We start from the raw sequence: 117636 nt of genomic DNA, 5'->3' as shown, positions 1-117636 counted from the left end.
ACTCCCCCCACCAGGTATCTATACACATTGATAAGATCCCCCTGAGCCTTCTCCAGGCTGAACAGTTCCACCCCTCTCAGCCTTTGCTCATCTGACAGATACACCAGTCCCCTCATCATCTTCCTGGCCCTTTGCTAGACTTACTCCACTACGTCCATGTCTCTCGTACTGGGGAGCCCAGACCTGAACGCAGCACTCCAGGTGTGTCTCACCAGTGCTGAGGGGAAGGATCACCTCCCTCCACCTCCTGGCAAGACTCTTCCTAATGCAGCCGAGGAGGCCGTTGGCTGCCTTTGGCACACGGGCATGTTGTTGGCATGTTGTTGGCATGTTGTTCAACTTGCCACCAGGACCCCCAGGCCCTTTTCTTCCAAGCTGCCTTCCAGCATGTGCTGGTGCATGGGGTTGTTCCTCCCAGGGGCAAGACTTTATGTTTCCCTTTATTGAACTTCATGACGTTCCCGTCAGCCCATTCCTTTAGCCTGTGGAGGTCCCTCTGGATGGCAGCACAGCTCTGGTGTATCAGCCACTCCTCCCAGTTTTGTACCATCTGTGAACTTCCTGAGGATGTACTCTGCCCCATCATTCAGGTCACTAATGAAGATGATGTGAAACAGTATTGTCCCCAGTACCAATTCCTGGGGTATGTCACTAGTGTCTTGCCTCCACTGGACTTTGTGCCAGTGATCCCAACCTTTCAACCCACCTTGCTGTCTATCTAGCCCATACTTCCTCCGTTTGTGAGGAAGTGCTCAGAGGCGGTGTCAAAAGCCTTAAGTAAATTCAAGATAAACAATGTTCACTGCTCTCCTCTCATTCGCCAAGCCAGTCATCTCATCACATAAGGCTGTCAGGTTGCTTAAGCATGATTTCCCCTTCATAAATCCATGGTGACTACTCCCGTTCACCTTCTTGTCCTTAGTGTGTTTGGAAATGGTTTCTGGGAATATTTGCTCTGTCGCCTTCCCAAGGATTAAGGTGAGGATAACTGGCCTGTAGTTCCCCAGGTTCTCCTCTTTTGAGACAGGAGTCCTATTCTTCCACTCCTCAGGAACTTCCCCCAATCACCATGACCTTTCAAAGATAATAGAGAGTGGCCTTGCAACGACATCAGCCAGCTCCCTCAGCACTTGGGTGTGCAACTGTCAAGTTCCATGGACTTGAGCATGCCTAGTTTGTTTAAATGTTCTCTAATCTGATTCTACTTCACTGAGAGTGTCTCCCTTGCTCCAGACATTCCCACTGGACTCAGGGAGCTGGGACTGCAGAAAACAGGGAACTTCAGAGAGGCACACAGATGTGCTGACTTCCCAGAAAAGTTACGAGAGCTTTCCCCAGGATGCTGTCCTCCCAGCACGTCCTTGTTTTCATGCATACACATGGGCTGGGCCCCCGTCTGCCAGGTTTCAACATCTTTCCTGTCTGCATCACACTGTAACCTTTGCTTGCCAAGCTAGTCCATCACTTCCTCACTTGATTGTCAGTTCTCCTGTCCCTCACCTGTTGTCCCTAGTTTAAAGCTCTTCTCCACAGGTTGGGCAGCCTTTGTCTGCTTAGCAAAGATGGTTTTGCCTCCTTAGTCAGGTGGATCCCATCTCTTCATAGCAGTCCTTGATCCTTGAAGAGAGTCCCATGGTCATAAAAGCTGGATCCCTGTTGACACCAGCTGCACAACCAGTTGTTGCCCTCCAGGCTGCGTCTGTTCCCCCTCAAGTACTTTCCCCTCACCAGCAGAAGACCGCTCAGCCCCCATACTCATGGCCATTGCATCCAGAGCCATGACGCCACACTTGATACACTCTGGGTCTCCCCTGGCAGTATCGTCGATGCCCACACGGAAGAGCAGCGGGGCGGGGGGAACTGTGAGGGCTGGACAAGCCTTGGCAGCCTCTCCGTATCATCCCAGACCTGAGAGCCCGACCCGCAGCACATCTCCGTAGGCAGGTTGGTCGACGGTGACCTCCGTCCCCTGCAGCAGACAGTCTCTCACTACCAGCACCCACCACTTCCACGAGGTGCGGCTGCACGGCTCAGGCCCAGGCTCAGGCAGTTCAGACGTTTCACTGGACACAGCTCCCAGCCTCACATCTGCTGTGAGGGCACTGAACCGATTCTGTTGTTGTCCCGAACACGTGCAGGTGGAGCAGGAGACATCCTCCTGGTGCCACAAGTCACAAGCTTCCAGCCTTCATCATCATGGGAGTCACCGATTCCCAGCCCGATGAGCACGGACTCTGCCTTCAGTACAGATGGGGGGTTCGGGCTTTTGAAACTGCAGCGTCTCCGAGAAGATCCTGTTCTGCCCCAGCCTCAGCCAAAGCGAGAAGCCTCAAACACTCCCTGCACCACAAGACTTGCAAAGCCATATCCTCCCACAGAAGAGCTCAGCCTGGGTGTAGGCTCTGACGTTACAGGGAGAGCTGTTCCAGCGTCTGTGGGAGGACACGCCACGTGGCACACCACCACCATTGCTGAGCGCGGGGACCCTGACCCCCTCTGTGCACCCCACTGTGCAAACCCCCACGTCTGTTAGCTGCTCTGTGGGGGCTGTGCTCTAGGCCCAGCAGTTACGTAGGCTTCTCCCTAATACCTGCTATCTATTAGTTACAACAATAGATACGCAGTAAGTGTCACACCAGGTAATTGTACAAAAACTGAAATAATGTTGGTAACAGTCAGCTGGTCATTAGACAATTGCTGTAACAGCGAAACAAGCTACAACGCAGCTCCTGGCAGGCCAAGAAAAGTCCAGACAAAGCCTGACAGGGCCCAAGTTACTCACCTAACGCAGAGCCTGTGGCCTCTTAGAAGCGGTGGCAGCACCACGACAAGGCTGAGGTACACGATGTGACAGTGACAGCCATTCCAGCTTCTACTTCCTTTTCCAGCGCTTCTTCCAGTGTTCGATACACACTTCGTTCCTCTGCAAGAAACTCCACCTCCTGTTTCCAAGATGGTCTTTTCATGCACACCATGTCCTTGATTGTGCTGCTGCCAGTTCCAGACGAACTCAAGGACTCTGGCCCAGCCTCTCTGGAGAGTCTGGAGCGGGTCCTGTATTGAAAGACAGCAGTGGTCAGAAGCATCTGCTTCTAATGACTGGTTCTGCCTAAGTGTGTGAAGAAGCCTCCTACACTTGAAATGAGCTTTTCTTTGAAGAACAGCCATACGTTGCCCTGGCTGGGGAATGTTTGTTTTTACAAACCCTCTTAGCAGCTGCCTTCATACAACACAGCCCTTGGGTGACTGTCAGTTTGCACAAGGAGCCATTTCCTCCCTCGGCTTGTCAAAACAGAGCATGTGCTATAGATCCCGGCCCGAGACAGCCTAGCCCAGCCCTGAAAGTGTGAGAGCACATCGGGCTCCATCTGCAGTGGTTTCAGCAGCATCTGTGCCTGCATCGCAGTCAAAAAGCCACTAAGCTGCTCCGTCAGCCTTGCAGGCATGTTGTATGCATTGGCATTTGCATACCCAGCTTTGATCTGGCACTTTGTTTAGAAAAACGGGGGGTTGCTGATTTGCTTGAGTTGCCTTAGTTGCAATCCCTTAGAACAGGGACTTGGTCGTAACTCCCCAGCAGGGATCCTGCGCACGGTGGATCTTTGAAAGGGAAACCTGTTCTGTAACCGGTGCTGTGGGTAGCCGATGGGCAATCAGCCATGGCTCCAGTCCACGCTCCCTATTGTAGGGAGTGTGGTGGATTTAGGGAGGGTGGAGGAATTACTATTGGCACCATCTCCCATAGCCATCTTTGAAGCTCTTCATAACTCCTGGTGAAGTTGGCACGGCTCAGACTGTTGTTTTCCCCAGGTGTGCTGGGTGGCGGCAGGCTCTGGCGTATCTTGGGAGCACAGAGCCATGGGGTGCAACCACGAGCTCTGTCAGCGTGTGTTTTGCTTCTCGCCATGCCCCTGCAGTCCCCAGGGCAATAGCAGGAACTGGAAGGCAGTGACATTGGCATTACAAGAAGAAAGCTCTTTGCCAGCCCCGTTCCTCTGGCTGAAAGGGCATAGCTTCTGCTGCCCAGCAAAGCGAGGAGTCCTTCACTTAGGTTTGTTTCCCTCCTCACTTCTGCTTTTCATTGTCTTTGTTGCCACACACCACTGCCGAGGCCTTTCTAAAATGGGAAAAAAAATGCAAGTAGGGCTGCATACCCGGTGGAGGAGGAGTCACAGCAGCATGGGACTCTGGGGCTGGTGAAGCAAGGGCTCAGATGTAGGGGCATCCCTGGGCTGACATAGAAAGGATCTCCAAGGGCTGGAAGGCAGGACCTGGGTGTTAAATTTTCGCTGAGAAATAAGGCCTGGTAAGCCAGGGCCCAGCCCTCTGCACTACTGCCAGGGCTACTGGCCACAGGGGTAGGGGCTGACCCCAGGCAGGAGTGGGGTCTGCAAACACAGCACTGGAAGCCAGGGCCCCATTTTCTGCTCGTAGCAATCGCAACTCCCTAAGCTGAAGGTCCTTCAGGCATTCCCTTTTCCTATGCTTTCTTGAGATCGCAGCAAGAGCAACAGCAGCAGTCTGGGAATCCTGTGTTCCTCCTGTGCAAAGGTGTTCTGCTGTTCTGGCAGCAGGTCAGTAACTTCAAGTTTCTCTGAAGAAAACCCTTGGGGCAGGTATTTTGGACATATTTTTTTTTCAGTCCACCTACTGTAACCCATGCTGTTCCTCTCCTGGACTGTGGACCATGTGCTGTGTCTTGCCTGAAAGGGGCACATGGGGGAATGTGGGGGAGGAAGAGGATGCCCATCCCTACACAACTCATGCACCCTGCTTGGTTCATGGAGCAGCATGTTTTCTTTTCTGTTGTAAGAAGATCTAAAAGGTTCCTCTGGGGAAAGGAGAGCTGACAACAGGGCATAGCAGAGGCACTAGCTACTCACTGTGGTGCTAGATCAGTACTGTGCTGAAGCAAAGAATTTCATTTGCTTTGATCACAGCTGGGGCAGAGATTAGATCTCTGGCTGGCCAAAGATTGGGACTTGCTTTTTAAGTTGGTATCCCAAACAGCTTCCAGTCTGTGGTCTACACTGAGTCATGCAAACCTACGGCCAAGACAAGTCTCTGTCCTTGCTTAGCATTGCCACTGAAAGCCACAGCACACACTGCCCAGCCTAGCTGGTGTTCTGCAACCTGCAAGACGAGTTGAGCTAACTCACTTGTGCTCATCTGGGGTCACTAGGAGCCACCCTGCAGCTTCAACTGCCTGGTACAAGGTGGAAGACAGCGATTAAAGCAGCAGATGAGACTGGTAGGAATGTCCTGCAGGATCAGCAGTGGTCTGCAGATGGTGACGTTGGTGTAGGAGAGAGGAGCCCCAACGTAGCGCACCCAGAGATGCCACTTCTCAAAATGACTGGGGTGGGGGTGGAATGGATGCTGGGTGCGGGGAGGGGAAGTGAAGCTGAATATAAATAGCCCCCCAGTGACTCAAAACGGGTACCTATGGCACCCTTGTTCTCTTGTGCCTGTTTTGAATGGGAATTCAGGAATCTGGTCTCTACATCCATCCTGTGATGATCAGCTGTGCAATAGAACAAGTGCCTTGTTTTAAAGCTGGATTCTTCCTTGGATCATGCATTGCTCTGCCATGACAGAGGCTTCTAGGCTGCTCTCTGGTACTTGTGATGCTTCTTGTCAGGCACCTATGTAGCCTTACGGGTGTTTTTAATGTGTTTGTACTGCTGGGATGTGGTAGGTGGGGTGGCAGGAAAGTGAGACTAATGCATTTTCCTTCCCTGTTAGACTCCGCCAGTTTCAGTTACAGAAGCTCATAGCTGTTTCTCCCGCAATTCATTTGGCTCCAAGGAATCAAGGGGAGAAAAAGATTTATTTATTATTCCAGAGCAAATCTCTGTCCAGCACTGGGAGAGGGTGGGGAGTTAAAATCAGAAGGCTTATTTCCAGGATGATTTTGTGGGTATTTCCCTCCTCCTTTTTCCATCAATAAGGTGTGAAGATTGGAGTGTGGCACTGAAATGAGCTCTCAGTACAGTGTCTCCCTGGTGCGCACAGGTTTGGGAGCCTGTCATGGTTTAACCTCAGCCAGCAACTAGGCACCACGCAGCTGCTCACTCACTCCTCTCCTCCCAGTGGGATGGGGAGGAGAATCAAAAAAAAAAAAAGTAAAACTTGTGGGTTGAGATAAGAATGATTTAATAACTGAAGTAAAATAAAATGCAATACTAACAATAATAATAATAAAATATAATAATAATTGTAATGAAAAGGAATATATAAAATAAAATAAAAATTAAAAAAAAAAAAACAAGAAAAAGACAAGCGATGCACAACGTAATTGCTCACCACCCACTGACCGATGCCCAAGCAGCGATTCGCCCCTCCCAGCCAACTCCCCCCAATTTACATACTGAGCATGACGTTCTACGGTATGGAATATCCCTTTGGCCAGTTTGGGTCAGCTGTCCTGGCCATGCTCCCTCCCAGCTTCTTGAGCATCTGCTTGCTGGTAGAGCACAGGAAACTGAAAAGTCCTTAACTTGGGGTTAGCACGAATGAGCAACAACTAAAACATCAGTGTGCTATCAACATTATTCTCACGCTAAATCCAAAACGCACAGCTACTAAGAAGAAAATTAACTCTATCCCAGCTGAAACCAGGACAGAGCCGTACAACAGATATCTCACCAGGCCTGTCGGCTGAAAGCCGGGGCAGCCCAAGGCCTGAGGTGTGACCTGGGTCCAACAGCACCCGTGCTGCCAGGGCTTGTAACCGCATTCACTGGCTGGGTTAGAGCTGCCACGGGTTAGAGCTGCCACAAGTTAGAGCCCCAAAATCATGAGTTTGAAAATAAAGACCTCAGGTGCTCTTCTGTTTGCTCGCCGTTTTCTCAGTCTAAGCTCGTACTGAAGGATTTCAGGTCTTTTTTCTGCCGCCTGGACCCAGTTCCCCGGTGTCACCACAAACGGTGGGAGAGGGCCCTTAACGGTGGCTTGGGAAAGCGTATGTAAAGGGGTTTCCACCTTGGTGAACTGCATATTATGTGCCGGGCCGTGTGGATGTTGTAACGTCTCATCTTCTGCTATTAGCTGGACTTACTGGTCCTCCAGGCTGCCCCTTCTGCCGGGGAAGGTGACCTGGCAGGACATGGTGGTACCCCACTTCTTCCCAGGCTGGTGGAGGAATCAAACAGGCAGCACAGCTCAGCACTCAAAAGGCAGATTTCCTGGGGGACTGGGATGGGGTTAAGTACTCAAAACTGAGTTTTATCTCCCAGACGGTTAACTCTTCTCTCCCCTTTTCAGGACAGCCTTGGAACTGTGCATAGTGTGAAATCTGGACACGATTTTTGTTTTACTTTTTTATTAGTATTTGTACGTAGAGCTGCGTTGACATATACTGGCAGACCTAGCGTGGTAGTAAAATAGCAAGGAAGGACAGGCTAACTCAGCGTCTGTGCCCTTAACTGGGATGCTGGTTGGGTCTGGGATTGGGCAATTTGTTCACCACATGAACTGTTTAGTGGCTACGTCTATTGCACAGTGTGATTTAATTACAAGTTGCTGTAAATACCTAAGAACATCAGTGTAACACTAAGGATGGTCTGACAAGTGTTTTCTGGAAGCGGCACGACAGAGAACTGGAAAGCACCAACGGCCTGGTCTCCCACCTCCCAGCACACCCTTACCCGTCCTCACACAGCCCAGGACCTGCCCTGGCCTGAGGAAACACGACCCGCACGCTGGCTGCCTTGCACTTGCGAGGTAATGTTCTGCCCGAGGATCCCGGGAGAGATATTTTTAAAAGGAAAAAAAAAAAACAACCCCAAAAAAGAGATGGCTGGCGTACGCTGAGGGACACTCCCGCCTGAGGCGGTGCCGGCCGTTGGGCGGCGCCGCGCGCGCTCCTTGGCCGTTGGCGCCTGAGGGGGCGGTGCCTCTCCCGCTCGCGCCGCCACCCTTCCCGCCCCCCCCGCCGCCGCCGCCCCTGAAGGATTTTGCTCGATTTTTGTGGATGAGGGTTGTGGAGCCGGTGCTTCCTTAGGGAAATACAGCAGCGTAAGGTCGGCCTGAGCCCCGAGGTACTTGGGCTGGGGTCAGGAGGCTCCGTCCTGTCAGGGGGCAGGCAGAAGCAATGGCATGGAGAAGTCACTCAGGATCTCCGAAACCAACTTGTTCATAAATTGTGAGTAGCTAATATCAAAACAATCTGAAACCGCCTTGTTCACAGACTGTGAGTAGCTAATATCAAAACAATCTGCTGTTGGGTGAGCTGCTGCTTCTGAGGTGGGGGGAGCAGGAGGAAGCCTGGCTTCCAAAACCAGGGGGCCACGGAGTGAGTTTTGTCAGGGCCCGTGAGAAAGGAAAGCAGAAGCCTGAAAGATGGATGGAGCTGCATCTGCTGGTTTGGGGCTGTTGTAGTGGAAGTGTCCGCTCTGTACTCAAGCCATGGACGTGGGGGCAGCGTCCCCCAGGAGCAGTAGCTGTGCCACAGTCTGTCAGAAGACTTGCTTGGTGCTTTGTGTTCGGATCAGATCACTGGGGTTAGTGCTGATGTCCCTGCCTGGGGACATCCTAATCACTGGCGTGCTTTTCTTTTTCTTGTTTTCCCTCCCCCAGAGTCCAAGCCATATTTCCTACTCCTGACCCTGCAGCACTGAAGGATCGGCGTATGGAGAATCTGGTGGCATATGCTCGGAAGGTGGAAGGGGATATGTATGAATCGGCAAACAGCAGGGTGAGATGTCATCCTCTGTCATCTAGTCGTGTGTTTCTCCCCCGACCGCATAGTGATTGGGGAGGAAGGGGAGTGAAAGCACAGTTGAGAGTCCCAGGCTGAGGAAGCGTGTGTTCAGGGGCTGCTGGATGGGGTCTAGGAACCAGCCAGCTGCAGGCTTCTGCCTGGGTGTGCCGGGAGTCAGGGGGGTTCCCCGTTGGGCTGTGCTGTGCCTGAGACTTCTCGGGGTTCCGTGAAGGCAGCGTGAAGCTCTTCACTGTGATTCTCCCAAAGAAGCGTCGGAGACGACAAGAGAAACGTCTGGTGTTGGTCTAATGGTTGCCAGGAATGCCCTGAGCAGTGCTCTGGTTTTGCCCTCCTATCTGTGCAGGAGCCCCTGTAAAGGGAGAGCTACCCCCACCCAAGCTGAAATGCGTGTGTGGAAGGCTGTTTTCCGAGCTTGGATCACTGTGACCTGTTGCCTTTGCTTAATGTGTGTCCCCTGTCCTTTCCTGACTTGTATTGCTCCCCAACAGGCAGAGTACTATCACTTGCTAGCGGAGAAGATCTATAAGATTCAGAAGGAGCTGGAGGAGAAACGAAGAACCAGGCTGCAGAAGCAAAACATGATCCCAAATGCTCCGGGCATGCCACAGGCTCCCATGAATCAAGGGCCCAATATGGGACAGCCGCAGCCAGGGATGTCTGCAAGTAAGAGCAGTTGGGTTACTGAATACCTGGTGCAGGGGAATCCTCTACTGTCATGGTCACCATGGTCAGGCTGGTCACCATTTCCCTCTTTTCATTTCACAGTTACCTTTGTAAAGTGTTTACTAATTTGTAAAATTAGTCTGCTAAAAGTTAAGCAGAATACTTCTTTTTTTTATTTATTTCTTCTGTTTGCTTGTTGTTTTTCCGAGCTTTTCTACCTTACTTTCCTTTTTCAAAGACAGTATCCTGAACGTATGACCAAGGGCTACAAGTCATAAGCATTTTTTCTTCAAAATGGCTGCCAGTGCTGATGACAGAAATTAAACCCTTGCAATGTTTTTTGTTTTCTTACGGTGTCGGCATAGGAAGTGAGAGCAAAAGCATTACTAAAGCTCTGTGTGACTTCCCACCATGCTGAAGAATTTGGAAGCTGGCCCTGTAAGGAGAATGGCTGCCACTTGGTGCTGAAGTGAAACTAGGCCCACGGACTGCCAGGATTCTCATGAGCTCTTTGAAATGACAGAGTAGAAGACTAAAAAAGGAGGCTCTGGAGCAGCAGTGGATGAATTTATGAAGCCTGGGGACCTGGAGCATGAGCTCCCCACCCCAGAGCATGGGTGAGGGGACAGTCCCAGTAGATGAGCACAAAGAGCCAGTGTGCCAAGGCTCCTAAAGGAAACTGTGGTGATAAGGGATAGAGCTGCTGCTGAAGTACAAAAAGCTTCTCCAGCTGCACAGCTTGGAGCTGAGCACCTGTGTCCAGCTCTGAGAAAGCAGCCTGGCCTCTGTCCTGCAGGAATAATCCCCCCATTGCATTGTGGACTCCAGTGCTTTCACCTGACAGCAGGCTTTTTATAATGATCTTTCTAAAATTTTTACTTCAGATGGCATCAAAACAGAGACCAGGCCCAGAGCAGCAGTAGGGAAGGAGATAGGAAAAGTGAAATCTAATCTTAGGTTTGGGGTTTTGGTTTCGTGAGATTGTCAGTGCTGTTATATCCCTGAAGAAAGGAGCTGGCTTTACAAAGACGTTACAATTAATGTTACATAGCGAAGTTTTTATTATTAAAGAGAATATAAGTATTCCTTAACCAATTTGAATTTGATTCAAATTAAAATGAAATTATTTAAATACTGTTATTTATTGAAAAGGTTTATTTAGAACTGCAATGACAAATGAACAGCCACAGGATGGGGACTGCCTTTAAACCTGTTCTGTGTCAAGGCAGAACTCATTTTTGCTTAAGCTTTCACGAAGCCTTGAGCCAGCTGGTCTGTGACGTAAGGAAGCAGTGCTGCTTGTTGTGCTCTGGGAAGGAAGCGGGGGATGTGCACCGGCAATAGCTCATAATGCGTTACGTGAATGATTACTGCAGCAGAAAGATTTAATGAACCTTTAATTTTGTATCTGTGTCTTTCTGAAAACAGCTTTGTTGTCTGTCATGCAGTGCACTGTCTGGCAGTATTTATACAAGGGAGTAACAGCCTTCATAATTTATACAAGGGAGTAACAGCCTTTATAATTTATTATCAACTACATTATTTAAATACTTTAAAAGCAATTTTCTGTTTCTTAACAGCGCTGTGGGATTGTTTTTGGAACCTGAACCTGGAGGACCCCTGACGCTACAGAAATTTGCTGATGGAGTTGCACGCAGCAGGCTTTGCAAGCTCACCGCAACTGTCCCGCTATAATTAGGCTGTGACCCCAGTCGCTGCCCAGGGTTCTAAGCGTGGTTCACACTGATAGTGACACTCCTTTTCGTTTAGATCGACAGGCTGTAGCCTCGTGTTAGTGCCTTTGGATTGTCTGGAAGAGCAATCCATGCATATCTGTAACATAGGTAAGCCTCTGGAGTGAACCTTCTCCATGCTGCCTTACTTTCGCCTGCAACTAAGGCCGTACTGTCTGCACATGAGAGGAACTGTGCGTGTGCCTTACGCATTACTTGTTTAGCTCCTCGCTACAAGGTCTGTACAGAGTAAGAGCATTCAGTACAGGTAGGGGTTTTTTTTTCTTTGTCAACAGAATGAAGGTGATAACAAAATAAAAGGGGTAGAATGGGAAATAGAACTAACTGCAAGGGACGTGCCTTTTGAGTAAGAGAGAATCAGTGCCAGAGACATACAGTGAGACACTTGCTTCTTGGCTGTTCTTGACAGCGAGCTGGGGTGAGGGATATTGCTACCAGTACCGCTAAGACCACACTACTTTTCCATGGGGGAAAAAAAAGCCAAAAGGGAGAGGAGCACTTGTACTACGACAAAGCTATGCTATAACTGCATAAAAATTTTAAAACCAATTGCATAGCACAGTAAGCACTTTAAGGCCTCTTTTGTATAGGTAATACTTTCTTTGCCAAATAAAATATCTATTTTTGCCTGAGATCTCTGAGACTGAGGATTTGAGAAGGTAGGGAGCAGCAGCGTTAACTCGCGTGGGTTATTTCTCGGATGATTCTCGGACTCAGCAGGGCAGGGTGGGCATGGAGTGAGTTCTCCGTCCTCTGCACCCTGCTTGCCTGGCAGCCTTTACCAGTACCCGCTGAGGGTTGCCCGGCCTGGGTGACACGCTCGTTACGTCAGCGGTGTGGGACAGGGACAAAGGCGTCGCTAGTGTGACATTAGGCACTGCCATGCTGAAGGCATTCCTCCCGTCTAAAACCACATCCTTACCAGGGCTTCGAGGCATCCTCCGTTAACGTTTAGGACGCACAACCCCAGCTGTGCATCTCCGTGGGGCTCACGTTGTTTTAGGGATGCTATGTTCACACCCGCACGCTGATGGTTACTCGGCGTCAAAGCCGTCCGTGGGGCCGAAGTTCGTTTTCTTGTTTACAGAAACTTCTGGGAATGAGAGAGCTAATCCAGAACTGTGAGAACCGACGGGCTGGGCCTGCCGGCACCCCCCAGCGCCGTGCCCGGGGAGCTGGCAGCGGGGCCCGAGCTCTCCTCCGCCCCGGGCCGGGACCGCCGTGAGGCGCCATCGCGTCTCCTCACCGCCATCGCCTCTCGCCTCTCCTCAGCGCCATCGCCTCCCCTCACCGCCGCCGTGGCGGGCAGAGAACTACAGCTCCCGTCGTGCCCCGCGGGGAAAGAGACAGAGGCGAGAACAAACTCTTCGCTGATTGGTTTTCTCTGCCCGCCTCCCGCCAATCAGATACGCCGCTGGGGGGACGGGGGACGTGCTCCACGCGGGTGAGGCGGGCTAGCGGCGTCCTGGGAGCCATGGAGCAGGACGGGGGCGAGGTGAGCGGCGACGGGCCGGGCCGGGGGCTCCTCCGGGGCCGGGGGTGCGGAGCCGTCCGCTCCTACAGCCGCGGAGCTGCCCGCAGGGTGCTGGGGGAAGCCTTGGGGTAGCGGGCTGGGCCGCCCGGTGCCCTGAGGGAGGACGCGAGGCCCGGGCTGTGTTAGCGGGATAACGGCTGCCGGCGGCCGAGGGGGGACGAGGAGCGCCGGGTCGCCTCCTCCTGGCCGTCGTGGTGTTGTGCCCGCCGCGGCCGTCCACGCTGCCGGGGGCCGGGCTGGTGCCGGAGGGGATGACGGGTCAGACCCGGGCGGGACGGGCCTCTGCGTCCCCCTCGCCGCTCTGAGGGGGCTGCGGGCGGTGCTGTCCTTGCTTGTCAGCCCTGGGAACTTGTAACGTGTCCGCGAGTTTCGTTCGCGTTTGGTGGAAGAGGAACGACCCAAAGATCCTCCCTTCCTACGAGCTGAAGGAAGGTGCACCCCCAGATAGGGGCGAGAGAGAGATGAATGTGCTTTTTTTGGAGGAGTTCAGGCCTTTCAGATGTCAGGAATGCTGTCTGAGCATGTGGATCTGCAGGAGATCAACTCCGTCCTCAGGGAACCACCTGGGTACCTTGGGTCTGTTTTGTGTGAAAGCCAGGGAGGATGTGGGGAGGCAGCACTGAGCAAAGTCTCACCTTCCGTTCCTGCGTCTATAATAATACCCAGGAGCCAGGGATCGGAGGGAGTTTAGCACTGGAAGGTGATGGACTTGCCGCTGATCTTTTGTTGTTGCCCGCTTGGATGAACAACTGTATCCTGATGCCTCGTGTGGCTGTTCCAATCTACCTTTCTGTTCCATCACTCCCTGTGCCGATGCTGCCTTCTTGCTGCTCTTTCACGAGTTGCTAACACCTTCTCCCAGCTTCTTTTGCGCTTATTTGGAGCCCGGTTCAAGATTCTTCTGGTCTGAGAAACAGTCACTGGATTTCTGTGCTCTTTCTTCAGTTGCTGCCTCTCTGCTCTCTTGCTGTTACAGCAAGTACAAAGAGCTAGTGAAGATGTTTAGTTGTGGAGACATCTGGCTGTAGGCAAAAACGTTTAACGAACGTTCTGTTGTCCTGCTGATGCAGCTTCTGAACTGAGGTTAGCTATGGACTATGCAGTTTCCAAAGAACGTGAGCTTTTTCCAGCATCAAGTTTGTCCTGCTGACATCTAGGCTGTACTGGTCTTGTGAGCTGTGGTGGCCAGAGTGTTCAGCTTTGTGCTCTGCGCTGGAAGTTTGCAGTGACTTTAACGTTGATGGTGTATGTGCTGCTGTGCTGTGCAACTGTGCTGGGAGAGACAGCGCCTGGAAGGACGCAGTCTCCTGTCTTCGTCAGCATGGCAGTGTAGTTCCCTGTATTCCTTCCATGTTCTAACTTTTTTCTATGTAGCTGCAGCTCTGTGGCTGTTTGTTTCCTTTTGGGGAGCAGAATGCAGCCTGTGAAAGAGCTGTAAAGGGACCTGTTGCGGGGGTAGTAGCTTCCCTGCTAGCGATTCAGACTCTTGCCTTTGGGGTTGTTACGTGGACTCATTGCTCACCGCGAGGCCTCTCCCCGGTCTAAGAGGGCACCCCCCGGCAATGAAGGCAGATTTATTGTGGGGTGTGGTGTAAAACCTCTATTTTAAAGCAGACTGGCTCTTTTTTCAGTTGGTGTCTACCTTCTGCCACAAAACTTCATCTTTGGAGCGGATGGAGGAGGAAGGCAATGATGATGAGGAGGATGATGAATTGGACATCTTTGGGGGTTATGACAGCTTCCGGGGCTACAACAGCAGCATGGGCAGTGACAGCAGCTCCTGTCTGGATGAGTCTAGTGACGATGAGGTGGCAGACTGGGAAGCTGGAGAGCTTCCAACCTCTCCTGTGCACCAGCCGTCCATAGGCCGGCTCACAGAGGACAGCGGCTCCGAGCCAGGTACTGCCCTGCCTGCCTGTTCTACCTAAAGGACGTGCGTGATGGAAAGAACGAGGGCTGGGGGAGCGGAAGAGTGTATGACTGCACCTTGAATATGCTTTGGGAGCAGCACTGGATTGAGACTGCATTTTCTGGGCTACGTGGGGGAGCTGCTATGTGCCATGAGGGTTAGCTGGATTCAGCTCTGTCCTTGTAATGCATCGACCCTACTAACTGCTCACGTTTTTGTGCCTTCCTTCTCTCAGCTGTGTGCGAGATGTGTGGGATTGTGGGCACCAGGGAAGCTTTCTTCTCCAAGACCAAACGTTTCTGCAGCGTCTCCTGCTCCAGAAGCTACTCCTCAAACTCCAAGAAGGCCAGCATCCTGGCCAGACTGCAGGTGAGTCAAACCCCTGCCTTATTCCCCGGGGATGGAGCAGGACGTGCCTGTACGCAGGGGTGGGTGGTTTCTCTCTAAAGATCAAACTGCCATTACCATGGCTTGTTCTTTCTGCCTGAAGTCCCCACAGAGCACATGCCAGATGAAGGGTGATGCTTCCTAGAAGCTGGGGAAGGACACAGTTATGTTTTACCTGCTGTTTCTTCTTATTCCTGTGAGCATTAGTGAAAATGCTGAAACCTGAAAATCACCCCAAAGAGATGCATGTCCTGCTGGCCAGTTGCAAGGCCTGGCTTCCTCTCCTCTCCGGTGTTACTGATGTTCCTAACGTCGCTTCTTTTGTAGGGGAAGCCACCAACGAAGAAAGCTAAAGTTCTGCACAAGGCAGCCTGGTCGGCCAAGATCGGGGCCTTCCTCCATTCACAGGGCACAGGGCAGCTGGCAGATGGGACACTGACAGGCCAGGATGGTAAGTGTAGTTGAGGTGTGAGGTATAGCTGCTGGAGCCACAGAAATGGGGACACCTGGAGGGCTATAAGCTCTGCAGTCCACTTCCTCACCTCTGGTACACTGCCTTGTACTGAAACAATGTGCGTGGATCGCTCCAACACAAGCTGGCAGGACGCAGGGCACGTCTATCTCCCTCTCCCTGCCGGTGCTAACGGAGCCCTGGTGGGTTCCTGTCCATCCACTATTGCAGCCTCATCCTTGCTCCTGGTGCAACTTGGGCTGAAGCATAAGCTCTCTAGTCACAGTCTTGTGAGCTACTGGCAAAGCTGACTTAAAGGTGCCCTGCTGCTCCCAGCCATTTGCTGCCCCGCTGCCTGTGGGGAGTTATATTTAAGCAGAGTTATTCACTGATCAACTTGAGGAGCAGCCAGTCACTGCAGCTGAAGGAGTAGCAAGCTGCTCTGTTGGGGCAAAAGTGAGCCCCAGGGGGTGGCAGTAGGGATTGATCCCTGAGCATGCTGCTGCTGGAGCAGAGCTGTAGCCGTGGATCAGAAGTGACTGGGTTGAATATCCCAGTGCTTCACTCTGATTTTCCCAGCATCCTCTGGGGAAGCAAGTGCTGCTGCTATGACCCTGCAGTGTTGCTGCTGAGAGGCAAAGCTGCTAAGTGGTTTAGCGCTGAAAGGATGCAGTCACTACTCTCCCCTGAGTGCTTGAGCCCTGGGCTGGATTTGACCCCTTTTCTTGCCCCTCCTGTCCCCCCTTTCCCAAAAGCAAGTGACAGCAAGGATTGATTAAAAATATATTGTGCCTTTTGCGGGGGCTGGTCCCTGTGTGCTTGTAGGATCTAGTTCTCCACCAGGGAAGATGCACTGGAATACAGAGTCCCTGTGTGGTGGGGCAGAGGGCTTTGTCCCAGACCAGGCTGCAACGTGGCTGCAAGCTGTAGTCTAGAGGTAACTGAGCGCTCTGTGCCTCTTCTGTAATCTCACCTGATTTTCTGCTCTCATGTCTGCTTGTAGCACTCGTCCTGGGCTTTGACTGGGGAAAGTACCTGCAGGAGCACGGCTTCAAGGCAGCTCCTGTCAGCTGCTTCAAACACGTGAGTTGTTCTTCGCTGTGCCTCACAGTGTGCATGGGGCCTGTCATATGCATGGGGCTCCCCTGTACTCCTGTGACAAGTGGTGGGGAGAGGCCTGAGGAACTGGTTATTGAGCCTCAGCTGATGCCAGGAAAGAAGTTGGGACTTCTCACAGCTAAGAATGAGAGTCCCACAGGGGGACCGGGAGTTTAGGGGGAGGAAGCAGAGGGGGACTTGGTAGAAGCACTGCTGGTGGTGATGGCCCAGTGCTGGCTGGGGACAGAATTAGTTCTGACTCGGGGGCACAGCAGAAAGCTCCTAGTTGCCTTTGCAGTTTGTGTGGGTGAGCACAGCACAGGGTGATGTGCTGGCCGGAACTGTGCTTATGTGGGCCTGGCAGTAGCTGCCCCTCTAGCATGTCTGGTTCCTATCATACTGATTTGCAGTCCTTATGGGCCAAGTAGCTGAGACAGATATGTGGAAGAATGGCAGTTCTTGGGTATTATAGCAGCCCTAGCCTCTCTGTGTATTAAGACTCACTTCTTATGTTCCTTTTGAGTTGTGATCTGTGATAATACTAACAAAATTTCCTCCTTCTTGAGGATAGGTCAGGAAGGCATGGCAGTTTGATTGATGGTTAGAGATTTTGATACCCTAGAGGAATGGCAGCAGCTACTTTGGGATACCAGGACAGCTGGCAGTAGTTAAGTGTTGCTATACAATGTTTTGCCTTTTGGGATCCTCAGTGAACACCCCAGTGTTGGGACAGTTCGGTTGCATTTCTGCCTGTTGGCAGATATAGAAAGGGTAACACATGCAAGCCTGTGCCTAAGGTGAAAGTGTAGCTGCCTAAAACATGTCTCTGAAAGCTAGAACAAGGGCCTGAGCCCTGCTCTTAACTGTCAACGTCCCTCTCCCAACGTGGCTGCCTCAATCCTTCAGGTGCCGCTCTTCGATCAGTGGGATGATGTGGTGAAAGGTATGAAAGTGGAAGTGCTGAACAGTGATGCTGTTCTCCCCAGCCGTGTGTACTGGATTGCATCCGTCATCCAGACTGTAGGTATGTCTCCAATATAATTCCTGACAGCTGGGGATGGCTAACCTCTGAGGGAAGCTTTAGAGAGCCGAGTGTAGCTGGTCAAGCAAAACATCAGCTCTTTGGAGCTCTGCAACGGCTGAGAGATTTTTGGATGGTTCTGTCTCCAGAATGGCTGGAGAAGGTCTGATAACCTATGCAGAGCTCTGAAGGCTGTGCTGTAGGGACTAAGCCTGTGGTGCCCAACAGGGAGAGGAGAAATGCCTGGCCTCTAATGCCTTTCTCTGGTTGTCTGCTCTGTCCTGGCAGGGTACAGGGCCCTTCTGCGATATGAGGGCTTTGAGAATGATGCCAGCCACGACTTCTGGTGCAATTTGGGCACAGTGGATATTCACCCCATTGGCTGGTGTGCCATCAACAGCAAAATCCTGGTACCACCACAAAGTGAGTTTGGGGCGAGAGGGGTCAGCACGTGCCTGGGCGTGGAGGAGCCTTGGTATATGTCTAGTGCAGTGAGCCAGGTGCTCCCACTGTTCGTGGGACCACAGCTCCATTTGTGCTCTGAGTTACAAGGAACGGTTAGTTCTTTGGGAAGCTGGAGACTGCTTGGATTGCACTCTCCTCATCTCCCTGTGGTTGATCTGGGGGTGTGGGATGCAAAGCTGGTGTCAGACCTATGGACAGAGGCTTATGCAGGTGGCTGTTCCTCCTGACCTTAACCTTTGGGGGAGCTTTTTGGTCCTACATCCTGGACAGTCTCTGGGGAGCGCACTGGATCGATTCCCGGCTCCGCTGGCAGTTAGGAGGATGCCAGTTTAGCAGAATTCTGGCAAGCTGAGGTTTGCTTGGTGTGACTTATGTGTTTTTGCTCTAATACCACTTCCACATCTAGATCAGTGGAGCTGGATGTCTGCTTGGCCCAGTCTATTCTCTTAGTGGTGATCCCTTGCAGCCAGTTGTGAGGGCAAGCCTGCAGAACAGGGTCTGCCCGAGAGCAGGTACAGGATCTGAATGTGAAGAAGGCCTTTTAATGCAAACGGACTCTCAGAGAGGAAGAAAGGTGTAATGTGGTGCTCTAATTCCTTTGGTCATAAAGATGTGCTTTTTCCCTGTTCATATGTAGCTATTCATGCTAAGTACACTGACTGGAGAAGTTACCTCATGAAAAAACTGGTGGGAGCCAGGACCATCCCAGTGGATTTCCACATCAAGGTAAATGTGGGAGGCTGTCATTTTATGTGTGGAAATGAAGCCAAAGCCAAGAGATGTTGTGTGTGTAACATGTCTCTTCTGGTTCTGATCTGTGCAACTCCTGTGTGTCCCCTTGAAACCTGGGCAGGATGGGGCAGTGAGACACCTGTCATGATGCTGTGGGTAATGGCACAGCCCCTGTGCCCCGTCAGCACAACTGTTTCTCCTTCGGGTCGTAGATGGGCTTTAAAAGCTGTTGTCATGTCAACTTGTGCTGGAAAATACTGGGGATGAGTTTGCTTTTTTTGCTGAAGGGAGAGGCCAATGCAGCTCCAGCCTGGCCTTTCCCTGCCCTGTTTCAGTGCTGGGGAATGGCTCTGAGTCAAAAACCTTTGCCTTCAATGTTGGTAGCACAGCAGCTTGTGGGGAGTGAGAGGGGTGCAGGCTCCCTCAAAGTGCATGGAAGCAGCTGCGCCGTGGCCTTGCCAGCTTTATGGTGCTTGTGGTTGTTTTGTGTAGCCTGCGCTGAGGTTAGATCTTGTGGGAGAGAAGAGACTCTTTTGTCACTGGCAACTTTGTAAACCACAGATAGGGAAGACGGTCCCAGAGACAGCAGGCAGGAAGGCAGGTGATGGATTTTCCTGTGTGCAAGGTAATTGGTGACACTGAGCTGGAAATCTTGATGTACTTGGTGTTTTCCTTGTTGCTCCTCAGAAAGTTTAGAGGATGTTTGTAGATGCTTGTTCCTGGGCTGCAGCCTGTAGCTCAAAGCTCACGCCATGGAAGGGAAGTGGTAGAGGGAGACAGATGTTGTCAATATCGTTCTCCCCCCAGCATCCCCACTCTCACCTAATGAACATGAGGTGGAAGGGGGAGACCTTCCCTTAAAAGTTATTCTGGAATCAGGTGTAGGCTGGTTTGGATGTCCGAGTCCATTTTGAGCTGTTGTTTGTAGTTGCTGCACGGTATTCTGGGATTCTCAGTGCCGAAATGTCAGGTGTTCTTTAAACACCCTTGGGTGTTTGTGGATGGGCTAGGCTTTATCAGCAAACTGAAGGTCTCAAAAAAAATCAGTTAGAAGGCAGCCAGTGACTCTTTTCGTGTGCCTGTGCCTTTGAGTCAGTCTGCAGAGTAACTGGCATTGGAGGTGGAATTGGCAGATAGACCATCATGTTGCTCTACCTCTGATCACAGTAAAAAAGTGAAAATAAGGGCCTGACTTCCTTTAAAGTCAACTGAAAATCCCATTGCCCTTTGGGTAGCTATGCCTCTAACTTCCAGCCTTGAAACCTTACGGTCTCATGACTGCAAAAGGCACGCAATTCCTCACTTGGTTCCCGCTGAACAGAAGGGACATCTGTTTCTCATGCTCAGAACGTTCACACAAGGTACTGGCTGAGCGTGGCTGCTGGGCCAGTGTGGGGGTGCCTGTTATAAGGCCACAGCACAGGGGGCACTTAGGGTGCATGTGCCCAACCGTGCTGTCGTGTGGGGGGTTGGCAGCTCCCCATCCCCCTGATGAACCCACTCCTGTGCATCCCTTCTCAGAGGTGTTTCCCAGTCAGCTTTGGGCAGCACAGCAGGTTGGCTAGGATGTCTGTGGGGAAGGGTGTTCTCTGAAGTGTTTGGGGAAGGAAAACACCAAGTGCGATTGATACCTCCTCTGTTGGTTGTTGCTAGATGGCGGAGAGCATGAAGTACCCATTCCGGCAGGGCATGCGGGTGGAGGTGGTGGATAAGAGCCATGTGTCCCGGACACGCATGGCAGTGGTGGACACGGTGATCGGGGGCAGACTGAGACTCCTCTATGAGGATGGCGACAGCGATGATGACTTCTGGTGCCACATGTGGAGTCCCCTCATCCATCCTGTGGGCTGGTCACGGAGAGTCGGCCACAGCATGAAGAAGACAGGTAGGGATCAGGCCACCACAAGCATCTTCTGATTTGCTATGAACTGCCTGGACCCTGCCATTGACACCAGTCTTGACATGCTGGGAGCCAGGCAGTTGCCTCAGGACCCAACAGATAAAGTCTACGTAGTCATGTGTCTGCTGCTTTTCCCCCTGGATAGATAAAAGCCCAGTGATCTGCTGCCATAGGTCAGGACAGGGGGACTGTAGGGTTTCTTACCTGAAGCAGATAGTCTATGCCTACAGTGTGAGAATGCAGAGTTTGCAACATCACAGATGTTTATAGTCTTTTTGAGGAAATTCATGCTGGCTTCTGTAAGACTGGATGCCGTCAGGTTGTGTTTTTCTGGACTTTACAGAGAGGAATTGTTGATAAGCTTAGACTGGCAGAAAAGACCAAGACTCAAGCCCTGCTGATCCTTTTGGTTGTGTCTCCCTTCCTTGCTGCCTCTCTCTGGTGATTACAGCTGCATGAATAGGTGTCACCACTAGTGCTCAGGAAGCTCAGCCATCTGCTTTTGAGAAAGCCCTGCATCACAGCCTATGTTATGAGAAGGTGTAGAGGGACTGACCTGTTCTTTTTATTACTCTTCTCATGGTCTCTGATCTACGTCTTTTACAGCAGCTGAGCTCTCACCAGAGAATTAATAACCAGTGTGTTTTCTTACTGCAGTTGCTGCAGGTTTTTTAGCTCTCTTTGTTTCTTCCATTCCTCACAGAAGAAAAACGCAGTGACATGGCAAACCATCCCACCTTCCGGAAGATTTACTGTGATGCTATCCCCTATCTGTTTAAGAAGGTAGGACAAGTTTGCCTTTCTGTGTTGGCCACAGCAGAGGAAGCCATGATACCACTTCCTTCCTTGGGTGTATATATATATATATATTGCTGTGTGGATTGTTGAGGATGGCTCATTTGTCTCTCTTACAGCTAAAGGGCAGTAAGGTGTTTGGGGTGTCAAGGCTGTGGTTGGGCAGGGGCAGGTCAAAATAGAAAGATGGAAGAACTAGAAGACGACAACAACAGATTGAGGGACTTGATTGAAAGGCAAGCAGTTGCTTGGAGCTTTGAGTTGGAGAGGGAAGACGATTGCATGGGAGAGACCAGTTCCGACAAGGAGCTGGACCATATTGATAAGGACTGAGGTGAGAAGGAGGCTTGCTTTGCTGTGGAGCAGTAGCTGAGTGCTGGGCCCAGTTCTCTGACTGACCAGAGCCTTGGCAGGAGTTTGCTGACACAAACAGAGCGTTGGTTTGGCTGCCTCTTTATATTTCTTTTAATACTTCTTCTTTCCCCTCCCAACTTGGGTTGAGCCAAGTAAAGAAGCTCTAATCCTGTTTGCACTTGGCACGCTTGGTGTCAGGATGGAACTGTCCCATACCCCTGACAGCACATGGTCTCCCTTAGGTACGGGCTGTCTATGCTGAAGGTGGATGGTTTGAGGAAGGCATGAAACTGGAGGCTATTGATCCCCTGAATCTGGGCAACATTTGCGTGGCCACTGTTTGCAAGGTAAGCTCAGTGGGCGAAAGAGGGTCTACTGTGTTTACCTGAGATAACCCAGCCTCTCCTCAGGTCTTTGCAAATGAGTAAGACCGGGTAGGATTTTGCATGAGGGAGAAGAGAGGGCTGTCAAGAAAGGTAGGCAGGTGGTGTGTGGAGGGAATTGGGGCGTTACCTCAGAGGTCTGAGAAGCTGATGAGACCAGCAGTTGCCCATGTGTGCCTAAGTGGATAGCATGAAGATGAGCATGCTTGGTCTGCAAGCTAACTGTCCAGTGTGTGTGACTGGCAGCCACCCTTTCTTCACCCTTGGGCATGCAGTAGGGAAGATTTATTCTCCAGTTCTTGGCGTGCATAAAGAGAGGCCTCTGTAGTGCTGCCTTGAGGAGAGAAAGGAGAGGGGAAGAGTTGTGGGATGACCTCTGTGTGGGGAATGGGATGTATCTGTATGGGCAGCATTCACTGGTGCAGGAAGCTGAGGATGGATGTGTCTCCTGCAGTCTCTCTTGATGAGGTGGTAATGAGCTCTACTCCTGTGCTAGTGTTGGGAAGTAAATTGCTTGGCCAGGTTTCCTCAGTGAGGTGTGTTGCATGTCCTGAAGTATAGCATCAACTTGGGCTCTTCCTTCTCCCTCAAGAAGCGGTTTGCCATTGTAGAACCCAAGCAGAGGACTTTGACACTTGGGGTTTGGCAGGGGGATGCTAGGAAAGCTCTTTGTATCTGTAAAACGTTTCCTTCAGCCATTGCTTGGAAATGTGAAGAAGTTGGGGCAGACATGCCTATCACATTTGGTAGGCACCAGTTACCATTGAGTGACAGGATGGGACAAGTCTTGTTGCTGTAGGAAGTGGCAAGTCTGAAGGTGGCGCCCTTCCGTTCTGCCCAGTAACAAATTCATGACCTGGCTGGTGTAGGTCTCTGGGCTGCCAATAAAGTCCATTTCTGAGGGAGGATGGAGCTCCTGATTGTTTGTGGCTGAGTCCTTTTCACAAGGTTATTAGTGTTGGTCCCAGTCCTGTAGAAATTGCTGCTTTGGGGATCAGCTTGTGTTGACTAACATATCAGGAGAAGCTACAGTGTGCCCTGGAGCATATAACATTGCATTTTACTATCTAGTGGCAATTGTGATCCATCTAGGGGGGGACCTTTGAGAGGAGAGGCTTTAGAGCAAGTGAAGCTCTACACTCATGCCCTTCACTCCCATCTCAGGTCCTCTTGGATGGGTATCTCATGATCAGCATTGATGGAGCCACATCTGCTGATGGCTCTGACTGGTTCTGCTATCATGCCTCCTCGCATGCCATCTTCCCTGTCAACTTCTGTCAGAAGAACAGCATCGAACTGACCCCTCCAAAAGGTGAGGTTTGGACTCTGCCCTGTGGTACAAACCTGCACGCAGAATCTGCTGGGCTGTGCTTTTCTGAGAGGTGTCAGGTTCAGATGAATCAAAACCACACAGTCCCAGTCTGCCTGTTTTTTGGGGAGGTAGGGCTGGTTCAGAGAGCCAGTCCATTTGAGCTCTGCCCATATACCAAGTCTTGGTACTTTATGGAAGGAAGTAACGTCTCCAAAGGGCATTAATGGCATGGTGGTTAGCTCCTGGCAGATCAGTGGGAGAGGTGTACGATCCCCAAACTGAACAGAATCAAAAGCTTAAAGGACAAGGAGGGTGGGAAGGGATAAGTAAAGCCATTGCTGCTTGACTCAGTACTTAAAAGTGGCAGGAATCACCTCTGTTCTTCTTGTATGAATAAATCTGAGACCAGTCCTGAGCGGAGTCCCTAGGAGTGGTTTTACCACCTCATCTGGCCATACCCCAAAAAGGCCTGCTCTGAATTTCTGTATTGCAGCACTTTTGTGCAGTGCTATGCTATCTTCCTTTGATGTTCCTGCTGGTGGGAGAAAGATTGGTCTTGGTGGTGTGTTCTGAATATACTTCTTCCTGCCTGCTGCTTCTCCTCGCCTTTCTCTGTGGTCTAGATACATTCAGAGTTGCAACTTGCGCTTTTCTGTATTTGCCCACTGGAGGGGGGTGCTGGAATGCCATGGAATCTGTGCACTAGATTTATGTCCAAGATCAGGCTGTACGTGCTGGTTTATGAAACTGCTTTGCAACCAGTTGCTATGCCTCCTTCCTGCCTATTCTGCCTCTTCCCCCAGCTGGTCTACCCAGTGACTGCCTTTTTCCCTCTTACCATTTCTTCCTGCTGCAGGGCAAGACGCAAAGACCTTCAACTGGGAGAGTTACCTGGAAAAGACAAAATCAAGACCTGTTCCAGCACGGCTCTTCAACACAGTGAGTGCTGCCAGGAAGAGGAGATGTGTAGGGATGCTTGCAGTCAGCAAGAAGGAGTGCAAGAGCTCTGGCTGTCACAGAATGGTTGAGTTGAGGTGGAAGGGACCTCTGGAGGTCATCTTCTCCACCCCCCTGCTCAGTCAGGGTCACCTATAGCAGGTTGCCCAGGACCATGTCCAGACAGCTTTTGAGTATCTCCAAAGATGGAGACTCCACAACCTCCCTGGGCAACCTGTGCCAGTGCTCAGTCACCCTCTCAGTAAACAGTGTTTCCTGATGTTCAGAGGGAACCAACCTCCTGTGTTTCAGCCTGTCCCCATTGCCTCTGGTCCTGTCCCTGGGCACCACTGAGAAGAGCCTGGCTCCATCTTCTTTGTACCCTCCCTTCAGGCATTTATACACACTGATAAGATCCCCCTGAGCCTTCTCTTCTCCAGGCTGAACAGTTCCAGCTCTCTCAGCCTTTCTTCATAGGAGAGGTGCTCCAGTCCCTTCATCATCTTCATGGCCCTTTGCTGGACTCTCTCCAGTATGTCCATGTCTCTCCTATACTGGGGAGCCCAGAACTGGACACAGCATGCTAGGTGTGGCCTCACCAGTGCTGAGTAGAGGGGAAGGATCACCTCTCTTGATCTGCTGGGAACATTCCTCCTAATGCAGCCCAGGTTACCATTAGCTGCCTTTGTGCCAAGGGCACGTTGCTGGCTCCTGTTCAACTTGGTGTCCACCAGGATCCCCAGGCCCTTTTCTGCCAAGCTGCTTTCCAGCCACTCGGCCCCCAACATGTCCTGGTGCCTGGGGTTGTTCCTCCCCAGGTGCAGGACTTTACATTTCCTTTTGTTGAACTGCGTGAGGTTCCTGTCAGACCATTTCTCCAGCTTGTCAAGGTCCCTCTGGATGGCAGCACAACCCTCTAGTGTATCAGTCTCTCCACCCAGTTTTGTATCACCAGCAAACTTGCCGAGTTTGATGTGACACTCTGTCATGTCATCGAGATAATTAATGAAGGTGTTGAACAGGATAGGATCCAGTCTTGACCCCTCGGGTACACCGCTAATTACTAGCCTCCAGCTAGCTTCATGCCACTAATTACCATCCTCTGGGCCCAGCCACTCAGCCAGTTTTCAGTCCACCTCACTGTCTCCTCATCCAGCCTATACTTTCATCAGCTTCTCTGTGGGGATCTTATGGGAGACAGTGTCAGAAGCCTTCCTGAAATCAGGATAGACAATATCCAGTGTCTCTACTGAGCTGCTCTTTGCTGCCAGTCAACACTTCTAAGGACAGCCCAAGGCACAGGAGTATGTACTCTCCAAGTAAAGGCCCTGTTTGGCTGGTTGGGACAAGCAGTGTCATGCCTTTGTGGATGTAATGATATCTTGGTCCCTCTGAGTGTGACCTGCGATTCTCTAGTGTTTCCAGGAGCTGGAGGCTCCTGGTGGGTTCTGCACTGCTTATTGCCTGTGGACATGTGGCTGGCATGTGGGTGGAGGGGGTCTCCATCAGCAAAACTGCTGCAGCACCTGGGCCTGTGCTGGTCTTTCTGATTTCCCAGGGCTATCTCAGCTTAATGGTTTGATCAGGTGTCCCTTAACTGCTGCCCGCTGCTCCCCCTAGGTCAGGATCTTGTTTCTAAAGGCTGGGCTGAGATTCACTAAGGACACAGCTGGCCTTGGATCTTTTCCATGTGTGCCCCCTTCTGTTTCACAACTGGTTCATTCTGTTGCGTGACTGTGGGCTTGTTCTCTCTCTGCTGGCTTTAAGCTGGAGGCAAGCCTGTTCTAGGGTGCTGGTGGCCAGAGGTGGGTTTGGACTGGGTGCAATGGCCTTGGGTTTCCTTTTTTCATTTTTTCTGCACTCAGGACTGCCCAAACCACGGCTTCAAGGCAGGCATGAAGGTGGAAGCAGTGGACCTGATGGAGCCCCGGCTCATCTGTGTGGCCACGGTGAAGCGTGTAGTCCAACGTCTCCTTAGCATCCATTTTGATGGCTGGGACAACGAGTATGACCAGTGGGTGGACTGCGAGTCTCCAGACATTTATCCTGTGGGGTGGTGTGAGCTGACAGGCTACCAGCTTCAACCACCTGTTGTTCCAGGTGAGTGAAAATTTTACTGTGGTTTCTAACGCTAGAGGCACATTTCCTCCTGCTCTGTGAGTGGCTCGTCCTTTTTCTGGGCCTTGTAGGGAGGAGAAAATTGCCTCCTTGATTTGTGCTGGCCACCATAAGTCTTCCTCTGCTGCCACACATGCTAGCAGCTGGCAGCGGGAGGAGTCTGTGGTGGGGAGAAAACAGCCTGAGATTTGAGGTTGGCTCTATTTTCCCTCTGTACCCCCACCTGCATACCAACAGAGAATTGCTCCCAATGAAGCTGGGTAGAGTTCTAGGTGGTCCTGTCCCTGTACAGCTCCCTTTTACTAAGAGTACCTACAACCTCAGCCAGGTAGCAGGGGGAGCTTGGCCCCTGCTCCCTTTTCTCATCAATTCTATGACTCTGTCTGTAAAAGGTAAGAGCATCCCTCTCAAGTGTTGATTCCTTCCCTTGTCACAGGGAGGCCACTGCCTCACCCTTGCAGATGTTTTCCTTCTTGTCCCAAGCTACGAATCTTGTTTCTTTACTGCCCCTGCCAAATCTCTACTGGGCCTCTCTCCCCTACGCTGCCCCAGCCTGCCGCCCTGGGCCCTCGCCTGGAAGCACAGACAGCAACTGCACTAGAGCCTTGCTTTCCCCTCACCTGGTTGTCTTGGGAGAGGGCATTGGCTCGGGGGGACGGGTATATCTTGTTTCTCGGTTATGTCACTTCATCCCAGTTACCTACTGGTTATGGGACTTGGCTTTCGTTTCCCTCTCATCTCCATGACAGAGCCCACAACTCCAGTGAAGGCCAAGGAGGTGCCCAAGAAGAAGAAGAAACCCTATGGAAAGAAGAGTGAGTGATGTTTGATTAGTGCCCTCCCGCTCGCTCGCAGGCTGGGCCCAGTTAGAGGAACCCTGTCCATGTCCCGTCAGAGCAGGAGAGAGAGGCCTTGTGTTGCTGTGGATGCCCTCAGTCAGCTGTGGGTCTGACAACACAGCTTCATCCTCCGTCACTGCCCTATTACCTAAAAGAGCAGAGCTGTGTGTGTGGGAAGGACCTGTTCTGCAGTCTGTTTTCTGTTGGCTGAGGTATAGATGGTGCTTGCTTCCAGGCGTGAGGTTGTGCTGCTTTCCCTACTGTGTCCGTGGTCGGAGGGAGACTGTTTGCTGCAGCTGGAGGGTAGCTGGAGAGCAACCCTGCCTGCTTTGTGCTGAGGGAAAGAAGGCCTTAAGGTGGCTGAAGAGGCCAGTAGTGGGGCTGGACCATGTTATTGTTTCATCTTGTCGTTGTCGTCATTGTTGCAGTAGCTGTGGCAAATCATGTGTAGACAGACAAGAAATTCCTTCCTGGGGGGTGGAGAGGAAAGGACATCTAAAGAATATAAAGACGTTCAACTTAAATAAAAACGTCAGCTAAAAATGAAAACATTAATGCTACAGTGTCCATGCCTTGCAGCCAACATGCCTATTGCCTAGGACTAGACCCAGACAGGTAAGCAAAGCTGACTCCAGACCAATTCCAACAGGACCTGCTCCTTGGAAGTTAAGCACATGCTGAAGTGCCTTGCCTTTAATGAAGGAGAACACGGAGGAGCATATTTTGAGATGTTGACTATAGAGTTTTTCTCCAGTAGGCCATTTCTGTCGAGTAACCAGTTGGCAGCTAATGACCATGTAGCTTGCTGGTCAGTTGTGCTGGTGCCTGGCCTGTGGTTTCTCAGTGGAGCAGGGTTGCTGATTTTCCAGGGGAGAAGAAACACACTTTTCCCCATGCTCTGTTATCTCTTTGTTAAGGAAAAAAGTTACCTGCCAAAAGCCGCAACATCAAGCAGACTGTCAAGAAGCCTTCCACCCTGAAGATAAAACGAGAAGCAAAAGCTGCCAGCAAGGCTTTGCCAGAGCCAGCACCTGATGAGAGTAAGGGAACGAGTTACCCTACCCAGCAGCCACATTCAACTCTCTCGCGTACGCCCTGTGTGCCACCGGCTCTCCCGAGGCCTGTGCTGCCGCTTGGCCATTAAGTCATGGGTGCCCCCAGGCAGGGAAAGGCAGCACCGTGGCAAATGTCCTTCCCCACTCCTCCAGAGACAGAGAGAGTGGAAGAAAGCCTTTGCCTGCTTTTCCTGGGAAGGTTTGCCTCCTGAGAAGGTTTGGTGGCACCAGTACAGCTAGATACTGCGATACTGCTGATGCCTGCTGAGGACCTGACTGCCCTGCTGAGCAGCCTGGTTGTGTGAGGTCAGTTAGGGAGGAGAGACAAGGTGGACATGTCAAAGTTGTGCTGTCACGTCCCAGTCCCCATAAGGGCTGTCGCAGCATGTGAATGCACCCCATCGTGCTGAGCATCAAGAGATGTGGTGACCAGAAGAGCATCTGGCAGCTGGGTCACCTGCCAACCCTAATGGGTGCTGGGGAAGAGGGTGGGTGAGGTGCTTTGTGCACATGGGGACGGAGCCTCACAAAGGTCCCGTTGCTCACAGAGGTTTAATTTCCCCTGTGCAGACCCAGGCAGGTAGAGAATGGACCACACTGGCTGTTCCTCCCTCAGCCCTAGGAGAAGTTGTTCTTGGGAGCGGGCAGCTGAATGCTGCCAGGGTTTAGCCCCATCCTGATTGCTGCTGTGACCATGGATAGATCTGTGCTAGCAAGACAGGGCTGCCTGTGGTAAGGGACCCTCAAGAAGTGGGCTGGAAACCTGGGGCATTTTGAGTATCTGCGTGAACAGAGCTGGTTCTGGGGTGCTGCAGGTAGAGCAAGGTAGCATGGGTTGATTTTACTTACTTATTTTTCCCTCTCTTTTTCTGTCTCTTGCCAGTCATTGCTGTGCAGGTGAAAGAAGAAACCATTGACCCCTCGATAGCAGAGTTTGGAGCCACAGAGCTTCCCGTTCCCATCAGCAGCATAAAGCAGGAGGTCACAGACTGATCCTGGAGTATCCCCAGCTGCCCACAGCAGACTGCGCTTCACCTTGTGGCTCTTTGGGGAATGTCCTGGCAAAGGGAAGCGGAAGACTAACAGGGCCTTCCCTTTTTGAAGCAAACCACCCTGCAATATCATAACTCTGCTTTCCTGGTGTGCAAGAAAGTTTCCCCCAGACTTGTAATTTTAAGCCCTGGGAAACAGACTCCAGAAAGGCTGCAGGCACGCTGAGGAGCCTGACCAGGGTGGCTGCTGGGGTTGTGTGTGCCTCGCTTTAAAGGCACCTTTCCTAGCAGGAACTCCCAATGGGGAAAGAGGCTGCCAGAGCACGAAGGGGCGGTTTGGATTCTCGGCTGTGGCTGGAAGTGGTGAGCTGCAGTCTGAGATGATATGTGCAGGTCACATGCGTCAGGAATTCAGCTGCCCTCGTAGGACGTTGGTGCTGTGCTCCCTGGTCTAGGCCCTGCAACCCTTGAGAAAGTCAGAACAGGAAGAGTGGAAAGAAGTGAAAAAACAAAAAGGGATGGTGATGCCCCTTGAGGGAGCAAGAGACCTTTTTGAGTGTCATCATTTCTTGCTTTTTGAACCCAGAACTGCAGAGGACATGGTGCACTGTTTGAATTTTTAATTTTTTAGCAGTCCTACTGTAAATTTGATCTACGATCTGTACCCTAAAGCCCTGCAAATTAAACTTGAGGAAGAGGCCAAAGGCCTGTGTATTGTTTTACAGGTCACCAAAATACCAGGGTTAGCCAAGGTGGGGAGGAGAAGAGGGCTGTAGGTGGGTTAGTATAAGTAAACAGTGTTTTGGGTCTTTTTGAGGCATGCAGTAGGGTTTTCCTGTCCACTCACCCCTCTCTACTTGCCAGTTCTGCTTAAGGGCTGAATATCTAATGTGCAAGAGCACATTAGATAACTTAAGGCAGGGGATGCTGTTTCCCATTTTAGAGCAAAGCTGTAGCATTTCTCTCTTTCCCCAGCCTGGCCATCGAAGTTCAGGGCAGAAATCAGAAAGGTCAGTATGGCAACAAGGATGAAAAACAGTTTTAAATCTCCTGCAGCAGGTTCCTGTGAACTTTCTGCAGGTGAGGAAGAGCCCAGCCTGTCAGTGCTGCTGCGAGGCCTGGCCGGCTGTAGGGCAAGTGCCTTCTGAAACCCCCCAGGGAAATGGTGGCTGCCCAGGACACTGCCCTGGCCATGTTCCCCTCAGCTTCCAGGCGAGAACTTGTGATGCCAAAATAGTTCCCGCTTTGCACAGTGGTTCATGATGGAAAAAAAAAAAAAAATGTTGGCAAGCTAACTGTCTAGAAAACACGGGGTAGAAACCGGGAGTAATTAATGCAGTCTTCCTCTTTTCCCGTCTAAAGAGGCAAACGGAGCCTTTAACTGGAGAGGGAAGAAAGGGCCGTGGGGGAGCAAGGAGACATAAGTGGAAAAAGCGTGGAGGGTCTCTGTGTCAAACGGGGCGGGAGAGCTGTGCCATCTCAGCCCACCCCTCACTGACCCCCCAGCAGGGCCCTGGGCTCCTGGGGAAACTGGGATGGGGTGAGCATGGGGCAGGGGTGGCATTTTTATCGAAGGCACCTAATGGGGGTTCCCTGCCCACCTGCCTGGGGCTGCTTGCCTGTCCCAGCAGCTCTGCCTATCACCAGCTTGCAATCCATGTCTTAACACGGGAGGATCTCGTTTCATGGCAAAGCCATTGCGTTTCTCTCTTGCCCTCCCTCCTGGGCTGCCACCTTTCCCCAGCCTTGTCAAACAGCTGGGCTTGTAGGGCAGCCTGTCTTTATAGGATGGTAATTTCTAAACACCTTTGTCTTTCTTCCTCCTGTTCTTTGCTGTAACAGTTCCATGCCCCACACAGTTGTTTAATGGCTAGAAGTGTTTATCTTTTAAAGCTGCCTCAATTTGAACAAACTTCTGACTTTAAAATGGGGCCGAGCAGGGGGGGGTCCCCAACCCAGGCTGCCATGGGGAATAGGTTGGGCGCATCACTTATGATGGGATCACTTATGGGATCGGTGATCCCATTCCACCGATTGGACCACTGATCAAATTTTGCAGGAAATAGAAAGGTTTCGATCTGCTTATGTTTTAATTCTGAGGAGCTGCTGGGAATTCAGGCAATGTTTTCACTGATGATAACTTTTAAGTTTTCTGCTCTAAGATTTGAGCCAGTGCAGGATCTTGTATTGGTGCTGTTTGCAGTCATGCTCAGGGCTCTTTGACTGTTTCTGAAGCTGTGAAAGCACAGCGCTCTCAAAAACAAAAACAAACTTGTGGATTCCAACTTTTCCACATGGCTGGAGGGAGCCTTGGGAAGAAAAAGCAAGTATTTAGCTTTGTTGTTCAAGTCCTCAAAGCATGCTGCAAACACTACAGAAGCTTTTTGCACCAGTTCTTTCCAGGGTAATGTGCCTCTGTGTCCTGCAAAAACAAACCCCGCATCTTTGGCAAATTGGCATTGCTCTGATGGCGCTGGGCTCTTTCCTTTGCACCTTGTGCAATATCCAGGTCGCCGCAGTGGGGACAAGTCCAGAAAAAATGCTCTTGCCAGACTGTACGTACAGCCCTGTTGTGTCCTGCATGCCTTTCCTAAGCTCTGCTCTTCTTGAAGCCTCTGGCTGGTGATTTTCCTGATCTCTTTGTCTTGCTACGCTTGCTTGCAGCCTTGGTCTTGTCAGGACTGCCTCCCCCAGCCTTGCCTCGGCCCCATCCAGGGCAGGTTTGGAAAGTGGTGGAAAGCTTCACCTTCAGCCCCCGGGCTTCTGCAGGGGAACCGCAGGTGGCCCCTACGCGGAGGTTGAGTTTCTCGATCCACCTGGAAATGTGGCAGGAGATCAGGGAAAGGAATGGGAGACAGGGGGAAGGGTGAGGAGAAACTCGGTGCCCGTGAGCGGGTGCTGGTCGCTTCAAAGCCAGGCCAGGTTGCTCAGGCTCTCACCTGGGTGACCTTTGAATATCCCAGTATCTGCCCTCCCCAGCTTGTGGCTGCTTTCCCTGCACGAGGAAGACCCAGGCTACTTCCATCCTTGCACACAGGCACGTGCTCCGTCTCACCACCGTGGGAGAAGACCCAAAACGGGCAGCACGCCGTGGGCTTGTGCCTCTGGCGCAGCAGGGTCCAGCCGTCCCCTGCATTGTCCCCTGGGGCTGTTCCCCCCCCACGCCACGGCACTCACCTGCGCAGGGGAAGGAGCTGGCAGTCGCAGCGGAAAGGCACGTCCCGCAGGTTGAGGATCTCCAGCCCGGTGAAGTTGCTCATGTCAGGGATGTTGCTCATTTTGTTGCTCTCCAGGTAGAGGCTTCTGATCTTGGGACCAAGGCCAGCAAAGGCACCAGGGGAAATCTGCAACGAAGCGAGGGTGAGTCAGGGGCGTCCTGATGGAGGCAGGGGAGCAAATCTCTGCCACTGCACTGTTAAGCAGCCTGAGGGGCTGAGACCGCCTCTCAGGAACCTGGTGGCCCTATGAAAGAGCTGATTTAAATAGCAGCACATGTGCTTCAGGGACTGTTAATTAACTCAACCAGTTTCGGTCACATTTGGGGATTCACTAGACCCTGCTCAGTCTTCCTGGAAAGACGGGGACGTGCAGGAGGTCTTAGAGCGATCCCTGGGCGCTGTGGATGGTGGATGGTCCTTACGAGAGTGGTGCTAACATCGGTTTCTTTAGAGGATGTTGGAATTCAGGGTAATAGCAGTGGAAAGTCCCACAGGAGAGATTGTAGCAAGAGCAGGAGAATTATGGCCAGGGCTGGGGGTGGTTTGGGGAATGGTCTGGAACCCACTGACGCTGGATGTCTCTAAGGAGGAGCAAGCCTGTCCCGGGGGATAGGCTGGAGTGAGACAACGCTCCAGCTAAGCCCAAGGAAGCCTCTGCTCCTGGCCGGGCTACGGAGCATCTCCTGAAGCCTTGGGAGTTCAGGGACATCCATTCGGATGTCTCTCTGGGGGCCACCAGCCCTGAATGAGATGGCTGTGCCCCTGCCCCTGGGGGGGGTCCCCAGCCACGCGCACCCGCTCCAGGCCCATGTTGTCCAGGTAGAGGTGCTGCAGGCTGGAGGCCACCGGCAGGAAGGCGCCGTCCCCCACGCGCTTGATGGGATTTCGGGACAACTTCAGCTCGCTCAGGGCGGGCAGGCCCCGCAGGGCAGCCGTGGGCACCTCCACCAGGCGGTTTCCCTCCAGGTGCAGCTTCTCCAGCATCGCGGCAGGAGCCAGAGCAGCGGGGGCAACGTGCCCGATGGCGTTCCCGGCAAGGTAGAGCCAGCGCAGCCCCCCGGCCCCGGCCAGGTCGCCCTCCAGCAGCTCCCCGATGGCGTTGTGCTGCAGGTGGAGGGAGATGAGGTTGGGCAGGAGCACGAAGGCGCCCGCGGGCAGGCGGGCGAAGGCGTTGCGGTCCAGGTCGAGATAAGCCAGCCGTGGGACCCCCTCGAAGGCGGCTGCCGCCAAGGTGGAGAGGAGGTTGTCGGCGAGGTAGAGGTAGACCAGGCTCTCCAGCCCCCGCAGCGCCCCGGGGCGCAGCGCCCTGATGCCACAGCTCTGCAGGTGGAGGGACGCCAGCTCCTTCAGGCCGGGGAAGGCGCCCGGCGGCACCGTCCCGAAGGCGTTTCGGCGCAGGTCGAGGAGACGGGTGTCCCCGGGGAAGCCCCGGGGGATCTCCCGCAGGTCCCTGTTCTCGCAGGACCCGTGACGGAAATCGGGGGAGCAGGCGCAGCCCCGGGGGCAATGCCGGCCGCCAGCCGTCCTCGGCCGTTCCGATGGGGCGGCGGGGCTGGGGGGCGGCTGGGGGTGGCCGCATCTCATCTCGGGGGGCCGCAGGGAGTCGAGGGGCCGGCCACGGAGGGCGGGGGGTGCGGCGCAGGACCCCTCCACCTGCACCCGCGCCCTCGCCAGCCAGTCGCGGAAGGGGCGCAGGAGGCAGGAGCAGAGCAGGGGGTTCCCGGCCAGGCTGACCTTCGCCAGACCCCCGGCCCCGGCCAGGGGCGGCAGCCCCCGCAGCTGGTTTTCGCGGAGGTCCAGCGTGCGCAGCTGGGGGCTGCGGGTGAAAGCATCAGGTGCCACGTCCTGGAGGGCAGCGTGGTCCAAGAAGAGATGCTTCAGGGAGGTCATGGCCAGGGCTTCCTCGGCCACATAGGTGATGGGGTTGTGGCCCAGGTCCAGCCGGGTGGCCGCATCCAGCCTGGCCAGGGCCTCGCCAGGCAGCGCCTGCAGCTCGTTGTGGTCCAGACTCAGCCTGCGCAGGGCGGGCAGGGTGGCAAAGGCCTCGCTGCCCAGCACGTGGAGGGTGTTGTGGGACAGCCGGAGCCACCGGAGGGCCTGCAGACCTTGGAAGACCATGTCGGGGAGGTAGACCAAGGCGTTCGCCCTCAGGTCGAGGACGGTGAGGGACCCCAGGTGGCCAAAAGCACCCGGCTGGATCTCCTCGATGCGGTTTCCCTCCAGGATGAGCTGCTGGAGGGAGGAGAGCCCGTCCAGGGACTCCTGGTAGAGGAGGGCTATGCCGTTGGAGGCCAGGTTGAGGTAGACCAGCCTCCCCAGCCCCCGGAACGCCCCTTCTTCCAGCTTCTCCACCTTGCAGCGCTGCAGGTCCAAGTGCGTGAGGTATGGTGTGGCGAGGAAGGTTCCCACCGGAACGACCGTGAAGCTGTTGCCCCGAAGGTCCAGTTTTTTGGTGAGCTGTCGGTCGCACAAATAAAACGCTGAGTTACCCCAGAGCTGCCATCTCCACCTCCTCTTCCCCCGGTTCCCTGCCCTTCCCGTTGCCCACCTGCGGGATGGTGCCGGGGACAGCCGTCAGGTTCCCCTTGAGGCAGAGGACGTGGGCGCGGAGGTTGTCGCAGACGCAGGGTGCGGGGCAGCGGGCAGCCGCCGTCCCCCCCAGCGCCAGGGCCACCGCGAGCAGGAGGAGCCCCCGGGACAGCCTCATGGCGGAGGGAACCTGCGGCCGGGAGAGACAGCAGTGAGGCCGGGAGAGGGGCCAGGCTCCCGTGTGTCCCCAAACAGCATTGCCTACGGGCACCGGGTGCCGTGGGGGGCCGTTGCTGTGATCCGGTGGGGCAGGTCTCACTGGCTCTTGCTCTCACACTGTGATTTTATAGGTTATAAATGAGCAAGAGAGCGGGAAGGAGGAGAAAAGAAATAGTTAGAATGAAAAGCGAAGGTCACAGATAGCAGGTCTCCACGTGGAAACAGCTTTTACCTGGGTTATCTAAACTCCCTGAGCGATAGTTGGGAGCACCTGTGAGGGGCTTGGTAGGAGCATGGTGGTCAGTCACAGGGAACTGTCTTGGATCATGCACCCCCACCGCCCCTTTTCTTCGTATATCACTAGCGTAAAATTGTATTCCTCTGTACAAGGTATCAATATTCCTCCTACAATCAAGGCTTGGTTTTTTTGTAAGGCAGGCAAGCAGGTATAGCCACCCAGGGGACCTGATCACGCTGGCTTGCTGAGCTGCCACCTTTCTTTTAATTGCAAATGTCCTATCTCCACCACCCTGGCCACCTCCCAGCTCTGCACCTCCCACCCTGCACGCTCCCTGCTCCCCACCCCCCAGGCTATTCATAGCAGTTTTTGGAATAGATCTCCACTGTTTAGCTCCAGGAAGGACGGGTTGGTTTTGGCCAGGCAGCAGCGAGCCCCTGGGGTGGACGTGCTGGAGAGAGGCCAAGGCTGGGGGGAGCACGGGGGAGCGGCGGGGCTGCAGAGATGGCCAATACAACCCCCCCCAAGCTCTGGGGAGCAGCAGCAGTGGGGTCTGCAAGGCTCAACCCGTGGACCCACCGTGGTGCCCATCCCCTCACCCACCGTGGCTCATCATCCCCCACGGTCCCATGCCCCCACTCTGCCCTCCTGCCGCCACCACAGCCAGCCCTGCCTCGGCCCCCCACACGCACCGGGGTCACCCCCCCCCCCACGCCATGCAGCCACCGGCGAGTGCCACCAACGCAACGGCCCCAGCTCAGCACCCCCCATCCTGCGCCTGGGCACTGCCACGTGCCAGGCACCATCCTGCCACCCCCTCCCACACACCTGGGGGGGTGTCACTCACCCGGGGCTGGGGGTACCTGCTCCTCAAGAGGTGGGGGGGAAAAAAAAAAAAAAAAAAAAAAAAAAAAAAAAAAAAAAAGGGAGGCGAAAGTGTTCCCCCACCTCGTCCAGCAGCTGCCAAGTTCCTGCAAGTTTGCTCTCCTCGCAGAAGTGAGAGTTGAATGGGCCCCGTTGTGCCGTTTTCCCAGCAACGCAGGAGGAGGAGGAGAAGGAGGAGGGGGGAGGAAAGGTAAAACACCCCTGGAGAGAGGGCAGCGACCCAGACATCGCCTCCCCCTCGCCTCGCAGGGGGCCAGGAGCCAAAGCCTGGCACGTCGCAGCACCAGCCCGGCCAGATCCCGTGTGGGATTTGCACTTTCCTTTCCTGGCTGCGCAAGTCACAGGAGTTACGGAGGTGCGGGGCAGAAAGGTGACATCCAGACAAAATTGCAACAGCGGCAGTAAGCATGAGCAAAAGGGAGGCGGCACCTGGCAAGGCAGGCTGCAGGGCCGTGGCCACATTTACAGCCCTCAGTTCTCCTGATTTTTGCTTCAACTTGTTTTGAAGAGGCCAGGGGTGGCAGTGCCTGTCTGAAACAGCATTTGCTTGCAGAAGGGCATGGAGGCCTTTGTTTTCCTTCCCAACTCTGTCATTTCCCTTTTTTGGCTCTGCATTGCGCTCTCCCAGGGAATGCGAGCAGGTCTGCAGCCCGATAAAAATCTGGAAGATTTGATACTAATGTCTTCTCCCCTTCAAGCCCTTCCCCTATTCAGCAATATCTCAGTTGCCAGAACCAGTATGTCACATCCCAGTGGCACCTGTGGGTGCAGACCCGCTGGCCGGGGTCTGCGAGCCTCCCCACTGCCAGATGGCCAAACCCTCCCTGGCCGCTGCCTCGGGCCGGCATCTCCTCCGTCCCTGCAGGCTCCCGGGATGCTTATCGCTCTCCTGACGCAGGGTGACTGCCCGACCGCACCGATGTGACGAGCAGCTCGGAGGCACCGTCTCTCCTGCTCATCTCCGCTCTGCTGCGCGGGGAGGACCACCGGGGATGTAGGTCTAGAGGGGATGAACCTGCTCCAGGCTGGCAGGAGTCACCCTGGGGAGCTCGCTGCCTGCACCGAACCACCAAGACCTGTTTCGGGGTCCCTCGGGGAGGGCCGGGTGGATGGAGCAGTGCCTGTTCCGTGTCCCAGCCGTGCTCTGGCCGGCGCTAGTGCCACGGCTGGTAGTCTTCACCCTGCCCTGCTCCGTGCCACCAGCGCGGCCGGGCCCTCGTGCCCCCCCCGAAACTGCTCCCGCTCTGTCCGGCAGTGCTGCGCCCAGTGCTCCGCCAGCCTGTGTCCTCACTGCCCGCTGCCAGCCCCCTGCCACCACAGAGGTGACCTCGCAGCACCCCCTCTTCCCCACGCTGGACGCCGGCTTCTTCCCGGACATCACTGCCCTCCGCCTAAGGGGTGGCCGGGAGGGGGGGAGCAGCTCCGGCCAGGCGCTTCCAGGGGTCTGAGGAACCTTGACCACCTCCAGCCGAACCTCAACCTCCTCCGCCCCGCTGCTGGCCACCCTGCAGCTCAGCAGCAACCCCGTCCGCCAGCTGACGTGAAACCACCCACTGCGGCCACCATCACCCCCGCCACAACTCTGGCCACTGCCTGGCCCCCCCCAACCAGCCCCCCTGGCCGGGAGCCCCCAGCCCTGCCCGGCCAGCCACCTTCTCGGCAGTGGCCTGGGCTCTGCTGGAGGACTACGGGGAGGTGGAGGTGCGGTACCAAGCACCCAGTGCCACGTCTGCCCTTTCCCCAGGCTTTTGGGTTGTTCGCTTACCCAGCGATGATCTTGCCAGCTATAGCTTCTGTCAAGGCTGCAGGGAGGCAGCCAGTCTTTGCTTTCTGCGATGGGGCATGGGACATGAAGGCAGCACACTTGAACTTCCACTTGGTGGGGTTTAACCCCCCTCTGCCAGGCCGGGTACTTTTGCTTTCCATTAAAGAAAAAGTTTCACCTTTGCCTGCAAGGAGCCCGATCCTATGACTACCACTACAGGGTTTCACTGTTCACAGATGCACCCAAAACTGCTCCGTGCAGACAGAGCTCTGCACTGCAGCTGCCTTGCTGGAAGTTCAAATTAAAAATACTTGACAACAGCAGTGCTTTTGGGGTGAGATGGTTGCACAAGACAGGCTGAAGCAGTACTGGAATGAATCCACGTTCCTCCAGGGCACCACTGGGAAACAGTCATCCTCTGGCAGCAACTACTAATGGAAACCAGAGTTAGCAATTCCCATCCTGTTTTGTTTTTTCTTTTTTTTCCCCCTAATCCTGAGGCATAAGCCAATTTTAAGGGACTTCTGAGTCCATGTGAATCTGTCTTCTGCAGAGACTGTCACTTCTACCCTCACACCCCCCCTTTTTCCTATAGACATCTAATCTTGACCCTGAATCCCAGGACCAGGACAATCCTGTTTCTATATATTGTTTGCTTTGGAAAGAAACTTAGGGATCAACATCTCACACTTGTTCTGCTACTATGGCTTGGCTACTCAAAGCTTCCCACACAGGTTCTCACCATGACCTGGCCCACAGACCATCACGCAATCAGCACCATCCCTCCGACCTTCACAGGCTCTGTCGGACAGCCTTGCACCCAGGACACGCTCCACGGGACCCATTGCAGACAGCCTGCTGTGAAAATTAACCCCTTGGCTTAGTCTCAGCGTCACGTTCCTTTTCTCCATGACCCTCCTCCAGGGCAGAGGGACATGAAGAGCAGCAAGAGGCCAGGGAGCTGTAAGGAAAGCTACGCTAGGTTCAAGACTTACAGAAAATACAGATTCTCTTATGTCTCGGTTTTGCCCTCAAGCTCATGGCAAAACTTAACAGATTTGCTTTTGCAACAGACAGCTGAAGGAAGGGGCTGGGATGAGGTGAAGGAGGCAGGGCTTGGCCTGCAGTGATCAAAGCTCCTGTAGGTGCAGGTACCTTCACTTTAGTTGATTTTTACAAATTTGGACACAGAGGAGTTCCAGTTTCAGTCACAGAAACTGGGCAAAAATGCACTTTGCTCTTAGCCTTAAGGCAGCCTTTTTTTATTGAGGGGACACCACTCTTGCACAGAAGCCAGCACCTCCCCTGGCAGAGCAATGAGAGACTGCTTTCCTGAGCCTGCTGGCTCATAGCCCCACAAAACTTCCCACAGCCACCCCAGTTTCACCAGTGGTTGCCTTGAGCAGGCCCACAACCTGAAGAAATTTAAGGAGAGAGCACATGCAAGTAGGTCTTGCGCATACCACACACTTTATTTCAATCCAGTGCTCCAAGCCCTTTTTTCTGTCCATGCTGCCTGCACAGCCTGCGAGTTGAACACCAGCTTTTCCTGCACTTAGGCCAAGCACATGCACCCTGCCAGCTGCAGTACACATCGCTTCTCACAACAAAGGGACAGGTAACTCCATTTCCTTGACTTCTTCCTGGCACTGGCTCTATTTATACTGCACATCGACTGTCAGGTTGGGTAAGGGAGGATGAATTGTCTCTTCCAACTGAAAACAGAGAAGGAAGGAACAACTCCTTGCTACCTAAAGAGGAAGAGATGGGTTGATTCTCAGAGGCTTGAAAGAAGAGGGACCAGCCTGTGAGCTTGCATGCTCAGGACTGGTACAGGTAGGCGCCACAAACGTGTAGGCATATGGACAATCCTCCATACAGAGATTTAGGGGCATCTGCTGCTACTCCTTCAGCACAAGAAAAAAAAAAAAGCACAGTCCTACCCAAGAACAATCAGCACAGCCCTAATTCTTTGTGCTCTTACATGTGCTCGGCTTTCAAACATGTGAACAGTGCACACAGTCCCAGTGTTTTGTCAAAGGGAGGAGAAAGGGAATATGTATTCCACAGGGACTTCATGGATTGTATTCATTTCCAAACCAAGCCTATTTAATTAGGAAGAAAAGGGAAAGGGACAGGGAAAAGGTGGGAAGAGGGAACAACACAGGTGATGGCAAAAAAATTTACAATAAAAATACACTTGCTCCCTTCAGCAATGGCCACCAGGGTCAGCCACACACTACATGAATATTCTAAGCCACAGCAGCAAGGGAGTAGTATATTAAAATACAAATCAGCCACACACTGCCTTCGACAAATGGACTTGAAAGAAGAAACAAAGGGGAGCACAGCTTGCCCCTCCGACCCAGCAGCAGCAGAAGGGGGTCAAGCACTCCCGTGGCCTGGAGAAGCAGGGGCAGCAGCTGCCTCCCTCCTGCGCAGTGCTGAATGCTATCAGGCAGGAGTCATAGTCCAATAAAATAAAACAAAATGCACAACTGGGTTGATCCTGATGACAGCTCTTCTGGGCCCCCTGTTAGTCTTGGCACACCCTTGCCAATGCAACCAAAGTGGAGAACTCTTCTTTTCAATTCATGCAGAGCTCAGAGCAGCACTAACTTATTCTAGCATAAGCACCTGCCCTGCAGACCAGGGAGCCACTTCATGAGGCATAGAAAAAAAAATTCAGCAGGATTTGTGCAAATTTATGAAAGCAGAAGGAAGGACAGACCTCCTATGGGGGGGGTGGAGGGTGGGGAAAAAAGAAAAAAAAAAAGAAAAAGAGAAAGGACAGCATGTCTGTACGGGCTCTGGGATCCTCTCCCACCATGCAGCTCTGAGTTCTCTGCTGACGACAGTCCTATGAGGAGGGAAGGGCACAGCAGCACATCTCTTGTCTCTTACAGCTGGTGGAGTGTTTGTAAGAGCATGTGGCGAGCAAATGAACAGGAGTCAAGAGCACGGTTTGGTCTGTGGAAAGAGGAGAGAGATTTAAAATACTAAATTTAAGAGCTGCTTTGTACCTGACTTTGAATGAACAAATAAACACTATTTCAAACGCACTGGGCTTGTATGCCCAAAAGCCTACATCTTTTCCCCTCGGTTATCTCTTCTGAAACCATTCCCTCATTGCTGCATGGATCACTGCTTCCCATTCAGAGCTTGCTGTGGAAAATTCTCTCTCCTTTGCTGAGTCTGAGTCAGGAAGACAATGACCAAGAATCCAAACATTTATTTCCATGGGTAAAAAAAATCAGCAGCAGATTGTTGATCTCTGCAGCCTGGTGTCTCATTTTGGGTAGAATGAAGTGGGTGGGGGTGGAAGCCCCCTTCCCTCCCTTCTAGCAATGGAATCTTCCATATAGATCCACTGTTTAGAGCCCCAAAACACAGAAGACAAGCCTGCTCATACTCAAATCTTTTCTTGCCAAGTCATCTGCTATCTATGACCTGATGGTAACTTTGGTCTTGGGGCTTTTTAAGTCTTTAAAAGAGGCAAACATAATCTCCTGCCCTCCCCACACCTGAGGTCAAGTTAACACCTGACTGGCTTTGCTGGGCCACCTTTCAGGGTGCCTTACAAATAGCCCACAGAACCTGCAGAGCATCTTCTGAAAGGGCCTGGCACAGAGATTGCAATAGCGAGGTCTACCTCACACAGAATAACCTGCTCCTTGAAACCAGACGATGGTAATATACAGTCACAGCAGGGTTAACATGGGGCTAAATTGCCCTAACATTCCCAACACCTCCCAGTAGTGTATATTTCTGTTTCCACAGGCTAACTGTTCTCTAAGCACCACGACACTTCCAACAATCTGTATCCACCTATTAGGGAACTTCCACTAAAGAATTTTAATCCAATGTCTTCTACTGTTCTAAGAATGGATATAACTAATTTTACCTCTCTCGTACCCCACCACAGCAAAACAACTTCTAATAAGCAGAATTAATTAATTAATAGAATCAATAAATTAATTAATAGCAATGAGGTTCACACAATTTGGGGAAAAAAGGTGAGCTGAAATAAAGATTGGAATATCTAGGTAGGAGCAAGAAGTTCGTCTCTGGATTTATAGCACATGGGCAATAGCTGCAGAGGTGGTTTGGTACAGGGCTCCATGTCTGCTGCAGTTTAACAAGGCACATCCTGGAGAAGAGTTAACCCCTTTTGTTCCCCCAAGAGCCATTCAATGCTCCACACTGAACAGACAGGACACAATTACAACCTGCCATTTATCTTCAGAGCAGCTGGGGGAGGTATTTCAGTCATCACCTTTGGAAGACCCAGCCCTGTTGGCAATGAGCAGGCTGATTCTACCTAGGCAACTCCCCATTTTTGGAAATAGAGAACCTGAACTGCTGATGTTGACTACAGCCAAGCTCCCTTAGCCTCCACTCCTAACACCAAGCCTCCTCTAACACCAACAGCCTCCTTACTTGCTGTGGAGTTAAATTACCTGCCACTCTGTGCTACAGATGTTGAAAGAGGCCAGTGATGTGATCCAATACAACAGCAAAGAGCAGAAAAAACAAAACAAAACAAAACACCCCCCCACTCCCCCCCAGCAAGTCACAAGTAGGCAGGCAGACAGCCACATACTTTCAGTGTTTCCACCTAAAAAATTACGGAAAAGCACATGAGGATTCACAGCACCCTCTTGTGTCCAAAAAAAGAACATAAGGACTGACATCAGCAGACTAAGATGGATGCTGCTTACACAGTCCGTATCCATAATTTTATTATTATTTTTGAATGGAGAACACTACCTACATCACAAATTGTCACAAAAGAAAGGAGGAGAATGACTACTCCAGAAGCAAGCTTCTTGCAGCAAAAGGCAGCAGAGCTCTAGCCTAGGCAGCTACAAGAACTTTACAGCTCTAGAAGCCCGAAGGAGCTAAGTGCAATCCTAAACGAAAAACCTACACAATATCACAAAAATGCATACCAGTTTGCTGCAAATGAAGGACTCATGGGTTTGACAGAGTGGAAGTAGATGTGTTGCAGAAACAGAGACCAAATGAGCTCTGCAAGTTACTAGGTTAACCAGTTAGAGGTTTAATTTAAGGTTAGGATGTGATTTTGTTCTGACTGAATTCCAAGGAAAGACTAGGGGTGTAGGTAAGCTGTTTTAACTGGACTGTTCTCTCCAGGCAGCTGTAAAGGGTTTAACAGCTGTTCTCCTTGTTCCCTTAGGGAAAGCATTTTAAGAAATACACATATTTATAAAACACAAAGGTGTATTGCTTGTATATAGTGTTGACTTCATTATGCTGCACAGGACATAAGTTTTCCTACAATAATATCACACCTTGCAACAGAGGGGTTTGCAAATCAGAGAAAGCTTCAGCTCCAAGAATTCCATAGCACCAGGGACACTGCAGGCTTGGCATTAGCACCCTTACATACCAAAGGCAGGCAGACAGATCTGCCTTCTACTGTGAGAACCTCTTGGCTCTCACACAACTTTTACAGAACGTTTAAACAAATCTCACACTTTCAGAGACTTTCCCCTCTTGTACTTGGTAGTGAAATGCTGGCTGTGGATTCAATGGAATTTTTGTTGATGAATTCATTAAGACCAGAATTTTACTCCGATTTTGTTACATACAGCATCATCTACAGATGGAAAACATTTATTGGTATTTTGCAGGCCTAGAGCCTGGGAGAGGCCTACATACACACACACACACAAGGAGAGGGGGACAAGTGTCTTTTGTGAGCAAAGTCATTTAGAAGGACACGTCAAGTTGAGTTACGGGGCTACTCTAGGCACTGGAATCTGACATAAGCAATTAGAAGGGTCAAATGCACTGAACCGAAGTCCCCTCTTCTGTATTCCCAGCTTCGAGTGATTTAAATCCTCTGTTTGGAGGGCTGGGGCTGATAGACACTAACTGGTACTTGTTTTGATCAAACTGGGTCTCTGCATAATTAGTGCCTGATGAAGTAAGCCATTTTATTCACCCTTTTATTTTAGGACTGGTATCGGATCCTTACACTGTACATATCTATTTGATCAACAAGCAAGATCACAGACACAGGCAGCAGTGTAGGAAACAGCAGAAATCCAGTGATATGTCTGGACAACTTCACACAGCAAGTCCTGATACTTCTTGCTTAAACCTATCATGATTGAGTTGGAGGCGTATTTGTTCATTTGGTAAGGCATATGGTCACTGGCTTCTAACTGCCTAATTCTTAGCCTGATCAAGCCAAAGAGAGGAGACAGGAGAAACTGTTCCACCAGAAGGGCCTCTAGGTTAGCATTTGCGCATGCATAAACAAGCTAGTTACATAGTTTTGTTTTCCAAAACTGACTTCAGCATGGCTGGTTGCTGGACACATACCACTGCTACACATCAGCTTTGACAGCTTCAGCCACACCAACGCTTGGAAAAAATTCTCCCCTATCACAACTGGCCTGCTTCCAATCCCAGTAGAACTAAGACTGACTACCAATATTTGACTGCATCTCTATTGCCCATGTTTTGTATTGACCACAAGTATTTGACGCCTGTGCTTTTCACCAGCAGAAGATCCCAAGCTTCAACATATTCCCCACACCAGAAAAATCAGGAAGGCTTAAGTCTTCTGGAACCTTCTAAAAAGCTGCTCTCACCCTATGTGGCACATGGTCCATGCTGAGCCAAAGAGCCACCGAGTGCCAAACAGATTTCAGACCTCTGCTGGTTTTGCTTCAAGTGACAATTTTGGGCTGTTTCTCCCCTTGACTGCTGAAGTCCTTGCTCTCTTGAGGAAAGGACTATTTGGGGTGTTTTTTCTAAGTCACATCAACACTTAAGTTCACACTGATTTAATCCAGAAGAGATACAGATTCCACTGCTATTGCATTATCTACGCTTTAAGACATTAAAGAAACTAAAGCTGGTGGGGGCAGGAGTTGATTCCATACCTATACCAGGAGTAACAACATTAAATAGAGGCAGGCAGTAAAGCAGCTTCTTCAACACTTATGCTCCCAATTTAGTTCTCAAAAAAAATCACTAGCCTTGTTGCTGTCCCAGTAGGAACAGTTTCATTTAGGAATAAATTCAGTCTTTGTGTTTTGCACTGGTTTGATCTGCTGGTGTTCAGTGTTACACAGCATGTCAATTCAGGTAGAGCTCTGCTGACCGTCATACTCGGAAGGATGATTTGGAGGGCACAGTTAGATCCAGTGTGCTCATAGTTCACTCAAGCAGTGGCTAGAAACCCAGCAGGTTTCCTTAAGCTCAAAACACCTCTTCTGTGACTGGCATCAGTCTCTGCTTCAGAGTCAGTTAGTTGCAAAGCCAGCTTTCCGCCATTTCTTCTTTAGGGTCAAGACTTTTTACTCTAAACCTTGCATTCTGGAGTAAGCAAGATAAAATAGAGCCACATCAAACGATTAATCCTTAATTTCAGAATGGATATTAGTGGGCTTTAACAGAACAGCTTGCAGGTAGCTATTAAGCCTCAGTTTCACTAGCTCCCACAGAGAAGGCTGCATGGCAAGTACAATACTCACTTTGTGACAAAAGCTGAGAGAACTGGGGCCAGGGATTTAGGGAAATAATCCTGCTGGACCATATGGTTCAAGGTCATAAGAATACCATAGAGGCTTGGGACAGCTTTGATCTTCTCTTCACTCTGAGAAAAGGACAAGAAGAAGGAAATCAGACAATCACTATTTTATCTAATACACTCTAGTTCACAGAGGTAATGAATTCTCTGTTGAATGAAGTGCTGCCATACACTGTAGGAGAGAAAGCTGCTCACTAGATTAAGTGCAATGTTCCTCAAACAAAGGTAGCCAACTCCATAGCTTCCCAGCACCAGCATCTGAAATAAAGCAGCATCAAGAACATTCTAGTACTTACCAATTAGAGCCTAGTCATTGACAGCAGCAGCAATGGGGAAAGGGAAGTAATGAACTTGCAAGTGAACAAGCCAAATCTTCTCAGAGGCCCCTGTGTCAAAGGGATTCTCCTAAGGAATTTCACCTGACTTTAATTCATAAAAAATTCAGTTGCCTTAATTACACAAATTTTTCGTGTATTATTCTGTATCTCATTTTTGTACCATCTCCAGTTCTTTGGCAGGCTTCCTCCAGAACTTGATGTAGTATTCCCAGAACTGGTCTCTCAATTATGTACAAGGTAAAGCTAATAGTCATCCCTATTCCTGTTGCCCTGCTTACACGATGCATAAATAATTCTTGCTCCTAATGTGATGCTAACCTACATGTCCCAACTCTTACGTTGTTTTCATTTATTTCTCCACTACCATCCCAACTAAAGCCCTTCATTCTGTAGGCATGATCTGGACCTGTGTTTCTAGGTGTATGACCTTGTATTTCATGGTGCTAGGAATACCTGTTGCTCGTGTACTTCCAGCTATGTGGGACAGAAAATGATGGAAGCTGCTCCTTTCTCCACATATGCCTAATCCATCAACAATCCTCTATCACAGAGGACAAACAATCATCTGGCTGATCCTCAAGGGCTTTATTATCAATGCCACTTCCTGGTCTGAAAGAGTTCTTCTAGAACACAAGTCTGTAACTTGTGCCTCATGCATATTTGCTGTTTTCTGAATGGGATAAGAGGTAGGTGGTAGTCCCCAAAACAAGCATTCTGCAGAACAGAAACCATCTCCGGTTCTGTTGAACTGTCCGAGAAGTGGAAAGCCCAGCATTGGTCCAATGTACACAAGGAAAGGCTAAGCTCAATCTTAGGAAATTAAGATGTATCCAAGCATGTCAGCAGCTGTCTGCACCCCAAGCTGGATATTACCAGAAGGAAATCTATAAACATAATTAAGAGCAGGCAGCTACAACATAGATTATGGCTATTCTGTCATTTAGAATTGTCTTGGTCCAAGTTTTGATTCTCATCTTCTAGGTCTTGAGGCAGCAAGAAACATTAACCCTTGTAGCACAAGTAGGCAAAGGTGCTCCTTAAATTTGCACACAGAACCTCTCACCAGTCATCACAATGAAAGTAAAGCTACAGGTATTCTAATGCAATTTCCAGGTTTCCTACTGACCCTCCATCCTTTCTTGTGAGAAAGTTTATTTCATGTAACTACATACTTGACTCTAGCATTTGGCAAAGATACTCCAAAGCATGATGTTGAATGCTATTGATCATGCTACTATGCTATAGCTTCAGATGCTATTCAACCTTAGTCCTATGCACAGCAAAATGCTCTACTCAATGCATTTGAACATGCATGAGTAGTTGGATATATGTTTTTGAGCCATGCTAAGAGGTTCCCTAAAGGACCACATTAACTAATAATATTGTAGATTAGACTCCTGGACATGGCTTTTTATAGACATCATAGTCCAGCAGCAGCACTATTTCCTTACCTAACCCTCCCTGCCTTTAGGGGATGACTGAGAATGCAGAGCACATTAAGCAGAAGAGGTACAAAGAGCTGACACCTCCTTCATCCTAATGCAACCTTGTAATTTGCAATTTCTGCTGGACCTGCAGACTTCCATTGTCCCTGGGCATCAGGCATGCACAGGCACCCAGCTGCTTCCATGGCAACATAATTACCCAAAACCCAGCCAGTCTGGTCTTAAACAGCCAAAACAACCATAACTTAACTCTTTCCTGGTTCCTTACCTTAAGTAGTCCCATATGGATCAAGAGGCTTGTGATAAATGCATCTGAATTAAATGTGGCAGAAGTGAAGGCTTTTCTCATCAAGGCATCTAAAAAGAAATAAATGCATCATATTAAACAGTATAGAAAGTGATGCTGTTACGGATTTTAAGATCAAGATTGATCAATACAGGACCTCAGGGAATATCAGCTGTTAAAGGAGTTTTGGGAGGTAATATCTGTTAAGATTCCAGTTGTCTTTGCAGGGACTAGGTATAATCTCCGAAACACTGAGACAGGTAAAACCCAGCCCTTCAGTACAAGGCCTGATACAAAGGGAAAAAAAAAAACAAACAAACCACACACACACACACAAACCCCCAACAAAAACAGCAAAAAAAACCCCCCAAAATTCTTACACTGCCAAGCTTCAGATGGTATTCAACCTTAGTCCTATGCACCACAAAATGCTCTACTCAATGCATTTGAACATGCATGCTATGTGCGTACATGCGTATAAATATGATCAGATGAAGTAGACCAGTAAGAGTTAGAGCCTTGACATTATAAAGGCCAGCAAGAATTCACCTTTCATTTGAAATCACAAGGAATGAGAACACAAAGAAAACTTGTTCAGCTGTTTTCTGGGCTCCCTCAGGACCAATATTCTCCCACAAGCTATGGGCAAACTAGTGCTTTAGCCTCTCATGTCTACAAGGTAGGCAAGGTACCCGTTTTGACCTCTGACCATTCTGGTTTCCTGGAATGGGCAGAACCCACCAGAGCAGCTGTAGAACAGTGTCAGACATTAACCAGGGACCTCACTGTCAGCTGATGGTTACTTCTCTGGAAGGAGAGTAATTGCCAGGTTCTACCTTTCCCTTAGGAGCAGGAGTAGTAAGGAACAGCTATCGAGATAAATACATACACAAGCACACTTCAGACAACAGAAATATCCTGTGCTCCATTTTTTGTTGGAGACAACTCATAACGGGCATGAGCCAAGGCCAGCACTAGCTCAATGAGATGCCAACTGACTATTTTTGGTTGATTGGACCCATAATCAACTGCAGAGAACTCTATTACATTACTGTTTTACAGACAACAGCTAACAGTTTTACCATGTCTGTGTATTCCAAACTAAGAAATCCAAACTAGGGAAAAGCACATTTGTTTGCAGTAAATCACTCTAAGTGGTCTTAAAAATAATTGATCCAGTTCTTTTGCACAATATTGATAGGTAGCTCATGTATGGGAGAACTGTACTGTTGGGGGATTTGAAAAAGATGAAAGTCAGTGGTCAGATGCCTGGGAGCATTTGGAAGTTCTTGTTTCTGAGTGAGAACATGGAGGGATACTATTAGTCCGCGCAAAAAAAAAAAAAAAAAATCAGACCTAACCCGAATCACTGCTCCAGAATACACAGTGAGGAACAGTCCCTCGCCTGTACATTAGCTTCTGTGCCTTGTCCCATGTTGCAAATCTCTGCTTCCTGAAGAAATTAAAGATTTTTCAGACTTGTAAGAAGAGACACTAAGAGGTGTCTCTTTACACTCTCTTAATACTACAATGGAGAGGCTACTTCCTGCAAAATGCTTTTTAAATAAACGGCCTTGAAAAAGTAACTGACCTTTGAACAGAGGACTACTGGCTATTGACAGCCTAGCATCAAGGAGATGCAATAAGGGCAGCACAGGTCCACTAAGACAGCAATTATAACTGACAGTCATCATCAAGCTTTGGAAGCACAAGATATGCTAAGTTCAGAATGAATCTCTGCTTTCACTCCACACAAGAGCATGGCACAGCTTGGTACTTTGTTATCTGGGGTTTCCTGCTGCCAGGGACAAAACAGTCTAATGGCCTGACCCACAGGGGCCTTCCTCTCCATCACACTGGTGTCCTTGACACTGAAGCAGGTCACACCGCAAAGTGAAGAAAGGCCCAGTCACCTGTTGTTTCATGCACTGCTGTTTTCACTGGGGCTTCATCTTTGAAGACTGAGGATATCCTTAGGAGAGCTGTAACAACTTTCTCTACATCAGATGTATCTGTCTGAAAGATAAGGGAACAAAAAAAAAAAAAAAAAAAACCAAAAAATCAGTGGCCATTCAGTTCACTGCTCACCAGCTACAGAAGATGTGTCTCTGCTAGGGCTGTGACAAGAATTACAGCCTTCAGCTGACATCAGGTTTTCCCTTGGCTATATCACAAGGCATAAGCAACACTGTGAAGCAAAGTTATTCTATGTAGAAGCTCTGGGCACCAGTATAGGCATTAACTGCATCATCTGCTTCCAAAAGGTTCCTTGGGATCACTGGGGAGAAGATGCAAATGTAGGTCTCGAGAGAAAGTTATCACCTTTCAGGATTAAATGATTCTGAGAGACAATCAAGCACAGAAGACCACTGGCTCACCTACCTGCTGAGCTATCAGCACAGAGCACTTTGGTCCTAGTCGCAGCAGCTTCTCTGGTGATGGGAAAGCAAGGAACGTGGCAACGTCCACAGGAGGAGATGGTACTGGAGTTGAATCCTGAAACAGGCAGAATCCATCTCAAGTTTACTCTTGGAAGTAAGTAAATTGGTTCAGCAGCAAAGGCACATAGGACAGGTCAGGACACAGGTACATCAGGTCAGGATTTATTCTATTTGAAAACTGTTTGAGGCTGGAATGAGCCCAGAGTTGGAATAGCCAGAATACACTAGCACGATTGCATGGTATTGCACGTACAAGGCTCCCACCATTTTCTGGACATGGGAAGACTTTTTCTACCCGTGTTTGTTACAACCGCTACTCAGCCTTTCCCTCCATGCATATGTGCATATGCACACTTTAACAAAACATGTTTCCAAGTCATCCATTTTCTTTATTTCCTGCATGTTATCTCCCTGACTGTTACTACAGTGCCAGCCCACGCAGGAATGTGAACTCCCGCCAGCACACCAAGTTCAGACTCGCTCCAGATCTCATTTCCTCCTTTACTCTCCTCCAGCTGAGGAAACAAGAATGCATCTGGAAGTAAGCTTACTTGTGAATCAATTATCTTCTTAGGAGTCAGTGACTCCTGCTCTCTCTCCTTCAGCTGTTGCTGTTCTTCCTCCTCCTCTTCCTCCTCCTCTTCATCTTCATCCTCCTCCTCCTCTTCATCATCTTCCTCCTCCCCTTCATCATCACTAAGGTTTGAGAGTTACATGTTACATTAATTACACACTTGTAATTCCTGTACACTGGAACTCAAACATTTTTTCAAGAGCAAAAAAGCAGCCTCTCCTCAAGTCTTACTACCACAAGTACATCTCCACCTACAACAGATTAAGAGGACACTCAGGCTTCAGTCACCCTGTTGACAATGACAAGCAAAGTGCGAGGAATACAATCAATAATTAACACTGAGATAAGTCCATCAATGAAAACAAGACACAAGGCTTATCCTGCTTTGGAATCCCTTGACTGTGCTGCACACTCAGACCAACATCCATCTGCAGTGTTACAGTCCTTATTTTAAAACAGATAGGCGAATGAAAGTATTGATGAAAACTGTTGGAAAATTTCTGATTTAAGTTCTGGTACCATGCCTACCTCAAAGATCCCAGCACAGCTGCCATATTGAAGCCTTCAAGGATCTCCTGGAGCTGCTCACATCCCTCTTCTCCCAGACAGTTACCTAGGTTGACAGAAGAAAGGGAGCAGACTTAACAGATGCACACAAGTTTGTTCTTGAGGATTTAGCTGTATAATCTTGTCTACCTGTTATTTCTGAAATTGAACAGTTATCAGTCATTTCTACACAACACCTTAGAGACAGCAACGCAGACTTCAGCTGTCAGAATCAAACACTTGTTAAACCAAATTTCAGCAGCATTACATGATGGTTGGAAACAAACCAATCCCCTAATTTTTCAGAGTGTCTTTGAGAGACTTCCTGCTAGTTCTATAAAAAGCTCTTGTTCTCAGTGATTCTAAAACAAAGACACATGGCACAGTACCACCAAAATGCAGTGACGCAAGGTATGAACAGCAAAAGCCAACACTGGTCAAAGTTCTCCCACTCTTCTGCACAGATGCACACAGAGGGTTTTTTTTGCAAGTATGAAATATCAGATATCACAATGAACAACTAAAAAAGTTTTACTGAAAACAGGTATAGGTATCAGTTTAATCTTTCCACCTTACGAGATGTACCAAAACTGCTTAACTTTAACAATTAACTGAGTTCATGGCTTAAGAAAACTTTCAGGATCTAACCACTTCCTGTCCCGAGGTCATCCAAGTTTGGCTACTCTGAGTACCATTTTTTAAATGCTGACAGTTCCAAGACTAGAATATGTGATACTGTCAACATTCTTCCTAGTGGTTTCTTGTTGGGATCAGACTAGACATACTTTGACCTAGCAAACACTACATACCATTGAGATCCAACTTCTCCAACTCTGCCTTATCTTCAATAGCTTCAGCAACAGTCAGAGCAGCATCTCGTTTGATCTCACAGAAGGACAAATTCAGTTCCTAAGAAACAGAAGAACATTTCTTTGCAGAATTCCTATTAACATCCATCATCTCCATAAGCTTCACGTGCTCACAAGTGTTCTGTAAAGAATCTCATTAGAAGAGGCTCTTAGCAAAAAAAAAAAGAAAAAAAAAGTATTTTTAATTGGAAATAAATAAAACCTGACACATACTCCTACTTCATATATCTAAAAGGGGCATTTTGAAACATACTATAGTAAAGAGCAGCACTGCTGAAGGTAACCACTTTACTAGAATAGCCACAGAGACCAGAGCATTTTGACTGCTCACCAAAAAGGTAGCAGACATTTAAGTACTTAGCAACCAGCTAACTGGAGATCCTCACTTATTCAAGGGTCACAAGAGAATTCCAGAATTCACACACAAGCAAGTCTTACTGAAGAAGGGTAGCTACTATACTAAATGGACTGCACATTTGCTTTTGAACAATTACATTGCAAATTAAGGCCTTCAAAACACAAACTGTGAGTGGTAGTACTTCTGATAAACACAGCCAGCAGAGAAACTGTGTGTACAGACTAGCAAGAGTAAAGTTATTCAACAGCCAGGCACCATCCCCCACGATTCCACGCTGTGCTCAATCAATCCTTTCCTGTGAAGAGATTTAATATTAACAGCAAAAGGGAAGCAGTCCTTGAACAGAATGAATCAGCTATGATTGCTTCATGCTACCCTCCCTTAACCACTTCTGCTCTAGAAAAAAAAAGGATTTAACCTCTGGCTGTTCATCTCAGTACCCCCATCAGAACCCTTACTTAAGTTTTCCTGGGAGATTCAGACATAAGCTCTAGTAGAACCAGCAGAAGCCTGAGCAAGGGACCTCAACACCACAAAGCACCTACTTCTTTCTGTACCAGGTTCATATATGTAAATAAATATTAGCACTTAGCTGAATTTTTGTCTTTGACTGTAAGCTTGCAAGATTAGGAATTATGTGTTCAGCATCTGTCCCAGTGCAGTTGTGACCCATGGCAGGTGTTTCTAGAGATCCTAGTTTACATACATTACTGACTGGACTCAGGCCTGTCTAACGCAAGTCCTGTGCAAATACTGATGTAGGAGGCTGTGATATTGCCAAAAACCTAAAAATATTTGGACCTTTGATACAGGCACTAACAAATAAAGAGCATTAGCTGTATGAACTCTGAAATGCTGAAGAGACTACAAGCTGTTCATGAAAAGGAACGTAGCAGTCCCCACTCATGACCCTCTGAGAGGTTCTAAAGTCAGATACTTCCATCACCAGATTTCTTGAATAGCACTTGCTCTGCTGAACCAACAGCTTCAAAAACATCAAGTGGAGTCTAAACAGATCACTGGTACACCTCCATGTAGAATAGTCTTAGCTGGATGTGGCAATGCCACTGATTTACAGTACAGCTTATTGCTTTTGAGTTGTGAGCACAGAGCCTCTGCACTGAAATGAATCCCACTTTAAAATAATCAGTAGTGCTAGGAGAATGGACAGAAAACCAGGAAATGGGAAACAAAGCATTTTCAAAAGAGATTCAAAGCTGAACACCAAGACGACAATACCTTTAATTTATGAAGCCCTTCTTTAACAGCATCAGCAATAGCAACAGCACCCTTCGAACGCACCAGGCAGTCTCCAAAGTTGATCACTTCAATCTGCCGAAGCGCCTTCAGAGTCTGCAAGGCAGCACAAATTTCAAAGTACAGACTTGCAAGGAAATGAATGTCCTATCACTCCTGGAAGGTCATCCTTCCCACTGCAGCATGTCATGTTGCTCCACCAACCCAGAGGTGCTAATGCTAACTGTATTTGAAGAGACTGGGAGGCAGAAGACAAACCCAAAGCAACTGCTTAGAACAACTCACCTCTGCCATGGCCACAGCTCCTTTCTCTGTGAAGGTGTTGTCATTCAAGTTTATAACCTTAAGCAGTGGGTTGATAGCAAAGGCCTGGGCCAGTGCTGTGATGCCAGGATGGTTAATTCCATTCTGTGGCATATGGACCTCTTCTAGAGTCCCAATGATCTGGGAAAGGATGCAGATGAAAAAAAGCTGTTAGGAGACATAGTTCAACTCCAGAGTATAGTGTTCTACTCTAGGATTTGCTTAAAATTGTTTTCCTCCAACTCAAAACTCCATTAGCTCTTCTACATAGAACTATTTACTAGGAATTATGTCACAAATCCAAGTGAAATTGCAGGCTTATGGCAAGTGTCAGATTAATATAAAGCCCCCGATTCTAAGTCACAAGTAGTATCTTCCCCCTGCGTCTGCTCTAGGATACCTTAAAACAAGAGTTCTTCACCTGTGGTTCAACAACACTGAAACAGACCAAGCAGCATCATTGGATACAATATTTTTTAAATTAAGATCTACATTTCACCCTGACTGCAGAAGCAAACCCATAAGAAAATTAGTATGAACACTGTTTATGGACTAAACAGCATGTCACAAAACACAGTAATGAATCCCATTTTGGTAGTGCCATTCAGTCTGAATTCCTCATGAGTCACTTTGTTATGTGCCTCTCAAGTATTTAAGAAGTCTTATTTTTGTCATGATTGCCTATTAGTCAAAATCACATCCAGACAGCTCTTTACAAAAAAAGAACAACCTATAACCTGTGATATCATTGTTAATATACCTGAAAATATGCATTATAATTCAGAAATTGCTTTTAGCAGCAGTGGAGGAAGGAAAAGGAAAGTAGATAGCCCCAAACACAGTGAATTCTCTTCATCCAACAAAAGCACAAACTGGCCAGTGACAGCTAGAGAAAGCTAGGCACCACGTAGAGACCTCACAGGATGATCCTAGCAAAAACACGAGGTTGCTTTTGCCAGATGATTAAACAACTAGGCAGAGAGGCACTCAAGAGGTCAGCTGGTACGCCTACCCCAGTGCCAGATAACCTCCCTTAGCACAGAGGGAGAAAAAGGAATAGGACTACTATTAATCTACTCAGGAGACACCTATTTCTCCCACAAGTAACTAATTTACACAGCCACTAGTTATGGGTTTGGAAACTTATACCACAAACATTCAGTCATCAGTTCTAATTGCACTTGTTGAAGACTCCAGTTTCAGCAGCAAACATCACAACTTTAGTAAACCAACAATCAGGCCCTGCCTCCAAGGTGAGGCAAGCTCTGTATGCATTATCTTTAACATTAGCACTTAAGCACACCTTGCTCCAATTTGCTGTCAAGAAGCTCTGGTTTGCTACTTACCCCAAAGGCTTCAGCCAGGGCAGTGGCACCATCATTCTCCAGACGGTTTCTGCCAGCCACAAATATTTTCAAAGCAAGTGGCTTGCCCTGGGCACTTGATTTCCTGTGACACTCTTTCAGAGCGGCTGCCAATATCTAGAGATAAAACAAGCAGTTTATACTACCTCAGCATCTCATTCTGAAGGAATCCAAATGTGTTTTGTATATCCAGCTCTAGAACTGGACAATCACCAACCCTTCCAACCTCAACCATTCTGTGATTCAGCGTAGGGCAGTCTGGAGCCAAGTCCTGGCTCTGACCTCATTCCCAAAAAGTAGACAACCCTTACCTTGCCACCACCAATGCCCATGCCACAGTTATTGAGCTTGAGTTCCTGCAGAGTGTAGCATGCGGGGCTCTTCAGCAGCGCCTCAAAGCCACGCACACCATCTGGGCCAAAGGCATTGTCACTCAGGTCCAGCTCCACCAGTTGGGCTCCAGCAGTGATGAGTGCATCCCCCAAAGAGATCTGTAATGAAACAGATGGCAGTGGGTGGGAGGGAGGGAGTGGATTGACTTTTAGTGACAGCATCACTGCAGTGGCTAGGTATGGCAGTGATGCTGCAAAAAAATTTCCACTTTGAAGACATTCAGCAAAGCTGCATAGGGAAATAAAACTTTACAGCTAAAGCCAGAGAAGAAGTTGTGCAAATTAAGCCAAAGCTAACCATAAGGCAGTTACCAAGAAGTTATCCCATCTCTTTAGGTCAAATGCTCATTTTTCAAAGTGAGTTTCCTACTCTACACTGCTAAAAGAAATATTGTTTTCATTCTGTTGGGTTTATCATGTTCTTGCTTCACAGGACTCAAGGAGGTAGGGAGCTCCGAATGCTCTTGGAAGAGATGGCCAAATGCTTTTATTTAGAAAGCTTAGTTCCCATTCTACCCATCAGGTCATGAGGATGTTTTCCCCAGTGACAAGGTTCTTCACTAGCATGGACCTGCATTTGGCCTTTTATCAACTCTTCTCCACCGCATACAGAAGGAGCAAAAAAGAATCACTTGCCTATTCTGAGACACTTAGTGTTAACAGCATAAAGATCAACTCTGTGCTAAAAACATACTCCCACAAAAAGCATGACAGGTGAGAAAAGAAGTTATATTTGTCAGAAGTCTCAGATCTAGTTTTTACTTACCAAAGCAGGAGGGATCTCAGACCTTAGTCTCCCTGTGAACATGTCACTCCAGTGACACCTCTAAAATAAGAAACATACAGATAGAAACTATTAAAATATTTAGGACAACATAGTTGTACAGAGGTTTACACATACAAGCTACATTACATCACGGGGGACAGCTTAATACTGTCTGCCTTCCCTTGGGCTTGTCATTTGATTGTACTAAAGCGCTACAAGAACTAACGTTACAATTATTTCACTTGCAAGGACATAAAGCCACTGAAGTGCACATTGTAAATAACACAAGAATTCTTGCTTGCATTCAAGCTGGAATTCTTTTCTGCCGAGAAAATTACCACAGGAAAAAGAAGCAGGAAATTGAAGGATACGTTAGGAATGCATGTTTTACTAAGGTATGGAGCTCAACAATCTGAACTTACTTGAAAAGCCACACCTGGGTGATTAACACAAATCAATGTTTCATACTCCTCTCCTGCAAAGGACAGTGCCTCTAGCAGCACAGCATCCTCCTAACATTAGGCTAGAACAGTAGTAGGGAAGCATAGCTTGGACATGGAAAAACCTCCTGGTGCATTTCCTCCATTATTTCTTCCCTATTCAGGCATTCTCTGAAGACTCATTCTTCAGAAGATCTGATCATTCTCCAGAAGATATGACCCAGCTTTTCCATTAGAACTTAAGTTTTGTTGCCACAGTTCTTTGTTTACAGATCCCACCTCTGCAGAGAGGCTCTTCCTTACACAGCTTTCCAGCTTTACAATTGGAAGCCTTCTGAACAGGAACGGTTAGGAATGCAGAAATGTTCCCATTATCCCAAAGTCCCCATGTTCTGCCATATTTTCATATGGTTGTTCCTCCTACTGGAAGAACCACCAAACAAGCTTTGGGGCTAACTCAAGGCATGCTACTGCAGGAAGAGTATTCTCTACATTACTTCTTCCCTTTCACCACCACCCACTTGAGGATCTCACCTTGAGCTCCGATTTCTTCTCCAAGGCTTTGGCAATGACCTTTGCTGCCTCCACACCCACTGTGTTGCCTTCCAGACGCAGTGCTTCCAGGCCATCAAATTCCTTGATTTGCTTGATCACTTCTTCAGCTGCAAAAAGCAAATAGTCTAGTTGGCCTTTTAACTGTCATCTTGGGTACCACAGGAACACTGATGCAGCAATACTTGCTCAACTCTACCCTTAGTGAAAACAGCTGAGCAATGTTATCTGAAAGAATCCTGAAACAGCAGTGGAGAACAGAGCTAAAATGTCAGGTCACTAGAGAGAACGTTCTCCATTCCCCACCCTGCCTTTTCATAATTTAGTTCTACTCTCTGATAGCCATCCTCCTATTTGCAAAAGTAAGTTTCCTTACTTACTCCTAAGTAAGATTCCTCTGCCATTCAGCACATGGTTTAGGAGCAAGAGCGCATGTGCCTACAAAGATGCAAGGACTAAGCTAAAAGTTAATGGGAATTGGTGCCACAGCAACAGGAAGAAGTTCCCACTGACTGACAAAAGTGGATGCCCGTTTAGCAAATATTTCAGGGTGGAACAATTCAACTCGAGGGTAATCCTATGCAAGACACAGGAGCAGGCTGCAGACTCTCTTCTGTCACTGGGCACTTGCTATCATTCCCAAGCTCCAAAGCCTTTCCCCATAGCTCAGTGGCTTTGCACTACATTGAAATTTTTTACAATGAGGGTGGTGAAACACTGGAACAGGTTGCCCAGAGAGGTAGCAGATGCCCCATTCCTGGAAACATTCAAGGTCAGGCTGGACAGGGCTCTGAGCAACCTGATCTAGCTGAAGATGTCCCTGCTCATGGCAGGGGGGTTGGACTAGATGACCTTTAAAGGTCCCTTCCAACCCAAACTATTCTATGATTCAGAGATACTAAAATGGCATATAAAAAAACATCACCTTTGGAATCAGTAAAAAAGGTATGCACTATAGCGAATAATCTATAGCAAATATATACATATTCTCCAGATATTTACTACATTAGCAGCCACTGCAAGACATTTTTAACTGGGAAACACGCATATGCCAGCAAGAGGTATTCCAGGGAAAAAAAAACAAACCACCAACCAAACAAGAGTCTAACCAATTGATCAGAATTTGGGAAGAAACTGAACTATTGCAGCGGACTAATGTATCAGCCCATTCCTCTTTGCAAGTCTTTGAAGCATCTACTTGTTCCAAGTGCTGTCATGCACTTGCTTACTCTTTTTAAAAGGAGCACTGACTTCTAACACACAGTGACTGCCAAAAGCACTTGCAAAGAACAGCAAGAAAACAAGAATCACACACCAGAGACCCAAATCCCAATTCTGCCAGCTGTAGCACTGCCAGCATAGCAGGTCAAAGCAGGGTACAAGAAGGGAAGGAAGTGTCTCTATCAGAGGCAGCTGTAGGTGAAAGACCCTTCCATCACAGCTAACATTATGACAGTTTGGCCATGCAGGATTAGCAGGAGGTTTACCACAGGACTTTAGAATTTCAGGGAGACACTTCCCAAACACAAGGGTATTTTCTCTTACCATCTTCAGCTGTATTGAGTTTAAGGCTCTGGCCTTTGAAGCTCAACTGTCCACCACCCACTTTCGTTTTAGCAAGTGACTCCGCAAGCTTAGTGATGTCTTCTGATGCCATTTTCCTGCTTTTCCAAATGTTAAGAGCTGTCAATTAAAAGAAACTGTCAACATAAAAAAAGCAAACTACAATACATAATCTGTATGAATAATCATATTTATTTGAACACTAATGTGTTTTTTGCTCCTGAGATACTGAGTTTTCAGTGTCATTAGTGTTTTCCCCATAGCTCACTTATGACAGCTAGGCTAGGTTAATATTCCAAAGCCAGCCAGTCAGATGGTGTTGATTCTTCCAATACTGGTGAGACTTGGGTTTTGATGGAATTGTTATACTTCATAAATAATTGGTAGCTAAAGCTATGGATTAAGGCCACATTAAAACATTTTACTCTTTCCGCAATGCTTTTACAATTAAAACATAACATTCCTCTCTCCCCAAACCCCATCCTTTAATTATACACACTGCACATTTCCCCTGTTCTCCAACGCAAGCTAGAATGAACACAACTGTTTTTTCTTTTCAGTGATATCCCCAGTAGTGCCCTCGTCAGCACAGTTCCAGAACCACCGAGTTGCTGAAAACATCATGTGTGTTGCATACAAAACTCCCTCTCAAGTTTATGGGTTCTCTTTCCTTTCGGATGTCCCACACAGATTTATCACACACATTAAACAGGATGATCTTACACTGATGATGAATTAGCAACCATTTTGCCTTGAGGCACAAGTTTGAAGCTAGCCATGCCTAGTAGCATCTGCGTACCATTATTTAATGAATATCAATCACTGTGTGAAGTAACTGGCCTCCATTCATTCAGCAGGATAAACAGAGCACGTTTCTTATCCCAGCACCTCTGCTGGGATAAAAGACTACACACAACTAGCGCTTAGAAGCAACATACTTAGAAAACAGACTTCTGGTATCAGTTGGGATGAAGGTTCATTCCTACAACAGAAAACTGGTTCCCTTCCATTCTTGTCTGACTTAGAAGTGGGCCCACACTCTCGCAGCTCTTTGAGCTCAACAGCACTGGTTTCAAAACACCTCCTAAGCGAAAGTTGTATGTACATCCTTTCCTCCTGATGGCTAGCTGTGAAGTATTTGCCTTCAGCTTCCCCAGGGTACAGCTTCTCTTCAGCTTTCGTTAACTTTAGTATTGCTTTCGGACACAGGGGGAATGAAAACATCCCCAAGGTTGATCAACATCACTTCTCTAGGATGACTGTCCTCTCAAGCAGGTGCTACCAGGAGAAAGACGCTCACATAACTTACTCTACCCCTACCAGGCCACACAGACACCAGACTGATGGACATTCCCAACCTCTGCCAATCCAACACCGAGAAGGGAGAAAGAGAAGACATCCTCCAACCCGTGAAGGCTTTACCAGACAGGAACAAAAGTTAGGATCCAAAGAAGTCAGTCAGCTCACCCAGTTCAATTATTAACTTTACTTTTAAATACCTCATCACTCTACTGTTTAAAAAACGGGTTCTGTTCCGCTATGATGCTCTTCTATACTCTACATGTGTACTCGGTCCCTTCGCTTTGCTTTCCCTTAAATCCCCTTTTACTTTCTTCGTCTTACACACAGGCTACTTCCTAATTTCAACATACGAATTCATCACCGCATCCTGAAGCATGTTTTATTGCAAACACGTCAGTCACACCAAACTGTTAACCTACCAGAGGTCTCTTCGCTGCTAGTTCTTCTGCACGGAAAGATTTAAAAAATAAATAAATAAATAAAAATTGAAGAGTTAGTACGCTTGGTGAATAAAAACAAGATCTGGAAATGGCTGAAGAGAGGCTACCTCGTTACTTGAAGACCGTACGAAGCCGTACGCTTCTCGACGGTCAAAAAAGTTGGTTCGGCCGAACGCTTTATTTACAACAGTTTGCCCACGCCAACAGACAACACACCGGCTACCTGCTGCGCTCTCCCACGGAGGAGCCCGGCTCTGCTCTGCTCTCCCGGCAGCGCAGGGCCCGGCTCCCGGCTCCGCTGGGTGACAGCTCCCTCCCGGCGCCGGCCGAGGGCTCCTCTCTTCCTCCGAGGGAGCCGCTCTCCGCGGCGGCCCCCGTCACACACACACACACCCGCCATAACGGGCCCCGTCAGACGGCGGCGATCGCCCCCCCCTTCCCTTTCCCCTCTTCCCGCCGCGGGCGCGGGCGGCCGCCGCCGTGCCGCCCGTCGTGGAGGGGTCTCCCGTGACCTGCATCCACGAGGGGGTTACCCTCGCCTCCGCGTGGGAGCGCCGCGCGAGGAGCCGGGCCGGCGGGAAGCGGCGGCGGCGTGTTAGTCCGCGGGATGGCCTCGCCTCACGCACAGCCCCCTCCCCCGGCCACCGACGGCGGCGGCTGCCGCCTCCCCTCCGCCCCGCTTCCCCTCACCTCCGCGCCGGGAGGGATCCGGCGCCGCCGCCCGCCGCTGGTCTGCCGGTGGGGGGGGGGGGGGGGGAGGCGATGGAGCGGGGCCGGCCCGAGCCCTCACGCCGCCGCCGGGGACGATGGGGGAGGGGCGGGCGGGGGAGGCGGAGGATTTGAAAGCCGGCAGTTTTGCTCTCCCTTCCGGGATTGGCTGCGCGGCGTGACGTCAGAGGGGATCCGCCCCGCCCCGCCCCGCCCCGCCCCGCGGGTGCTGACGGCCGGCGTGCCGCAGCCGGCCGGCCTCCGCCGCGCGTGGGCGGGGCTACGGGGCCGTCCGCCGCGGGGCACGCCGGGACGTGTAGTCCGGTGGGAGGGGGGCGTACCCGGCATGCTTCGCGCGGAGCCACCCCCGTGAGGTGGCGGCCGGGGCCGCGGCCTTCGCCCTCTCCCTTCGCCCTCTCTCCTTCTCCCACCCGCGTCCCGTGGCGCGGGTGAGGCCTTGTGACGCCGGAACCTTGTCCCTGCCCTCGGCCGCTGCCGCTCCCGCCTCTCCGGAGCGCGGGTTCCGAGGGGCGGCAGCCGTGCCAGCCATCGGGGAGGGCTGAGTGGGTCTGCGGCGGGCGCCCGGGCCCCTCTCGCAACAGGCGTTCGGGGAAGGGGTCGCCGTGGGGGGCTCGGAGTTGCTCTGCAGGCCTCCCAGATACCCACGGATGAGTCACGAGTGCCTTTTTCTGTGAAGCCTCGTTGAGATAATGTCTCTGCGGAGCCCATCTTTGCGCTTAGGTGTTATTGCTGAACCTTTCCACTAAGGAAAGCGTTTCATCTGGGAGCGTGCAGTCATTGCTACTTAAGGATGCAAAAAACGCCGGTTTGCTTGACAGCTTCGTGTGTACATAGTGTGTGAGGTGTTCTTATTGAGCATAGAAATAAAAGTACCTCTGACAGGACAAAGTGAGCTGTGTGTAAACCTGCTTGCTACTGCAGCGTGTTTGCACAGGCCCTCTTGACCCAATCCCTCCTCTCCGAGTTGCAACCTACAGGCACTGACGGAGGCACCGTTTCAGATGGGGCCGCAGATACGTGGTGAGATCAGCGTTGAGGCAGGTAATAGGCTGGATTTATTTTGCCATCTGGTCCCAAAACATTAGAAGAGGCATTTTTCATTCTCTCACAGTTCTCCCAATTGTGGTTTTAAGAAACAATGTCAAATGCTTATATGGACCCAAGAAAAGAATGCCAGGGATTGGCAATGCTGGGTGACCTGGGAGACCGCATTGAGGCTGAAGGGCATGGTAGACCACCTTCCTTCTGGGGGAGTACAAAAAGCAATTAAGTTTCTTTATGGAGCATGACAGCTGAAAGAATAAAAGCCATAAACCGGTACAGCAACCAGATGGAAAAGCTGAGCAAAATTTAACTCATAAATAATAAGAGGAGTTTCTCTTGCAACTGAAGAAAATTAAGAAGCTGAGGCACGGACTAGATTATGGTTGTATGTGAGAAGCATAAAGCTGCCAGAAAACGTAGAGCAGATGAGGGAATAAATCAGCATCATCTCAAGAAGGAGCTTGAACTTGGAAAATATAAGCAAGGAGTTTGGCACTTGTTAGTTCCTCACAATCTGTAGCAGTAAACAGGATCATATCAAATACATCTGATTCCCTTCTCTGTTGTTCTCCCAAATATTGGCTAGTTCCCATATATTGGGCCAGAGGGGCAAGAATAAGGTCTTTAATTGTGGGTGCAGCTGTATTGGAATGAAGGTGTGTTGTGCCATTAGATCCATAGATTCATTCTCCCTGAAAGAACAGCTTTACAAATCAAAGTAATTTTTACGACAGTGTAACGAGTTTGTAGCAGGGATTGGCGGCGTTTTGACTCTGCTGACTACCTGCACACAAGACCTTGATAACCATGCTTGCAAATTGTGAAAATCTTCATGTTAACTACTCAGGAAAGATGTTACTTCATGAGAGGAGCAGTACATACTGGCTCATGACTTTGCAGGGCACCTCTCAGTCCTACAGCCAAAGGAAATTGCGTTGGAGGGAAGCATAACATGACATTCAGTTGGGAAAAGCAGTCTTGAAAATGAATGTTCTTGAATTGAAAAATAGTGCTTATTCCAGTACAACTCTTGATTGTGCGTGGATTTTGGTTTTGTTCCTCTTCTTCCTCAGCTCCTCCTAAGCCCTTTTCTTCTCATCCAGCTGTGATGTCTTGCCTTTCAGAGGTGCTGCAGGGCTGGAGGCGTCCTGGGCTCTGTGACTCATCTGATGCTTAATGGCTCCGTGACGCTGCCCTCCCAACGTGATCTGGCATGTCAGGTATCCCGTGTTTACTTTCCCCCACCAGGCCTGCTCCACCTCTCTTCTGCCCAAAGCCACCCCTTGACAGGGATTGTCATTTAACGTACATTTTGCCCAGCGGCTTCTACAGCAGAGGCCCAGCTTGGTTAGACTCTACTCATTGTCATGGTGTCATTGCCTAAAAATAAGAGGTAACAAATCTGCTGAAGAGATAATAAAAATAAACATTGTCTTACCCATGAATAACAGCAATCTTTGGATCATAATAAATATCTAAAAAAAAGTGCATTGTGATTAAATATTGTGAAGAGCGTAAGACAGTGTTCTCCAGTGTCATATGGTACATTATACAATTCACAGCCTATATTTCATAAATTATCAGTTTATTGTGTTGACAGAGCTGCCAGAAGCCAATCCTACTCAATATAATAAAGTCTTTCCTTTTCTGATCAACATGTTTTAAATATTAAACAAGTTTAGTACACTTCAGATGATACCTTCTACCTGCTTCTGAATCTTGTCGGAGTTGCTTAGCTGCGAAGCACAAAGTGACACTCTTTTTTTGGGTCACTGTAAATAGAGAAGCGAGACACTGAGGAGTAAACATGTCACGGATTACATTGGGAAAGAGGTGATAATTTAAACCAGTGTCAGTCTGGAAATGATGATTTGACGGTAGACAGAATCCTTTAGGGAGAGGAAAACCTATCCTACCAGGGTGGCTGGGTGGGGAGCCGAGCATAAAACTCATTTCAGAGGGTTCTTTGAAGTTAATGGTAGTGCAGCTGGGCAGGGGTGGATGAACCCCCTGTCTAAGGCGGTCTGTGTACCGCTGTCTTCACAACCATTTCCCACGACAGAAGAACGTGTGCCGCCGGGCCCCTACTTCCCACCGGCAGCTCTGTTCCTGGGGCTCTGTCTGCATGGACTGCTGTGGAGATTCAGTCCACTTTCTGGGAATATTGAGGGATTTGGGGTGAAAACAAGCCAAAAATCTGGTTCCAAAAAAAGTGTCTAAACTCATACGTATATGCATAAATATAAAACCAGATATATATGCATGTACATATGTATGTATATTGTATAATACACAACAGTATATAATATAATAATATTATGTTATATACACACAGACTGCATCTTCTTTTCCACCCAAAGATTGATGTTTTCAGAAGATTTTATTTACAGGAAACCCCCTCAGCAGTGCGGGGTGGAGTAAGTAAGGTCTGGCTAGAACAGATAATTGCTCTGCCATAAGCAATGGCTCTGGCCCCCTTCCAGCAAACATACATGGGTGGGCAAAAGGGTCTCTGCTTCACGTATATGATAATCCCATGGCAGGGGGGGGTGTCTCGTAATTCAGTTCATTGCTGCGCTTCGCATGCATGCAATCGCTCTGCAGAGGCAGATTTCCTTTCTTTTGGGGTATATTTTATATATCGGCGAAGACAACCAGGAAGAAGAAAAATGTTGCATTAAAATAAGAACAGAGCCTCGACTGCTTAAGCGCTTTCATTTATTATTATTTTTTCTATTTTTTTTTTAAGCCTAATTCACCTTAAAGAATCTCAAAACAACCACAAGGGAAAGATCTGTGAATTTTTGTAATGGAAAGCGGTAGCCTCTAGGGCCCAGAGGATATGCAGGGAGGCATTTTCTCTTGCTGGTGCAGCTGAGAGCGAGCGAGCGAGACCTGGAAATGAAAGTAAAGAGATCAGAAGGCACATGGAGGGAGCTGCAGGGGCAGCCGATCCAGAAGCAGAATGCTGCCTTCTATAATTAAATAGCACTTACTATTATTATTACTTCTAGTAATAATACATTAATAATATCTCTAGTAATACAATACCATTTATCAAGGAAAGTTTATACATAGTGTGGGAGGGAAAACCCAAGGAGAGGTGAGTCCTTTATTATTATTTTGGGGGGATTATTTTTGTCTTAAACCATTTCTGTATGTGTGTGTGTGTTTGTGTATGTAGAAAGGGGTGGACTCAAGAAACAAGAAAATCTGGATGTTGCTTCATTAGAAAGTAAAGGTTTCAGACAGTAACTGCATGGATGAAACGTTGTGTAATTGCAAATAAAAAAAAAAGTGGTGAAAAATAATATGGGTGAGATTTTGAAGCTAACCCCCTCTTCCGCCAAAAATGTGGGGTTTGCAAAAAAATAATTGTCAGAGATCCTAATCCCACCCCCTGGAAAAAATGTGGTAGTAGTCTAAAAGTGGATAGCTAGGGGAAAAGCCCCTGGGTTTGTATGAAAAACTTAGTATTAATTGCGTTTGTGCCTGTTTGTGGTTTGTGGGTTTGAGAGCTGTGTTCAGGTCTGTATTTAGGCTGCAGTTTTCCCCCTCTTGTTTGGTATAAACCCCATGAAGCAGCAGAGAAGCCCTTGTGGAATAGCTTTTCAGATGCACCTTCCGTAGGGGCTTGTAAAGTTTATCAAATAAGAAGGTTGTGGGATTTTTTTAAATTTTCTTTTCCTTCTTTTTTTTTTTTCCCCCAAATTCTTTAATGCTTTAGACAGTTTCCGGGTGGCAGGGGAGGTTATCTTTTTTTTTTTTTTTTTTTTAATCTTAAAGCCGCCTCCCAGCCTCCCGGAGATGTGTGATTCTCATTTAAGCGGATGGGGGGTGGGGAAGGAGGAAGAGTATGTTTTGGTTTGTTTTCCTTTCCCCAGGGGAGCCTGGATATCTCCTGCCGCGGGAGACCCCTCCCAGCAGGACCGGGGTGGCGGGGGATGCCGGGGTGCCGGCGCCCGGCCGGGCCGCGGGGGCTGCGGGCGGCGCGGCCGGCCCCTCTCCGCCCCGGCCGGCCGAGGTGGCGCTTTTGTCCGCGGCGGCCGCTAGGCAAGGCCGGGGATCGGCGGCCTAGTGCTGGGGGTGGGGAGGAGGCGAGCGGCGGCTCCCGCTCCACCCGTGTTGGGAAGCAGACCCGGGATTTCATTTTTAAAACGAGGCAGGGGAGGGCGAGCTGGGTGGGCACGAAACCAGGAGCAAGTGGCCGAGGGACGGGCAGCGTCACCCCGCCGCCGCCTCCTCCTCACTCCTCGGCTGCACTGCGGTGCGCCGCGGGCTGGGCCCGGTGGGCCGGGGCAGGAGGAAGGGTGGCCTGCAGGGCACGGAGGGGTTACGCGTGGGGTGGCCTGTAGTCCAGGGGGTGTTACGTGTGGGGCACATGGCTGGAGGGAGCTGAAAATGGGGTGATGGGGGCCGGGGTGGTCTCTTGAGGCTTTGACCACCACCTCTGTCCCCCTCCCCGGGGAAACTTACCGCCGCTGCTTTTCTTTTCATCTGGGGGTGAGGGGATTGTCGCCACCTCGCCCTGCGTTCACTGGAGGTGTTGCTGGGTGAAGCCGGCGGCGCCCTGATGACGGCCGCCCCGGTGTGGCTGTGGGGCAGGAGTAGGACCGGCGGGGTGCTGGGGTGTGGGAGATGGAGCGGCCATGGAGGTACCTTGGGGTGGCCGGTGCATGGAGGGACGGGGTTGTCGGGCCCGGTGGGCCCAGCACGGTGGTGGGGACTCCCAGAGCTGTCGGCTGCAAGAAGCTTTCAAACCCAGGAGTGGGGGCAAGGCAGAGGGCAGCCACGGGAGCGAGCGGGAGCCCATGTTTGTAGTGGGCTGTGCGGCTTGTCTTCTGCTTGACGTGAGTCCGGTTACCCATCCTGCTGCACCACTGAGGTGGCCATACTGCGGCCAGTGAAAGACCGTGTTACAGACTAGTGCATCCTGGAGCCTTTTGCCTGGAGGAGAGCGCACACAGCCTGGGGCTGAGCTCCGTTCTCAGCTCTACAACCTGCCACTTGCATCTTGGTGCACTTATTTCTGGCTGAAATGTTACAGTCAAAGCCTGGAAGTCAGTCAAGTGTGAACTCGTGGCCATCCCAGAAATATAGTATGAAAAGCTTTGCCCAAATTCAGCTCTGGCAGGGTTGGGAATAACACCCAGGTCCTTGATAAGGTAAATTCAAGTCTTTCTGTTCATCTCGTAGCGTCTCGTAGAGCGTATCTACCCAGTTTGTGATTGAGTCACTCTGTTTACTGGCTCATGCTTCCTTCTGAAGGCAAGAAAACCATTTTGCCTGTCTGCAGCATTTTATTTCTGTCTGACAAATAGTTTGTAACTCATTGACAAACTATGAATAAAGTCCTTTCTAGATGTTGGACCAGAGAGGATAAACATCTCTGGACTGGAAGGATAAGAGCTTTGTAGTGGAGATATAAATACTCTGGATTCAAATTCTGCTGGTGATTTGAGCAGACAAGTCTGGACAGACAGATGTGGTGGGCGAAAAAAAAGAGGATGCTTAGGCACACTGCTTCATGAAATGTTTTCCACTGCGTTTCTAAAAATATTTGAAAGACTGAGAAAACAAAAGCTAAACAGGCTCTGGGCTTAAAATTAATTATGCATCAGCCATGGTATGGCGTACAGCAGAACTGAAGTATTGCATGTATGGGTGGCTCACTGTGTGTTGGGTTTGCCAGCGTAACGAGCGTGCGGCTTGGTCCGAGGGTCAAATGAGACACCGTGGAGAGGCTGCAACGACAAGGGGAGACAGAAGTGACCGAGTTTGCCAGGGAGGTGGCAGGGGAGAAGGCGTGAGGAGCAAAAGGAGCCGGAATGGTAGCCTCCAGCAGTGGCGGGGCAGGCAGGACAGGGGAGAGGTCTGCCACGTGTAGAGGAGGGTGGTGGTGTGGAGTCTGATGGAAAGGGAAAGGTGGTTATTCCCGAGAGATGTGAAAGAAGTTGTTAGGGCGGCAGCATGTGGTGTGCGTTTTGTGGGTGTAGCCATGAGGAGATAAGTCTTATGTGCAGATTTGTGACATAAGCCTGAAGGTGTGTCAGAGCTTAACAGGGGAAGCTGGTCACCCACTTGCAAGGAGAAAGGAACATGGGGCAGTATCAGAGAGCAACAGTCTGGAGTGGAGATCAGACCTGTGGTTTTTGTCTAAAGAAGGCAATGGAAGGTCTTAGGTTGGAGAACGTTCACTGTGGAAGATGAGGGTGGGATTGCAGAGAGTAAACAGCATGCAGGGCACAGAGGGGTTTTTTTAGGAGGGTTTTGTAGCAAGGATCAAAACTGTAGCTGGGCATTGTGGGACTTACAGAGGTGCGGTAGGTTGGTCAGCTATCCACATGGAGCAAGGATGGAGATACGTATGTTGGATGCAGTGGCAATGGTGGTGAGGAGAGAAAAAACGGGAGCTCTAGAATGCAAGAAGAGTTGGGTAGCTCTAGGAAGGAGACGTTCTGGAGCCTTTCCCTGCAGTTCTTTGGCTCCACTCCAGCTTTTGGTGGTAATATTTGAATGCCCTTCTCTGTGGGCAAGCAACAGTAACCAGTGCTCCTTGTAACACATGCCCACATCCTGTTGTGTAGGATGTTTTAGCAGTGGGGTCAGGGTAGCCATGAAAGCAGGTACTGATCTCTTCGCTCCTTGCAGTAGTGTTTTAAAAGCTGAGCTCAGAAGCAGAGGTTGAAGCTTCTGTGCGTATCAGAAGCTTTTCAAGGTGATGATCTGTTTTGTGGATACACATAATTGCAAAGGTGTGCCACAGCATTTTTGGAGTGCAGCCATTGACTTTGTGATGACCAGCCAGTGTCAACTGCTCTCCCCACAGTTCCCAATAATCTCCCTCTTTATCAGATCCGTGGGCTGCCGCTTCACTTCCCTGACTTTTGTTCTCTCCAGTGTGGCTCGTGTCAGGGAGCAGCAAGAGCAGGGCTGCTCCTCCAGGGAGGACAAGCTAGGAGCCGAAGGTGATGATGACGGCCACCAGCAGTGCCCTCACTAACTAGGGTACAGTCCCACCATATCTGAACAGCGCAGGCAGAACAAGTTACTGATAGTAGGGGTCCATCGACAGTCCCAAAGAAGATGAGGTGGTGAATCAGGTCTAGGGTTCACCCAAGGAGTCCAGCAGTAGGAGATGGTGCCAGAGACAGGACTGGAGACAAGCTGCCTACAGTGCAGGTCCAAGGTTTGTCCAGGAGAGAGGGCTGAGGACAGGTCCACCTATAGTATAGCTCAGACAAGGCAGTATGCCTGGACTTGAGCTGAAATGGAGCTCCTGGACCATGAATGGGCAGAGGGTGTGTGGGTGAGGGTCCAAGGTGAGGCCCCAAAGTTTGGGGCATTTCAAGCCTATTAGTGCACTCAGGGACCAGACAGCTAGAAATTCCTCCTTCCTCCCTGTGGTTTCCCCCATGAGCCTTTCTGAAGGTCCGCTTGACTCTTTTGCTCCCCCTCCCCCAGTTTATCTCTTGTCATTTCCCATGGTGGCTCTTTCCCCACCCTTGTCTCTGATGGCCCTCGCAGTTCTCCTGCAGTGGTCTGGGGTTGCTCTGTCCTCTTTCGTGGCTTTCACTGCTGTCTATGTGGAAATGGTTCCTACTGCTCCTTTTCACCTTGTCTTTTCTCTCTCTCACTTCTTCTGTCTTTCCAGAATTTCATACAAGGAGAAATATCAAATTAATTGCCTCTGTCTCTTTTTCTACCGCTCAAGCCTGTCTGCCTGTGGTGTTGGTGATCATATAAACCTCACAATCTCCTTGTTAAATTTCCTTCTTTCTTCCTGATTGCTCATTATCCAGGCTATCTATAAATCATTCCAGGCCTTCTGTTGGTGTTGTGCTGAAGTCTACCTGCTCCATCACTTCTGTTAAAAGCCTTTGTAGAGATGCTGATCATCACTCACCTTGTCTGTTGGCTTTCCCTTTCTTGCTGCACTGCCCATCCCGTTCCAAATGCAGCTGCTTAAAATACTCTACCTGCTGCTCAGACCAGATTGCTCTCAAATTTAATGTCTGATGACTTACAAACTGCACAGTGTCACTTGCAAGCTCTTGCTTTCTTCTGCTGCCACTTCTTTCTGGTCTTTCTCTTGTTCCTGCTTTTCCCCCTTCCCCCAACTCTCCTTCTTGGTAAAGGGCAGGTATCAATTCTACATTTTGCATGGCACAGAGCACAATCAATAAGGGCTTGCTGAGTTGTCAGGATTGATTTTCACGTACCTTAAAGGTCCCTTCACCCTTTTCCAGACTGAACATGCCAGAGATACTGTAAGATACCTTAGGGGTGGTCTTAATGTAAAAGGGAGCTGTGAGATAATGCTCTCCAAGCTGTTGTAGAATAGAGTTAGAGAAATGACTTTTGTTTTTCTTGTGATCTCTTCAGAGGCAATCCCAGGCTTGGAACGCACAACATCTTCAGCTCCATCTCATCTCAGTGTTTCTGTGCTTGCTGCCTTTGTCCCCAAGTTACCATTCCTCAAAAGCTGAGCATTGTTTGTGATCGCAGCTGGTTGATGGCAAGGCTGGGAAATTCACTTTCCCAGCAACTTTGTTTTGCCACAAAGTGCCATCCCTTCTGCCATTTATTCTTTTCTTGTGTGGCAGACCTGTGTACCTTGGGGAAAGGTCAGGGAGGAGCCGTTCTAAGATTTGCTCCCACACTGCAGGGGATGAAGCTCATGTATCTAATGGTGTGATTCAAGCCCATTTTAGTTGAGAAAAGGGACATTACTCCAAAATGGCTCCATCATACTTATTTGTCTGTGCTCACAGAGACCCAGACTGGATTTGATCAAAGCCAGACAAGTTACTGTGCCCATTTGTGTCCCTGACTAAGTGAGGATAACTCTCTCTTGAGCCTTCCTCAGGCACTGCCCACCCCAATTTAAAACACTGCAGGATGGGGCCCTGTTCCCTCTTCAGAGGAGCATTCCCAAGTCTGTGCTGCTCTTGCCTGCTGATTTTCAGCACAAAATTCCAATTGCATAGATTCATCACTGTCCTTTTATGTGGACCACGGCAAGCAATTCCATCTCCTTCCTTTATGTCTCTCTGTGATATGCCTCTATACACCTTACATAGATTACTTGTTTTGTCTGCTGTGCAGTAAACCAGTTTAAATCCAGCCCAGATAAATAGTGGTCAGAATTGCTTATAGTGGGAGGGTCTCAGCACAAATTCCTGAAATGACTGCCAGTGTAGGGGAAATGTTGATTTAAAAAAAAAAATTTTTTTTTTTTCCTTTCCTAGAAGGCAGTCATGATAACAGTTGGTTCCCATTGCTTTGTTTACTGGCAGCCTAAGTAGAGAGCTCAAAGTGAAGTAATTCCTCTTTGCTCATGTATCCTGGCGGTGGCATGTGAGAAAAAGCAGATACTTGGGAGTGAGCTCCTTGCTGTTCTGTATCTGCAGCGTGGATAAATCACAGACTTCGGTGTTCAGGGCATCTGGTCTGGAACATTTTGTTAGTAGTAAATTCAGGCACACACAAAATACTGTGCTGCTTAATTGCCAGCAAGACCTAAAATGACTCACAATGTTTTCTTTCTTTTTCTTCTTCCTGTGCAGCAACTATAATGGAGAGACAGAAGAGAAAACAAGAAATAGAGAAAGGACTTCAGTTCATTCAGTAAGTGGACAACCTCATTGTTTCCTGTGGCTTTGGAGGTGGTTGTCTTCGTATCGAGGATTGCAGGAACTGAGTTCTTCCTATTCACTGCTTTGGGTCTGCTGCATGGGAAAGATTGGTACTGAGGATTTTCACTGTGATTCTTCAGGGTGCTTCTTGTCCTGCCAGCTCTCTAAACTTGAAATTCTATCATTTTAATTTCCTTGGGTCTTACCCTCTGCTGCAGTTCCAGGATGATCTTTATAGTCAGCATAATGCTAATAGTACTTGGACTTTCTACTTCATCTTCAGCCTGAAGATCTCAAAGTGCTCTCTCAACAAGGTTATCCCACCTTTCTTAGGAAGGGAAATAGTGTTTCTATTTTGTAGGTGGGGAAAGCAAAGTAAATGACTTGCCAGGTACCCTGTATGGTGCCTATAGGAGAAATAGATGACCTGGGCTCTTTTACAGTTGCCAACCTGGTAGGTGCCCGAGGTCATTCTTCTCTGAATATTGTGTGGCCTTCTAGAGCTTGAAGTAGTTGCTTATGTAGTAGTTACAAGTCCAAGTACTTCCTTATAAAGTATAGTAGTGTTTTTTCCCTCCAATGTTTGAGTTAGCAAAGGCCTCAGACTCAGGTCCAGGTCCCGTGATGAGTAAGGAAGTAGCAAGATTCTAATCAGATTGGTTTGGTTTTTTTTAAGGTCTGCTTTGAGTCCTGCAGTTGTTATGGCTGAAATCTGTGCATCTACAATAGGAAAAAAAGCCAAATCTTCCATGTTACCTATTTATACCCTGTGGCATGGCAATGATATTTTCACCTGTTGTGGTTTAACCCCAGCCGGTAACTAAGCACCATGCAGCCGCTCACTCGCTCCCCCCACATCCAGTCAGATGGGGGAGAGAATCGGGGAAAAAAAAGTAAAACTTCTGGGTTGAGATAAGAACGGTTTAATAGAACAGAAAGGAAGAAACTAATAATGATAATAATAATAAAATTACAATAATAATAAAAGGATTGGAATATACAAAACAAGTGAAGCACAATGCAGTTGCTCACCACTCACCGACCGATGCCCAGTGAGTTCCTGAGCAGCAATCCACCCCCTGGCCAACTCCCCCCATTTTATATACTGGGCATGACATCACATGGTATGGAATACCCTTTTGGCCCGTTTGGGTCAGCTGTCCTGGCCATGCTCCCTCCCAGCTTCTTGTGCCCCTCCAGCCTTCTTGCTGGCTGGGCATGAGAAGCTGAAAAATCCTTGACTTAGTCTAAACACTACTTAGCAACAACTGAAAACATCAGTGTGTTATCAACATTCTTCTCATGCTGAATCCAAGACGTAACACCATACCAGCTACTAGAAAGAAAATTAACTCTATCCCAGCTGAAACCAGGACATTACCCCAGTCTGAGATTAAATGGGGCTGGTAACCCAGTTTCAGAGAGGCAGTTATGAGGTTTATTTTGGTAACATTTATAAAAATGTGCAAGAATCCTGGAAATAAAATAATGTAGAAATAACGGGGTGTTGTTCATGCTTCTGGAGTGTATCTTGAACTCTGAACCAGGGGCAGTGTCATTTGTTGGCTTGTTTTGATGTGGAAGAGGGGTACTCCAATTTTATAAGCAGAACGAATGTTTCTACATTTCTTGTAGTTAATTTTAAGGAGCAGCTGATGATTAGGTTAGATCAGATTAAATCTAAAAAATGTTTATGCTCTGACCAATAAGATTGTGTATACCGTGTTATATTTCAAAGGTGGGGAGGGCTAGGAAAGGTGCTAAGGATTTCTCTAGAGCCTGGTGTTTTCTCCTTGAAGAGAAAAAATAAATACATGTGAACCAAGCCTGGATGACTTGGATGGTCTGATTTGAAGAACAGAACCTTTCTCCTAAGTCTCAGTGCTGTTGTGGGGTAGGTGTTATCCACACAAGCACTGCCAGTTTTGTGGCACGGCTTGGCAGCCAAGACAGCTGGAGTTAAATGGCCTCCGGAACCTGCAATGTTTTCTTACTTTTGTGGTGTAGGTGTGGAGGCATGTGGCTAAGTTAATACAGAGGAAAGTGATTGCATTTATCACTCTCTCTTTGGTCTCACAGAGGACTTGAGGAGGTCTTGGAGTGTCAGTGTGGTGCCTCTCATTAGAGCTAGGTGCACTTAAAATATGCTTGTGTTCTCCATGGCAATCTCTCATGGGACTTTCTTAAAGATGTTGTGTTTTTAGGTGGCTGTCTGAAGGCATGTTACAGAGAATTGTGTATGTGCAGAAAATAGCTGAGAATAGGATGCCTCTAGCCTGAGATGCCTTTGGGACCTGACCATCTCTTGACACCACTGTGGCCATCGCTGAGTGTAATGCTCCCTAATTGTGTTCTCTTTGCCCCATCTGCCTTTGAAGTGATAAAATGTTCAGTAACTCACTGAGCTCATCAACACAGGACCAGAAGGATGATTTCTTTATCAGACAAAAGCCCTTGTTTGCCTGGATGCCTGTTTCATGAGCCTCTTATCTTCTTTTTTTCAGGTCCACATTACCCCTAAGCCAAGAAGATTATGAGGTAATGAAGAATTTGTTTTCTGAAGTTGGGAACCCTCTGGTTAGCAAGATTTGTTCTGTTGCACAGCCATTAGTTTACACACCAAAAGTGGAGAGCGTGGGATGGTCTGTCACAATTTGTCTGTAACTTAAAGTGCTAAGGTTCTGGCAATGACAACTTTCAGGGAAAGGAGAAGACACTTGAGTGTTCAAGAAGAAAGGAGATTTGACTGGATTATTCTCCTCTACCAAACGACTGATGTTTTATAGGAGAGTGGGGAGGCAGGAAAGTCTTGGTGGGCGGGAAGTTTGCTAAAACATGGAAGGGAATGGAAAATTGGGAAACCCCTCGTGCCTCTGAATATCCAGTCTGTTTGCTTTCTCCTTGCTGCCCAGGCCTTTTTGCAGAAGCTGGTGAGAAACCTGTTTGCAGAGGGCAATGATTTGTTTCGAGAGAAGGATTTCAAGCTCTCACTGGTACAGTATGTAGAAGGGCTGAACGTGGCGGATTACGCAGCCTCCGACGAGGTGACCATCCCAAAGGAACTCCTGTGCAAGCTGCATGTCAACCGAGCTGCCTGCTACTTTGCTATGGTGAGTTCCTTCCCAAGTCATCCCCAGGGGCCAGGGAGGACATCATGGTCACAGTGCCATGCAGTTGGAAAAGATGTCAAGAGGGGTTTCACTTGGTTTTGTCCACGCCCTGTTCCAACACTGGAGGAGATGATGACACACAGAAAAGTCTGATATCTCCTCATGATCACACTGTTGTCTTGCAAGACCAGAGGAAGGATGTGAAGGAGAGGGGGCCAGGCCTAGGGTACTGACAGTGCAGTTCTGGTCCATGTTGGTGAGGAGTTAGTACAATCCAGTGCCTTCCAGTCCTGACTGAGTATTTTTCTGGAATACTGTTTGAGTATTGCTCTGGAGGCTCCTGCCTCCTCAAGTGAGGCACTGGAAGACAGTGAGAAGCGTTTGGGTCTTGATGGAACTTTCAGCACACACATGGAAAATGATTCTGAAATACTCAGGCTCTAAAACACTGCGTGCTTCCATTTTCCTAAGGAATCTGACAGCTTTACTTTATGGCACAACCCCAGAGCAGGTCCATCCTGTTCAAAATGAGGCTAAGTCCCATGAACAAAATTAGCAAGCAGTCACATAATTAAAGGCTGTCAAATGTAACATGCCCAAGGTAGAGAGGGAGGCAAGATAAGGTTGCTCAAGCAGCCTCAATTCTGGCATTCACTGATTTTCAAGTGTTTTGAATTTTGCAAGACTTAAGAAAATGTTCTGTTACTGTAGGCCTTGTGTGTTTGTATGCTGGTCTGTGTATGAGGTAATACATGTATGTTTAACTGCCTTTTATATTCCTGTGTTCTGCTGAGAGATGAAATGTTTGCATTCACACAGAAGGAGGGGTTAGTCTGCTGTGCCTCAGCTGACTCAAGGTGGTCTCTTCCTTGCAGGGCTTGTATGAGAAGGCACTGGAAGACAGCGAGAAGGCTTTAAGTCTTGACAAGGAGAACATCCGAGCGCTCTTCCGGAAAGCCCGCTCCTTAAATGAACTTGGAAGACACAAAGAAGCATATGAGTGCAATAGCCGATGCTTGCTGTCCCTCCCACATGTAAGTTTTTGACATACAACTTTTCTTGATTTCTGTGGCTCACCACCTTCCTCCTCCTTAATATGCTTAGTGTGAGGCTAGAGGATAGTGGAAGAGGCTGTTGCTGGAAACATGCTTATGCCCAGAAATTCTGTCTCTCTGATTTGAAGAAGATATTTGACCTCCCGTGTTTCTTCAGTCCAAGTCACCCTCTACAGATAGTACTAGCCAGAGACTGGTTAGTGAGGGCAGGTGTGGTGGCCTATTTGTGAAGAGCAAAACCCTACCCTAACAGAATGTGAACTAAAGCCATGAGATTGTTTTAATTAGCTGGTTTTATACTTCTAATGGGAGTCACTAGGAGCATGGGACAAATGGGAACTGGAGCACTGGAAGGAAAATATGTATACTCTTCCTGTTTTAGTTAAAAATGTCTCATGTTTTACTTACTGATTGCTAAGGCAAGCTGATAAAGCTTTTTATTTCTTCAGGGACATGCAAAGGTGTCCTTGACATCACATTTCATAGTTATTTTTATGTTCACAGGTGTGTAAATCTTTGCATTCAGAGGGGACTATCTGCATATACTAGGCCCTAGATATTTTCCTGACAGTGCTTTTGTTGAGCGTCCTTTTAGGCCAAATACTGAACAGGAAACCAGGCTGTGATTAGATGGATTCTAGTGAGCACTGGTTGTCCTTGCTAAATTTGGTTCTGATCCATCACAGTAATACTATTACAAGAAAAATGCATCTACATCAGCAGAAGTTAATTTTCCTTTATTATTAGTGTTACAGAAGCAATCTTTGAAACCCTTGTTAGCGGTTAGTTATTCCTTTTGTATAGCTTGTAAATTCTAGTTTCTTTGACTTGGCAGAACAGGGTGACCAAAACATGAAAGGTGTCATGTTAGGGGAGTTCCAAAGAACTGTTTTTTAAACAAACCCTTTTATAAACAAACCCATTTAATATATGTGTTCACATAAAGCCATAATTGGCTATATTTCACATTGCAGTTGAGCCACTTAATTATACGGTTAAAAAATAAGTTCAGTTACGTTTACATATCTCCCATTATCATCATTACAATCATCGTGGTCTACAAACACTTTATCAAACTTCTCTGTGGCAGGAAAGTTCAGCCTACAAACTCCATATCGAGTGATCTGCATTCCCTATTCTAAACAATTCAGTCTTGTAAATTAACATACCCCATTGCCTTATTACCTGATTAACAGAAATCATAAGCCTTCTCTGCATCAAAGGCAAGTCATGCTATCCATCATCTCACTCTTGTTTCCATTATGCCTCTGGAGCACATGGGTACTTCCAGCTTGCATTGCTGTAACAGCTGAGAGCTTCATTGTGGTCAAAGCAGAGCATGTATTAAAACTTCCTGTGATGAAGGATCTGCCGATCAGTTGACTCACTATCTAGCAGAGTTGACTTGCTTCTGGGGGCAGATACTCAGTGCTGGTAGTTTGCAGAGGTTCCCAGCATGGGGAAGTTGATACCCCTCTGTGGTATGCTTTTTTTGGTATGGCATGTGGTGTTTTTAGGGTGTTGGAGGAGAGCATGTTGCATACCCTTGTTGAGCATCCCCTTGTTTAGATGGGAGGTAGTAAGCACCTGAGGGTGGCATTTGGCTGAGGGAAGGGAAAGCTAAAGGAAGAACTTGGGGGTGGCAAAGAGCAAATAACCCCCCACCCCCACACCTCAGGTCTGCTGACAAGAAGGACAGTAATTAACTATGTGTCTTTGGGAAGGGAAGTGGTGGCAGTCTAGAGGGAAATACATTGTTGATCTTGTCCAGGAATCTGAGAAGACATCTCAGAGTTACATTGGCATGTGGAGTTGGATAGGGTAAACCTGGTAGGTATGGGTATGAGATCAATGAAAAGAAATTATGTCAGAGGTCTTTCTGGTGAGTTTTCCCCAGGGAGCAAGACTTCAGAAGACAGCTGAGAGAGTGTTTGGAAAGGCAGAATCTCCAGAGGCAAACAGAGCAATGAAAACGTGATTGGTGTTAGAAAGATCTGAGAGGTAGAAGAGAGTGAAGAAGGAGCAGTGACCATGAGATTTGACCAAGAAGAGGTCTCTGGAGGGTGCGGGGACAGTTTCAGGAGAAGAAGGTACATCCTGAAGGGGTGTCACATGGGGAGAGAAGAGAAAATGGACAAGATAGAATTTGTCTTCACTGAGTTCAGAGAAGGTGGTGACAAGACCAATGTTGAGGGTGTGGATGAGCAAGTACAGTCAAAAAGTGACACTCCAAATTGAAAGGAAAAGTTACTGATACTGTGGGCAGGAGGAACCAGAGGCTAGTGAGAGGTTGAAAGGGAAGGGATGAACTAGCAGAGAGAAGGAGGTTGGAAAGACCAGCATGGCAAGTAGAGAGAAGAGAGCAAGCTTCAAGGCTGGAGATGAGGGAGGAGATGTTGGGACATTAAGGAGGGATATCACAATAGGTTGGGCAGATATTTTTTTCTTCTTTGAAGAAACTGTTAAAGCACTCCAATGTTTTTGCAAACAGGGAGGGAGAAAAGCAGAAGAAAAGAGTTGCTGGTGATAAGTGAAGAAGGTTGTGGCAGCTTCTTAGTCCAGGCAGAACTGGAGAGGGGGGAGCAGAGGAATGGAGCATGGCCCAGAACTTTGTCTAAAGCCCACGGTGGTGTGTGAGTGGGCATGGGCAGTGAGCAGGGAGGACGGTAAATGGCACGCAGCGGGGAAAGCAGAAGGATCTGCTTGACAAAGCTGAGGCAGTTTAACCAGAGCTGGAGACAGTGAAAATGCCTTGTAGCTAGTAAGTTGGAAACTGAGAGTTGTTTTCAGCTTTAAAAACAAGCAGACAAGCAAAACAGGCTAGTGAATACTGTCTGCATATCAAAACTGATTATTAACTCTGCAGCTGACAGAGAGGGAAGGCATGCAGGCTCCTTCCCAGACATGGGGTCCTTGTGGATGCTGTGTCAGCCCACAGCAGCCAGCCTTGGCAGCCTCTCCAGCCATCTGGCCAGCAGGATTCATGAACCCCACTTTCAGAGAGTGGGTGCTTTCTTGGAAGCAGACATTTGATTCTGATTTTCTGCAGCATCGAGGCAGTGTAGGGGAGAGCTCCTGGTGCAACCCCAGTATCTCAGCAGGACTGAATGACAAGAGCCCTCAGGTCTGCATGGGCTCTCCTAGGGCTGCTCTGGCAATTGTCCACTGGCTGCTGTCTACAAGTGAGGCTTCTTGGTGCAGCCCAGTAAGGATAACTGCATCCCTGTTTATTTCATTGTGTGTGCCACAAAGGCAAAACTGAAAGTGTCCTGCCGATGGTTTTGTCCCCAGGATGAAAGCGTCACGCAACTGGGACAGGAGCTTGCCCAGAAGCTGGGACTGAGGGTTCGAAAAGCATACAAAAGACCTCAGGTATGACTTCTTTTTTCTTAGAGGCTATCCTTTGGCACTTTCAGATTTACTTTTGCAAAAGTGGTAGGTGCTGCTCTGCAGTAACAGACACACGTACACTACCCTGCAATCCGTCTAGCGGGCGGCTGGCTACCCTCCTTGTCCTGACCCTCTGACTCGCTTTGCCTAGATCCATGTCTAACCCCATTGCTGCTGTGTCTACTGCCAGGAGGTTTCCTGAGTCCCCAGCTAAGCCAGCCAGAGCCAGGCTGGTGCTGCAGGAGAGGTCTCCAATGCACTGGGAGCCTGTGTGTTTTGGAGGAGAGGGACGTGAGGCCTGATCCCAAAGGAGGTTTTGCATCACAGTCCTTTACCTGTTATGGGATGAGAAGGGTGGGATCCTCTGCTGCATTGGAGGCATGGCTGGTTTTGTAGTGCGATGGGTCATTAAGGGTTCCTGCCCCATATCTAGGCGTACACCTTCTTTGTGGTGGGGAAAGGCCTGAGCTTTGGGAGAACAACAGGTACACATCTGGTCAGATGCTAGGAAAGAAGGCAGCAGAAAGCAAGTGGTGGGTCCAGTTAATTGACGCCCGTGGCTGGATCGGTAACCTGGCTCTAGAGGAAAGTGCTGCTGTAACTGGAGTACTGTTGGTGTTTAAGTGTGTACTCTGGGATGGAGCTAGAGGGCGTTAGGCCACTGCTAGCACTCTTGGATAAAGCTGCCTTGGTCACGTAAAATCCCAGGATGCGTTTTCAGGAGTAGGGAACGTTAGCTAGTAGTGGAGGCTTAGCTTTGCATTCGCATCCTTGGCCCCATGCACAGTGGTGTATTAAACAGCCAGCATGTTCCATCTCCAGAGGGGCACCTTTGCAGTATGTGGTGAAGTCATTGGTGGGCATCCAGTTTGCAGAAAGCTTTGGAGGTAAATTTGGCCATAGCATCTTATTCCTCTCCATGACCAACCTCACATGTGATTGGCATACCCCAAAAAAACGCTTGACATTGTAGCAGCTCTCAGCACTCCAAAATGATTCTGTCTCAAAGAAAGGGAAGTTTTACGCAGAAATGCTTTTTGTAGCTGCTCACTGTGTTGGCCTTGCCACCTTTTTGCTGCTGTCATGTTACTCAGCTCTGATGGGCTTAAACCACCTGTATGTTAGACAACTAAAAATTAAGAACTGCAAAATGCTTTTATTATTTGAAATTTAGTGATCAGTATTTTGATAACACCTTGCTATCTCCTGTGCTGACTTCCAGCTTTCATTCCAGTGCTGTAATGCCTTCCCAAAGTAGTAATTTCTCAATGAAAAGACAAAAACTTCTGTTCCTCGGGGAAGTTTTTTGTCTCCTGATTGTGTGTTGGATGTTGGATGTTTTGCACCGAGGTGTCCAGAACAAATATATGGCCCTTTCAGTGTTCAGAAAACTGTACCCTTGTGTCACAGTAGTATGCCTTTTGGGGCGGCTTTTATTTATTGGCAGTGCCTGGAAGGATACCGTATTGTAACCCAGCTTTACCTAGTTTACGAGCATTCATGGGCTGTCTCTGTTCTAAGACCTCTCTCTTCCTTGCAGCAGGAATTGGAAACATTCTCGCTACTCAGTAATGGCACGTCAATCAATTTGTCAAACCAGGTAGAATTTGCATCCTGTGGTTGTTACTGTTAATGGACTGTACTAGTAGAATGCTTTGCAGTTTTATTTACATGCAAATTTATAACTGTCTTTTAGGATTTAAATGTATTAATTAGTGTTTTCAGCTTTTAAGGAATATTGCCAAGGAAATTAATTTCTTTGAAAATATTTCTAGTGACAACATTTTTGATGTCAGTAATTAGATCACTGAAGATGGTTATTTTTCTTAGTTATTGTGAATATTTGTTTTCTCTTGCATTTTAAGTAAGTTTTAGTTTTCAAGTTTTTACATAGTTAGGGCAATGCTAAGTAAAAGTCAGAAAGTGCAACTGCTGAAGAAACATACAAAATTAAATCATGCAATGTACTGAGCAAGGTACATACACAGTTTATGCATTCTTTGTATTGTCCTGTCACCTGGGGGATCCAGCTTGGGCAGGACGCTGTACAAATACCAGGATAAATCAGAAGAAATTGCTGATTTCCTTGTTCCACCAGTGGGCAAAAAAAACCCCAAACACTTGCTGTTTTTACAGGCTATTTGGTACTTCACACTACTCCTTAAAGCAAACAAACTATAAAACAAAAACTATAAAAATTGTCATTTTGTACAACAAGATGGGATACTAAAGAATTAGTTTACCTCCCACCGTTCAGTGACTTGCCTTCACATCTGTCTAGGAAAGCCAGTCAGCTTTCTTTAATAGTTGTGCCCAATTTTTCATTTGAAAATCTTTCCTTTTGCAAGAAAGGAAAATAGTGCAAAAACTAGAACTTGCAAAAACTATTGCAGTAGATGCAGTATCTCAAGAGTAATGCTTTGCTTGTGCCTTTTTAAGCTTAAGCTGAAGGCACACATACGTAAGTACGTGTTTATGTTTCTGTAAAATACGGGCTCATTTTATTCCGTGCCTGGAGCTCCAAGTCAGCAGTTGTCTTGGCGGAAACCTTTTCCTGTTTTGAGTTCACTGTAAAAGTTTGTGGTTGTTAGATTGCAAAACATGTGAAGTAAGAAAAGGAACGTTGTGTAAGATCAGGCTAATCGGATCTCACACTGCATGGGGCTGACCGATTGATGTCTTGGGACTTGGGACACAGCGTTCTCATCCACACATGAAAAACCCTATTCTATGTACAGATTTGCTCACATGGTTGGGTATTGTGCAGGGCTGGTACTCCTTTGCAGCAACAGGGTTTGTCCACTGCTGGAGGTAAAAATGAATAGGTTCTTTGAATTAATGGCCTCTTAAAGTTCGTTGGTTTTACTGCTCTTGCACTGAAAGAGGCCATAAAGGAAAATAAAGGGCCAGATGCATTTAGGAGTAGTAGAGTCTCATCTGTGAAGTGTGAATATCTTTTTAAAGATTAATTTCTGGTGATATTTTTCTCTCCCCTTTTCTACACCCTCTTTGCAGACCACTTCCAATGGATTGGGTTCGATAGATGACATCGAAACAGGTAAAGACATCTCTCTTCTCTGATTTTTGTGGCTTCGGTAAGGTATCTGACGAGGCTGACAGGCCTGAGAGGTTCACTGTCTTCATTTGTGTCTCTTCCGCGCACTCCTGGCTTTGGTAACTAGGAGGAGGAAAAGGTGGTGGGAAGCAGGAGTGTTTGTCCTGCAGAAAGGCTTTTTGTCCAGGCCCAGTGAGAGACGTCTGGGAATTAAAAGGGTCTGCTGAGGTACACAGATCTCTCCAGTTGTGCTTTCTTAAAGCTGGGCTTGGCAAAGCTTCTGAAACTCTGCTCCTAGCCAAAACAGTCCAGATAAAGTGAAGTTAAGGTTGTAGGTGGCTGTTTGTGCTCAAAGCCCGTATAGTCCTCCAAGGCATTGAGGTGGAGGAAATGAAAACAAAGGGAGCAGGGAGGGACCCAGGGAGAGCCATGTTCAGGACTAGGCACCCAGGAGGAGCAGAAGGAGGGCTACGGGGTTGCTTTTCTCATGCTGGGAAACAAGTGACCTTAACTCTGCCCCTGTAGAAAGGTTTGCTATGTGCTTTGCCCTTTGTTGTGTGCTGGAGCATTGAACTCGTGCCTCTGAGCACATTAGTCTTTGTTCCTTTGAAAGGTAGCTCTGTGTGTGTGTGTGCGTGAAGGTAAGTGTGAAGACTTACCACTGCAAGTAGCAATTGCTCTTTTTATAGAAAGAAACTAATTTCATTATTAGGATGCTTTGGAAAACATGTTAGTTCTCTGTTGAATGCCATTTCAGTAACTGAATGCTATGTGCAATCATGAAACCCAGTTCTGTGAATTAAGGAGAGTTTTTCACATTATCTTGCTGTGCTAAAATGAACTGGACTCCTGCTGCAGAGTAAAGAGCGACTGCATCCAGTAAGCTATTTTATCTAATCAGGATTTGGTGTAAGAGCAGCATGCCACCTTTGCTGCATTTCAGGCAGAGAGCGCCTTTACTGCTAGGAGATCTTTTCAAAAGCACTGAAATTACATGTTATCCCGTTGCCCTGAGAGTGATATGCCACCAGGAGGGCTGTGGGTGCTAGGTAGCTCAAGAGTTTCAGATTCAAAGCATTTTTAGCAAGGGTGGTTTTTAGTTGTTGTTTTGTTTTTAAGATGCAAAATCCTGAAGCCCCTTTCCCCATGATTTGCTTGAAGTCATCTGATTAACTCAGCCCTGCCCTGCACAGATCATGGCTCAGATCTGGTTCAGTATGGCCTTTGGCCAGCTAACGCACTAGGGAACCACTGCTATTTTGGGAAGCAGAGCTAGAAAAAGGGCTTTTAAAAGCACTGTACTCACCCCTCTGGGACAGGCAGGTGTATGGCCAGAGAAGCTACCAGGTAGGGGGCATGGTATGAGAGACTTGGTTCAGGGGAACGGATGGACAAGACCCTTATTGAGCTTATAGTAATAATAGGTGGGGCTTAGTGTCGTGGCAGTGGCAGAAATCAGAGGGGGGCAGGTGTGTGCCTGTGATTTGCTCATCAAAGAAGACTTTTACTTTTTTAAAATGGAGCAAACATTAGGTGAATGCAGAAGGTGCATGAGCTTTCTGGAAGGAGAGTACATGAGATATGGGTATGGTGGCTGGTGGGTGAGGTCAGCAGATGGGATGTCCTGAGGAAAGCAGGAATGGGAAAGGAGGGATAGGGGAAAAGATTGGACAGAGGGGAATGGGAGGAACTGGCTGAAGGAATGACAGGGTTTGGGTGGTCAGGAAGAGGGGAGCAGACATCTCCCCTCTGCCCCTTGGAAGCAGTGGAGCCTGTTGGTCCCTGCTCTCTTCCTCGCCCTTCACATGCACTGAGCTGTGGGGGATCTGTATCGTTCTCTGCCTTTTCATCGAGTGTTCAGCTTTTCTGGGTTTTGGGCCTCTTGGGGTGTGTGAGGGCCTCTTTCCTCTGCTTCCCCGAGTGGGAACTGAGGGCCTGGTTCATTCCTCAGAGAAGGTCTGAACTTCTGGATCCTTTGGGGCCCTGTCATTGTGAACCCTTTTGGTGCCCCTCCACATGTGTCCCTGGCCCTTCCAGCGTGTCCTGAACTTCTTGTTGGCCCCTGGAGGGATCTTGACAGTACTCCAGATTTAAACATCTGAAAAACGGGAAGGCACAAGCCATCCCTTTGTACTGAAGGAAGTCCGGCCGAGCTGCCAGTGATGAGGCCAGCACCGAGGGAAGCTGGATGGCTGGCTCCCGAGTGCGGCTGGGGGCCCACGCAAAAGGGACGTGAGCTGAGAGAAGTTGTCGCAGAGGGGGAAAGGGGTTGGAGCTGAGCCTGATCTGAGGGACGACTGCAAAACTAAGGACGTTTACAGCCTTCCTTTGAGCCACTGCCTGTGGGGAATGTGTCCAGCTGCAGCAGTGAAAACCTGTGTTGGATCCCATAAGGTACTACATGCGCTTTCCTTTGATCGCATGCATGAGGTTGTGGAGAGGGACCTGTGTCTGCCCCTTGCAGCTTCCCTGTGGTTTCCTTGCCTTTTGTCACAGCTTGGCCTCCGGTGCCTTGCACAGCAACCTCAGCTGTGGTCCATCCGTGTGGACCACTCACAACAAATGCCGGAGGAAAGGTTGCAGGGGGTGGTGGTGTCCTCCTGGTGGGGTTAGAGATAAGGCGGCCTGCATGTGTGTGTCGTCTCTGCTGTTGTTTTGTTCAGGACTTGGGGGTTTGCAGGAATTGCTGATTTGATGAGCTCTCTAAGGGCACCAACACCGTCCTCGGTCAGTGAACGTGCAGTGTAGAGGATAGCAACATGGCTCACTCACCCAGTCCCAGTTACAAAGGGATGGCTGAGTTCTTGTGGAGGCTGAGTGAGCAGAGCTTGTACAGGCAGGATGCAGCATTTCTCACTGGATCAAGATTCGTGTGTCGGAAGCTTGTCTGGTTTCTTTCCCATTCTTATCAGTCTTTCTAATAAAAGCTGTTGTCTCTCCTTCCAAATTTTGCCTTGCTTATAGCCTTAGACCGTCGTAGCTACAGTGCAGCCACAGCTATGTGGGTGGAGAAGGTAGCATCTTTGTCTTATTTCTTTTCTTTTATTCCAGGACATCTGCACAGGGGCAGAATTAAGGTAGTTTGGGTGCTTGGTTTGAGAACTGCAAATGTAACGCTTCATTTTCCAAATTTCTAACATTTGAATTTCTTTCTTTTTTTTTTTTTAACCTTTAATTTTTTTGAGAATAAAATGCTCTTCTGTGAAGAATATGTGCTTGTAACCTTAACTTCACTTAACAGAGGTTTATATTGCATGATGGGAACGTCTTACCATTTCAGTAGTGTACTGGAGAGGCAAGGAAGCCTCAGGGAAAATCACTGCCTCTCTCCTGCCCTGACCCTGGCTCACACAAATTCCCAAGGGGATGTTTGCTGCTGAGGTGTTGAGGGGGAGTGTGAGCAGCAATCTCCCACCTGTGGACATCAGGAAGCAGTCAAGAGCAGGGAATTTACTTGGGTAAAGACAGCTGAGTGAGTCTGATGGAGTTTTTGGGGAACACATTGTTAGTACAACCTGGTCTGAGCACCCAATCTCTGACTCTCTTCCCAGCAGGACATTGTATGTTTTTGTCTTCTGCCATTTAGGATGCCTGAGGTTTTAGAGAGGGTGTGCAAGTAAGCAAGCTTTCAGCTGGGATATCGAAGCTCCAAGGACTAGAGAAGACAGTGATCTCTGCAAATGCATTAGTGAGGAACATTAAAGAAAACACCAGGTGGTGGGTTATAGAGAAATCGGATTATGTGCCCCTGGCTTTTAGTCCTGGCTGCAGTGAATTCAGTAACTGCTCAGCCACAGGTTTTTTGTTTTTCCTGGTTACTGTACGTGCTTGCCAAATCTTGACAGTCTGGGCACTGGCCCTTAGAGCATATTTCAGCTATTGGTGAGCCATTGGAGACTGGGAACAAAAGTGAAAGGGCAAGAACTCTTCAGACCAGAGCCCCTCCTCTCAGAAAATTGGCATAGTTGGTTTTTATGATTTGACGGAGTTGTACAATGTTGTTTTTGCCAGGCTGTGCTTTGCTTGCCCCCTGCAAGAGGCTCTCCTGGGTGACTGGCTCTGTTTCTCCCTCATCACAGACTGCTCTATGGACCTGCAGTGCCTCCCAGCTCCCATGGTCACCTCCATCCCTGTGAGCGAGGGGCTGGCCCCTTTGCCCTCTGACTCAGATGCAAAGGGCTTGCCTACCTCGCTCCCTGCTGCCAGCTTGCTCCCGTCTCCAGACTGCGTGTCCCTGCCAGTGCCTGAGAGCGTGGAGGACTTCACAGATGGGGACATCATTGGGGAAGAACTGGACTCCCTCCTGGACTCCCTCGCCGAAGGGTCACCATACCCTCTAGTAAGAGTGGGCGCTGCTTGAGTCCCCTGCTTCTTGTTTCAAAGATGTCCTTGCAGCATGTGGATATGCATGCGCTCTCTCTCTCTCTTTCTGTCACTCTTTCCTCCTAGCTCTTCCTCTGGCAAAACTCATTCATTCCTTACTTTATTTCTGCAACTGGCTTGTGAGTATCTAAAGAGCTTGCCTCCAAGCCTGCTTTGCTGTGTGCAACTTCAGGGAGATGCCCCTCAAAAGGTACCCAGGATAGCCTTCCCCCAACCATCACCTTCCCCCTGGCCTCTGGTCTCCATGGAGTTGAAGCAGGCCTGAGGGTAGAAATGAGTGTTCTGAAGCAGGAATGGTGGATGTGTTTTATACAGTGGGCATGCTCTAATCTCCTTGTATTTTGTGCAGGCTGCATTCATCCTAAGCTCTTTGAACAGGTCTGGGAGCTGTAAAGACAATCTGTATTCATACTTACGTTGGATATTAGTTGCCAGTGTTGCTGATGTTATGTGAGCCAACCTGGGTCTGGAAGCAATATAATCATATTGATGCAGGACACCTCTCGAGCCAAAAAGCTCTGATGAGAGGTACCACAAGTAATGGTCGTTACCCTAACCTCAGCGCTGTGTGTACTCAGCTGCACTGTTTCTCGACTTGGGCTGGTTTAAGCGCCCAGCGCAGGGCTCTGCCTTGCAGACTGATGAACTTAGGTAGCCCAATACCTCCTCAGGGACCTCGGTCCAGACTGTGTGCGGTTGTAGATAGACTGGAAGGTCTGTGGGAAGTCTGCAGGTGGATTGAGCTGCCAGGTATCCTTTTGCTTCAGATGATACAGCACGCACTTGAGTGGGAGCCTGTTGCCCTCTGTGTTCACTTGTTCTCTGCTCCTCATTCCTAATGTGCTGTTTATCCTCCCTCTTCCCGATTCCCCAAAGTCTTTGGTCCAGGGCACCATTCCTACCAACCTGCCAACGGAGATGCCCCAGCTGATCCCTGTGTTTCCGGGGGGAACTCCACTTCTGCCCCCAGTCGTGACAGCCAGCATCCCTGTCTCCACCCCACTGCCACCTGCCTCCTTCGGCCTGGTGATGGATCCCACCAAGCAGCTCTCCTCCTCCTCTGTCCTGGATGCCTTCGAGGCTCCGCCGGGAGGAAGTGGCGGCTCCACCTTAGATTCGCTGGATTCCCTGGATCTGCTCCCCTACACAGATTCACGGCTCGATGCCCTGGACTCCTTTGGGACAAGCAGAGGGTCACTGGATGCCTTGGATTCCTTTGCCATTGGTAGGTGTGGGACTGATGGGGTTTTGTGCTGCTTTAGCTGTGAATGCATGCCAAAATTATTTCCTTCAGTGCTGAGGGAGTTTGCCATATAGCTCTGTCTGCTGGTGCTGCAGAACAGGAGTATAAATGTAGAAGAGTGCAGGGAGTTGTCTTGGACAGAGCAACTGAGTATGTCTAGCTCAGGAGAAGTGAGAAAGGCTATAAGTGTGTAATCCCAGATAACCAGTGTGTGCATGGTGTGAAATCTCAAGAGGAGAAAGGAACGCAAAGGTGCATAATGATAAGTGATGAGATTTAAACCTGGCTTGGTGTCCAGGACACCTCCCTTGGCACAATTGCTAGACTATAACGTGATTCCTCCACCCTCGACAATGACTCTTCGACATTTTGGACCAAATGAGCAAAATCCTGGTGACTGTTTCAGATGGTACAGGACCTTGCTGTGCTGGGCAGAATGGTAGAGGCCAAGGTGGGTCTCTCCCATCTCTGGATTCAGGGCATCAAGTGTCCTGTTGCATGGGGCACTGCACTCTCATGTCACAAGGAGCAAAGCTGTGGAGGATGGTGGGCAAAGAGTAAGTCCCCTCCTGTCCCAGGAGGGAAGGCAGGCTTCTTCTTGGCTAACTTGTCCCCACTATTGCAGTATGTTGGCAGCAAAAGTATTTTGAGAAGACCAGAGACTGGCCAGTCAGCACTTCAGTACTCAGATTCACCTCAGCATTGGGCTATCTTGGAGTTGCCACCTTGGGAATGCCAGTGTTCAGCAGCATAGAGTTGGGTTCAGTAGGGTTTGGGGCACAAGAAGGCCTTTCCTGGAGTTTTTCCGACTTAGACAGGTGGTTTGGGGAAGAAGTATTAAAATATTATGAAATAAATAAAGCAAATAGGTTTAATAAGCATTTGTTTGTCTTTTTGTGAGCAGAACTACCTCTGAAAGTGAAATGATTGTTTTTGTTTTGTGGGGCTCTTTTCCCCTTCTTTTGCCCAGAAGAAACTAGCCCTCAGGAACTGCGACACCCACCTGGCAGCCAAAAACCATCCCCTGTGGTGAGTGAGCCGCTCCCCCGTGCTGATGTCCCAAGGTGCTCTGGAGCCAAGGTAGTAGTGACTTGAGTGATGTAGGTAATTTGGGCCCCTCTTCTTAACCTGCCCCAGTGAGTGTTGCCTCCCATGCTGTGCCAAGGCAGGTAAAGATTTCCCCAGAGTCAGCAGGAAGACATTTGTTGCATGTTCATTTTTATCTGCAACTCTGCATATTGCCAAAGTAAACATGGTGTGACTTAGGTTGTAGGGTCAACAGGGGATCATGGAGGCCAGTGTCCCACTATATCTGGCAGCCACATAACACTGAAGGATGGGGTGGAGGAAGCCAGCTTTGTCTTAAAACTAGTGAGGTTCTTTGCTCCTCTCTGCCCCTCTCAGGAGGCTTTTCCAGATACACTGTCCTGCCCCTGTCCCATGTCTCCAGTCTTGGAGGAAAAGGGGAGGATTATCTATGGTTAGCAAGCTTGGAACAAAAATTATTGTTAAGTTTCTGGCATCCTGCTATCCCTGTTACTTCAATGCAGACCCAAGTCTCTGTCCTCAGATTAATCTGCTCCCTGAAGACTCACTGATAAGTGGTTTGTTTTTTTTTCCAGGTTGGTATGGGGTTGATTTGAGAGTCTTCAGATTCAGAGTCGGTCATGATAGAAGGAATGGGAAGGAGTGAGGGGGACATTTTTTTCTGTGGCTCATGATAGAAAACTGAGGTCCCCTACCAAGAGAGAAAGAGGCCCGTCTTTGAAGTGAACATACCACACTCTTTGTTATCTTTGAAAAGGTTGCATGCAGCTCTTTTGGAGGTGTAGTTTCAGATGTGAACATTTTGATGAGAGAGAAAATGAGGAAGGTTTTTGAGAGACTGGAATGGGGCAAGGGATTAGAGAGGTTTCTTACCCATATGGTTGCAGAGCTGAGAGGAGAGGTGCATGTGTTTTCGCTCAGGTCAGCCTTGGTGGAGTGAGTCACTCAGCTGTGCCAAAGGTCACCGAGCACCTGCTGTCCCAGCCGGAACCAGTAATGCCCAACACAGCCCTGCTGGTGAAGAACCCCCTGGCATCTACTCATGTCTTCAAACAAGCCTGTCATATCTGCTACCCCAAAACAGGTGATGCGTTTGCTCTGCCACCCAGAGCGCTGGCGCAGTCGAGGGTTTGCTTTTCCCTGGGCTGATGGGGTTATTCTATCCTGCAGGGCCCAAGGCTGGCGATTACACCTATCGGGAAGGCTTGGAGCACAAGTGCAAGCGGGACATCCTGCTGGGCAGGCTGAAGAACTCAGAAGACAAGACCTGGAAGAGGATCCGTCCTCGCCCAACCAAAACCAACTTTGTAGGATCCTATTACTTGTGCAAAGGTGATCTGGAGGGGATAGGGCTGTCGGTGGCTGGGAAGGGGCTGTACAGTGCATGCCAGGGGAGGTTGGGAGGGGACTTCCAGTTTGTATCACCTGCTGTCTTTGGGGTCTTCCTGTCCCATCAGCAGCCCGTGGACTGGGAGGCTCAGTACAATGAAAGGCAATGAGCTCCCATGCTGTGGAGAGCAGGCAGCTTTTAAAGTGGTGGAGCAGAAGAGTTGCAAAGGCATAGTGAGGTGCTGTGCACAGCCAAGCGCTCAGAGCTGCCCTGTTGATATGGGCTTTGCTGAGAACCTGCCTCCTGTCCATGTGCCTGCATTAGTCCCACTTCACCCAGCAGCCCCATGGCAGGACTGTGGTTCTGCCTAGGGAAAAGCTCTCTCTGCCTGCTCCTTTGCTCCAGCCCATCCCTCAGCAATGTGACCAGACTGGTCCCTGTGGCAGTGTCATTACAAAGTACCTAGTGAAGTGGGGAGATTGCAAGAGCCAAGATAACAGAGCTCCTTAGTGCTGGGCTACTAAGGGAACTTAATCTGGATTGGCTTCAAAAGGGGTTGGTTAAATCGTGGTCTGTCCCTGGCCAGGCACCGAATTAATGCAGGCCTCCATTTTGAGACAGTTTCCACAACAGATAGCATTACTTGAGATTGTCACCATTCAGTAGTTTGCATTAGCTTTCCTGAATGTCTTGGTATAGGCAAACCTGGGGGAAGATGTCTTCTCTTTTTTCTTTAACTCTGTGTTTTCTTGCTTTCAGCTCCTTGTGAGGTGTGGGCAGTGGGAGGAGACGAGAGAGAGTTTAGTTTCTGACTGGGCCGCCCTCCCTGTGTGGTGGTGTGTGCTGTTTGTTGCTTTGTAGATATGCTTAACAAGCAGGACTGTAAGTACGGGGATAACTGCACCTTCGCGTACCACCAGGAAGAGATCGACGTGTGGACGGAGGAGAGGAAGGGGACCCTCAACCGTGACCTCCTCTTTGACCCGCTAGGTGGGATCAAGCAGAGTAGCCTCACCATTGCCAAGCTCCTCAAGGAACATCAGGGCATCTTCACCTTCCTCTGTGAGGTACAGAGCTGGCGGGAGGGAGCAGGCACTCTTCATCGTCTCCTCAGTGTGTATCTGGACCATTGATATGTTGATAGTTGCCATCACAGAAACATGGTGGGATGACTCGCACAACTGGAGTGCTGCAATGGATGACTATAAACTCTTCAGAAGGGATAGGCAAGGAAGGAGAGGTGATGGAGTAGCCCTATATGTTAGGAAGTGTTTTGACTGTCTAGAGCTTAATGATGGTGATGGTAGGGTTGAGTGTTTATGGTTGAGAATCAGGGGGAAAGCCAACAAGACAGATATCATGGTGAGAGTCTGTTATAGACCACCCAAACAAGATGAAGAGGCAGATGAAATATTCTATAAGCAGCTGGGAGAAGTCTCACAATCACTAGCCCTTGTTCTCGTGGGAGACTTCAACTTACCACATGTCTGCTGGAAATATAATACAGTGGAAAGGAAACGGTCTAGGAGGTTCCTGGAGTGTGTGGAAGATAACTTCCTGACACAGCTGGTGAGTGAGCCAGCTAGGGAGGGTGCCCCGCTGGTCCTGTTGTTTGTGAACAGAGAAGGACTTGTGGGTGATGTGGTGGTTGGAGGCCATCTTGGGCATAGTGATTATGAAATGATAGAGTTTTCGATTCTTGGAGAAGTAAGGATGGGGGTCAGCAGAGCTGCCACCTTGGACTTCGGAGGGCAGACTTTGGCCTGTTCAGGAGCCTGGTTGACAGAGTCCCTTGGGAGGCAGTCCTGAAGGGCAGAGGAGTCCAGGAAGGCTGGATGTTCTTCAAGAAGGAAATCTCAAAGGTGTAGGAGCAGACTGTCCCCATGTGCTGAAGGATGAGCTGGTGGGGAAGGAGACCAGCCTGGCTGAACAGAGAGCTTTGGCTGGAACTCAGGAAAAAAAGGAGAGTTTATGACCTTTGGAAGAAGGGGCAGGCAACTCAGGAGGACTACAAAGATGTTGTGAGGGTATGCAGGGAGAAAATTAGAAAGGCCAAAGCCAAACTAGAACTTAATCTGGCTACTGCTGTAAAAGACAATAAAAAATGTTCCTATAAAGACATTACCAACAAAAGGAGCGCTAAGGAGAATCTCCATCCTTTAGTAGATGCAGGGGGAAGCATAGTGACAAAGACTGAGGAAAAGGCTGAGGCACTTAATGCCTTCTTTGCCTCAGTCTTTAATAGTAAGACCAGTTGTTCTCGGGGTACCCAGCCCCTTGAGCTGGAAGACAGGGACAGAGAGCAGAATGAAGCCCTTGTAATCCAAGGGGAAATGGTTAGTGACCTGCTGCACCGCTTAGACACACACAAGTCTATGGGGCCATATGGGATCCACCCAAGGGTACTGAGGGAGCTGGTGGAAGTGCTCACCAAGCTACTTTCAATCATTTATCAGCAGTCCTGGCTAACTGAGGAGGTCCTAGTTGAGTGGAGGTTAGCAAATGTGATGCCCATCTACAGGAAGGGCTAGAAGGAGGATCCAAGGAACTACAGACCTGTCAGTCTGACCTTGGTGCCGGGGTAGGTTAATAGAGCAGATCATCCTGAGTGCCATCATGCAGCATGTACGGGACAACCATGCGATCAGGCCCAGTCAGCATGGGTTTATGAAAGGCAGGTCCTACTTGACTGACCTGATCTCATTCTATGACAAAGTGACCCACTGTTGTGGTTTAACCTGAGCCAGCAAAGCAGCCACTCAATCACCTCCCTCACAGTGGGATGGGGGAGAGAATCAGAAGGGTAAAAGTGAGAAAACTCGTGGGTTGAGATAAAGACAGTTTAATAGGTGAAGCAAAAGCTGTGCACGCAAACAAAGCAAACCAAGTTCATTCACCACTTCCCACCAACAGGCAGGTGTTCAGCCATCTCCAGGAAAGCAGGGCTCCATCACACATAACAGTGACTTGGGAAGACAAACACCATAACTCCAAATGTACCCCCTTCCTCCTTCCCCCAGCTTTGTATGCTGAGTATGACATCATATGGTATGGAATATCCCTTTGGCCAGTTTGGGACAGTTGTGCTAGCTGTGTCCCCTCCCAACTCCTTGTGCATCCCCAGCCTACTCGCTGGTGGGGTGGTGTGAGAAGCAGAAAAGGCCTTGACTCTGTGTAAGCACTGCTCAGCAGTAACTAAAACATCCCTGTGTTATCAACACTGTTTTCAGCACAAATCCAAAACGGAGTCCCATACCAGCTACTGTGAAGAAAATTAACTCTATCCCAGCCAAAACCGGCACACCCACTTAGTGGATGAGTGAAAGGCTGTGGATGTTGTCTACCTAGACTTTAGTAAAGCCTTTGACACCATTTCCCCCAGCATTCTCGTGGAGAAACTGGCTGCTCATGGCTTGGACAGGCATGCTCTTTGCTGGGTAAAAAAATGGCTGGATGGCCGGGCCCAAAGAGTGGTGGTGAATGGATTCAAATCCAGTCAGTGGCCGGTTACAAGTGGTGTTCTGCAGGGCTCAGTATTGGGGCCAGTTCTGTTTAATATCTTTATCAATGATCTGAATAAGGGGATCGAGGGCACCCTCAGTCAGGTTGCAGATGACACCAAGTTGGGTGGGAGTGTTGATCTGCTGGAGGGTAGGAAGGCTCTACAGAGAGATCTGGACAGGCTGGATCCATGGGCCAAGGCCAATTGTATGAGGTTCAGCAAGGCCAAGTGCCAGGTCCTGCACTTGGGTCACCATAACTCCATGCAACGCTACAGGCTTGGGGAAGAGCGTCTGGAAAGCTGCCTGGTGGAAAAGGACCTGGGAGTATTGGTCAACAACTGGCTGAATATGAGCCAGCAGTGTGCCCAGGTGGCCAGGAAGGCCAATAGCATCCTGGCTTGTGTCAGAAGTCGTATGGCCAGCAGGACTAGGGCAGTGATCATCCTCCTGTACTCGGCACTGGTGAGGCCGCACCTTGAATACTGTGTTCAGTTTTGGGCCCCTCACTGCAAGAAAGACATTGAGGTGCTGGAGTGTGTCCAAAGAAGGGCAACAAAGTTGGTGAAGGGTCTGGAGCACAAGTCTTATGAGGAGCGGCTGAGGGAACTGGGGTTGTTCAGTCTGGAGAGAAGGAGGCTGAGGGGAGACCTTACCGCTCTCTACAACTACCTGAAAGGAGGTTGTAGTGAGGTGGGGTTCAGTCTCTTTTCCCAAGTAACAAGTGATAGAATGAGAGGAAACGGCCTCAAGTTGTGCCAGGGGAGGTTTAGATTGGATATTAGGGAAAATTTCTTCACCAAAAGGGTTATCAAGCATTGGAACAGGCTGCCCAGGGAAGTGGTGGAGTCACCATCCCTGGAGGTATTTAAAAGTCACGTAGATGTGGTGCTTGGAGACATGGTTTAGTGGTGGACTTGGCAGTGTTAGGTTAACGGTTGGACTCGGTGATCTTAAAGGTCTTTTCCAACTTAAATGATTCTGTGATTCTGTATGTCCCAGCCAGTGCCCTGCTCCCAGGAGGGCAGTGAGCAGTGGATGCAGCTGTGTAGGAGAAAGGAGAGGTAGTTTTCCTCCTTACCCCTGTAGCTGAACCAGGTGCACACAGCCTCATGGGATCACCTGTCTCCTCCTCTGTCTTGAGATGTTGCTTTGAATTGTAGTTTAGCCCCAGCTACTTAAGAAGTCAGAACCCCGTAATGCGACAAATTCCCACTTGATGTCTGTGCTGAGCCACCGAGTTGGACAGTTAAGGATTGGCTTGTACCGTCTTGATGCTCTGCAGCAGAGAGTTCCCCACACTGGCAGCAGTACATGTAAAGGGACATGTTCTTTGCTGTGAACTGGCTGTTCTTTTATTTTTCCCCATCATTTCCCCCTTATTCTTGCTCTGTTGGCTAACTGGAAAAGAATATGTGGCTCTCACCAAAATTTTTCCAACCACAATGGAAAATACTATTGAGAATAATCCAAAAAATGTTGTCCGGAAGCTTTTCCAAAATTGCGCTTGCTTTATTTTAAAGCCCTACCACAAAGTTTTCAGCAGGCTTCTTCCAACTTTGAACATTAGAATAGGCTGGCTCTGGTTCTTCTTCCCCTTCTAAGTGAAGTGGCTCTGGTTCACTGCTCTCTAAGATTTTTCCAGCATGCTAATTCTTCTCTTCTCAGATTTGCTTTGACAGCAAACCCCGGATTATCAGCAAAGGGACCAAGGATACACCATCTGTCTGCTCCAACCTTTCTGCCAAACACAGCTTCCACGACAACAAGTGAGTGAACGTTTTTTGTGCTGATGGGAGCAATCTCTCACAAGTCCAGCCAGTTTAACTCCAGGGCCCTGGTCTCTTTCTTTCTTTCCTCCCTGTGGGTTCCAATCATAGGGCAGCTCAAAGCATGATAAATAGCACTATATGTTTCACCCTGTGTGTTTGCTCCTGGTGCTGAGGGATTTCAGGCATCAGCAAAGCCCTTTGGAGTCAGCCTGAGTTTCCTATTGACTTAATTTGCCTTTCAGCTTGGCCTTTACATAAAGGTCAAACCAAAGATCCTCTAACTGAGGATCCTGCCTCTGACTGGCTGGTAATAAATGTTTAGGAAAACAAGCATAAGAAACATGTCAAGTACACAGTAATACAACCCCTTCTGGTTCCTGGCAACCTGAGACTTAGGGACTTGCTGAGCCAGAGGAGTTGGTATCTTTGTTGCATGTTTTGAAATGTGTCTGATTTCTGGACTTAAGCAAAGCATCACCCATGGGCTGAGGAGATTGAAAATACCTACCTAGGGCTGATAGGGTGGGAGGGCAGGGGTTTGGTTTTCCCAGTGGGAGTCTGCCTCTCCCAGAGTTGATTTTCTGTGTCCTTTGACTGCCCAGTCAAATGTCTGAAAGTCACATATAAGGAGGAGGGAGTGAAGATTTGATCCTCTGGTGCTTCATGTTTCTCTGGCCTGGCTGCAGGTGTCTGGTCCACATCGTGCGTTCCACTTCTCTGAAATACTCCAAGATCCGCCAGTTCCAGGAGCACTTCCAGTTTGATGTGTGCCGACATGAAGTGCGTTATGGCTGCCTGCGCGAGGACAGCTGCCACTTTGCTCATAGTTTCATCGAGCTTAAGGTCTGGCTGCTGCAGCAATATTCAGGTGAGTGTGACTTGGTGCAGGGCTGGTGGTGTGTACACCTGAGTTTCTTCCAGTGTGTACCCGGGGCCAGCTGAGAGGGGAAGAGGGTGATTTGGGAGTACTAGAAGTTGTCACTCGTGTATATACTTACTCTGTCTCCTCAGGGACACATGAAAGAGGGCCAAGGTGTTCTGTGAGATGATTTGGCCCTTGTTCCTTTACATGCACTACTGTAATTTGCAGACCAGGAATCCTTTTCTTTGGGACCAGCTGCATAAGTTGAAATGATTACTAGGTAGGGCTGAATCCCCAGAGGGGTTCTGCAATTAAATCCTGTGCAAGACCCTAATTAGCAATTGGGCCCCTGACTGAGTGCCTGATGCAGTGAGAATGGCAGCACGCACAGGTGACAAAGCAGTTACATAAAGGAAGGCTGTGCATTTACAGTTTCTCTAAACAAATTCACCGACTGGGAAATGACAAGATACTTGGTGTTTCCCAAAAAGGCTTAGATGGCACGCCTCTGAAGAGGCTATTGCAGAAATTATATTCAGGTCACTCATATGACGATACTGCGACATCTGGAACTTTCCTTCCTCTCTCTCAATCTCTCTCTCTCTGATGTGTTGGAGGGTTCCTCTTGCTGCTCTCCTGTTAACCGAGTAGATGATGGTCCACCCATGATGCTACCAACATCTTTTTTTCACCACAGGGTCTTGTTTAGTGCCAGACGCAGCCCAGTAAAGGGAGTACTTCAGAGAGGAAGCACGTTATGGATGTTTCTTACCATTCTTTGATGTAACTGGGGGCAACCTCTTCAGTTTCTGTTGTTCAGTGCAGTCCTTGGCTTTGGCTTGGCTCATGAGGGACAGCGATGAACAAGTAGCACACTGTGGCGAATGCCATCTTTGATTCTTCCCGTTTGGCCTCACTTACTTGTGGCCACAGGAAATTAAAAAATTACACCTGAGTTTCTAAGACAGCATGTTGCCTGTGAGCCGTAGGCCACCATTGCTGCCCTACATGCTTATGGTACTGCCTGTAGTACTCTGGGCGCTGTAATATTCAAGCACCTTGCTTTTTTCCCACCCGATGGTTGGTTTATTTTTGTTGGTGGGTTTTTTTTTTAGAAAAAGTTTCTTTGCTCCCTCCTTCCCTCCCTCCCTATTCCTTCCTCTTCAGCCTGTAGAAGAAATAGTTAGATTGATTTTTTGCTTCTTGCCTTCTTTACTTGAAGAAGTGGTTTCCAAAGGGGAAGCTGAGGAGATGAACCAGCACACAAGCCATGAGTTTAGCTGCAGAGGTGGTCAGTAAGCCTTGTGCTTATTCCCATCTTTTCCAACGATGGGAGAGCCATCATCTTTTTGGTTTTTTTCTGCAGGGCTGTATATATGAGCCTGCTTTCCTTGTGAGTGGAGCGGTAGTTTATTACCTCTCTTAAGTGTAGCACTCATTACTGAAACAGAGATGAAAGGTAGTTGTTGCCATTCTCTGGGAATGCTTTAGCTTTGGAGCAGAGAGTTTGATTTGGGCACCATTTGCTTGGCAAGAATAGGAAGGGGGCATCATTCATAGCAGCTTGCATTTGAAACCAGGGGGCTGTTGCATTTCACAGCCATTTGAGCTTTTACAGAGCTTGTGGCTTTGTTCATGGGGATAAAGGATTGTATTGGTGGAGTAAAGGCTCCCAAGATCTGAAAAAGTGGACAGGCAGGACTGCTTTCTTGTTCACTGTGGCTTTTCATAGACATATCTTCCTATCTTCTTCCATCAGTGGAAATCAGAGTCTTTGTCCTCACTAACAATGTTGCAAAAGGTGCTGAAATGTTATAAGTAATCAACACATGGGCTGTTTGGTTCCCAGATCATCTCTTTGGGACAGTTCATGCTTTGGAGAGCTGGTGTATTGGAAAACATCCTTTCATATTTGGGAGGGGTGGGTTTCGCAACCACCACATTTCTAGACCATGTTGTTGAGTTTGTTCAGATTTCTGGGACTGGAAGAAGACAGTCACTTGCTAAGAACTTAATTTGAAATTCAGTTTTCTGACAAGAGCTGTATATGCTTCTGCCATTGGTTCCGCACCCCAAGGATCACAGTGCAGGTGTGCAGAATGGAGAAGATGGGAGCTACTTTGGCCCTTTCTCTGACAGGTCCAGTGCAGCACGTTAACTTTTTGCTTTGATTTCCCCAGCTTTATAATTTTTGTCCCCAAAGTGCAGATCAGTGTTGTGTCCAGCCCTGGAATACTTGGACACAGAAGAGGGAGTTGCAGTTTTTCTAACTCTACACAGTTTCTTTTGGGATTAATGGTTAAGAAGGAGAAAATCCACAGACAGCTCTGATCTGGGAGTAGTACCAGCTATGCAGCAGCTGCCATTTTGGAAGCCTGAGCAAATGTTCTTGAAGAATGGTAAAGTTCCCTGAATGCTTTTCATCCTGTCCAAGCCCTGTACAAACAGCATTATTGTTGCCTGGCAGGGACCCGGACAGCTGAAATCACAGATGGGGAAACTGAGGTCAGGAATGCTGTGACTTGCCCAAGTTACATACAGCCTAAGCTGAGATGAAAACTTGTGTTTGCTGGCCCTTAAGTTCTGGAACATGCTGGCTCCCAGATCAAAGATCATGTCCATGTGGCATGCCTGGGGAACACCTTGCTTCAAGCTATAGGCAAAAGCAAAGCAAGCAGTTTTGCAGCCTCTCTGTGCTGGGGGTGCTGCATCAGGGCCATCCTCAGCACCCCACTTGTTGCAGTCAGCTGGCCGTTGTAAGATACTTGCTTCAGTTTGTTTTGGCAGCTATTTTGGGTCTTTATAGCACTTAAATAACATGGCTTTTTTTGTAACAGAGTCCTCACATTGACCAGACAGTTCCTACTCTTAGGTACTTTTCTATCGCTGTTCAGTGCTCTGAGAATCATAGCACCCATCTAGCTGGTTGGTGCTGGCAGGGGCTGTTCCCTCACCACTTAAATTGGTCAGGAGCTAATTCCTTAGATAAGGTTGGACCAACCCGTTTTCTTGTTGTCTGATGTTGCATTTCTGATTCCTGAAACCTTGCAGATCTTTCCTTGCTGGTTACATACTAGCAGCTGTTCCTTTGTTGGTTTTGCACTGTCAGTCTTTCCTTGCTACCTTGGTTGTACTTGGTGTTTGTCTGTGTTGAATTTCAACTTTCCTCTTCACCTATTGATTGATGGGCAGCCCCCACAACTTGAAGTGTGTAACAGGCTAATTAATCCCAGCAGGGATTAGGTGAGCTTCTGGGGTCTTGGAGGTGCTAGATGTCTCAGTGGGATATCTGTGATCTTCCAAGCTAGTGGCAAAAACTCCAATATACAGTAGATCAACAGTAACAAAGCATTGTCTTAGGGCCTTGGGTAGGATCTGTTGATATGGTGTTGGGGGACAGCCTTGGTCAAGGTCTTGACCCCTAGTCAAGAATCATCATCTTGGAGGCAGCATCTGGGTCCTTTGCAGAGAGCCTGAGCAGAAGGCCAGGTCTGAATGAGCCCAGGAGACTGAACTCTTCCCTTTTCATTTGGCTTGTGTGGAGAGAGGAGCTTCCTTAGCCTGTGCTTAAACACATTCTGTGGTAGGTCCTCTCACAACCCATGTCCTGACATTACCAGTGGGACTGTTGGGAGCTGTCAGCCACACAGGGGTTCCTAAGCCCCAACGTGGGAAGTCCTGCAAACCCCTCCCCCTGTCTCTTCTCTTGGCCGAAGCAGGGTAGCTCAGTCCTGTCTCCTTTTGTTCCCAGGAATGACCCACGAAGATATCGTGCAGGAATCAAAGAAGTACTGGCAGCAGATGGAGGCACATGCCAGCAAACCAGCCAATAGCATGGTAAGTAAGGTGCGTCTAGCACTTGCAGCCTGTTTTTGATCCCAACTGTTCCAGCACTTTCTCTCTTTTCCTCCCACTGCTGTACCTGACAGATCCCAGGCTAGCCATTGAGGAGGAGGACAGCTGAGAGCTTTCCTGATTGCAGTGCTAGTGATGAGCTTTGTGCCTTGTTTTGCAGCATTGTTATCTGTTCTGTTCAGTGGTGGAGTGAAGCCTGCAGAGCAGGGAGGGGAATGCACAGAGAATGGTGCTTCCTGTGACACCTTGCTAGTGAAATCGGGAGACTTTGGGGCCCATGGCCACACAGAGCAGCGACCAAAGGTGTCCTGCTGCCCTTCAATGGCCAAGGGACAATACAGCAGTTTGAAAGACTCTAAGAAATGACTCATGACCCACAGGACTGCTCTAAACGTGGGAGTGGGTGGAACTTGCAGCTCAGGTGCTGTTGAGGCTGGGCAGAGATGGTAGTGGTGCTTTGCCAGGAGGAGGCTGTGAGCTTTGCATCTCTTTGTGCCACCAGTCTCTCAGTGCGGGAGAACGTGCCTCTGGCTGCACGCTCCAGCACTGCCAAGAGCTTTCTCTGGAGACGTGTGTTATAAGCAAAGGGCACCTCTTTGTTTGCTTTCTTCGAACCTGTTGGCTACAGGTGGTGCTGCCTTTTCCTTTTTTTTTCCACCAAGGGGGTGTTCTGTAGTGTAGGAGCAGAGCCCACCCAGTGAGGACGATTCCCAGCCCAGCCCTGAGGCTGAACTAAAGCAGTTTTGCCATTAGAACAGGGAGTTTTTTATTCTTTAATTACTTTCAGAAGATATGTCTGATGAGATGAGAAACTTCATGCCTCCTAGCAAGCTCTCAGGTGTAGGGGCAATTCCCTCCTCTGCAAAATGGCGGGGAAAGTATTGTGAATCCTTTTTGTTCCCACTTGACAGCTTGCTTTCCCCTTGTGGAGTCCTGAGCTTACCACCTCTTGACCTGTGCTTTACTGTCAGAGCAAGGGTGCTTCACTTTGGTTTGGGACCTCTCACCTAGGAGTCCCTCTGCAGAGACCAGCACTGAGTGCAGCCTGGGAGGACCCCGCAGAGGAGGTGTTTTATAGGAAAGGGATCTGAGTCACTCACATGGTGTGTAGCAGCTTCTTTTGGCTAGGTTATGGGCCAGCAGAAGTGTTCTGAAGGCTGTAGGGCACAGATGCTGGGGAAAAGCAGGTCTGACTGGCATGGGTTAGCCCAACAGGAAAGATGCAGGTGACTGCATTGATACTTGCAGTGGGCTCTGTGTCCACCTATGTACTGGTTATGCTGCATGAGATGGAGTCATCTTTGAGGAGATGCTTGGCAACATACCTGCGTGGCCTGTTCTGCTGCTGTGGTCTGAAATGGTTGGGGGAGAGGAACGGGAAGCAGCAGTCCAGAGTAACCAAGGTCTCTAGCTCCCAAATCTGTCTGACTTGCTTAAGGAGTGTGTTCTAGCCTCTCAGGAAGCTGAGAGGACAGGTTTCTACAGCCTATAGTATATGAGAAGTGAGCCTGGATGATCTGAATGGTCCCTGCAGACAGAGCTGGCTATGATCTGTGTCTACCGGGTGTGGGGACAGAGGCAGCTGCGTGCATCTCTACAGTGGAGGAAACGAAGTATGAATTTGTCAGTTTGTGACAGTAGTTGGATTTATATCAGCAATCCCTGCCCCAGGGAGAGTGAAGTCTAGTGCCTGGTTCTGTCCTGCCTGCTATGGACCTGCCTGCATTTTCCAGAAAGCTCTGTCTTGCCATTCTCTGTGCATAATCTGGGGATAAAAAAAGACAGATGTTTTCCTGTAAGCCTTGCAGCTTCAAATTCACCTTTGTCTGGAGGTGCTGCTGTTGGAAGGACAAGTTGTTCAGCGGGCATGGTCAGATCATCCTCTGAAGCACATGGGATCTGGATGCTGAGTGAGGGTTTCATTTCTGGCTGTTGGGGCTTGCAGGGGGCAGAGGATCAGGAAAAGAAATGCCAGCGCCTGCTACATCAGCTGTCAGGGGATGGGCAGAGAGCTACAGTTTCTGGGCCCTATGTTAGGGCTGATGGCCAATGACAAAGTCTGGTTGTGCCCCACAAATGCCTGTCAGAGAGCTGGACTGCACTCTCCACCCTTCCAGGGCATCAGTTTGTGCGGAGGCAAAGCAGCAGCCTTGTTGGTACAGTCAGAAAGTGCCTACCAGCGGCACCATCAGTTGTCTGTAGGGATTGGCAGCCTGGCACTGGCACTGTGCAGGGAGACAAAGTCAGTCAGACGCATGTGTTTGCAATAGCAAACCATGGCTTTGGCATCAGCACGTACTCAGCCAGAGGGCTGTGCTCCGGGATGAGACACTGGCTTGCTGCCGAAGACCCCGGGGGCAGGACTAACGTAGCTGTTGAGAGATGTTTACTTTTGCCATTATTTTCTCCCATCCAAGCAGGCTAACATGACTCAGAGTTTTCTCAGCATCCTTCCAGCTTTCGAAGTTGGCTGCCTGGCAAAGACAGCTTCTCAGGAGTGCTGTAAAAGCAGACCCCTCCTTCCCCCCATCCCATGTGATCCACGCTCAGCCCGGTGCCCTCTGATCAGCGGAAGCAAAGTTGCTCCCAGGGATTTTGCTGCAGTTTTGTCACAGCTGCCAGTTGGACTCAGTTAGCGCCTGGGGCCATCCAGTTGTGCAGAAAAGAGGCAGGCAGCATACAGGGACCCAGCAGCTGTGATGATGCAGGTCAGGAGACTTAGCAAGAAGTGGAAGGTGAAGATACACTACTTGCTAAACACCTGCCAGGGATCTCACACTTGGTCCCACAAATTTGGCCCCGTAGAGGCTGCTGTAGGAGTAAACCCAGTGGCTGCAGATTGAAGATGCAGTCAGCAGGAGAGACTGTTGTAGGTAGCTGCGTGTCCTCCCATCACGTCCCTAGGAATTGAGGGGTTTTAGCCCTCGTTTTTTTCTGTTTTTTGAGGGCAGTTCTGTTTTTACTCCACTAGCCAGCTGCAGAACCCCCATAAAAACTGGCTGCAGAATTAGCAATTTAAGCATGGAGAGGAAAGTGTCTAATAAGGGCTACTTGCACCTAAGTACAGCTCACTCGGTTGGGTGGCTGAGTAACCTGGGCTCCTCAGACAGTCCCCCAAGGCACGTGGCTCCTCCAGAGAGCATTTCAGTATCGCTGAGAGGGGTTCCTGAAGTTGGGAGACAGGAGTGGCCATGCTGAGGCTGTTGCTTTCTGCAAAGCCTGAAGTGGAGAGCTGTCATGCCAAAGATTTTTATTTATTTGGTTGCCATGGTGCATAGCTAACACTATATTGTCTGGCTTCATAGCAAGGGGTGGTGCCACAGCTCGAGGCAATTTCGCCTGGCTTCATCTGCTAGAGCCTCATGTGATACTAATTTCCACACTGTTGGTTATCAGCAGCCTGCCAGGTATGTGTCTTGCCTTTACAAATACAGTCATGTAGCAGCAAAAGCAGCAGCTTTGATTTTTTGCTTGGTTCCCAATCCCCTGGGAGCATATATGCCCACTGGATTGACCGGCGGTTTGCATGACTGATGAAGAAATGCACAGGGCTTCTTTTGGTTAAGAATTTGTGGAAAAAGCAGCCCATATCACCTAAATTACCTGAGAAATATTTTCTTTATCTCTGATCTATTGTGTCTTCTGGAGCCACTCAATTTTTATTTTTGCTGGGTCAGTAGATTTGAGCCAAGCTTCCTGGCTGTGCTGAGAGATCTGTCGCCTGGAGGATTATATGGCAGATAGCATGGGGCTGATAAAGGAGAACATGCCGGCAGAGCCATTGTGTTACCTTAGGCCTGTAGGTTTGGTAGGTCAGTGGAGAGCTCTAGCGTAATTTCCTTTGGAGACCAAGTAGAGATTAAAACTACTGTTCAAAGGCCACACATCGGAGAGGGAGGCACCTTACTGCCTTCTGTGATATCTCAGGTCTCAACCCTGCTCATCCCGCAGCCGGCCGCTTTGATGTGTTCCTGGTGGTCACCAGCACTGGTGAAAGCTGACAGATGAGCAAGTCATGAGCTGGATGCCACCAGAAAGGCTGTCCTGCAGGCAAGTAGGCCAGAATCGCTGCTGCTTTTCGAGAGGTGATGGTTCTCTGGAAGGGTCTTTTTCTGGGACATCCAGAGCAGTGATGGCCTCTTGTAGTCAGCACAGACAAAGCTCAGCTCTCTGGTCAGCTTTTCACAGCGATGGAGGACCCTGTGTATTTCAGCTCTGCTTCTCCAAAAGACTGGGTCTGGAGGATGCAGAGTGGTAGTCAATAGCTTTTGTGGCGTTTCCTGGGAGATGCTTTGAATCTGCACCACCTGTGCTTGCTGTTTTCCGTTTGCCGAGGGACGCGCATAGGGTCCACGCTACTGCTAATCAGTTGCTGGCAGAAGCCTGCTCCTTGGGCACGTGGTTTGCCTGTCTGCTCCTTACTAGATGCTCAAGGTTAGAAGTCAAAGCACGGCAGCTGGGAAGGTTAGCTGTCAGAGAACAGTTCTACTGGTATGTGACCTTTGTCCTTCATGGTTGGCTCGATGACCAGGGTGTTCTTTTAGGTTCTTGCTTTGTGCCGTCACATATTCCTGGGCCCGGGGCCACTGGCGTCCAGTCAGGTTTGCTCTTTGGTTCGGAAATGAACGGAGACACCAGCCTCATGTCTTCCAGTGGTGGTACAAAATGTAAACACCTTTCCAGATATTTGCCCAGAAAACACAAGGCAGCAGTGATATGCGACTGGCTCCATTTTTTTTTTCCTCCTCCACAATATGTTAGTCATAATCCCAAAAGAGCCTTCTCGAGGAGACAGGTAGAAGGCCAATGAAGTTAAGCAGCTGAGAGGGTATGAAATATGTGCCTTGGCAGTTGTACCTCTGTCCAGAGATGATGATTAACTGCCTGTGAGGCTTAGTGCAAAGGAACTGTGAGGGGTGGAAACCTGCCCAGAAATGGCTTTGAAGGGTATTAACAAGAGGACCCAGCTCGGACTTCAGTGTGTCAAATGCTAGACATGACATGAGCCTCTTGGTCCAAAAGCAGGAGTGGTGGGTCCTGTGCTGTGGTACAGCCTGGCCCCCTCCCGAGGAGGCTCTCTCGGCTGCACGACTGAGCTCCCCCCATGGGTAGCAAGGGGGACGTGGATTGCCCTCCCTGTGGGGAAGCGGGGATTAAGCGCTGGGGCAGGTCTTGCGGAGCTTGCCTGTACATGGAGATACGCTGCAGGGGTTTTGCAGCCAGGCCTGGTCAGTGCTTGAAGCTGCCAGGCTGGCTGTGCATTTGGCCAGACGTCAAAGCCCAGGAAATCATGCTGAAGCAAGCGGTGGTTTTGCTCCTGTCTGGTATCTCGACGGGCCACCAGCTAATGCTGGCAAAGAAGAGCTGGACTGTCTCTGATTTATTCTGGCTTGTCACTGGCACACGGGCGTGCGGGGAGCCACCAGCATCTCCATGGCAGTTTGGGGGGTGCATTTTGGCTCTGTTTGCCTGAGGTTGTGGTTCTCTTCCCCAGGCTTCTCCCCGGGCTCCCACGTCAAGCACCTTTGACCTCCAGATGAAATTTGTGTGTGGCCAGTGCTGGAGGAATGGGCAGCTGGTGGAGCCAGATAAAGACCTCAAGTACTGTAGTGCCAAAGCCCGCCACTGGTGAGCAATGCAACCTTCTCTCTCCCCCACCCCTCCTCAAGGGCAGGAATTTCTCCTCTTGCCTCCTCCAGGGCTTCATTTGGCTTCTTTGGAAGAAGCTGTAAGGTTTCCTAGCAGCCTCTCGCTGCTTGGGGTGTTTGTCACTATAGCAAGCATTGCAGATAGCTGTTTTCCAGTTTCCAGCTCTCCTCTTTACTGTTTGTATTTGCTGCCAGCATTGTGCACTGTTACTCCTGGTGCATGCAGTCCAGCTCCCACAATTCCCTTTTTTCCCAGTTGCTATCATTTCTTCTTAGCAAGATCACTAAGATAGTTCTCCTCTGCACTTGTTTATATTCCTAGCTGTTTGCAGATGTCTGTCAGGTCACTATTAGCAGTGATTCAAGTATTCTGCTTCCTTTTAAATTAGTTTCCTTGGCTTTTTCATTGCTTTGGTTGCTCTTCTCTGATGCATGTCTTGTCCATTTGCACCTCCTGGCTCCTTGGGGCCTGTAAGAATGTTCAGTGTGATAGAAGAGGAATATCAGCTGGGAAGTCACGGGAACTGTGGCACCTCTCACTCAGGCAGCCTGGCAGGATAGGGTGGAAGGGTTTATAGGATTTCACTTCCCATAACACAAGCCAAAAAGGCACAGTCCAGCATCCTATTGCAAATGTAAGACCTTTGATGAAAAAGAGACAGAAGCAGCAGTTGCTGGAGGAAGTGAGCAGGTGAGGATCACTTCCTGGAAGGGGAAGGATAACACCTCTTCGTGCAGCTGCTGAACAGAGCTGGGGCTTTTGCCCAGGGTATCTCCTGGTGATCACTTGCTGGAGCCGCAGAATTAATACTTCCTGGCACCTGTACATAAGACAGTGCTTGTAATGACTTGCATTTCTACTGCACCTTTCAAGCAGAAAATATTCCCAAACGTTTTTCAGGGATCTGATTGCACAAGCATTGGCTGTGTCGAAGGGTGGAATGTAGCTGTTTAGTAATCCATGGTGATGCCATATGAGACTTGGGGGAGACTTTTGTGGCTTTATGAGAAGAGATACCCCAGGAAATATGTGATAAGTACAGGGAGAAATCCTCCTAAAACACCCTTCTTGTGGCTTCTCTGTCACAGATGTAATGTGTCTAAGAGCAGCCGGATAGTGGAGGGACAAGCTGGACTGGAGAATCTGATCATCTCTCAATATTTAGGGGTCTCTGAGGAAAACAAAACCTTGTTGTGCTCTTCCTTTTGCCTCTCTTGATTTATTCTCTCTTCTTTAGTTGGACGAAGGAACGTCGCGTCCTGCTGGTGATGTCCAAAGCAAAGAAGAAGTGGGTGTCTGTCCGACCACTGCCTTCCATCCGCAACTTCCCACAGCAATATGATGTAAGCCCTATGCCTGGCACAGCCAGGTGCCCATTCCCCTTCCCTCCCACCGTGGTGCAGTGTTTTGAGGGCTGGTCCCTTGTAGACCTGGCAGGGAGGCAGGCACGTGTTGGCTGAGGTGGGAGGCAAGGACAGACTGATGGCAGCGAGATCTGAAACACATCCAGCAAAAGGGTGGAGCAGGAAAAGGAGCAGCACCCCTTTAAACCACTCTACACACGTATGCGAGTTTCTGACGTTGCTGTTAATGCAGTCACCCTCTCAAGAAGGGGCTGGCACAGGGTTTGGGAATGAGATTTAAGTCTCCCCTTAGGTCAGGGTTTCTCAATGTGGGTGAGAGGTGAGATGGAGCGCTTGGGAGAAGCCCGTCCCTGCCTTTGCTGTGGCTGTGCTGCTGTAGATTGTGAAACGTGCTCACGATGTGTTTTGAAAGCAAAACTAAGAATTCAGCTAAAAAGCCACGTGCTGTGAGGAGAACTGCAGCTATCCAACCTCCAACCCCAGCCTTGAATATGGCGACTGATAGTTTCTCTCCCTCTCTCTCCTTTCCTTTCTCCCTGAAAGGAGGAAGCTCCTCTCCCCCTACCCTATGGGATCTGCTGCCCTTTACTCCATGGGCAAGCGCAAGGCCACGTGTGAGGCCTTGAGTGCTCTCCCGTTGCAGGCCAGTTGCTAGAAGCTGGGGAGGGGAGCAAGAGTTATTTACAGCTGCTGCAGTAGGAGTCGAGGCCAGCAGGTGAGTCGCAGATTGTGCAGCAAAGCAGGTTGCCCTACGAGCGTGTACGTTCCTGAGCTCCCACCCAACCCCAGCCAGAGAAGAACAGCGTCATCTCTTCTCCCCAGTTTGTGTGGGCCAGCTGGTCTCCACACTGCTGTCCTCCTCTGCTGGCAGGACTGGGGGAGAAGGCATGATCAGTAAATATGATGCTTGGAAAGCTGCTCATTCTCTCTAGCAGTGACGCTGTTGGTAGATGGGAGGTCAAGTTGTGTGCGTGCTAGTGTGGTGGTCTAAGCAACCCGTAAGGCCACTCTTCACCCGCTTGGAGATGGCTGGAGAATGAGTCACCTTTGGGGACCAGCAACGTGACCAGCAGGAGACACTGTTGGGTCGATCCAGGTTGCTCCCTGTGCTCTTCCCCAGGGCCAGTGCTAAGCGAAGCTGCACCCGGTCGCCTATGGAAATGGCAACGAGAGAGAGGCCAGGTGCTGAACGGAGCTGCCTGCATTTTTATAGGGAAAACGTACTCTTTGTGTCATCAGGAGCTTGAGGAAAAGAAGCATGAGTTAATGACGTATGAAGTGTCCTGTTTGCGACCTCTCCTGTGTGCAATATAATGTCCCAGCTGAAAACCCACTTTCCAGTCTAGCAAGGAGTGTTTGTGCAGATGCTAAATTTTGCTCTGTCTTTTAACAGTTGTGTATCCATGCACAAAATGGCAGGAAATGCCAGTACGTGGGCAACTGCTCCTTTGCCCACAGTCCTGAGGAGAGAGACATGTGGACCTTCATGAAGGAAAATAAAAGTGAGTGGGGGAAACATGGGCCAGAGAGGTTGGGGAGAGGGAAGAGGACATTTGGGCAGTGGATGCAAGTTCTCATAAGACATACTCTTGACAACAGAGATGGAGCTGGGCAGAGCTGGTACCATGAGCTTAGGTTGGATTATGGGGCAGGTCTGTCTACAGTAATTTAGAGCTGCTATTTTGTTAAACGTGCATGTATATCTTGAGTCCCTCGCTCTGGGACTAGTGCACATTGGTCCCGTGTCTTGCACTGCTCCACTGCTGCCCTCTCTTTCTGCAGCTCTTTGAATCCACCCTGTGCTGTCCAGCCAGTTGCCGTACTGTCCCAGGCCTGGCTCCGTATGGAGCTCTGCCCAAGAACCAGTCCTGACCTGTAGCTGCTCCTGTATCTTTCTTGTCTGTCTTTTATCTGCCTTGGCTTTCTTGCCCATTTCTGCTCATATCCCTTGCTCCTGGGCTGTGGCACTCCCTGCTCATGGCATTGTATTCAAACGGGTGAATTTGAGATCCTGAATGAGAATATTGTTGGGTGGTACTTGTGTGGAGGAGCTTATCTGGAATTAATTTTGCAGGCTCTCAGCTTACCTTTTGGGGGAAAGCTGGGTGGTTGCCCATGACTTGGACTGCCAGCTCTCTGGCAGCAATCCTTGTTTTTTCAGGCCAACAGCAAGCTCTTTGCAAGGCCCAGTTGTCCAGGTGCTCAGCTAGTTCTGTTGGGAGATGCTCGAAAGCCTGAAGGATTTCAGGCCTGCCCTGAATTTGTTCGGTCTTTGTGCTTGGATGGAGGGTCTTTCTCTCTGCTGGGCCAAACGCTGTTAGTTGTTACAGTTCAACTCATTTTGTTGCTGAGGCGTTTAAAGCACATCAGACCAGTCTGGGTGTGTTTGCTCAAACACAAAGGTGAATCTTCAAATGACAGCGTTGTTTCAGTTGGGGGAATTTGCATTCATTATCCCCAACTGCCTTGAGTTCCTCAATTACCCATTTAGTGAGGAGTAAATCACTAACGCATGGCACTTACAGCATCACATCAGTGTCTGCAAACATTTATGTTTCCATTGCTGCTCTCAGGAGCTGATCTTGGAAAGACAGATGTGCAGTCAAAGCTTCTACACAAAATTTCCCTTCCCACTAGTATGCTGAGTGGGTTTTAAACCACGAGCACCAAGAGACATCGACTGCACTCCTCTGGACAGGTTTTGAACTTGGAGCAGGCTATCATTAGGTCTTCCTCCCCTCCCCAGTGCTTCCTGTGGCCAGCTTGCTTAAGGGCTCTCCTCCCTCTCGAGTGCTGAGGGTGAAGCTTGGGCTTGGAGGGAGGGGACGGATCTGAATCCAGCCCCTGCCTTAGCTCCCTGGCTGGAGTGAGATGTCTGCTGAGGTCAAGCAGAATGAGGCCCGATGGAGAATCACCTTGTGGGGTGAAGTCCACGGAGATCTTGGGGCACTTTCCCTTCTTCCTGAATACTTGGTGTAGCTGCTGTCGCAGTTGCCCCTTGACTCATAGAAGAGACCCCCCCATGCCAGGCAGTGTGGTGTGAATTTGGTTCCTCTCCCCGGGGCTCTCATTTGGGCAAGCAACATTGGGCCTCCCGAGCGCAGGTCTTCAGTCTGACGGCAGCTGCTGCTGCACTGGAGAGGGGAGGGAAGGGCTGCCCCAGCGTTCGTCCTTTTCTCGTAGTTAGCGCACAGTGCGGGAGGTTGTCTGAGTGACTTCACGGGTCGCCTTTGTGCAGTACTAGATATGCAGCAGACCTATGACATGTGGCTAAAGAAACACAATCCTGGGAAGCCTGGAGAGGGGACGCCGCTCACCTCGCGAGAAGGGGAGAAACAGATCCAGATGCCCACCGACTATGCTGACATCATGGTAATCAGCTGCTCTCTTGTCCTTTATCCCTCCTCCTTCTCCTCGGTGCTGACAGCCCGCCCCTCTCCCGTGCTCCAGGTGTGAGCTAGCAGGGACTGCCTGCTCTTGTGGGAAAGAGCCCGTGCTAATGTAGGTTAGATGGACAGCGTGGAGCAGCACAACCAGGGCAGCACAGATGAGGCGGGAAGGGATTGACCCGGGGTCAGCAAAGCTCTGCAATGGCTTTTCTGTTAATCCTCGAGTCAGTAGGAGTCTACCTTAGGTTCCGTTTTGCGTGGGCTCAGCCTCTCCCCTGCTTCCTGCCTGCTCCTGGGAAAGCTGGCCAAGCCATTGCTGGCCTGTCAGAAAAGAGGGAGAAGGTTGGAGAAGAGCTGGGTCTGGAGCACCGAGGCCTGGGAGAACTAGAGGCAGATGTGTCTCTTTAGCCCAGGGGTGGTGGCTGGTCTAAGAGTTTCTGCTCCTGCAGAGTCCTGCATCGCCTGTGCACCTGGGGGCCTTGCAGTCAGACCCCACCTGGGCCGTCAGCAGGGGCAGGGGGACCACGTCAGTGAACTGAGCTGTCCTGTTCTCTGAGCCCGTTTGAGTTGTAGGTAAACCTCAACAGAGCATCTCCTCTGCTCCCCCTTAGTGGTGGCAAGATGCCCTAAAGATGACGTGGCAGGGAAGTGCAGGAGGTCGTAGACCGAGTGGAGCTTCCAGGATGCTCTGGAAAGAGAGGGGGAGAGGCAGTGTCAGCACAGGGAAGGCTGATGGGGGTGTCTGTTAATGCACTGACTGGCCCTTTGCCCTGTCTGCACCGGTTAGATGGGCTACCACTGCTGGCTCTGCGGGAAGAACAGCAACAGCAAGAAGCAATGGCAGCAGCACATCCAGTCGGAGAAGCACAAGGAGAAGGTCTTCACCTCAGACAGTGACTCCAGCTGCTGGAGCTACCGCTTCCCCATGGGCGAATTCCGGCTCTGTGAAAGGTACCGTTGCCTCGTCCTCCTCCTGTGCTGCTGCTGCAGGGACAGGGCAGCAGGCCCAGGGCCTCCATCATCCCTCCTCCTCCTCCTCCTCCTTCACCATGTCCTCCTCCTCTCACAGAGTCCCCAGGGACTTCTGGTTGCAGGAGTGGGACAAGCTGACAGGTTTGGGTGATGGTGAGGCTGCTGTTGGATCCCAGAGGTGCTCAGCCACACTACTGAGTGGTAAAAATACATTCCTGAGCACGTATCTTCAGAAAAGGAGAGTGAGCTTCATGTCTGCACCTGTGCTCTCCATGGCCAGGATGCTCTCAGCTCTCAGGCTGCTGAACAGTCTGCTTGGCCTGATGCTTGGGGGAATCCCATGTGCTTTATTAAATGGTTTGAATGCCTCGCACCCTCTGAATCGGCACCTTGAGGTGTCTTCAGGAGGCTTGTGATGGTTAGAAATGCCACTTTGGTTAGAGAGAAGGGTCTGTCTCTCATGGCTGTTACCTGGCATTTCCTCTCTTGTGTGGTGGTTTCTCCTCATCCCTGCTGGTCCCATTCCAGTTCACGTTGTTTTGTTCTGTTCACTAAATCCCCTCATAGACATCGCTCTGTTTGCTGCTCTGTTTCTGCCCCCAGCCTCCACATTGCCTTCCCTGGCTGCACGTGGGTTTGTAGGAGAATCACTCCCCCCTTAGAAAGGAGAGTTCGTAGCATGTGTCGGTGGGCCCCAACCGAGTATCCCAGACGGGGAGCTCGAAACTCTGTCCTGGGGGTGCCTTCCTGATCGTGCTCCTTGTGCCGGCAGGTTCCAGAAGAGCAAGGCCTGCCCCGAAGGAGAGGAGTGTCGCTACGCCCATGGCCAGGACGAGCTGACGGAGTGGCTAGACCGGAGGGAGGTGCTGAAACAGAAACTGGCCAAAGCCCGCAAGGACATGCTGCTCTGCCCCAGGGATGACGACTTTGGGAAATACAACTTCCTATTGCGCGATGACGTATAGTAAGGGTTGGCGGGGGAGCCTGTCGGCTGGAGAAATGTGGGGTGGGTTTTCCGAGAGTGGCAGTAGCAGGGAGAGCGAGATCTGTGTCTCGCAAAGAGAACTTTTTCTTTTCTTTCGTTTTGAGATTATGAGACAATGATTTATTAGTGGTGAATGAAATAGTGAATTTGATTCTTCTTGGCCAGCGAACGCCATGCTCACTGAGTTTGTGATCCATCTTCTCACTCTTCTTTCCCCCAAATTCTCCTTCCTCTCCATCTTTTTGTTTTCGCTGTCCTTCATTCAGAGGAATGAATCCAATCTGTACTGGGCTGCGAATTGGAGAATTCCTCCTTGTGTCATTCTCCAGCCCTTCAGTTTGGAGTGTGGCTGCAGAGGTCCAGAGGACAAAGCTGAAAGGGCCAGACATCTGGTGAAAAGGTGACCGTGAAGTTCATGTGCTCCTTTTCTCAGTGCTGCAGAGCAAGCCCCACTTAACGCTGCTGCAGCCAGCCGGCTCTCCTGGGAGTTCAGTACCAGAAGAATTAGGGATTGAGGTGCAAAAGAAGGAAAACCACTAGATCTGGCTTAAAACATCTAGGCTTAAGCTCCTGCTGTCTATATTGCCCTGAGGCATCAACTGGTGCTGAGGAGTGTAACAGCCATCTGGTATAAAGAGCATAGCTAAAAGCAGCAAAGTAATAAAACTGCTTGCAGCAGCAGGAACTGGATTGTAGGTGACTTCAGACTGTTTCAGCTGACTGTACCCAGAAAGCAAACTGGTGACTCCTCATTAGATGCCTTTCCCAGTGTGCGACAGGTATTCGGGGTGGGTAGCTTTGGTTTGTTTTTTTGGCTGGTGTGAATGGTGCAAGTATGACTGAAGCCATCTAGAAGGTGTAGTGGAGACTGTGACACACCCTGCGTCACTGTCGTCCACGCAGCAGTATCAGTCAGGAGGAAGGCTGTAACCAAAAGGAGCCTGTGTTTCTGTGTTGCCTTGTGTCCTGAAGAGAGGGAGGGAGGTATTGGGGTTCCCTTCTTGCTCTTTAAATGGCCTATGTTACTGATTATTTACAGTATATTTTTCCCTGCATTTTTCCCTGCATTTTTCCCTGCACTGCCAGAAGAACTGGGTGGGGACCCATTTAAAAGGACACCATGGAGCAGCACGGGCGATGCTTTGCTGATGGGAATCCAGCTGTAAGAGTATTTACCAGCACCGGAGGTCCAGCCCCCTCCTCCTCAGAGCCGGGGCAGGGAGCTTGCGGACACGCAGTGCAGCCAGGATGCGACCCAGGGCAGGGACCGCGGTGGAGGGTGAGCACAGTGGGACCCAGCCATGCGCCTGCTCCTGTCCCACCTGATGGGCACCATGATGGGGGAACCAGTGATACGGAGCTCTGGGCCAGGAGTTTTGGCTTTTGTAGTGGTATCAGTGAGAGGCAGTACTGCTCTGTATGCCAGCCTTGTCCTTTCCGGCGGTCTCATCCTGTAAGCAGTAAACGTGTCCTGTCCTGAGCTTCCCTCTCCTTCTGTCTTCTGCAGTCCAGCTGCGCTCTGCAGTTTTGCATGCAGGGATGGCACCATCCACTCCAACACACATCTCCCTCCCAGCCTTCGTAGGGGATGTCTTTTTCATACAGAGTCTCCCAGGACAGTAAGCTCAGAGCCCTTGGGGATGGCAGGGCTGTATCCTTGGTAAATATGATCTGGCTGCGAACTGCTTGGTGCTTTGGCATTGCTGGGTCCCCCTTTTCCCTCCCTGCTCCCATATCCTTGGGGTTCCCAGCTTCAAGAGAGATGGGATGTGGAAGTACAAGAGATGTGGAAGTGCAGGAGGCACTGTGGGGGCAACTGGCACCTTTGTAAACCATCCTCCAGGGAGGTGCATCAGCTCCACTGGGGTAGTTACGGCCCAGGAGCAGCATGCGCTGCATGCTGGTTTTGGGTCTTTACAGAGATACTATGTGCTCTAAGTAAGCTGGACGTGCCTCTGAGCTTGTTTGCTCTCCTTTAAAATGTGGATGGTGATCACTGGTTTGGTATGAGCTTCCCTTCCTGGCTGTACAGCACCTTGAGATCTGGCCTGGAAGGGGCCAGGACCCTAACATCTGATGATACACGGGTGGCTTATTGGGAGAAGGCGGCAGCGGTTATTTCTATCTCTGCCGACGTGAGGGGAGAAGGACAAGATGGGGAAGGATCCGTAGTGCTATGGGGAAAGAGAGTGACCAAAGCAATATCAGACATGGCAGTTTTTGAGTGGTCAGGTGCTGTATTTTCCCCTCTGCCCTTTGCTGTAGCTGTCCAGATTGTACCTTCTCCTGGTGCTCCTTGTGCTCAACTGGTCAACTTTATAAACAGAGAGGCGGGAGAGGAGGTAGGCTTCAGCTCCTGGGTTATCTTGTTCTGCTCTTCTTGGGCAGTCACCAAGGAAGCAACTCTGGATCGGGGAATGTTGGAATGTGTTTTTTCTGTTTAAAACAAATCTGCATCTCTCGTGTGACTCTAGCGTTCGCTGCGCCGTGATTTCTCATACGATAACTTGTTTAGGTTACAGAGTGGGTCGCTGTCCCCTCTCTCCGTCTCTGCGATGAGAGCCGAGCTGCTCAGCAGGGCTTCAGAGGTTCAGACTGGGGCCGAGGCGGGGAGAGGGCGAGCATGCGTGAGGTGAGGGAGGCCCACGGTCACGGGCGTTGCGTCGAGTATCTCTTTTTGTTTTCCCTGATATGATAACCTGGTCTGTGGTGTTGCAGTACTTTGTCACCAGACTTGTTTTAGTGTGTATATATGTGACCCCTCCCATGAAGCATATATACACAGGTATTAAATATATCGCTCTATATAATATTATATGTGTGTGGTATCGAAGGAATCTTTTCAATGAGGGTAAAGGAAAAGGACTCGGGCCAGGAAACGCAGCATCTCCAGTTTAAATATGAAGACTTTATTTGGGTTAGGGAAAGGGCAATAGCAAAGAGGGGAGGGTTTTATATAGGTAGGTATAAATTTTGAGATGGGACAGGTTTCCCTGTTCACACTTTTGAAACCCCCTAGGATGCCCTCGCAGTCCCATCTCAGTGAAAGAGTATTATACTGCTAACTAGCGAGTAAAGTTTTAATGATAAGGCTTTGCTTATATTATTTAAAGGGATATTGTGAAAGGTAGGAATCTTCACACTTGACTTCCCAGGCTCGCTTTATCAAGCCAAAGAGGGTTTTCTTCGGCAAGTTACGTACTCTCAGCAGAACTGCTCAGCGCTCAAGGCTCTACAACAGATAAACCACAAGTTGTAGGGCTGCTTTAGTGGTGCGTTCACAAGACCCTGTGATAACTCTCTCTTTTCTTCATTCACATGAGGGAAAAGAAAATTTTGCAGCACAGAACCAAATCGGAGGGTTATTAACAACAGAAGTGATGTTTTAATTTTATAACATTAGAAGAAAATCTTGTATCCTGTAAAATCACCACAGACACACACTCACACAGAGTCAAGACTTTGATTTAGATCAACTTGTTAAATGCTGAAGGACTTAGTGGAAATCTTTTCCCAAATCCTTTGGTAGGGGCAGGGATTTAAGTGATGCTGGTGTTGGAGTTAACCTGACCTTTACAGGGGGAAGTAAAAAAACAAAAAATACCCTACTTAGCTTGTATGAAACTGTATGTCAAAAATGGATGGGTTTTAGCAAGTGAAAGGAAAAGATAGCAAGGGGATGCTGCAGTTCTGAGCTGGGTAGTAATGATTTCGAGTCCTTTAATATGTCTTTGTATTAATATAATTTAAGAATACCACGCTTTACTATTAAAAAAGAACTTAGTATCTTTCATAAGGTCTAGTATCAGGATAATAATGTAGATGTTTTAACAACATTTTTGTTTCTGTTCTTAAATAAAAATAAAAAACAAACTTGCTTCTTTTAGCCTTTGTAATAGAAAATAAAAGTGTGCACTTTAAACCCTCTCCTGATCCAGTGTGTGTTTGCATTTTTCAAAGAGCTCGCAAAGGCTTTTTATCTTGGTTTCAGGTTTCCCTGCTGTAAGGAGGCAAGCAAAGGGAGGACTTCAAGCATTGGATTGCTTTTGCTTTCTCCCATTTTTAAGTACAATCTACTGCTCTTCTTGCTGAGTGGAAAATTGCCTGTGTGCGTATTAACAGATTCTGCAGTTCTTCATCAGATGCACGGCTCTGATGAACTTCATGTGTGTTTAAGATTT

At 49.2% G+C, this 117636-nt stretch overlaps 5 protein-coding genes across 24 annotated transcripts; 3 read left to right on the top strand and 2 right to left on the bottom strand.

The window, feature by feature from the left end:
- The first annotated feature begins 7900 nt into the window (after window positions 1–7900).
- Window positions 7901–11774, top strand: LOC115352351 (histone acetyltransferase p300-like). 2 transcript variants are annotated; one of them, XM_030040388.2, is made up of 4 exons: window positions 7901–8146; window positions 8581–8698; window positions 9214–9388; window positions 9754–10479. In XM_030040388.2, exons 2-4 carry the CDS (start codon window positions 8633–8635, stop codon window positions 9804–9806), a joined length of 294 nt encoding a protein of 97 aa, XP_029896248.1. In that variant the 5' UTR covers window positions 7901–8146; window positions 8581–8632; the 3' UTR covers window positions 9807–10479. The 2 variants fall into 2 exon arrangements, with proteins under 2 accessions (XP_029896248.1, XP_029896251.1); XM_030040391.2 differs by lacking the exon at window positions 9754–10479 and adding an exon at window positions 10969–11774 and having other exon boundaries at window positions 7902–8146.
- A 795-nt stretch (window positions 11775–12569) lies between these two features.
- L3MBTL2 (L3MBTL histone methyl-lysine binding protein 2) lies at window positions 12570–30127 on the top strand. Of its 3 annotated transcripts, none has more exons than XM_030041131.2 (17): window positions 12570–12637; window positions 14308–14575; window positions 14821–14954; window positions 15300–15423; window positions 16427–16506; window positions 17428–17545; window positions 17831–17965; window positions 18645–18733; window positions 20393–20624; window positions 21343–21422; window positions 22031–22135; window positions 23336–23483; window positions 24340–24422; window positions 26285–26519; window positions 27287–27352; window positions 28294–28416; window positions 29315–30127. In XM_030041131.2, the coding sequence occupies exons 1-17, from the start codon at window positions 12617–12619 to the stop codon at window positions 29422–29424; spliced, it is 2151 nt and encodes a 716-aa protein (XP_029896991.1). In that variant the 5' UTR covers window positions 12570–12616; the 3' UTR covers window positions 29425–30127. The 3 variants fall into 3 exon arrangements, with proteins under 3 accessions (XP_029896991.1, XP_029896992.1, XP_040985485.1); XM_041129551.1 differs by lacking the exon at window positions 12570–12637 and adding an exon at window positions 12970–13243; XM_030041132.2 differs by lacking the exon at window positions 27287–27352.
- Window positions 30128–30610: 483 nt separating this feature from the next.
- CHADL (chondroadherin like) lies at window positions 30611–39622 on the bottom strand. 5 transcript variants are annotated; one of them, XM_030041128.2, is made up of 6 exons: window positions 39068–39622; window positions 38278–38708; window positions 35190–35360; window positions 33437–35098; window positions 32601–32767; window positions 30611–32239 (listed from the first exon to the last, which is right to left on the bottom strand). In XM_030041128.2, exons 3-6 carry the CDS (start codon window positions 35346–35348, stop codon window positions 32014–32016), a joined length of 2214 nt encoding a protein of 737 aa, XP_029896988.1. In that variant the 5' UTR covers window positions 35349–35360; window positions 38278–38708; window positions 39068–39622; the 3' UTR covers window positions 30611–32013. The 5 variants fall into 5 exon arrangements, with proteins under 5 accessions (XP_029896988.1, XP_040985483.1, XP_029896986.1 ...); XM_041129549.1 differs by lacking the exon at window positions 38278–38708 and adding an exon at window positions 36576–37173; XM_030041126.2 differs by lacking the exons at window positions 38278–38708; window positions 39068–39622 and adding an exon at window positions 36576–37487.
- Window positions 39623–39728: 106 nt separating this feature from the next.
- RANGAP1 (Ran GTPase activating protein 1) lies at window positions 39729–61903 on the bottom strand. 2 transcript variants are annotated; one of them, XM_030040216.2, is made up of 17 exons: window positions 61774–61898; window positions 61063–61088; window positions 59324–59461; window positions 57761–57888; window positions 56787–56846; window positions 55940–56119; window positions 55611–55745; window positions 54247–54405; window positions 53944–54057; window positions 52287–52386; window positions 51460–51544; window positions 50909–51053; window positions 50299–50412; window positions 49830–49932; window positions 47899–47987; window positions 45792–45913; window positions 39729–41247 (listed from the first exon to the last, which is right to left on the bottom strand). In XM_030040216.2, the coding sequence occupies exons 3-17, from the start codon at window positions 59433–59435 to the stop codon at window positions 41178–41180; spliced, it is 1716 nt and encodes a 571-aa protein (XP_029896076.1). In that variant the 5' UTR covers window positions 59436–59461; window positions 61063–61088; window positions 61774–61898; the 3' UTR covers window positions 39729–41177. The 2 variants fall into 2 exon arrangements, with proteins under 2 accessions (XP_029896076.1, XP_029896077.1); XM_030040217.2 differs by lacking the exon at window positions 61063–61088 and having other exon boundaries at window positions 61774–61903.
- Window positions 61904–65540: 3637 nt separating this feature from the next.
- ZC3H7B (zinc finger CCCH-type containing 7B) lies at window positions 65541–117388 on the top strand. 12 transcript variants are annotated; one of them, XM_041129536.1, is made up of 23 exons: window positions 65541–65959; window positions 72426–72486; window positions 74999–75032; window positions 75407–75604; window positions 76480–76638; window positions 79951–80031; window positions 81590–81649; window positions 83065–83107; window positions 87184–87449; window positions 88364–88712; window positions 89701–89813; window positions 90699–90861; window positions 90948–91109; window positions 91969–92174; window positions 96276–96376; window positions 97066–97247; window positions 100993–101078; window positions 106591–106724; window positions 107983–108088; window positions 109503–109611; window positions 111348–111481; window positions 112286–112449; window positions 113243–117388. In XM_041129536.1, exons 2-23 carry the CDS (start codon window positions 72434–72436, stop codon window positions 113433–113435), a joined length of 3096 nt encoding a protein of 1031 aa, XP_040985470.1. In that variant the 5' UTR covers window positions 65541–65959; window positions 72426–72433; the 3' UTR covers window positions 113436–117388. The 12 variants fall into 12 exon arrangements, with proteins under 12 accessions (XP_040985470.1, XP_040985474.1, XP_040985472.1 ...); XM_041129540.1 differs by having other exon boundaries at window positions 65542–65959; window positions 89704–89813; XM_041129538.1 differs by having other exon boundaries at window positions 65544–65959; window positions 81593–81649.
- Window positions 117389–117636: the final 248 nt, after the last annotated feature.

This window comes from Aquila chrysaetos, chromosome 17, assembly GCF_900496995.4.
Source record: "Aquila chrysaetos chrysaetos chromosome 17, bAquChr1.4, whole genome shotgun sequence".
NCBI classification, from domain to species: Eukaryota; Metazoa; Chordata; class Aves; order Accipitriformes; family Accipitridae; genus Aquila; species Aquila chrysaetos.
Note: the sequence above shows the minus strand (reverse complement) of the source record. Positions and strands in the feature narration are given on the sequence as shown.

What these genes read in the sequence shown, in the direction of transcription:
- RANGAP1 (XM_030040217.2), bottom strand. Translation starts at nt 59,435, where the DNA reads ATGGCATCAGAAGACATCACTAAGCTTGCGGAGTCACTTGCTAAAACG. An exon ending in CTGAGATCCCTCCTGCTTTG is followed by an intron (nt 56,120 to 56,786) that starts GTAAGTAAAAAC and finishes GTTTCATTACAG; the next exon opens with ATCTCTTTGGGGGATGCACT. An exon ending in CTGTGCTGATAGCTCAGCAG is followed by an intron (nt 49,933 to 50,298) that starts GTAGGTGAGCCA and finishes CTTATCTTTCAG; the next exon opens with ACAGATACATCTGATGTAGA.
- CHADL (XM_041129549.1), bottom strand. Translation starts at nt 36,974, where the DNA reads ATGTGGCCACGGCCCTGCAGCCTGCCTTGCCAGGTGCCGCCTCCCTTT. An exon ending in TCCCCGGCACCATCCCGCAG is followed by an intron (nt 35,099 to 35,189) that starts GTGGGCAACGGG and finishes TGCGACCGACAG; the next exon opens with CTCACCAAAAAACTGGACCT. An exon ending in ACAACATGGGCCTGGAGCGG is followed by an intron (nt 32,768 to 33,436) that starts GTGCGCGTGGCT and finishes GCTTCGTTGCAG; the next exon opens with ATTTCCCCTGGTGCCTTTGC.
- ZC3H7B (XM_041129536.1), top strand. Translation starts at nt 72,434, where the DNA reads ATGGAGAGACAGAAGAGAAAACAAGAAATAGAGAAAGGACTTCAGTTC. An exon ending in AAGCATACAAAAGACCTCAG is followed by an intron (nt 80,032 to 81,589) that starts GTATGACTTCTT and finishes TCTTCCTTGCAG; the next exon opens with CAGGAATTGGAAACATTCTC. An exon ending in CACCATACCCTCTAGTAAGA is followed by an intron (nt 87,450 to 88,363) that starts GTGGGCGCTGCT and finishes GATTCCCCAAAG; the next exon opens with TCTTTGGTCCAGGGCACCAT.
- L3MBTL2 (XM_030041131.2), top strand. Translation starts at nt 12,617, where the DNA reads ATGGAGCAGGACGGGGGCGAG. An exon ending in CAGTGGATTTCCACATCAAG is followed by an intron (nt 18,734 to 20,392) that starts GTAAATGTGGGA and finishes GGTTGTTGCTAG; the next exon opens with ATGGCGGAGAGCATGAAGTA. An exon ending in GAAACCCTATGGAAAGAAGA is followed by an intron (nt 27,353 to 28,293) that starts GTGAGTGATGTT and finishes CTCTTTGTTAAG; the next exon opens with GAAAAAAGTTACCTGCCAAA.
- LOC115352351 (XM_030040388.2), top strand. Translation starts at nt 8,633, where the DNA reads ATGGAGAATCTGGTGGCATATGCTCGGAAGGTGGAAGGGGATATGTAT. An exon ending in ATGAATCGGCAAACAGCAGG is followed by an intron (nt 8,699 to 9,213) that starts GTGAGATGTCAT and finishes GCTCCCCAACAG; the next exon opens with GCAGAGTACTATCACTTGCT. An exon ending in GCAGCCAGGGATGTCTGCAA is followed by an intron (nt 9,389 to 9,753) that starts GTAAGAGCAGTT and finishes GTGTCGGCATAG; the next exon opens with GAAGTGAGAGCAAAAGCATT.